This window comes from Phocoena sinus, chromosome 14, assembly GCF_008692025.1.
Source record: "Phocoena sinus isolate mPhoSin1 chromosome 14, mPhoSin1.pri, whole genome shotgun sequence".
Taxonomy (NCBI): domain Eukaryota; kingdom Metazoa; phylum Chordata; class Mammalia; order Artiodactyla; family Phocoenidae; genus Phocoena; species Phocoena sinus.
In genome coordinates, this window is record NC_045776.1 from 69,761,058 (window position 1) to 69,873,405 (window position 112,348).

Here is a 112,348-nt window from a genome sequence, read left to right on the forward strand (position 1 = left end):
ACTGGGTGTGGGGCAACACCCATGGGGACCTCCAGGGGCCTCCCAGACCCTCCAGTTGTGTGTCTTTCAAAATCACAAAGCTTAGGAATGAGTTGTGTGTATGTGCTCTTTTTGTTGGAATCTCAAAAGTCAAAAGGTATTTTTAACAGAGGTGGACACCGGAGAAATTCAGCGATGGCTGTGTAAGGCAGGTTTCCGGGCAGCCCAAGATGTGTGCAGCCTGGCAATCCGGTCCCTGGGAGACGGAGCTGGTGCCGGGATGATGTGGGTACGGGGGCGGGGTACAGACAGAGACCAAGAGAGAAACAGAGGGAGGAACAGAGAGATAGATACAGAGGGAAACAGAGACACAGAGAAGCAGAGAGGGAGAGAGACAATAAGAGACAGAAACACACAGAGAAAGGCAGAGAGAGAAACAGAAAGAGACAGAGATACAAAGAGAGAAAGAATCAGAAGGAGAGAGAGAGAGGACAGAAAGGAGAAAAGAGGACATTTGTTAATTTAAAGAGAAAAGAAAAGAGAGAGGCAAGAAAACGGAGAGAAAGAGCGGAGGCAGGGAGAACTTGAGGCGAGAAAGAGACAAAGATTAAAGGGAAAAAGGAAACAGATGAGAGAAAGGCTGAGGGGAGCAGAGAAAGGAGGTGGGAGGAAGTGGGAGGGGGCAGGAGGGATCTGATTAGCCAGTGAGGACCTTTCCCCATTTCTGTCTCCTGTATTTTTCCTCTGGCAGGTGGAGCGCCAAATTAGCAATAATCTCATGCCTGTGGAAGCCCTGAACCCCAGCCCAGTATCCAGGCTATGTTAGAGGTTTATGGATCTGATTCTGTCCTAGCTTTTTTCCCCACCAGTTTCTGCCCCAAAGTAGACACTTCTCCTAGGCACTCAATGCTTGTTCATAGGACACTACTTTGGAAAGACCCTGGGAGCTACCGACAGCCTGGAACCGGGCACATAATTTTCAAAATGCAAACATGGGGCCTCTTGTTCAAAAATTATCAAGACCTTGACAGCCGATCATTAAACCAAGCATGGGGCTCTTCCAAGGGCAGGGCACCTACTCCCCTCACTTAGATGCGAGTGAGTGGAAGAGCGAGGACCCCAGGGCCTCTGGGAATGGCAAGAGGCAATGGCTCTACCTTGGGTTTCTCTGTTAACTTCATTCATTCATTCATTCAACAGATATTTAAGACTGCTAGCCTGTAGCTACAGTCTTAAATATGACAAAACCCTCCATTTCTCAAGTACTTTTCTGTGCTAAGCATTTTATGTGTATTATCTCATTTCATTCTCATTAATAACTAGACAGCATGGCTGTTATTATCACCAGTCCCATTTTACAGATGAGGAAACTGAGGCCACTGGCTTAAGTCCCAGAGCCCTCATTCTTTACTCTCAGGCCTGTCTGTCTCTATTGCTCTTCTGAAAGGAACAGGAGACAGAAAGTGAGGCTCAGTAGAAAGGAGCATCTGCTTCATGATTTCTGGTGAGCAGGGAAATTAGAGGGATGAATATGGGAGTAGACTTTAAATAGGAGGAAGGCTCTTCCACATAAATGTAAGAGTTTTCACATACTGGGGTATGGGCAGAATTGGCAGGAAGCAACAAATCACGGCGCCAAAAGCACAGCCTGCCTGTGCCCTTGGGACACGGGAATGAGCAGAGTTCAGAAATTCAGCATCTGATGTGTAGTGAAAGCATCCGGTGCAAGGAATTACGGTTTTGTAAGTTTGGTTTGTTTCTCTGAAGTCGCTAACACACCGTGTCAGTTTGCCCTGCAGTGCGCACCACTTGATGGATGTGTCACGTCCTCCGGAACGGGGGTTCTTAGCCTGGGGGTGGGAGTGAGCTCTGATTCTCCTGCATCTGGGAATTTCTTTTTTTTTTTTTTTTTTTTTGCGGTACGTGGGCCTCTCACTGCTGCGGCCTCTCCCAATGCGGAGCACAGGCTCCGGACGCGCAGGGCTCAGCAGCCATGGCTCACGGGCCCAGCCACTCCGCGGCATGTGGGATCTTCCCGAACCGGGGCACGAACCCGTGTCCCCTGCAACGGCAGGCGGACTCTCAACCACTGCGCCACCAGGGAAGCCCTCTCCTGCATCTGGATGTAGCTTTCCTGGTGGGCGCTCTCCAGAAGCAGACCCTGAGTTAAGATGCCACTAAAAGTGGTTGTTTGGGAGGTGATACCAGGAAGCACCAAAGGACAGTGGGTAAGTAACCCTCAGAAGGGAAGGAAGACCATAAAAATGTCTTATTATTGTTATTGAGCACTGGGAACTCTGGGGACAGCATAGAACATACCTCACAGTTGTTCCTCCCAAGGGAAGTAAGAGCTGGGATAGTAATCCCTCAACTCCATCCCTCATTGGCTGAGAACTGCTCCCAGGTATATCCCTCTAGTGCGTCCAGATGCCCTGTAAGCCACGTAGAGTATTTAATTCTTACCTGTGGGTCTTGACGTTCGGTATACAAGTTATTACTAAATATAGAATTGTCGGTACACTACACAAATATTACAAATTTTCAGATGTAGATAGATGCTTTGTGAATATGACTGCAGGTGTGTGTTCGGGGGGAGAGGCACCTACACAAGACATATTTTCTCAATTACCCGACATACAAATAATAGTCCATTAGTAATACACCTCTTAGTTTCAAGGAACAGAAACCCAACTCAAATTGGCTTTACCCCAAAGAGAAGTTTTGGTTCATATGATTGCAAAGGCAAGAGGAAGTGGGTCTGACTTTCAGTCCAGTTGGATCCAAGAGCCTCAGCAACGTCACCAGGAATCTCTTTTTTTCCATTTCTGGGATTTGCTTTTCTTGGTCTTTTTTTCATTTACAGCCAGGCTTGTCCCATGTGACAGCAAGATGGCTGCCGGCAGGTCCTGTCATCCCTCCAGCAGCCTGGCAACTCCTACACAAAGAGTGAGCCTGTTTCCCATTGGCCCAGATTGGGTCACGTGACCATCTCTGAGCTAATTCTGGAATCTCTGATTGGCCAGACTGTGGTCACGTGCTAAGAATCAGGCGGTAGGGTGGCTCCACCCAAGCACGTGGACTGAGATCCCCTCTCTCTCGTGGTTCCCCAAAGTAAAATGGAGGAGCTATTACTAAAGGAAGGGAGCCCAGATTTCCATTACAACCAGCATGTGGCGTGCCCGCCACGAAAAAGGGACCTTCCTTTTGGAAAATGTTGGGATGTAGACCAAAATATACCAGGGTCTTCCTAAAGAGACATACGGTTGGTTGCCATGATTTGGGGATAAAAGCATGGTTCTTGCAACATAATTTGATGAAATCATTTTGATTATATAAACCGCTCAGAGAATCCTCCAGTAGAAAATAGTTGAAATTGAGGAAGGAGGGACTCTGGGGTGTGTGTGTGTGTGTGTGGCAGGGGTGGGAACTGAGGCAGAGTGGGTAAATATCCACGGTAGAGAAGAGGTCCAGGTAGAAGAGCCTCCCTGCAGGTGGGATCCCGCAGTACCGTGGGTTGGAGCCCGACTTATATAAGAAAAGCGGGATTCTGGAACTGCTGGCAAAGCCTTTCAGATAAATAAGCACAATGGTTCCCTACTGATTGTCCTTGGCATTCTTTTTAGCTTTTGAAACAACACATTCTGCTGCAGTAAACAACCTTGTACAAGCATCCTCTCCCCGGTGCCTTGTATTTCTGTGGGATAAGTGGAATAAATTATGATGCCGCACCCCATGGGCTATAACTCAGCTTTAAAAGAATAAGCTGGAGCTTTGTGCAATGACCTGGTGAGATGTCCGGGATAGATATGTCCCCTCTCTCTCTCTCAATAAAAAAAAAAGCAAGGTGCAGAATTTTTTCTTTTTTTGAGGAAAACTAAAAACTTTGTGTTTTTCTGAGCAAGGGGAACGTTGTGGAAGGACGCCCATCAAACAATGAATATTAGTATTTTAAGGACGTGGGACTAGAGGGCTTGAAAAGGTGATTAGCTTGCTTACTAGTCCAGTGGGCTATTTTTATACACGTATATATTTCACACGCAATCAAACAAAAATGTAAAGAGGAAGCCTGCCTTCTAAGAAGGTTGAAGATTGGCCTGCAGGTTGGGGCTTAGGGAAAATTGAAAAGGCATAATATTGCTTTTATAGAAGAGGGAGGTAGGGTTGGTAGATAAAATGCCCAGTTAAATTTGGATTTCACATAAAGGACAAATAAATTTTAGCATAAGTATATCCCAAACATTGCACTCTCCCACTGGCCCAGCTTGGGTCATGTGACCACCTCTGAACTAATCATGGAACCTCTGATTGGCCAGAGGGTAGTCAGGTGCCCATAAGGTCAGAATTTATACTACAGATTTACACATATTTTTCAAAATCTGATTTTCAAATTTAACTGGGTGTCCTATAGTTTTATTTTCTAAATTTGGCAACCCTGTGTGGAAAGAAGTAAGCTGTCTGGGTAGGGGGTGTGGGTGGTGAGCAGGGGGCCCCAGCTCTGTAAGTGGGAGAGCACTGAAGTTTGGAGAGGGAGAGAGATTACAACAGGAGCCCAGAAATGTGAGACTCTTGAGGACAGAACTGGGGAAAGAGAATTTTAAGGAAGTTTCCTTGGGTGATGTGCCTCTCACTCAGTTCCCTTGAGGGACCATCAGTAAAAATTCGATTCTTTTAAGTCTTCTGTGGACTTAGAGTGGTTGAGGCCTACACTGTGTGAGCCCCTGGTCCAAGGTGAGCCCATTTTTTAACCATAACACCTTCTGCCTGGATCTATTTCATGGGCAAGGAGGAAGTACCAACGATGTTCGTTTCTCTTTCTCTGTCAGGAGTCAAGGGCAGTCCACTCATCCTCCAAACTGAAAACTGTTGTATCAGAAACAGTCCATTTCATCAGATGACTTTGTCCAAAGGGAATAACCCTTGTGAGGCAGTGAAGTGTGGCTGAGGCTGCCATCTGGTGGTTGAAAGGGACTCAGACGCTGGCAACCTTGGCCATACTTTGCTTGGGCTTCCCTGTTATTCATTTCTTCACAAATATTTAAGAATGCCTATATGTGCCAGGCAACCATGTTGCAACAGTAGTATTAATAGCATTGTTTTAAAATGGGAATTTTTTAGTTGAGTGCAAATAAAAACTTCTACTGGAAATGTAAGGAAATAAAAAGTAGGTATTTAAAACTTGTAAGCCATAAAATTCATGTCGAAATTATTTTTTTCTATCCTACGTCATCTTTTAGGGTAGAGGGTTAGTAAATCTTGGACAGAGTTATAACATGGAGAGAGAAAGAGTGGGGAGCAGAGGGAGGGCGAGAAACTTGGAATGGGAGGTTGGTGGGGGCACAAGAGCTGAAAAGTTGATAGAACTTTCCAGAAAGTGGCATTCATACCTTATCTTTGCTTTCAGATTCCACTTTGGTGAAATATTTCCTCTGTTTATACTGTTGCAGAACATACAGAACCATCACCTGTATTTATGGAGCTGGTTTCATGCGTTATTATGCTTTACACTTGGGACAGGTAGGTTGATGTTGGTGCCATCAGCAGGCCAGGGTTTTCTATCCACTTAGTGTCCATTCTTAGTTGCTTGCTTTTGTCCTCACGCTGGACTCTTCCATTGCGAGATGAACACTCAAGTCCTGAAGTATCGTGACTGGGTTCAGAAAGGAGAAAAGGGGGCTGGTGCTGTAGCAGCTGTGTCTGGCCCCTTTAATCAGGAAAGCAAACACTTTTTTAGCGCAACCCTCACTCTCCACCAACACACACACACACACACACACACACACACAGCCAACTTCAGCTAATGCTTGTTGACCAGAATGGGTCAGAATATCAACGCTAACAGCAAGGGAGGCTGAGGAACTGTGTAACAGGATTGCCATAATTGAAACCAGCCATGACCCGTTGTTGGAAGATGGGTTCATGGCTGCTCTGAACAAAATTAGGGTTCCATTAGCAGAGAGAAGAGAAACAGATATTGGATATTGTCTGCCCCAGCATTCCATCACTTTTAGGACAGTTAGTAACAACTTTTCCTTCCTCTTTTGTGCAGCGATTTAGAAGCCCCATAGCGAGGAGCTTCGCAGTGACACAGAAAGGCGACTCCTCCCTATTGGAGTCCCTCACTCCAATACGCTGCTAATCGCTGATGGAGTCAAGTTTCAAACCCAGAGTTGCAGCTCCTCACTACTGCTGAACACAGCCAAACACCTCTCAGGACAAAACCCAGTGAGGCAGAGTCCCTGAGCTCAGGGCGTCCACAGGATCAGAGCCTGCTTGGGTTCTGGGTGCCCAGCACTGCTCAGGCTGGCTCAGGCATTCCTACCCAGGACATCGACCAGGAGCCAGACCTCCTGTGTCCCCTTCCCTCATGGATGAGCTACGTGGACTTGGGCAAGTGACTTAGCCTCTCTGAGCCTCAGACGCCACATCTGTAAGAGGAGAATGATAATAATTTTACTGACAGGAGTAAATGAGATATTAAAGGGCATCAAATAACTAGGAAATCTAAAACTATTCTAAAAGAGAAAGTGCTTTTAAAATGTAGAAAACAAAACAAAAAGAACTAGCAAGCAGCCAACGAACGCCAGCTGCTATTACCGATTGCTATGATTATTACTGTTATCCTGGCAGGGACCTCTTTGGTCACTGCTTTATTGTTCTCCCTCTCCTGGCCCAGGGCTGCCCATTCTGCCCGGTTTGTCTGAAGCACATTTACTAGTGCAGGTGGGTTCATGGTCTCAGGGGAAGCTCTGTCTCTCCACTATTGTTCTAAACTTGTAGGCAGCCAGGCCCGGGAAACAGAATCTTGGTTTCCGAAAGCATCCCGGGCACCCTCTGCCTTTCCGTCTTCTTTCTTCACCCTGTCTGTCCTTCCTCGGAATCTCCTCGGTTCCATACCCGATTTTGAGTGACAGGCCCATGGATGATTCAGCCCTACCCTGGTCCTGCTAGTGGCCCCGTCCCACTGGTGAAACTTCTCTCCAGGAAACCTATCAGAAGCCCCACCCCTTCATTTTATAACGGAGGATGATTGGATAGCTGCAGGGAAGGAGCACGCCCGACGTCCACCCAGGATGCTGCCCTACGTGCCTCCCCCCCCCTCCACCGCCCCGTTCTCCATTTACTGTGAGCTGTCCCTGAGGTGATAAGGCGAACTTGGAGCCCCCTTCCCCCATCCTTGAAAATTACCTAAATTTTGGATTGGATTCCCCACGTGGCCACCAGAGGGAGCATTAAACACAAAGTCCAGTCCTATCCCTCCCCTCCCTACCTACGTGTGGTCTGCCCCCTTCGGCTGCTCTGCCCCCTCCCACCATGCAACCCCCTCTCTCCACCCTCCAGCCACACTGGCTGTCCCTCAAAGGGGACAAGCTCCCACTGGCCTCCCTCTGCCCCGAAGCTTCCCCAAACATCCCCGTATGGCTTTACTCTCCTTTCCGTCCCAGCTTAAAATCACCTCCTTGACCGCCCACCCCTAACCACAGCCGCACCTGGCTTATGCCTGCACTGGTCATTCCTGGCTCGTATCCTTGCTTGTCGTCATCTATCAGGATTTTTCTCCTTTCTTCTGGGTACCACCTGGAGGATTGCTTTCTTTGTCAAATGGAGACAGGCCAGTGATGGCTAACTGTATGTGTCAATTTGACCGGGCTAAGGGATGACCAGATAGCTGGCCAGACATTATTTTCAGGTGTGTCTGTGAGGGTGTTTCCTCAAGAGATTAGCATTTGAATTGGGAAACTGAGTAAAGATCGTCACCCTCACCAAGGCAGATGGGCATCTTTCCAACCCACGGAGGGCCTGAAGAGAACAAAAGGCGGAGGATGGAGAATTTGCTGTCTGCTTGAGCTGCAGCTTCTCTGCTCTCCTGTCCTCGGACACTGATGCTCCTGGTATGTCCTGCGTGGTGGTATGTGATGATGGCAGTGGACATGTCTTGTTCCAAACATTCCCCAAATGCTCCTGGAACCATTCCGAGTCAGCAGTCCTGTCTTGGCATTCAAAGTCTCAGGAGGTGTCATCCCAGCCGAATCCCCAGAAAATGGAAACATTCCACTCTGTGCCAGCCTGGAGCGTTTGTAACAAAAACCCCATAGCTTTGACTCTTTTTCATTTCTTTTATTAGCATCAATATATACAAAGTGGAAAATGACTTCATTTCATTATTCTAGCTTAGAAAGTTTGTTTTCCGTTTAATTCTATTTGGGCATAAAATGGAAATGAAAACTTCCCAGGAGAAAGCCTACCTTTGGGGGTTCCGAAAAACTCAGTAAAACGTGACCTCAAATGACCCAGCGACCTCAAAAACATAGGAAAGTCATACCCTTTGGATTGACCAAAAGAAAGGTCACTTTTGCCCAAGGCTCACGCTCAGCCTGCATCTACCCACGTATTTGCCCAGTCCCGTCCGTCTGCTCATACAACCATTTGGATCGCGCAGCCACTTCGTTTCCTGCTGGGCTGCTTGGCAGTCTCCAAAGCTATCAGCCTGAGGTTCCGCAGGCTCTCCAAGGAGCTGGCTTCAAAAGGTCATTTTTAAAGCATGTCCGTGGAACTAAATAAGCATGGCCATCAAGGAGCAACCAGAATACTTAAGTTGGCTAAATAATTCTACCCTCTACCACCAAAAGAAGCAGAAAGATGAGTCCCAAGCTGAAGAGGGTTGAGTGTGTGCGTTTTTAAAGCACAGGGTGGTAGCTGGCAGATACAGCTTATACGAATTAGCATGTAATACGCACCATCACATGCATTCTTTGAAGCTCGAAATCTCTGTAAACGTATTTCCCCGATGTTTCACAAAGAGGAGCTTGTAGGAAGGTTCAGTCTGTTCTCAAGTTTAAGATTGTATCCTGTTCAAAAATATTTAATCCCAGCGGGTTTTAACATTGAGCTTATTAAAAACAGACATGACGTGAGCTGAAATGAGATGCCTGGTAACTTTTTGGCACGATTATTATGATTTGTTTTACCTTTACATATTACAAAGACACATTCAGGTATTTTAAAAAGAAAAATAGACACCAACCTGTCTTTTCAATCACACTGTACATTGTCAAGCTCGCATGATCCATCTTCTGACTAAAACAAACTTTTAAAACATGGTCACAAAAAAATTAAAAAAATAAAACATGGTCACAGGTGCTGTATGACTAGGACAGAACTAAGACATTGGAATCCTGGAAGAAAAAGAAAAATCAACACCTCTCTACCCCATCCAACAGCCAATAAGAACTCCTGGGCCATGGCCTGGCCAGTTTCAGGGAACAGGGTTAGAATAAAGATTTTATATTTTGTCAGTCTTTATGAAAGGCAAATACTTAGTGTCATGTAACCACAGTATGTCCTAAAATTAAATATCATTAATAGAGTCTTCATTCTGGATGACCCAGGGTTAGGGTTAGAATCAGCATCAAATAGATATAAAAGCAAAGATTTGATTCTGCCTTCCAAAAAAACGTTTGCATTATTTGCATTGCTGGTCTTTCTCCAGACGTGACATTGCTCACTAATGGTCTGGAACATTTCTCCTCTGGTTCTTTCATAAAATGGGGTGGGCTTTGGGCAGCTGGACAGCAGCCTTTTATGATCTCTTGCTGTGCATCGTGAATGCATGCTTGAAGGAGCAGATGAGCAGGACTCTTTTCTGGCAGAAGGAAAATATTTGGGCCTCAGACCCCCCCAGGACTGAGGTGCACGGCCCCGGCTGGGAGGAGGGTGTGTGTGTGTGTGTGTGTGTGTGTGTGTGTGTGTGTGTGTGTGCGCGTGCACGCACGCGCAAAGCCAACTGCCATATTCTGTTTCGGATGCTTCCTAAGCAAGCTACCAAAACATGGACTCCCAGCCATTCTCCCAAAGGCATGGCAGCCAGAAAGATCTTGTTTGAAAACCAGCTGATTTCAAACAATTCTAGAGAGCGTGGGAAGGCTCCAGAGTACCCCAAAAGCCACTGGGCCGGTGTGCCTCTCTGAGCCACTGGCGGACACTAGGGAGATGAATTAGCCTCACATGCACTTTTCCTTCCAAGCATCCTCACCCCTTGCCTTCTCTTTACACCTATATTTAGAAAAGAATCTTCCAGATAGTCACACACTCACCAGCCCTACTGGGTTGAAGTGAAAGGACTCTGATAAAATACCAGGATGCGGGATTAATGAGATGCTAAGAGTTCCTTTCTGGCCTAAAATTCCTCCTTCTCTCCTCACTGGAGTTCAAATCGTGTGATATGGATGCCGTCGTGGCTTTAAGCCCCCCGTTCCTGTTCCTCGGCACCTCTATGGTCAAGCATTCACGCCACCATCCAACATCCGGGCAGAGCTTCAGAGAATAGAAAAGTAGTTTCTTCTCATAGGACCCTCCCTCCCTCCAAAATACTTGATTGCAAGTGTATTCTGAAGGTACCACCTTTTAGAGTGACGGTGCACTTGAGTCTCCCCTATTTTGAGGGCTCTGGCAGTGCAGCACCCCGGGAGGGAAACAGAGCTCATCCCTGGACTTCTCCCCTGCCACCCAAAGCCTCTTAGCACTATGGGCGGTACTGCTCATGCCTGCAAAGACTACGGATCTATCATCACAGCTTGAGGGTGGCTTTGTTGAACAAGGTGATCGATTCTGGCCCTTGGAGCATAAATTACCTGCTCTTTCATCGTTGAAAGAGTATCATTTTATTCTCCCGATTCCCTTAGCCAGCTTTGCCCCTCATCCACTTCTTCACTGGAACTCTCAGATCTCTCATCTTCTCTGAAAACTTTCCTTTGTCATCTGTCACCTTTATAGAAAGAAAACATTTTCTTAGTTTGCCAGCATCCAGCGAGGCCAGGGCGGTGAAAGAGAATGTTTGTGTAACACCTTTGCTGCCTTCAGAGGGGCCGTGGGAGGGAGGGGACGGGGCAGGTTCTTTTAGAAGCTGGGGAAGTTGGAAGGGACAAAACAGACTGGTTTTGGAGTAGTGCTGTTTAAGTCTCCGTGCTAAATTTCAACCCAAGTTAATCCAACAAGAAATACCCTTTCCAACCTAATCTCGGGACTTAGATTTGTACGAAAAACACCATGGGCACGGATCCTGAAGATGCATGCAATTTGATGCAGCCGTAGCACGGCACTGCCGATAGGAGAAACAGCCTGTTGCTGGGTTATTTTTATCCTCTTCCCTCCTCTGCCGTGTTTGCTATTTTACGGGTCCTCCACCTGCCTTCAGGATTGAGGCTGTAGCACAAATTTGGCTGCAGCTGCGATACATCCAACCACACCGATTTCGATTTTAAATATAATAAATACAGTGAAGAAAACAGAAAGTCTTCAGTAAAGAGTCTAAAGAAAAGACAGCCGACACTCTGGGCTTTCCATCAAATGCCACATGGTCTCTGGATGAATTTCTCGAGGAGGCTGTAGTTGAGTTTGTATCTGTTAAGTTCCCTTCTTGCGTGGAGCTCTCTCTAGATGGAAACTTCATACTCTCTGGTTTCCTGTGAGAGAGAGAGAAGCACAGATATGTTGACCCCTTGTGTGGCAGAGTGACTCATGAATCGTTCTGGATCTTCACCCTTCTCTGTATCCAAGATATTGGACGTAGGACTTTGCAGTGCTCTTTACTCTAAACTTGACTTGCTTTTACCAGTGGGTTATGGGAAAGTGGGTCATAAGAGGGGCCTGAAAAGTGCCTGTGTGTTTCTGCTGCTGGCGTCCTGCCCTTCTGCCTTCACCACGAGTAGAGCATGCCTTGATGGCCTTTAGCACCGGCAAGAAGATGAGAGTCACGGACAGCAGAGCTGAGTCATCAGCCAACCACAGATATGTGAGTGAGCACTGCCAAACCAGGACTACCGCCCAGCTGAAACTAGCCGAGAACACTGTCCCGTGGACTGAGAGTAAATTAATGCTTGTTACTTTGAGCGACTGAGTTTTGGGATTGTTACTCAGCATTATCATAGTGCTAGGTGACTGATACATACACAAGTAAGTCTTAATAAGGTCTAGTTTCTAAAGTGCTATTTTTCATCAGCTTGACCTTCTCTGAGGATTCAGAAACAAGCTATACACAATGTAAAATAACATATGACCTTGTCTTACCAGTGCCATATCTAAAATGACCACTACACGTAGGCAGCAACCAGTTCAATTTCTCCAATACTCGTGGAGTGTGTGTAATATGCTCCAGGCCCCCAGGGCAGAGAAGTAGGGAGATATAAGAAGTCATAGGCTCGGCCCCTATGTCACTGTCACATGCTTTAATGGAGGTCTACAGTTCCCACTGGGTCAACACAGATAAGCAATTCTGTCTGTGCTTCATGGTAGATGCAAGTTTGGGGTGCAGGCTCCAAGGTGGTCCTCATGGTCCCCAACCTCCTGGTATTCACATTCCTTGTATGATCCCTTCCCCTTAACTGTATGCAGAACCTATGATTTGCTTCTAAGCAACAGAATACAGCAAAGGGGCTAGGATGTCACTTCCGTGTTTATATTTTGTAGGGTTGTGACCTCTCTCTCTCTCTCTCTCTCGCTGACTCTGAAAAAGCAAGCTGCCATGTTGTGAGTTGTTCTATGGAGAGGGACACATACAAAGGAACTGAGGTTGACAGCATGCAAGAAACTAAGCCCCTTAGTCCAACGACCTGCAAGAAACTGGATGCTGTCAACAGTCATGTGAGCTTGGAAGTGGATCCTTCCCCAGTCAAGCCACAGACGAGACTGCAGCCTTGACCGACACCTTGATTGTAGCCTGTGAGTCCTGGAGCAGAGGACCTACATAAGCCGTGCCTGGACTCCTGACCTACAGAATCTATGGGGTAATAAATGTGTGTCCTTTAGGCTCCTAAATTTGCAAAAATATTGTTACACATCAATTGGTAACAGGAGGTCAGAGGAAGCAGGAGTGCTGGAAGGTTAGCACGGACATGGAACAAGCTTATGCCCCCAATATTGGGAGATGATTGTACATCACCACACAGTGAATTTGAAGGCTGTGGTTTTGCAAACTCGTGACCAGCCTTCTTGTTCTTCACCTGTGCCTCTGGGCCTTTGCATGTGCTCTCCTGTCTTCCTGGCATCTTTTTCAGCCAACTTATATGACTCAGCTTTCTCAAAGATGAGATGAGATGGCCTTCTCCCATCCCATCATACACTCATAGCACCCTGTCCAATTTCTTTCATGGCCCTTCAAATTATGGTTGGCCCTTAAAAGTTATGGTTTGTTGCAATCAAGATACTCACTGGCATATTTGATTGTTTGAGGTTCAAGGAGAGGCAAGAGAGGCTGACAGAGTTTGCATCCTGGCTGCAGGTTGTGTGTTCTGGCTGTGTGCAATCTTGACCAAATCGTTTTTCCTCTCCCTGAGCCTCAGTGTCCTCATCAGCCAATCAGAAATAACTAGATGTCCTCATCAGCCAATCAGAAATAACTAGATGTCCTCATCAGCCAATCAGAAATAACTAGAGAATCCATCACAGAGAGTTACAAGGATGCAAGGGGATTATGCGTTTAAGGTGCCTGGCCCATAATATTACTATTACCATTACTACTACTACTACTACTACTACTACTACTACTGATATCTGTCTCCTTTGTGAGATTATAAGCTCATCGACGGAAGGACTGTGCCTATTTGGTTCAGCTGTGTCCCTAGTGCCAACACAAGGCTGCTGCTCAAATGTGTGGGGATGGTGCACACTGCCATTCAATAAGGAATGTAGTCTAATAAGATGTCGGGATGTAGTTTAATAAGATGTTGGGAATGCTGCCCACTGCCACCAGGCCACCGCTGGGCTCTGACCCATTTTAGCTGCCTCTCCATGGGTCTCTGGTGCAGCCCCTTCTTTCTGTGACCATTCTGCTAAGAACAAAGAGTTACAGGCTTGTCATCAATTCCTAGAATGAGCTGAGTTCTCCAGCAGTTACCTCAATAGGGGTCTTGGCGGGGATGAGACAGGACGACCCCTGGCATGGTGAGCAAAAGGAAATTAAACCTCCCGTTTTGATGTCGATGGATTCACAGCAAAGAGGGAGGCACCAGGGAGAGAAGAGAGACCCACTCACCCCTGTCTCATAAATGGGGTTGTCAAACTCGGTTTCCACGGTGATCTGGCTGTAGGGGTGGGAGTACATCAGGGGCAGGCGGAGGTTGGAGTAATAGCGGCATCTGGAGGAGAGACGGTGAAGGGAAGAGAAGTTACTTTTCCTGGACGAGGAGACACCTTACAGTCCCACAGGGGAATGGTGGGTGCCACTTCCTGAGCATGGGCACCTCCACGGATAACGAGGAGGATGTGTGGAGACGGCCTCTTGGAGGTGAGAACCCGAGTGGGGTAAAAGCTGAAATCATAATCGCTCTCAATTTCTAACCCAGTCAGTGATCCTTAAAACCCCGGACCTCCCCTTACTGGAGCTTAATGTGTTTTCTCCTGTAAGATGATACAAGTCCCTCTTTAATGCAAAGGGCAAGCGCAATAATAATGAGCATTTATTAAGCATATACTGTGTTGCCTCAGAGCAGCCTTCCCTGACCACCTATTCAGATCTGGTCTCTGTTCCCACACCCTGTCTCTCTCCTTTATTGTGTTTATTATAGTGTGTGATAATGTGTGTATTTCTCCTCTCCCCCTTCCAGACTGTGAGCTCCACAGGGACCATTTAGAGCAGGCAAATGCCTGCCTCAGGGCCTTTGCACGTGCTGCTTCTCTGCCTGGAATCCTCCTCTCCCAGCTATCTGCATAGTTTACTCATTGTTGCTTTCAAGCTCTTACTCTAAATGTGATTTCTCACTGGGGCCTCCTCTACCCCTCCCCCACTTAAAATGCAACCACTGCCTCACCCCAGCTCCCTTTTTCTCTCTTCTAAGTTGTCTTTTGCTCCCTGCATTTTTCACCTTCTAATGTACTACTTACTTTTATATTATACTTTACTTATTGTCTCTCTTCCCCCATTAGAACCTGTGCCCCACATGTCAACGATTTCTTTTTGTTTTGTTCACGACGATGGTCTTAGAGCCCAGAAAATGGCCTGGTACAGAGTCGGTGCTCAATAATTGTGAAACTGAACGAATTAGTGAATATGCTAGCCATAGATGAACATCTTCCTTCCTTGTCAAAGGCACGTTCTATGATCCCCGACACCTGGGACAATGACATTAGACTGTCAATACATACATGTTGAATAAGTGAGGGAATGGATGAGTAAATGAAGGAAAGAATGAGTCAGTGTGCCTGGCAATAGGAAATGTCTCTCTCTGTGGGGTCAGGAGAGTGTCTGTCTGATTTGTTGCTGCATGCTCTGCCCTCCTACCATGAAGGGTTGGCAGGCACACGATCTAAATATTTCTCAGAGTTGAACTGAATCACAACATCCCTTCAATCACACAAATGCCACTGTCCCCAAGAGTGGAGACCTTGAGGCTCAGGGTCCATGACGAGCCCAGCCCCTCAGCACGCTGGTCGCCGAGTGGGTGAGAGCCCCACTCCCACCCGAAGCCCCATACCTGGTGATGTAAATGTAGGCTCCTCCCAGCAGTAAGGAGATGAGGAGGGCCGGGATGAAGATAGCCAGTGCCACGTTTCCCCCTTCCAGAGACGTCTCGGCTGCCGCTTCTGCTACTAAACGCATAAGCCGGTGAAGGCCCCTGGCTCCCAGGGGAGTACCCGCCCTCCCAGCCCTGCACCCACTCCAAGACCTAATGTCACAGAGCCAGCCACTGGAGAACCATCTCCAGAAGGGAGAAGAGGCAGAGAGTAAAGGAAATGGTGCTGGTTCTTGGCAACAGAGCCCCAGACCTATTCTTGGATGGGGTGGTCATCAGTTGAAATCTGGTTAAAATCCAATTCCAGGGAAGACCTGGAAAAATCCCCAACGTGCTAACTGGAAAGGCAGATCTGCCTGACAGTCCATGGAGAAGACAGAGTTGTGTCTAGACGGGCAGGTCCCTCCCAGACCTGCTCAATCAGACCCTCCAGCAGAAGGCGCTGGGCAGCTGGGTCAGTGCTCGGTACCTGCACACCTCATGACACCCCAACTGCACACCCCACGACACCCTAACCATGAAGACAGTTTTCATCCTCAGAGGCCACGGCTGCACACTCTCAGGCAACCCTCTCGGCCTCACCTGGGGCCTCCCGCTACCTCCCAGTGGTTAGAGGAAATCACAAGAACTATGATGATTATTGTGGAGGTGGAGGCAGGGAAGGGGGCCTCCAGATGCCACATCCCTTCTGGACACACTCTGCCGTTCTCCACAGCCACGGCTAACAGAGCTCGGCGTTACGCAAATCTGCAATCCGTTACCCACCACTCCTTGGGTCTGAAAAATCAGTCTTAATACCCGTGATAAATGTGCGAGCCCAGAACATTACGATGGCATCACACCCGCTGAGCAACCCAGGCCTTTGAGGTGTTCTCATGGTCCATTGGCCGGTGCAAGACAGCGAAGGAAGGGCCTGCATAGAGCCTAACACCACAAATGCCCTTCTTCTTCTAGCGGAGTGATTGATACATGCTCCCCACAGCCTACACATGTATTTGAGCTCCGGCTCTGTCTGCTTGGATTAAAATGTCATCTGTTGCAGAAGAGAGCAACTAATGACATGTAATTTCCACTGCCCCAGATTCTGAGTGAACAATTTATTGTCAGAAAGATAAGTGGCTCCAAAAATAATTTAAAAAACTGTCCAATTGGTTAAAACTTTTTTTTAAACAAAATATGTTATTTTTTTCCTGACACGACAGCCCAGTGAGTGGTTTTGTACCAAACTGAACGAAGGTTATACAGAATGCAGAACATTCTACGTGTGGGATGCATTGAAAAGGGAAGATAAAACAAAATCCTGGATCACTTTTAGCATCTGTTCCACATTAATAAATCTCACTTGGTAATTTCTAACAAGAACAGAAAACAAGGGGGATCCAGGGACAGCTATTTTGGGGAAGAAAAAGATGGAGGGGAAAACAGACCACAGAGCATCCCCTGGAGAAGACCTTTCCCTCCCCAAACCAGGAGCTTGCTCAGCATGAAAAGTGAGGCATCTCTGGATTTAGCTCCCCCAAACAGCACCACATGGCCGAAAAGTTTTACAAGAGGGTATGTGTTTCTCAGGGACGTGAACTCCCAGATGTTTTTACCTCGTCATCATGAACAGAACGGGCGTCAAATCTCTTTTAGGTAATAGTTAGGACTATAAGTTGCAAATTCAATGATTTTTTTTTCTTTACAATGTCATTTGTTTTGAAATTATCCTCAGCAGTGTGAAGGCAGCATTTTTGCTTAATTTTCTGTTAAGCGCCTCGATAAGGATTTCCAAGGACCTTCCCTTGCTTTCTGCTATTAGCTTGGTTTATGGGATTTTTTTCTTCATGGGACTCACCTTCTAAAGCGTGTTCAAAGCTGTCTTGATTAACTGAAAGAGAAATTGGAGCATTGGTCAATGTCAAGTGAATTCACTCTGTTTGCATGAAGCACCCCCCCCCCCAAATTAGGTGCAAAAGTCCATTCCATGCTTTGCTGTAGTGCTGTGGTTTTGTTTATTTTTTTAAATCTTAGGCTACTGGAATTAGTGGAAATGCCTCATTCCCTTCCTAAGTTCCTAAGAGAAAATGAGACAGATATGAAAGGAAAAGGACAATAATTACTGAATACTCACCATATGTCAGATACTGGGCATCAAGAGCTTTATATATATTTGCTCACTTAACACTCACAACAATCTCATTAGGTAGATATTATTCTCATCCCCATTTAACAGATAAGCAAAGAGAGGTTCAGAGAAGTGAAGTGATTTCTCTGACACCACAGAGCTCCTAAGTGATGGAGGCAGGATTTAAACTTGCTTGGCTTTCTTGGGCCTTTGCTCTGAACTACATAGTCCTGGTCTCTTCAGTGTTTTTGTGTCAGACCAAGGCTGATGAATGGCGAGGGGCAAGACAAAATTCCAAATCCGAAATCCTGAGCCCAGCCAGAGGTGAAATTGTTTTCCTGCTTTGAAATATACATTTATGTGAACCTTTCTAATTTCACTTTTATTCCATATTGATTTGGAATATAGGATTTTTATTCCATATTTTCATTCCTTCATTGCCATAGACTGGAACTCTCTGGAGTTGCTTTATTCCCCTGGATTCCCTGTACAACTTCTCTGGAAGTTCAGGATGATGGGGGCTGGTGTCTTCACGCTTTGGCATCCAAGTCATCATGATAGCTGAGCACAAAAATATACCCACAGGGACGGGGTTCAGGGATGCAAAACCCCCAGAGTGAAGGGCTTCGATGGAAAGATTGCATGATAAGGTCGTGGGAGGAGCTGGCCCCCAAAGGCCCAGCAATAGCCATGTCCTACATAATACGGAGATTTCCTAGTAAGAGCTTTGGTCAAAGTGACTCTCTGACTTTCATCGTTATCATGTGATGATAACAAAACCAGCCGACAAAAAAGCTAACTAACTAACTAACTGACTGCAGACATCTCTGGAGCCAGGGCATTAGGAAAATGGAAAGATTAAGGCAAATGCTTCCTACCCGAGACATGAATGGGACCTTGATTGCGTGTCTGGGAGGGCATGAGCTTCCATGAAATCTTAGAAATGGAAGGAAATGTTGAACCTCTGAGTGTGATCAGTGGGCCCCGGGGGCACGTGCTAAGAGGCAGCTTCCTGGGCCCTTTCCTGGACCTGCCAGGGCAGCGTCCTTGGGAACCCAGGGCCCCTGAGTCCCAGGGGGTGGTCTCACACTGGTGCTCTGTCATTTCTCCAACTCCAGACCACAAACGATGGACCCCACATTTTTGGGGAAGAGGAAGTGATTTATTATTTCATTACAGAGTTGGCAGGGTGGGTCACAGGAGTGGAAGTGGAGAGGAAAGGGCAATGGTCTCCCAAGACAATGTCTTTCCTGCTAGACGGTCTCTCGTACCTGAGGGGCCAGGACTGCCTCACCCGGTGGGGTTTCAAAGGTAGGGAATTTATAATTAGCAGAAGTGGGTTCAAATCCTAGATTTGTCTTATACCAGTTGTGTGGTTTGGGGTAAGTCACTTAACCTCTGTGAGCTTCTCTGTCCACATTTGTGAAATGGGTATGAGGGCTCACCTATCTCAGAGTACGGTCATGAGGCTTCAATGGGGTGATGCAGGGAAAATCTTTTTTTATAGGTACAATTCACATAACATAAAATTAACCATTTTAATTCAGTGTCCAATTCAGGGGCATTCAGTACATTCACAGTGTTGTGCAAGCATCACCCCTATCAAGTTCTAGAACATTTTCATCATCTCAAAAGGAGATTCGGTATCAATTAAGCAGTTACTCTTCCGTCCCCACCAACCCCTGGGGATCTAATCTGAGTTCCATCTCTATGGATTTACCTATTCTGGACATTTCATTCGAATTGAATCATACAATACGTGACCTTTTGTGTCTGGCTTCTTTTCACTGAGCATAACCGTTTCAAGGTTCATCCATGTTATAGCATTCCTTTTTATGGCTGAACAATACTCCCTTATAGGAACATGCCACATTCTGCTTATCCATTCACCAGCTGATGGACATTTGGGTTGTTTCCATCTTTTGTGAATAATGCTGCTACGATCATTTGTACAAGTGTTGGTTTGAATACCTGTTTTCAATTACTTTGTGCCTATACCCAGGAGTAGAAATTCTGGCCGGGAAAGTATTTTTAAGCCTTAACGCTGAACTTCACGAACGATCATTTGGGGATCCGCTGAAGTTATGGGTTCCCAAGTAGAAATGTAAAACTGCATGTTTCGGTTCCCCCGGGGGAGAGAATTCAGAGCCTTCTGCCTCATTCTCAAAAGGGTACTAACACCATGAAATGTTAAATCCACTTGCCTAAAGCGTTGAACATACTTAGGATATGATTATGAATTTCACACCTCAAAGACACGGATAAATGGATCCAAATCTCACTAGGTGTGCCCTAACTTAATTTCAACGATGAGTGCTTTACTGATTCTAAAATACACTTCCCCCCGTTTTCACCATCTCTGAGATGGGGGGTGTCTTACAATCACTGGGGTATTACAATCGCTGCCACCAGGTGGCGCTCAAGATGCCTGTGCTTGTGCAATCATCAGCCCAGGACCATCAGTACCTGGAGGACAGGTGTGAGCATCTTGGGAGAACGCCCAGAGGCGACAGGGGAACACCCATCACCCTTGGGAACCAAGTGGTTGTGAGAAGGGGGTGCAGGAGGCGGGAAACGTTTCAGCCACGCTGTCCAAGCAGGAGTCAAAAGCAGGCTGCCTCTCCTTTATGATAAAAACCTAAGCTCTTTTAGTAAGTAAAAACTAAAATGCTAAGCAAGAAGAAGGCACCGTGTCATAGTTTAATTGGAAGCCATGTCCTTCCTCAGCAGTGCAGAAAATAACCGTGGTGTCTTAGATTTAGTGAAACACAGTAGCCTGGCTTTTTAGAGCAAGTTTAGAATCGCTGCAAGTCAGTCTTTACATCTCTGGGTCCCTCATTCCCCGGGACTCTGGGGGTGGGGAGGCGGTGGTTTCTTTACCTTTACAGACGGGCAGTGGCCCATTCCAGTGGGATGGCTGTCCCAGGATGCATCGAATGGTCACTTCCCCCATGAGCTCGAAGCCCTCATAGCACATGAAGGTGAGGGACTCTCCTGGCAGGTAGAGTCGTTTGTACAGGATTTGGTACCCATTTTCAGGTAACCCTGGGTTGTCACATGCCAGGGACTCCTCCGCTGAAATGCAAGCCAAAAGGAGCTCTGATGAGACGATGTAAATCTCTGGGGACTCCTACTCAGAGCCTGTGTGATCTGAGGCCAGTCTCTCCAGCATCATTTCTCTGCATCCCCACCTTGCACTGAACTGTTGCCCACTCCTCAAACTCCCCTTTCCCTCTCCCACCTCTGGGCATGGGTTACACATGGGCACAGCAGGATATACTGAGCTGTGGAATCTGGGTTAAAAATCTGGGCTCTGCTACTTACTAGCTGTGTGACCTCCAGCAAGGGCCACAACCTCTCTGAGCTTCAGTTTCCTCATCAGTAAAATGGCAATAATAGCAGTACCTATCTCACAGGGACTTGGAAGATTAACCAAGATAACGTGTGCAAATGCTTAGCACACCCTTGAAATATAAGTACTCAGTAAATAATAGACGGTGGTGTCGCTAAATTATGAAATATTCCTCCTGCTTCTCACCTTATACCTCACCTGCCCACACAGCTGGGATAAGTCTTGTTTTTCAATACTCAGTCCTCATAGCTCCTCCTTCAGGAAGACTTCCCTGGTGCCCCCTACCCCTAATTGAGTCACTAATCTCTCCGGCTCTTCCTCCACCACAGCATTGTATACACTGTACTGTATTTAATTATTTACTATCAGTCTCCCTCACTGGAGATGAGCCTGTTCAGGCATCTGGAAGCTCAGGGCCTGGTATACAGTAGGAACATCATAAATGACACCTGCTAGCTTAAGACTTATTGGAGAGTTGAACCTGACAGATTGACCCATTCCAGGGCCAGCGTGTGATCTAGTTCCTTTTCAGCACCTGGATGGACTGGAAAGCCAGCAAAAACTGCTGTGCACACAAGACTACACATCCTGAAACATTAAAAAGTCTTACTATTAAAAAATTTAAACTGGGTAAAATCTACATAATATAAAATTTACCATTTTAACCATTTTAAGTATACAGTTCAGTAGTGTCAAATACATTCCCATTGTTGTACAATCAACCTCCAGAACTCTTTATCTTCCCAAATGGAAACTCTGTCCCCATTAAACACTAACTTCCCATCTCCCCTCCCAACCAACCCTTGGCAACCACCATTCCACTTTCTGTCTCTATGACTTTGACTACTCTAGGGACCACATATAAGTGGAATCATCCAGTATTTGTCTTTTTGCGACTGGCTTATTACACTGAGCATAATATCCTCAAGGGTCATCCATGTTGTAGCTTGTGTTCTAATTTCCTTCCTTTTTAAGGCTGAATCATATTCCATTGTATGGCTGGACAAACATTTTGTTTATTCATCCATCCGTCAATGGACACTTGAATGGCTTCCCCTTTCGGCTATAGTGAATAAAGCTGCTATGAACATGGGTGTGCAAATACCTCTTTGAGACCCTGCCTTCAATTCTGTGGGTAGATACCCAGAAGTGGGATTTCTGGACCATACAGTAATCCTACATGTAACTTTCTGAGGAACCACCATCCCGTTTTCTACAGTGGCAGCACCATTTTACATTCCTACAAACAGAGAACAAGGGGTTTTCTATGCCAAATCCTAAAACATTTTGCTCCTTCTGGATCTTACTTTGCTGTACAAAGACCCAAGTCTTTACATATCACAGCTGTACCCGCCATACATGTTTCAGAGAAACAAGCTTCTGTCCACAGTTTCCAATAGTCACTTGATTAGTGAAACTCGGAAGAGATGACATGCTGCCTCTTTTACCTGAAGGATTCCTGTAATATCTGAGTGATTTTTACAATTTACTAGTGTAATCCCCCAGCTTGCCATCATCCTGACTCTGCAGGCCCTCGGTTTAGAACGTGGAGCAGGTGGGTCTTTTATTATTTCACACCTGGTGATTCCACTGCGCTTGGAGAAGAGGCAGGGTCTCCAGATTGGGCTATTAGGGCTTTGTCCATATGCTTCCTGCCTCCCTCTCAAATGGTTCCTCACTTTACATCGAACTAGTCACATTTTGCCAGATGGGTTACTCTGTTTCACCCCTTTGTGCTTTGCCTATGCTGTTCCCTCGTCTGACATGCCCTTCCCCTTCCTATCTAAAGGAGAGTGACATAAATACACTACCATGTGTAAAATAGCTAGCTAGTGGGAACCTGCTGTATAGCACAGGGAGCTCAGCTTGGTGCTCAGTGATAACCTAGAGGGGTGGGATGGGGAGGGGGGTGGGAGGGAGGTCCAAGCGGGAGGGGATATGCGTATACATGCAGCTGATTCGCTTCATTGTACAGCAGAAACTGGCACAACGTTATAAAGCAATTACACTCCAATAAAAAAAAAATAAAGGAGAGTGCAGCGGAAAAGCTAAGACAGCCCTTAATAATCTTCACCTGCTGGTATTAATGGCTCTTTGCAGCTCTTTGTAGCAGGACCTGTGACTCACTTCCAACCAATAAAGTATCAATATAGCAAAGGCAAAGGGCTGTCACTTCCATGAGGATGTTATATAAGACTGTAGTTCTGTCTTGCTAGCAGACTCTCCACTGTCTTTAGAGTAGGAGCTCCAAAGCTTGGAAGTGGATCCTTCCCCCGATTGAGCCTTCAGATGAGACTCCAGCCCCAGGTCTCTCTTATGAGAGATCCTGAACCAAAGGACCCAGTTAAGCTGTTCCCAGACTCCAGACCCATAGAAACTGTAAGATAATAAATATAGGTTGTTTAAAGCATCTTATTTTACAAGGCAGATCTCAAGAATTCCCCCAAGGAGCCAGATCTGTCCCCAGCAGCATGAATTCCCCTGTTCTTGGAACCCTGTTCTATAACCTTCACAGACCTCCAACACAGCTTCAGAATCTTTTATGGCACTGTTTGATCCTCACCTTGCCCACTCACTCCCAGGCTGGAAACTCATCTTACATTCATGCCAGGAATTCCAGTGCCTAGCACCTTGCCTGGATCACAGGAAGCATTCATTCTTTCATTGGGTCAATGAATGTTTATTGAACACCTATTATGTGCCAACACATAAGTAGCACTGAGGACACAGAGGTGAATAAAACAGATACAACCCCTCGCCCCATGGAAATTGTGGATGGCACATAGTATAACAGAAGTCCCAACTAGACCCTATTTCTCTGTGAATTTGACCTACATATGGGCTCTACTTAGCTTGTGCAAATCAGGGTATTTCATGTAATAATCTGAATTTCTGGCTTCTTTTGAAACATTGGAAGATAAGATAATACTGGGTTCACATAACTACCTGGCAATGATTGTGACCTGGAGCCCAAGCACTCAACTCACATGGCGTTGAGTAGAAGCTGTCCCCCTTAGATAAGAAATATGTTCGCCAGTTAGCCACAATCCTTACCACTCCCTATTGTACTACACATGGTACCCGCCTGACATTTAGGAAGGCATTTTAATGTATTACCTTTCCAAGGAACAAATGAATGAATGACTATGTTTTAGTGACAGTAATCACCACTAATGAGGAATTGGAGCTTTGATCTCTTTGAATGGGTGGGTCGATAGGGACCTGGCCTAGAAGGTTCCTAAGGTTCCTAGGGTTCCAACCTCTTGAGGTTGAAAGATTTTTTTCTTTGTAATTCAATAGCAGCCTTCATCAGGGGTGAAGAACTGTTTTCCTCCCATACCTGCAATCCAGGAAGCCAGCCTGTAGGAAGGGAATTGCTGGGTCGCTGGGCGGCTAGGGGTGCATCTTGCACGACAGTGCAGGTGCACCTTGGCAGGCGCTCGAGCTTTTATTCAGAAAACATTTAGCAAGTGTTTACTGCATGCCAGACAACGCACCCAGCAGTGGGGCCAGAAGGAGAATCAGACACCACTCCTGCCCTCCAGAGACTGTGGTCTCAGTGCTTTAAGCGGGCAAACAAATGTAAATGGACAATTAAACAAAAAGAGATGGCAGTTGCTGTCAGAGAGAGAAGCTCAAAAGAGTAAGGGGCATCTGGAGGAGACCCCCTAAGTCAGCGGGGGCAGGGCTGTTAGAGCAGCTGAGAGAGAGAGGCAGAGATATTGACTAGCATTCCCTTCAGTTCAGACTCCCAGAAATGAGGCACCAGGTGGTTCAGCCAATGCCTGACCAAAGCTAATCCCTCCACTAAACCAAGGTCATCTCTATGGTTGAAGTTCACCCACGGGCACTTGAGAACAGCCAATGTTACCATGTCTGGGCCCCCGGTCAAACCACAATGCCTCCCTTCAATCAATCACGGGAACCCTTAAAGACAGCATTGTATTATGCGTCCATGGAAGACACCTAGAAGGACTGGTAAGGTATCATTAACCTTGCGGAGTGTGCCTGGGGTATGAGCTGTAGGAAGGGAAAATTTTCCTTTTACATTTTATAGTCCTATATAGCATATTGATGTATCGTTTTAAAAACAGGTTGGGCACGCCTTACTTTTATAATATACACAGGCAATAACATCACGACCCAAACCCTGCACCCAAGTCCTAATGATTCCTCTGACAGTTTGCTCTTCAACCTGGTTGGGCTCTGTGGCGCTGGAGTTGGCTTTTACTCACTGCTGTATCTTCAGCAGTCTGGCACACAGTAGGTGCCCAATAAATGTTTCTTAAAAGACCTTACATCAATTCAACTGAAAGAAGATTACAGAATAGAAGTTCTTGGGCTCAAGTGCCTAATGGCCCGGGATTCAGATCCTAGTTATGCACCTGTGGGTAAGATATTTGTCCTCTGTGAGCCTCAACTTCCTCATCTGTGAAATGGGATAGCTCGTAGGGTTGCTATGATGATGAAGTGAGCTCATGCACGTGAGGGTGTGCAACATATAGTAGCACCCAGTAAACGCTGGTTATTTTTCTGGGTTTTACAATTTGGGTCATACTTTCAACCCAACTTTACTATTGTTTACTTAATCTTTTTTAAAATTTCTGTTAACTTATTTTTCCATTTAAACAGTGCTACATAATTTAGCCTCACCCCAAATAATAACATTCTTATAATCACAGGTTTCAAATGTCAGTTTTATTTTTAAAGATTTTCTTAACATTGAAAAGTTAATCTGGGCACTGTCTAAAGCCACATGGGTATCGCCAATGGAGTATATAATACTCCTTGGGAAATGCAGCCCCAAGCACTACACTTTACAGTTTATGAACTTCCAGAGTCTAGAATTCACTCTTTGGGTTTTAAAAAAAAAATTTCAGTCCAGCAGACATTTGCTCTGTCCCTATGTTCCAGGCTTGTGCTAGGAGCTGGTATAGAGTAGGGAACTAAAGAAGCATTTTCCGATTTTCCCAGGACTCAGTCTAGTGGGGGAGAGGAACAGTTATCAGGTAATTGCAACCCAGTGCTTGGTAGCAGCTGTGATGGGAGAAACACAGAGCAGAAACCTCACTGAGTCAGTCAGAGGTGGGAAGGTCAGGGAAGGTTTTCAGAGGAAACCTGGAAATCCAGTGCTCTACTGGGAGAGAGTGAAGACTCAGACCCCAGGTAAGTGCTGATCTGATTCCCTGGCTTTCCATCCTCCTGGGAGTCCAGCTTCCTAGTAAGTGATCCTTAAGAGAGGATAAATCCTTAAGACAAAAAAAAAAAAAAAAAGTGTATTACCTGCAGTGTAGCAGAGTGGCCAGCAGGTGGCAGTGGCAATGCAGAAGGATTTCCCTACAAACTTTCCCTGGAATTTTCTTTCATAAATGAACAGATTAATGAGTACAACAAATATTTCTTGAGCACCTTCTATGTGCCAGGCCCTGGACATACAGCAATGAGCAAGACAGACATGGCCCCTGCCTTCATGTAACTTAATGTTCATGTATTCCACAATATTTCCTGTACCAGACACTGTCCTGGCCCTGCGGAGATAGAAAGTGACACAGGACAAATTCTTAGATCTGGAGGTAAAGGAAGAGACTGACAGCAGGTCCAGGAAGATGAAGGGGAGGTGTCCTCAGCTGTTCTCACCTGGCTTCATAGTAGAATCACCCTAGGTTATTCAGTGAGCCGGCTCTGCCCCCTAAGGAATTTTAATCAGTCCCCCCAAATATTCTTATTAAAGCTCCCCAGGTGATTCTAAAGTCCAGCCAGCAAAGAAGACATACTGATTGCCAAGAGGCACATGAAAAGATGCTCCACGTCGCTAATTATTAGAGAAACGCAAATCAAAACTATAATGGGGTACCACCTCACAGCAGTCAGAATGGCCATCATCAAAAAGTCTACAAATGGGCTTCCCTGGTGGCACAGTGGTTGAGAGTCTACCTGCCAATGCAGGGGACACGGGTTCGTGCCCCAGTCCGGGAAGATCCCACATGCTGCGGAGCGGCTGGGCCCGTGAGCCATGGCCGCTGAGCCTGTGCGTCCAGAGCCTGTGCTCCGCAGCGGGGGAGGCCACGGCAGTGAGAGGCCCGAGTACCGCAAAAAATAATAATAATAAAAAAATAAGTCTACAAATAACAAATGCTGGAGAGAGTGTGGAGAAAAGGGAACCCTCCTACACTGTTGGTGGGAATGTAAATTAGTGCAGCCACTATGGAAAACAGTACGGAGGTTCCTTAAAAAACTAAGAATAGAGTTACCATATGATCCAGCAATCCCACTCCCTGAGCATACATTCACGGAGAAAATTCTAATTCAAAAAGATACATGCAGAACCATTTACAATAGCCAAGACATGGAAGCAACCTAAATGTCTATCAACAGATGAATGGATAAACATGTGGAATACATACACACACACACACACACACACACACACACACACACACACACACACACCATGGAATATTACTCAGCCATAAAAAAGAATGAGATAATGCTATTTGCAGCAACATGGATGGACCTAGAAATGACCATACAAAGTAAAGTCAGTCAGACAGAGAAAGAAAAATACCATATGATATCACTTATATGTGGAATCTAAAAAAATGGTACAAATGAACTGATTTACAAAACAGAAATAGACTCTTAAAGTCCAGCCAGAACTTTAGGGCTGAAGGGTTTAGGGCTCAGAACTGCAGCTCTGGTGCCTTGACATGGTTAAGAAATTAATAATTTAATCCACTGAGTTCCAAAATATTCAAATACCCATTCTGTACCAGATGATTTGCAAATATTATTTCTAATCCTCCCCTAAATCTTTAAAGATGGTAACAGTACCGACCAGAATAGCCAAAGTTTACTGAGAGCATCCTATGAGCCAGGCACTATTTGGAGTTTTTGTATCTATAAACTCAGTTAATTATTACAACAACCCCAAGGCGCAGACATTGTTATGACTCTCCCCATTTTATATCGGTGCAAATGAAGCACAGAACTGTTGGGTATCTCCCTGGGTAACCTGTCAAGCTAGTTAGTGGGAGAGATAGGATTCAAATCCAAGTGGTCCGAGTCCACTGTTAATCACCGCACCATACAGCCATTTTACAGATGATGAAACTGAGGCTCAGGGGAAGGTCTCTTGTGAAAGGTCCCACAAGAAGGAAGTGGCTGAATTATGATTTGAGTCTTTGCCTCCAAAGTCAATCCAATTCAATTTTGACCCAACCATCAGTAAGAGTCTGAAAAGAATTCCACATGGAATTCCACCTCTGGCAGAAACCAGCTGTCTTTGAAGGCATCTGTATTTATCTTCAGCTCCCAGAAGATGGCAGGAAAGTGATGAGGAAGTGACTTGAATTTGAAACTGGAGGCCGGGATCCACTGTGTTACCTTGCGTGAATCAATTCATGTCTCTGGACTTCACTTTTTCCTGCCTGCTACGTATACGGACTGGACCAAGACCCCACTCTTAAGCTGAGATGTGGCTGGTGGCTGGTCAATGACATTCCTACACCGAGGAGGTACCCACACTTTGAAATAAGATTGTTTTCTCAACTTAGATGCTGTTGACATTTTGGGCTGGGTAATTCTTTGTGGTGGGGCTGTCCTGTGCCCTGTAGGATGTTGGGCAGCATCCCTGGCCTCTGCCCACTAGATGCCAGTAGCACCCCTCTTCCCCTGTTGTGACAACCAAAGATGTCTCTAGAAATTGCTTTTGACAATTGTCCCCTGGGGAGCAGATTCACCCCTGGTTGAGAATCACGTGTCTGAGGTTTAAACAATTCGGACGGCAATCCGTGGGATTTCAACCTGTTCTCTCCCAGGAATTCAAGTGACTTGGACTGATGGTCTTATAGACATAATCACAAACCTACCCTCATTTTTATCTTCCTCCCATTTCCCCCCTCTCTTTAAGTATAGGAAAAAATGTACATTTTTAGAGCACATTTGTGCGAAACGCTCAAAATCAGGTTTCTTGGTTATTGCTATGAATCATTTGTAATATACTCTACAGTAGTGGAGCAGTGAAACTGAGTGGTAATTAGCAACCAATGTTAACTGAGCACTTATTATATACCAGACACACTGTTGTGAGCGTCTATATTGATGGTTGGCATGATCATTCTTTCCGATGAGGACACCGGCTTTGGCTTATTCAAAGTCACGCAGCTGGCAAGTGGCAGGGCTGAGATGCAAACCTGACCTGCTGGATTTGAAGTCCTGTGCACTTAACGGTTCTGCTATAATGAAGGGCCCTTCTCCCGCCCAAATTCCCTGGGCTATCGCGAATTGCTCTGAGCTATTGCTTCCTCAGAGACAGGAATTTTTAAATGAAGAAGGGTACCCAGCTAGAGCCTGGCATGCTGGCCGAGGTGAGGCCGCTGGGGATGACTCATCAATGGAAACTTTTACTGTGGCCATCGTCTGGCCATGTGGGGTCTATCCAGGTCAGGAAATCTCCACATCTCGTATCTGTAGTGTTCTGGGGGCAGGGCTGTGAAGGGCCAGGGCCTCCTGAGGAATCCGTACATGCCTCTCTGGAGAGCCACCCATAAAACCCTCGCTGTCTTTGACAGAGCCTCATTACTTTTCATGCTGTGGTTTATGCCTTCTGGATGGGACCCCCAGCAGCCATCTACCATGCCGCCACCAAAGAAGGGAAGCTGCAACAAAGCCACGAAACTCAATAAAGACTGAATTAGTACTGCTAACAAGGACGATGACAGTAATAGTAACAAATACTGTCATTTTTTGAGCCTGCTGGGCCCAAGGGATACAAGAACCAATTGGATACATTCCTAGCAAGCAAGGTATGTGTTTGAGTCTCTGAACATATAAACAGATCATTTCGATAAACTGCAGCAAGTGCTGTGTAGCTATAGGAGCCATGGGAGTGCAGATGAGAGAAACATGACCTAGCCTAGGCAGTCAGGGAGGCCCTTCTGGAGGAGGTGATACTGTGGATCCATTGTTATTTCTTTCATAGACTTGTTTCTCCTCCCCCATCTTCAATATACCCCATGATCCCTGTCAATGCAGACTGTGTCTGTTTACATATTGCTGCATTTTTGCCATATTTTCAGGACCTAACACCATTGTTCCCAAACTATACACCATGATGCCCCCGGGTGCCACCATGAACTCACAGGGGTGCTGTGAGATTTTTAAAAAATGTTGAGGAGACACAGTGACATCTTCCAGCCTCATGTGAACTCCTAGCTTGAGAAAGTTCAGTTTTAACATCAGATTGAGCTACATTCTTTTAATTTTTTGGCGCATATAGATTGTAGTTTATTTACTTTTTTTTACCATCTTTATTGGAGTATAACTGCTTCACAATGGAGCTGCATTCTTTTTGATGATGCCCCATCTTTGCAAAGCTAGGTTTTCTGTGGTTGCTGTGCTAAAAAGCAAGAACTGTGACAAAATCAGTGTGGAACAGGAGATGCAGGTGGCAGAGTCCAGTCTGATGCTAAGAGTTTGAGAAGTCTGGCAGAGCCCAGGAGGCACACACACTCCCGCAGAAGTAGTTGGATTATTACTGTAAATTGTAATTGTAAACAAGTGTTACTTAAGAACGAAATAAAAATTTTACAATCTTTTCTCTCAATTTATGTGCATTACTTTTTCAAGCAGCTCCTAAGTTGTCAGGATACAGCTGCTTATTAAGTGGTTTGGACCTAACTGCTTAATAAATAGAATTGTTAGGTATTCTGGCCTAGGAAATCTACAAAACAATCCTGACACTCCAAAGATACTGTGAGTTGAGAAAGTTTGGGAACCTCTGTCCTAGCATGCACCTGCAGATAAGAGGACTTGTTAAATGACCGAATTACATCCAACAAACCTGCGTGGTAGGAAGTAGTAATCCGTTTTCATAGATGGGGGCCCTAGGTCCAGAGAGGGCAAGCTACTGGTCCAAGGTCACACAGCAGAACTGGAGGTGGGTCTGACAGCAAATTTCAGACTCTTCCCTCTACCTATGCCTGACCTGTCTGTTCTTGAAGTGGCCTGGGGTAAACGGACCAGGAGTGCAAAGACATGGCTTTGAGTCCCAGCTGGACTGAACGATGGTGTTGGCAAGTGACTGTGAACAGAGGCTGCAGATGTCCAGAGCTTATACGATTTGCTTGTTGGTGGAAAGTCTTGGTCAACAGTAGAGCCCCAGAGCTTCACCCGGGAACCAGGGCTGCAGAGTACGAGGTAGGAAGAAGACACTTTGGGGGTTAGGCAGGCTTTAGCTGGAATCCTGGGTTTTTCCCTTCCCTGCTGTGTGACCTCAGGAAAGCTTCTAACCCTCTCTGGGCCTTCTCTGCCTGCTTTTAAGTGGAAACGCAAACCATTCATGCAGTTTTGTGAGGGTTAAACGTGTAAATGTTGGGGAAGGGCTGGGCACAGCCAAGGTGCTCATCAAATCAGTGCTGTTTCCTTGGTTCAGCAGAAGAAACATTTTAAAGCTGTTTTATTGGACTTCCCTGGTGGCACCGTGGTTAAGAATTTGCCTGCCAATGCAGGGGACACGGGTTCGAGCCCTGGTCCGGGAAGATCCCACATGCCGCGGAGCAACTAAGCCATGTGCCACAACTACTGAGCCTGCGCTCTAGAGCCCACTAGCCACAACTACTGAGACCGCGTGTCACAACTACTGAAGCCCACTTGGCTAGAGCCCGTGCTCCGCAACAAGAGAAGCCACTGCAATGAGAAGCCCACGCACCGCAACGAAGAGTAGCCCCTGCTCGCCACAACTAGAGAAAGCCCGCATGCAGCAACAAAGACCCAACGCAGCCAAAACTAAATAAATAAATAAATTAAAAATAAATAAATAAATAAAGCTGTTTTATGTCCAATAACCTTGTTAAAAATACTCTCAGGGGTTCCCTTCTGGTGCACTGGTTCAGCGTCTGCCTGCCGATGCAGGGCACACGGGTTCGTGCCCCGGTCCGGGAAGATCCCACATGCCGCGGAGCGGCTGGGCCCGTGAGCCATGGCCGCTGAGCCTGCGCGTCCGGAGCCTGTGCTCCGCAACAGGAGAGGCCACAACAGTGAGAGGCCCGTGTACCACAAAAAAAAACAAAAACAAACAAACAAACAAAAAATACTCTCGGAACCCAGATACAACCACCCCCTCAATCTGGGCACCTTGCTGCTAGAATCTGACTGTCCTCCTGCCTCGTGTGTCATCTCCCATCGGCCTCACCTGCCTGGATCAATGCTGGAACCCCATGCTGGGTTCTCCTGGCATGTGGGAGGAGGATGGCGTGTCTCCTGACACCCAGCTTGACTCATGAACTCATTAGCATGGGTGTCAGGGACACCTTCTCACCAGAGCTCTGCAGATCTTGGGGAAAGGCGGCGGCCCCGGAGGGACCGGGGCTGCTTCTTGGAAACCCAGCAGGTGCTGCAGCCCAGAGGGTCTTTGGAGGCTGTGCCTCATTAGTGAGGTGCCTTTTCTTTCTTTTAAAAAAATATTTCCACCTTTCAGTATTTTAAAGGGGAAATGGGAGTTGTATTTGCTTCCTGGGCCGCTGTAACAAAGTGCCACCACAAACAGGGGTCGCAGGACAACAGTCATTCCTTGTCTCATAGCTCTGGAGGCTAGAAGCCTGAATTCAAGGAGGCAGCAGGGCCCTGCTCCCTCTGAAACCTCCGGAAGGAGGAGGCTTCCCTGCCTCTCCCTAGCTTCTGGTGGTCTCTGGCAATTCTTGGCATCCTTGACTTGCAGGTACAACACTCCCGTCACTGCCTCTGTCATCACACGATGCTCTCCCTATGTCTGTGTCTCCATGTGAGTCCAAATTTCCCTCTTCTTGTAAGGACACCAGTCACTGGATTAACGCACACCGTAATCTGGTATGACCTCATCTTAACTTGATTATATCTGCAAAGACCCTATTTCCCCAAACCTCATGGTTACAGGCACTGGGGGTTAGGACTTCGACATTGTTTTTTGGGGGGACACAAGCCCCAAACAGGAACCAACCAGTCAGTGTCAGAATTTGGCCCAAAGGTCTGGGGACTGGGAAGGGATGTGGTGGTGGCTAAGGGGTTAGGACCATAGACTAAAATTCCACTGGGACAGCCCTGTGTGAGTTTGCACCCTGCCACCCATGGTGAAATGATGGTGGCGCCAGGCTGGTGGAAGGGATGCTGGCCTTGGAGATCAGAGCCCTAAATCTGAATCCTACCTCTGCCCACAAAGAAGTTTTGTGACCTAAGTCATACTTCCCTTTGAGAATCAATTTCTTTTACATACCCCCCTCCACACACGCATTTATATATGTGTGTGTGCACATATATACATTCACACAAAAATATATATATATATAATCTAGTTAGCAATGTATTTTACACATGATAACTACTGTTATCTGTATTTTCCTCTGAGCTTTAGTTTCCTTAATGTATACGTGCATGTGTATACACACATACTGTACACATATATACATATATGTTCACAAATACATATAACATGCTTAGCAAAATGTCTTACACAGTCGATAGATAACAACTATTTTTATTATCTGTAAAATGAGGGCAGCTGTGTTTTATCTCAAGGTTATCCTCAATTGCATTTTATCTCCCAGATTCCCTTCAGCTCTGAAGTTCTAGGACTCAGACTAAATTCTAGGACTAGGGCAGATGGGAACACAGGGTTGTGTGGTCCAAGATTCCCTGTTACTTGTGCAAACAGAATAATTAAGTCTCTCCTTTTCTGTGCAGAGCTTTTTTTTTTTTTTTTTTGCAGTACGCGGGCCTCTCACTGTTGTGGCCTCTCCCGTTTTGGAGCACAGGCTCCGGACGCGCAGGCTCAGCGGCCATGGCTCACGGGCCCAGCCGCTCCGCGGCATGTGGGATCCTCCCGGACCGGGGCACGAACCCATGTCCCCTGCATCGGCAGGCATACTCTCAACCACTGCGCCACCAGGGAAGCCCTGTGCAGAGCTTTTCATTGTGATGAATTCCCACTTGTCTATATTTGCTTTTGTTGCCTGTGCCTTTGGTGTCATATCCGTGAAATCATTGCCAAGACCAATGTCAGGGAGCTTTTCCCCTATGTTTTCTTCTAGAATTTTTACGTTTCAGGTCTTACATTTAAGTCTTTAACCATTTTGAGTTGATTTTTGTGTATGGTGTCAGATAAGGGTTCAATTTCAAAGAAAACACTCAGAAAAATCTTCAGTGTACTGAATGAGAGAACGTATTTGCAAACCATGTATCTGTTAAGGGGTTAATTTCCAAAATACGTCAGGAATTCCTACAACTCAATAGCCGACAAACAAATAACCCAATTAAAAAATGGGCAAAGGGGGCTTCCCTGGTGGCGCAGTGGTTGAGGGTCCGCCTGCCGATGCAGGGGACACGGGTTCGTGCCCCGGTCCGGGAAGATCCCACATGCCGCGGAGCGGCTGGGCCTGTGAGCCATGGCCGCTGAGCCTGCGCGTCCGGAGCCTGTGCTCCAAAACGGGAGAGGCCACAACAGTGAGAGTCCCGCGTACTGAAAAAAAAAAAAAAAAAAAAAAAGGCAAAGAACTTGAATAGACATTTCTCCAAAGAAGATATACAAATGGCCAACATGTACACGAAAGATGCTCAACGTCATGGTCATCAGGGAAATGCTAATCAAAACTACAATAAGATATCACCTCACACATGGTAGGATGGCTATTATCAAAGAAACAAAAGACAGCAAGAGTTAGTGAGGGCATGAAGAAGAGGGAACCCTTGGTGGGAATGCAAAATGGTGCAGCCGCTATGGAAAACAGTGTGAAGGTTCCTCAAACAATTAAAGATAGAACAAGCATTATGATCCAGCAATCCCTCTTCTGGGTATTTACCCAAAATAAGTGAAATCAGGATCTTAAAGAGATTTTAGCACCGCTGTGTTCATTGCAGCACTATTTCCACTAGCCAAGATGTGGAAACAAACATCACTGATGGACGAATGGATACAGTAAACGTGGTATATACATACAATGGAATATCATTCAGCTTTGAAAAAGAAGGAAATTCTGCCATATGTGACAACATGGATGGACCTTGAGGACATTATGCTGAGTGAAATAAGCCCATCACAAAAGGACAAATACTGTCTGGTTCTACTTATAGGATACATCTTAAATAGTCAAATTCAGGGACTTCCCTGGTGGTCCAGTGGGTAAGACGCCACACTCCCAATGCAGGGGCCTGGGTTCGATCCCTGGTCAGGGAACTAGATCCCACATGCATGACGCAACTAAGAGTCCACACGCCTCAACTAAGAATCCACATGCCGCAATTAAGAAGTCCGCAGGCCGCAACTAAGAGTCTGAATGCCACAACTAAGAGTTCGCGTGCCACAACTAAGAAGTCTGTATGCCGCAACTAAGAGCCCACATGAAACAACTAAGAGCCCGCATGCTGCAACGAAGATCGTGTGTGCCACAACTAAGACCCAGCGCAGCCTAAATAAATAAATGTTTTTTAAAAAATGGAAATTTATTTTTAAAAATAGTCAAATTCTTACCATATGATCCAGCAATGCCACTCCTGGGCATATATCTGGACAAAACTATAATCCAAAAAAGATATATACGCCCTTATGTTCATAGTAGCACTATTCACAACAACCAAGACATGGAAACAACCTAAACGTCCATCGACAGAAAAATGGATAAAGAAGATGTGGTACATATATACAATGGAATATTACTCAGCCATAAAACAGAATAAAATAATGCCATTTGGAGCAACGTAGATGCAACTAGAGATTATCATGCAAAGTGAAGTAAGTCAGAAAGAGACAGACAAATACCATATGATATCATGTATACGTGGAATCTAAAATATGGCACAAATGAACCTATCTGGGAAACAGAAACAGACTCATGGACATAGAGAACAGACTGGTGGTTGTCAAGGGGGTTGGGGGAGGGATGGGGTGGGAGGCTGGGGTCAGTAGATGTAGACTTTTATATATGGAGTGGATAAGCAGCAAGGTCCTACTGGATGGCACAGAGAACCATGTTCAATAGCCTATGAAAAACCATAACGGAAAAGAGTATAAAAAAAAAGACTGTATATATATGTATAAATGAATCACTTTGCTGTAGAGCAGTAATTAACTCAACATTGGAAATCAACTATGCTTCAATAAAAAAATCTTATAAAAAAAGGTCAAATTCATAGAACCAGAGAGTGAAATGGTGGCTGCCTGGGGCTGGAGGAAGGGGAAATGGGGAAATTGCTTATCAACAGGCATAAAGTTCCCATTATGCAAGGTAAGTAACTTCTAAAGATCTGCTGTACAACACCGTGCCTTTGAGTTAATGATATTCTATTATACACTTAAAGATTTGCTAAAAGGGTCCATTTCATGTTGTGTTCTTACCACACCTTCCCCCTTTTTGAGAAGAGAAAATGGGAACCCGGAAACATAAATCTTCCTCTAATAAAGGAATCAGATGTCAATTAAGGAGAATCTATGAAGTAGATGATGTGCACTTAAATTTTTCATTTATTTGGGTCTGTGTGATAAAGCCCTTTTGTGGGCTGAGAAGGCTGAATTCATGGACTACCACAGGGGACCCTGGCCTTGGCCGCCTCATGAATAGAAAGAGAGGAAGGTCTCCCCAGAGTTTGAATTTGACCATGCTCTGTTCTTCACCAGGAGCAACGAACATCTCTGTTATTAATTAATTATGTGAATGTGAATTAATGCATGTGACTGCTCAGAACGGTGCCTGGCATACAATAAGTGCTCAATAAGTACAGGCATACCTTGTTTTATTGCACGTTGCTTTACTGCGCTACACAATTACTGTGGGGTTTTTTTTTTTACAAATTGAAGGTTTGTGGTAACCCTGCACGGTCAGATGAGGGTTAGCGTTTTTTTTTTTTGCAATAAAGTCTTTTAAAATTAAGGTACATACTTTTTTTTTTTTAGACGTAATGCTATAGCACACTTAATAGATTACAGTGTAGGCTAAACGTAACTTTTATATACACTGGGAAACCCCAAATTTTGCTTTATTGCAATATTTTCTTTTATTGTGTTGGTCTGGAACTGAACCCACAGTATCTCTGAGGTCTGCCTGTATCTGTTTATCCAATGGAAAAGGACAAGGATTTTCTTGCTTTCCAATTGTCTTCCAAACAGTGGATGCTTTTGTCCATCTAAATGGCAGGGCTGCTTGTTTGTGGCCATGAAAAAACCCCACAAAGCCTGTTTTGATACTTGTGAGAAGTGACAAAACACAGCTACTTCAGGAGAGAGCCACGTCCTTAAGTTGCACTGTTCATCACATAAGATGTAGTTTACAATAAACATAAACATACAGTAAACATCTATTCTTTTGTTGTTGTTTAAAGTCTGATTCCCCAGCACTATCAAGACCTCAGTGCAGCTCTGGGAGCTGGGGCTGTCTGTGCCCTTAATGGATCTCTTCAAAACACACTCATAAAATAGCAGTGCAGCTGACACCTCTAAACCCCAGGTATTGTGTGAGGCAGTTCCTTCTGCAGAGCCTCAAGCTTTTCGTAAGCAATAGGTCCAATCCCTGTCAGCACACCAGAAACCTTGGGCAGCTTGAAACTCACGCTACACCTGAGACCAATTGCATCCGAATCTCCAGGGCGTTTTAAAACATCCTAGATGATTCCCACGTACCATCGAGGCTGAGACCCCGCCCCCACCCAAGATCCCTGCTCTCCACCTCCTCTGCCTGGTGAGAATATGCAGTTACTCTTCCTTTCTCAGAGTGACTTTGGAAGACTTTTTTTGAGTTTTTATGGTAGAGGACCCCCCAAAGTGTTTTTTTAACCAAACATTTGCTTTGATGGCCCCACAGAGGAGGTCAAAGAGAGTCTGAATCACTCTATTTACTGCCCTGCGGACAGCTCCATTTTAATCACTTAGAGTCACGCAGGCCTGGGTTTGCCTCTGGCCTCCTTCTTAACTAATTAGCTGCGTGACCTGGGGCAATGATTTCACCTCTTTGAACCTTAGTATCCTCTTCGGAAGATGGCGACAGTACTGCCATGCTCACGAAGCTACCCAAGGACGAAGAGAGGGAAATCTGGTAAAGGACTCAGCGCAGTACCTGATAAACTTACCGTAAGTGTTAGAGTAGCCACGCCCCCAATCCCTGGTAGCTACTGTTGGGGGACAGTGGTAATAAACGCTCCCAAAGTGGGTACCGCCTCCTAGCAGCCCAGCCCTCCACCGGGAATAAGAAGAAGCCAACCCCCAGATGCATCCCGGAGGCTCAAGCCAATAACGAGGACTCACAAACACAGTGGGGCAGGCGAGAGGTCCAGATGGGCGTGCCGGTTTCACGGCTGTAGCAGGTCAGGAGGGAGCTCCCTTCCAGCACGAAGCCCGTGTTGCAGGTGTACTGGATGGTGGTGCCCACCAGCAGCACGGGGTCCGAAATCAAGCGGGTCGAGTGGTCTACTTCCCCGGGATCGGTGCAGTACATAACTACACGAGATGAAACCAAACCAGGTGGGTGTTAGGGCCTGATGACCACTGGTTTGCTGAGAACTACAGAATGATCTAGAACATTTCCTCACTTAGTTCTTTCCCTGTTTGAAAGACACTGCATGTGGCTGGAGAACGGGCCAGGACAAAAGAGACTTGAATTTAATTTCACTTTAGGAATTTGCCCAAAGAAATGTTTGCATCAGGGCCCAAAGACCCCTATACAAGGCTGCACATCGCACATAATAACATTGTATTTGTAATGGTTAAAAAGCAATCCTTTAACAGAAGAGGAGTTAAATATGCGGCAACCATTCCATGAAATCCTGACCGACCACTAATGAGAACAAAGAGCTCTTTCTTACTGCTTTCTTTGTAGTCCTTAACTATAGGAAAACAAGCGTCCATTACATTCTTTCATTCGTTCACTCATTCATTTATTTGGTCTCACCGTGTCACTTGTGGGATCTTAGTTCCCCGACCAGGGATCGAATCCCGGGCCCAGGGCAGTGAAAGCGCGGAGTACTAACCACCGGACGGCCAGGGAAGTCCTAGGTGTCCATTACTTTTAAGTTAAAAAGTCAATATAGATAAAAGGAAAATAATAAACCAATTAAAAAGGAATGAAGTACGGAAAAGAGAGAAACTGGGTTTTAAATTGACAACTGTCATGTAAATTTTACACTGTGACTCATGCTACACTATTGTTAATATTTATGCAGAAAGGAAATATCTTAAGACTAAATAAAACCTATTTCTCATTGTGCTGCAAAAATAAAAATAAAAAGGAATGAAGTAGATCACATGTGTGATATGAAAAGATGCCTATTTCTGAGTTGAAGAAAAAAGCTGTTGCAAGGCAGTTTCTAGAAATTGATGCCTATTATGGTAAAGGATCTGCAGCTATTTCTATATGTGTAGCCATATATAGCTCAACGTACACAATACACACACACACATATTTACGTACGTGTGTAACAGACACATACAAACATGCAATTGGAATAAAACAGAATAAACTTTTGAGAGCAGATCATAAGGGATTTTCACTTTCTACCTCATTATTTTACTACCACTTGATTACCATATTTGTTACTGGCACAATTTTAAGATATAGTTATATATTTACATCTTTTAATGTCAAGAGTGGAGCTTAACCAATGAAAGGTGGCTATAACATTCAGGGACTTCTAGGCGGGACCCCATTGTTCTAGGAGGTTCTTCTGCTCTCATTTCACTAGAAGAGAAGCGCTTTGGTGGGTCTGTGTCTTGAACGCAGAGCGAGCGTGGCACCCAGCCTGGGAACATAAACACGCAGGCACACAACAGGCCCAATACACATTTATTTGCTCTACTTTGGGCCTTTTCTTGGCAAAAATTGAGGCATGGGAGGGGATCCCCCCATAGAGAGCTAGTTATGTCCCCTCCAAGCCTTTAAAAATGTTGAAAAAATAATAATGATGATGTAGATCGCATTGGTGGATTCGTGATGGATCTCTCCTAATTGCACATCTCACTGTCCATTTTTATTTTCTATCACAATCCACACACATACACACAACCCCACATTCTGTTGCAGAACAAATCGATGTGTTTGTGTAGCTGGTTTTATGGATCTTCAGCGAGTTCTTTCATGTTTCCCACCATTATATTTTCCTTGATGTCGGAATGTTTATGACAGGAATTGTATGTAGCCCCCCCACGCCCTCCTTCCCTCACAGCCTCTTTCTCTGCTGCACTTAATGTTTCTTCTTGGGCAATTGGTGATTTAAGTCATGCTCAACAGATCTACCAAAGTATCACCAAGGATCCAAGGATTCCCAGGAAGAAGGTTGCAGACTAGAGCTTTATGTAGGAGGTGGGAAGCAAATGGATGAGGGGAGAGGCCAAATTTAGCTCCCCCCACCCCGATACTAAGACATCAGGGTAGAAACCATTAGAGGCACTTCCGGTCGCTACCCCTCTTCAAGACGCTAAACTCAGCTATCACTAGACACACTTGGCCTGCACTCAGGCCAGCACTTAGGGGAGCAGGCAGAAGGAACCAGGAGACTGGGCTGGATGCTGTCTGGATAAAGTCAGCTACCTACCAGTGTCTACTTCAATGTAAATGCAAGAGAAAGACCACTGAAGGTTTAGAAACAAGGAGAAGTTTTCTTGTTTCTCTAGATATCTTCACTAAGGCATTGCCAGAAAATTCAAGCTACTTCTTTTAGAAAATTATCATTGATCAAACTATTTCTATTTTGGAAATGTTGAGAAAATAAAACGTGCCTTAAAAAAAAAAAGTTGGCTACCTACCATAGGGGTTTTGAACTGGGGCTCCTAGGGCCAACTTAGATTTGTTTTGCTTGGCTTCTGCAGGTATTTTAACGACTTGAATTTGAATGATGTTTTTACACAGGCTACATATATTCCTGCTGACCACAGTCCACACCATTCCCTAATGTCTCACACTCAGCCTGCTTTACTTATTTCCATTATCTGCCAGGCTTTTGAAACCACCTGAGTCTGAGATCCTTGCCCTTGGGCTACAAAATGACATTGGTGAACAGCACCGGTGTGTTGGTGGAGTAGAAGAGAGGCCAGATTCTACACTGAATAGCTCCCCTGCATCCAGGCAAAAAATACTCCATGGGAGGGATTTTCCATCCAATGACCTAGAGGAAAACAACAAGACTACTCTTACTTTTCTCACAAAATGGGGGATCGCTGCTCCAGCTGAGGTCCCACTGGCAGGTGAGGGTGTCGCTCCCCACGATGTCATAGCCGGGGTCACACTGGTAGGTGATTCTGGATCCCCTCACGAGCTCCGTATGAGAAGTGGTTTTCCAACCGTTCTGGATCTCGGGCAAATCTGAGCAGGAGTCGTTCCTTGACACCTCTTTAAAACAAAAACATCATCCTTAGATGGGGAGGTGGCCTTGTTGTTGGGGGTTCCTTTTATGAATGTCAGAGGAAAGAGAAAATAGAAGAAAAAGCCCCCAGAAGTAAGCAACACAACTTCTGAAATCCCTTAACCTGCAAGAACTCTTCCCTAGGGGGATTTTACAATGATTTCTTTTCATTTTGGATGTGGAACCTCCAGCCAAGTCATCAGAGGACTGCAGCCCCAGCTGATATCTTGACTATAACCTCATGACAGGCCCCAAATCAGGACCGCCCAGTATTAACTCCTGAATTCCTGACTCACAGAAACTGTGAGATAGTACACGTTTATTGCTAATTTTGTGGGACGTCACCTGTTATATAGCAATAGGTTGCTACTATACTCGGCCTTATCCTAAGAATGTCCATAAATCTATGGATTTGATAGATTAGGCATATACACTTTGTAATGCAGACTAAGATAAACACGTAACTATTAAGACAGAAATAATTATTGGCTGCGTTCTTCAAATCACATTGCCTACCATCAGTGAACATTAACCACACTCCGGAAAATCTACACACAGCTTATTGTCACAGAATCTTCCTCTGGAATAATTCTGTTTTCCTCCTGCAAACCTTTGTCACTAAGGTAGCAATCCAAAGCCCACTATTATCACTCTCGCTTCCAAGTGCCCACTGCGCAGAGTTTGAGAAGAAGGCTAATTATGCCATATAATTAATTTGCGGTTCTAATGTGCTTCTGGGGAAAGCAAAGCACCTCCATTGTCTGCAGGAAAGTCATTCTGAGAAACAAGAGATGGCTTTTCCAGGGATTTCATCATGATTTTATTTGGGGGAAGGAGATCTCCTGGGTGTCTGCAAGAAGAAGGGGAGCGGGAAATGGCTTCTAGAATTGCTTGGTGGGGGACAGGAGCCTCTATTTTTAGGCCTTTGAAAAATCAGCCAAGCCCTGGATTTGGGACACAGCTGCAAATGTTCAAACTCTGGATGAAAGAGGAGAAATGGGGGCAAATACTTGATATGTGGTCTGCCTTGTGCCAAATGCTTTGGGACTGAAAAAGGCTTGCTTGTCTGACTTTTCAAGATGAGCCGGCATGGCTATACATTTCCATGGGCCCTCCCATCTCCTCCGTAGCATTCATCACACTTGTCATTCTCAGCGGCTGCCACCGTGCAGCAGAGCCTTGATTCAAACCTTGGCCCCACTGTCTACTAAACTGGGTGGTTTTGGCTAAGTCACTTAACCTTCTGTTCTTCAGTTCCCAGACTCTACCCCCAGAGACCCTGATTCAGGAGTCTGCATGTTCACCAAACACCCTAGGCAGAGCTTCTGGAATTATCTGCTCCTATGAACCTTTGTTAACTTTGCTTAGAATGAGAAAACTGGCCCAGGAGTCAGAGAACTTCCCTTCTAATCTTCTTTCTTTATTTTAGAAGCTGTGTGACTCCAGTCATGTCAATAAACGTCTCTGAGCCTCACTGTCCTCAATCAGAGAATGGAGACAAGAATCATGACCCTGTCTATCCCTAGAGGCAAGATGAAAACTAATTAATGTGCAGGATATAAAAATAACACTAAGACAAGTTATATGGATTCATTGATTTGTTTGACTAAGATGTGAGTGCCTACTATGTGCCAGGCACGAGGAATATAGAGATCTGAAGTCATGGTTCCATGCTCACAGTAAAGATCAGCACCATGGTCCAACTTCTGGGCAAAAGAAACACCTAAATGTACTGAATACATACCACCACTTCCCAGTCTTATGCTCATGGCAGACATCACTAATCAACCATAGCAATCTCTTTCTTTGAATCAAGCTGAAACCTCCCAATCCTTCTCAACACAACATTCCAGGGAGCCACTGTCATTTGATTGGAGTTGACCTACAATGTGGAACTTTTTATTATCCTGGGATTAGAGGAACAAACATACAAGTGACCAATATCTCTTTGAAAAACACTGCTTACTTATCTCTGCTTTTTAATTCCCTTCCCTCCCATGCACTTGACCACAGACAACAGCAAAACATAAGAAGCAGTGAGAAGAATGGGTCTTTGCTTCTGTGTATGCAAAGGAGAATTATGGGAAGTCAGAACCATGTAAGCCCAGCGTTCCTATGGAAGGTTCTGACAGCAGCCAGAGCAGATAAGCCTCGGCCACTTTCCAGAGCTGGGGTCAGGCCTTGAGATCAGTGTAGGAGCTTTAGTATTCTCTAGATGAGGGGCTTCCCTGGTGGTGCAGTGGTTAAGAATCCACCTGCCAATGCAGGGGACACGGGTTTGAGCCCCGGTCCAGGAAGATCCCACGTGCCGCAAAGCAATTAAGCCTGTGTGCCATAGCTACTGAGCTCGCGCTCTAGAGCCCACAAGCCACAACTACTGAAGCCCGTGTGCCTAGAGCCCGTGCTCCAGCACAAGAGAAGCCACCACAGTGAGAAGCCCGCGCACTGCAACAAAGAGTAGCCCCCGCTTGCCGCAACTAGAGAAAGCCCGTACGCAGCAACGAAGACCCAACGCAGCCGAGAAAGAAAAAACAAATTCTCTAGATGACAACAGAAACCCCTAACCCTTCCATCTGATCCCTCTACTGGATGGGAGTTGCATCTGTGTCTTGTTAAATCTAGACCCAGGGTAGCAAATACCTCTCCCATGCCCATGCCAGACATCACTAATCAATCATGTCATTCTTTTCCACTGACTTCAGGCATGGCCTCCTCTGAAAACAACATGGTCTTCAACCCAGGTAGTCATGGGCAATTGATTGACATCAACGTTGACATACAAAGGCCCACTTTCCTTTTCTGTGAAATTAACCTGCGTTTCTTTAAGAGAAATAAGAAAAAAGTTGAGCTGTTCTCTCTTTTTGTGTTACCCATATTAGCCAGGCTGTGTACCCCTGGGAAGCACTCTCTGAAATCCTGTGCTCATCAGCATATGATCCTGATATTGTCTGTTAATGGGACTCTTCCATTTTCACTAACTGGCTCAAGGGCAGGGAGAGAATTCTATTCATTCCTGTATCCTGATGCCTAGGACAGGGCCTAGCATGAAAGTTTGTGAACCAAACTCTCTGGAAAATGGAGATAATGCGTTTGAAGATGAAATAAAATTATATATGTAAGAGTGCTTGCCAACTGCAAATTGTCACACGAATCTAAGTTTCAGCTTCAATTAACAAGAGCACTCCTCTTCAAAATATTGCCAAACTGAACAATGGCCAGGCTTTCTGGTCAACCTTGGGCAGCCTTGGATAGAGTCATATTTCTTCCATCAAGCTGGATGCAGTTTTGCAAGACTGACTCGGGCACCAGAGGAGACAAATGAGCAAAACTATGACCTCATCTTCCAGTAGGGAGGGAGGCGGGGAGGAAAGGTCTAAGGAGACAGACTGAAGCCAAGTCACCAGAAACTTTCCCTCCAAAGGCAGCTGACTCTGGAGGGCACGTCGCCTGGACAGCCTCTGCCCAGGGCATCACCCAGTAAAGAACGCATGGAAAGTGGCAGCAGTAACACCCTGAAAATACCCAGCATCGCCATCAAGGGTAAAAAGGCCCCTGAGTAACATAAAAAAAAAAGATCAATACTTGTGATTGCTTCTCTGAGAGGTACCTGCAGAGCAGAGCGGGGATGGGAAGTGTCCACCAGCCGGAAATGAAAAAAAAGCAAGGGACTTATTTTCATACGCATGAGGCTCCTTGAGACGGCCAATGGTCAGGGAACTAGCTTGTATTCTGGAGGCAGTAGGAGATACAAAGAGAACACTTTGTATTAGCTAGAGATGGGCAAATCTTCAAGCCAAGGGGAAGAACCAAAGACATGGAATCGTGCTCAAGCCAGAGGGACTTTGGTGGTGGCAGAGAGGCTTGGCAGGATCAGTCCTCCTTTTCCCGGTTCCATCTTGGAAATCAAGATGTCAACCTCTTCCCTGGGGGGTGCAAACAAGTCCCCTAACTGCTGGCTGAATCCTGCCCATTGAAATCCTCAGGAGGCAAGCACCCACCATCCTGGATGCCAAAAGAAGCTGGGTCTTCTTTACCTCTTTGCGTCTCCCGGGTTCTCTGCTATTGCCAAAAATATTGGGGGTAGAGAAACCCTAAGAGCTGGGAGCCAGGAAGCCTGGGTGTGAGCCTCAGGTCCGCCCCTGATGATCAAGTCCCTCATCCTTGGTGGTCCAGGGCTTCTTGTGCTGGGACGAGACAGGGCTGGACCAGACACTCTGTCAGTTCAAGTCCCTTCCAGGGCTGGGATCAGTGGGACTTCACAGTGTTCTGGTCCCGTGACTGCTGGCGAGGATAGCAGCTTGGACTAGGGTGATGGACGTGGATAGATGGCGAAGAGTACTTGGATCTGAGATATATTGTGGCAGTAGAGTTGAGAGGATGGACTGGATACAGGGGAAGCAGCCTGAGAAACCAGGAGAGTTGTGGTCCCGCCTCCTGGGCTGGGCAGACAGCAGGAGCAGTGAGAGGTGGTGAGGGCAGGGAGGCAAAGAGGTCGCTCTGTTCTGTCCGTGCTAAACCTGAGCTGCCAGTGAGACATGCAAGAGCGCAGTGAGCAGGGAGCTGGAGAGATCTGGAGTTCATGGGAAAGGTCAAGGCTGTAGGTACAAACTAGGGGTCAGTGGAATACAGATAAAAGCATGGGCCTGGATGACAGCACACAGATAGAAGGCAGGACAGGGTCCAGGATGGGACCCTCCAAGGTTTAGAGCTTGAGCAGAGGAGGGGGATGGAGCCAGGAATGAATAAGAGGGAGTTTCAGGGTGAGGAGTGAGGAGGGAAGGGTGTGGGTGGATGAAATAATTAAGAAGGGGGTACTGGATGCTCACGTGTGAACTTAGTTTGAACTTTATAGCAGGATTTTTTTTAAAGATGATGGGAAGAGAAAAGGTTTGGAAGACACACTGAGCAGCAAGAAAGAATATAAAGTACGGGAGAAGAGTATGGAGGTTCCTTAAAAAACTAAAAATAGAGCTATCATATGATCCAGTAATACCACTCCTGGGCATATATCTGGAGAAGACCATAATTCGAAAAGATACGTGCACCCCAACACCAACAGCAGCACTATTTACAATAGCCAAGATGTGGAAGCAACCTAAATGTCCATCAAGAGAGGAATGGATAGGGCTTCCCTGGTGGCGCAGTGGTTGAGAGTCCGCCTGCCGATGCAGGGGACACGGGTTCGTGCCCCAGTCCGGGAAGATCCCACGTGCCGCGGAGCAGCTGGGCCTGTGAGCCATGGCCGCTGGGCCTGTGCGTCTGGAGCCTGTGCCCCACAGGGGGAGAGGCCCCAACGGTGAGAGGCCCACGTACCGCAAAAAAAAAAAAGAGAGGAATGGATAAAGAAGATGTGGTACCTATATACAATGGAATATTACTCAGCCATAAAGAAGAATGAAATAACGCCATTTGCAGCAACATGGATGGACCGAGAGACTGTCACATGGAATGAAGTAAGTCAGACACAGAAAGACATATACCACATGATGTTGCTTATATGTGGAATCTAAAAAAAGGGCACAAATGAACTTATCTACAAAACAGAAATAGAGTTACAGACGTAGAAAACAAACTTATGGTTACCGGGGGGGAGTGGGGAAGGGATAAATTGGAGATTGGGATTGACGTATACACACTACTATATATAAAATTGATAACTAATAAGGACCTACTATATATCACAGGGAATTTTACTCAGTACTCTGTAATGGCCTATATGGGAAAGGAATCTAAAAAAGAGTGGATATATGTATATGTGTAACTAATTCACTTTGCTGTACACCTGAAACTAATATAACATTGTAAATCAACTATACTCCAATAAAAATTTAAAAAAAATAAAGTATGGGAGGTAGGAGAGAAAGGGCTGTCTTGGTTGGATGGGGCTGCAGGAGAAGAAGAGTCCTTAGGGGAGAGCCAAGCTTCAGTTCAGGCAAGATGGCATAGGTAATGCTTTGAGAAATTGCAAATGTGGAAGAGTGTGTTGATGACATAAAGTCACAGCTGACTGCAAATGAAAAATCACGAATCTTAAAGTTATGAGACGTTATCTACTAAGTCCTGATATCAACCCTGTGGAGGAGGTATCACTATTTCCATTTTACAGATGACAAAAAAGAGGCTCGGAGAGGTTAAGTGACTTGCCCAAGGTCACACAGTCATCAATGATAATCCTAAGATTTGAACCCTTGTCCTTCCGACTAGAGAGACCAACCTCTTAAAAAAAACGACGTATATTTACCGTGTCAATATATTAAAAAACTCATGTAGCACAACCCTCCCCAAAAGACATATCTAGAAGAAATTGTCTTAACTTGCACCTAAACCCAAGGAGAAAAAGTGACTGGCTAGAATACTTACCTATGTAGTTCATGATGAATCCCTGGCCCTTCCCAAAGATGAGCCCGGCAGGGTCTGAGTGGAACTGGATGGTTAGGTCCGGCGTGGACGAGTACAGCTTCTGGGGTCCGCTGTTTCCAAGGTACTGCCCCAAGATGTGGGGCATGACCTCATCACCGTCGTAGATGGTCAGGATGTCGCTGTTGCTTAGGTTCAGGCTTGGGGGGCAGAGAGAACAGGAGGGGTCTTGTGAAGCCAAGTTAACAGGCATTCAACAAGCCTTTGATTTCTTTTTTCAAGCAACACTCATTTCCTTGAGATATACTATGCGTCAGATCCCAAGCTAGGAACTGGGGGTGAGGAAGGCATTGACTGAACCTGTGAACAGGAGGTGCTGATCCTTCTAAAAGCATCGCACACAGATCTGCGGATGGATTGGGCCTTTGAAGACTCATTCATGAAACGACCTTCCCAGCATGGAGCTCACTGCAGAGTCAAGTGCTGCATTGTCTGTAGAATTGCCTTCAATACCCCTGTCATTAACAACTTTTTTTCCTGGGTGAAACTAAGTGCTGGGCATTGAGCCACCTGCTGGGGGTGTGACACGGGTCTCGCATTTTTCTGTGATGCAGAGCAAGCTGACTGCTTGCTAATGATAACTTGCATTCTTATACAAGGCGAAATGATCCTTCCACTTATCGTTGGCAAATTCCTCAAAATCAACCAGCTAAGCTATTATGTTTAGGGGACGGAACAGAGAATGGGATGGAGGCACTTATTCATGAAATATGCTCCAACCTGCCATCACTATTCATAGCATCACAGGATGACACATTTTTAAAGACCCAAACACAATAGAGTACCCTGACACTAAATATTTGGACAGCGATGGACAGTTAATAATCCAGAAAGCACTTCAGTACGGCAAAGAAACCTGTGCTATGTTAGGTGTGCTGGATAAAATTGATCTGTGATTGTAGGAACGCCAGACAGTTCAACTTCGGCTGCATCAATGACGGACAGATATTAACTTACGCCTCTTTCCTTCCTTTCTCCTTCTCCGCTTCTCTCTTTCTTCCCTTTTTCTCTTACGTCTTTCTCCTTTACTTGTATCCCCTCCCTAATATTTCCAAGCACCTATTATGTGCCAGGCACCGTGCTGTGCTCAGAGGACACGAGGAGTCACAGAGCAGAGGTCTGTTTAGACGAGAAAGCCAGGGATTGTGGTAGGAGTTACAGTCAAGGTAGGTACAGAGAAGTGTGTCTAACTCAGATGGGGGGCATCAGAGAGGCCTCCCTGGAGGAAGTGATCCTCAAGAAAGAGAAGGGGACCACTAGGCAGATAAACAGGAGGTGTGGGGGAGAGGGCAGTGCCTGAGGCAGAGGGAAGAAGGAAGAGGGGTCACAACTCCTGAAGGAACTTGCCTGGTGGTCAGTGTGCCCGGCTCTGGGTATAGACATGGAAGCAGGAGTCAGACCATGAAGGGTTTAGAGAGCCAAGTTTAGGTCACTTGGATGTCATCTTGCTGGGGATGGGAGACAGTAAAGGATCTTAAACAGGAGCATCCTGACTGAGCAGTTCGCTGCCAGAGGAGAGGCGTCCCCACCTCCCCACGCCCCTGCTTCATCCACTGCCCGAGGGCGGTGTTTGCTGCCCAGGAGCAGGGAGGAGATGTGGAAACCACCCATGTTGTTGGTGCTTCAAGTGGTAAGAACAAAGCAACAGAAACACAAGGCACACTGCTGAAGGTCTCTTTCCAGAGGGCAGGGGACATATTTTATCTACCATAATTCCTCATGTCAAGTTGTCCCAACAGGTGGCTTAGGGAGATTCTAACTGTCCCCATAACCTCCATCAGCTTCCCCGGCACCACCCCCAAACATCCTCTCCTAACAAAAGCCGTGCACTTGCTTTGCACACAGGGCTTCCAGACTAAGCTCCGAGACTCCACCTACTCCCCGCCAGTTTACAACCAGGCGACAGCCTCTAAACCCCTATTACATTGACATTCTGGAGTCGCCACCTTCTCTTGCACACAGTAGGTGCTCAATAAATGCTATGCTATGAAAGAGTCTGCTGGAGACGCTATTTGACAACAGAAATAGTAGGGCTGATGTCAGCTTTTGAACTATGGAAGAGCCTCTTACCTCTAGTACCATGAAAACACCAATAGCTCATGAAAGTGCTGGATTAGGCTAGTGTGAAACGTGGTAGATGGCAGACATTTTCCATAGGCCAACTTCATAGCCGATGTGCTGGTAACAGTGGGTTGCAGTGCACAACTTGGCTTTATTCTATCATTCATTTCAATGATCTCAATGCAGTAGAAACATCTTCGAGGGTGCAAACAGCTTTCATGTGAAAACCCTAGCACAACCCTCTGTTCTTCCTAAAACAGGAAGGAGCACACAGCCTTGGAAATCAGAAAGCTCTGGTGTCATTCTTGGTTCGACACTTTCATGGAGGGCATGTGTTTTCTCTGAAGTTCCTTGTCTGTGAATAGGGCTTAATATTTCCAGTCTATGTCATGGGCTTTCAGAGTGAGGTAAGGCAGGCAGAAGATCTGGGATCAGACTCTAGGTTCACTGGTAGCACCTGAACAAGTCTGGTCAAGTCATTTGAATGTTACGTCATGTTGTAATGTTACTATGTGCATCACCACCGCCATCACCACCGCCATCACCATCATTCTCTTTTTGGATTGCCATTTATACCAAATGACATCAGATGGCTTATGTCTGTGATTCTCAGCTAGAGGTGGTTTTGCCCCTTGGAGACAGTTGGCAATGTCTGGAGACATGGTTGTCCCAGTGGGGGCGGGGGAGGTATGCCACTGGTGAGTCCATGTCAGGGAGACTGTTAAACATCCTACAATGCACAAGATAGCCTTCTCCCAAATAAAGAATTTGGACCACAATTATCTGGTCCAAAATGTCAACAGTGCTAAGGCTGAGAAACCCTTATTTATGGGAATGCATTTTGTAAACTGTGTGCAACAAACTATTAGATGCAACTTCTCCTGTCATCCTGGAATTTCAAAGTCCCCTAAGCTAAGAATAAGCCAACAGGGACTAAGCATTCCTACTTTCTAAAGGGATAGACGTGGCCGTTGTTTAAGACTGGGTTCTCGGGACTTCCCTGGTGGCACAGTGGTTAAGAATCCACTTGCCAATGCAAGGGACACGGGTTTGAACCCTGGTCCGGGAAGATCCCACATGCCGCGGAGCAAGTAAGCCCGTGCGCCACAACTACTGAGCCTGCGCTCTAGAGCCCACGTGCCACAACTACTGAAGCCCGCGTGCCTAAAGCCCGTGCTCCACAACAAGAGAAGCCACTGCAATGAGAGGCCCGCGCACCGTAAGAAGAGTAGCCCCCGCTCGCCTCAACTAGAGAAAGCCCGTGCACAGGAACGAAGACCCAATGTAGCCAAAAATAAATAAATAAATTTATTAAAAAAAAAAAAAAAGGCTAGGTTCTCCAGAAGCTGAGCCTGAGCAAAGATGTGAGTGTCTCTTGGAGTCTGGCTTATCTGGGAGGCCACCCCAAGCAGCACTGGTGGGGAAGTGACACAGAAGGAAGGGAATGAGCCAGTGCATGGTGCATAGGTGGGCAAGTTCCACTGTGGGCAGTGGGCTCAGTCCTGCAGGAACTGTGAGAGATGGTGCAGAACATACCTTGGGGGAGAGGGAGCTGGGGTATTTATCTTCCAGCTCCCATCCCTCATTGGCCGAGGACTGCTACTAGGGGTACTAAATCTCCAGCACTTCTGACTTGCCCACGTGATACCAGAGAAAGCCTTCAGGTGAAGAGGGTTGCAGTAGGAAGCCATCATGAGTACACAGTGGCAAGGGCTACAGGGCTTGGCTCAGGCACCAATGGCATCTGCTACCACCATCTATGCAGCTCTTTCAGTCTGAGCCCTTCACCCACTTCTAGCTTAATGAAGGCAAGGAATTCACTGGGCGATCAAAGAGGCTTGCAGGAAAGGCTGCCTTAAGGGGCAGGTCACTGTGGGAGGGGAACCAAGCCCCTCATCTGGTGAAGAGGGCTTCGAAGAAAGTCTTGGTGGCTTGACAGTGACTGCATTTGATGTTCACCAAGAAAAGAGTAATGAGAAAAATTAGCCTGGAGCTGCCCGCCTACCTGGGGGCAGAGCAAAGGGAGAAAGGGGGGTGCTGGGAGTGAGCTACCCATCACTGATGAGAATGGGGATATTTCCTAGGTCTAGATGTGAACCCTAATGAAGGCAGCCACTGTGCATCTCCTTAAAAATGGTCCCACTCTGAAAGGGCGAGGGAATCCAGCAGAGGCGAAGGTCAAGTGCATCCAGGCTCTGCCCATATCAAGCATGCCCCATAAGAGAGAGGAAAAAAAAAATCAGCATTCTACATCTTCCATAATGTAACAGTGCAGTGACATTAGACTGTCCTGTGAGAAAGAAGCAGCGCACAAGGCCCTTTCTCATTGCAGAATTCCCAGCCCAAGAAGCCCTGCTGAGGGAGGGGCGAGCTTTTGAAAACGAATAATGTTTAGAGCTGTGTGATTATCAGACTGAACTACACTTCTTAGGACCAGAAGACCCATGAAAACAAAACTTTCAGCCTGAGAAGCAAAAAAAAAAAAAAAAAAAAAAAATGGAGAAGGTACGGGAAGGGCAGTGGGAGAAAGAATAAAGTTACTCTCTCCTGTATCCTTCTGGATCCATCTTTTTGAGAGGCTGGTTCCCATGATATATACAAATGCTGATACTTCATTTTCTGTTCCAATCCAAAGACGAGCCTGCGTTTTTGCTGGCCCATCCAGCTGTGTTTGATATACTGAGTACATCCAGGGTCCCTGCCGCTGGGCCATCCTCAGCAGCTGAGAGGAAAATGCAGAGACTTATTAAGGCAGAGAGACTGGCCAAAGGGCAGAGCAGGGTTTTCTGCCGAGGACGGAAGAGAGATGTCAGCCAGATACAATCTGAGGAGGCGCCAAGAAATCAGGGTGTCAGTTTTACTCCAGAACTAATGGGAAATGGAGTGGTTCCAGCAGGCAGGTGGGTTTGATCTGACTGGAATTGGGTGGAGCAGGTCCCCCACAGGGAGAATTCCACGGGAAGACAGCTCCCCAAGGCCAGCCCCTGCATGTGCCAGCCCCTCTTAACTGCCAGAGGGAAAAGCTTTCCTTGGGCACAGGGTCTTGAGCTCCTGCCAGAAGACCTCAGCCTCTGTGTCTCCTCCTACACCACGAGCCACCCCTTTTCCCTTGGTCTCTGCCATAGGCTTTTCTCCATCTTTCAGCTGGATTGTGGGGCAGGACCTCACGGCTTACTACCTCCATCCTTCCCTGGTCCCAGTCGCTCTCCCATCAGCACTCAGGGAAATCCTTCCGAAACACAAAGCTGGACCCTTCACTTGACAGTACAATAGATGAGCAAACATGGTCTATTCATACCATGGAGTCTTATTCAGCCACGAAAAGGAATGAAGTACTGACACACGCTACGACATGGATGAGCCTTACAAAAGAGACAGTTTAAAGAAGGCTACGTGTTGTGTGATTCCATTTATAAGAAATATCCAGAAAAGGTAAATCCACAGAAACACAAAGCAACTTGGTGATTGCCAAGGGCTAGGGAGACAGGCGAGGAGGATGGAGTGGGATTGCTTAATAGATATGGGTTTGTATACGATAAAACGGTTCACATCGTGTTATGTGAATTTCATCTCAATTTTAAAAAAAGCTGGGCTTCCCTGGTGGCGCAGTGGTTGAGAGTCTGCCTCCCGATGCAGGGGACACGGGTTCGTGCCCCGGTCCGGGAAGATCCCACACGCCGCGGAGTGGCTGGGCCCGTGAGCCATGGCCACTGAGCCTGCGCATCCGGAGCCTGTGCTCCGCAACGGGAGAGGCCGCGACAGTGAGAGGCCCGCGTACCGCAAAAAAAAAAAAAAAAAAAAAGCTACCTTACCTTAGGTAAAGTACAAGTTTCTGATCCCAGTGTCAAGGCTGTATCTATGTTTTCATCCCCTCCCCTCCTCACAGCCTTATCTCTCCAACCCAATATTCCAACCCAAATATTTTACCCTCCAGCCAGACTGAATTACTTGTCAATCTTGCCAAAAAATGTGGCCCTTGCCCATCTCTGGGGCTTTCGACATGCTGTTCCCTGGACCCTGTATCCTTCCTTAGCCTTCCCTCTCTAAACCTGGGTAACCCCTCCCATCTTTTACTCTCAGTCTTTCAAGATCCGCTCATGCGTAGAGCTCCCCCCTCCCCACTTGAGTCCGGACTGGGAGCCCCTCTGTGCTCACCCCTCATACAGAGCTCAGCACTCGTGCCCCAGTGGCCTGGCATGTCTGCGTGAGCCCAGAGCCTCCCTGAGGCTGGGGAGCACGTGTGCCTGCTTACAGCTGTGTCCCCAGCTCTTGGCACAGTACTGAGTGTGTGCTGGGTGAATAGGCAGAAGCCCAGAGCGGTTGTCCGGGTCTCAGCCTCAGCTCCCACACAAGGCGGACTGTGGCTCTGATCCTGTCTCTGCCTGGGACCCTGACCCCAAATGGATTCTTACCTGTACCAGCCTTAGGAGCGGGACTCCTCTGGCCCTGGCTGCTTTTAGGACTTGCTCCCAGAGGTTAATTTGAAAGCCCTAAGTGATGGGAGCTGCCCCCAATGATTTCTGCCCCACCTGCCTCCTGGACCTCTGTTGCCCACAGCCTCCATTCTTCTTAGATATGCAGGTCACCAGAATCAAGCCTGATACTACGATGCCCCTACATGCCTGATAAGCCACTTCAATGTCAACCCATGACCTTGACCAGCTGGGTTCTACTTTCCTCCCCTCCCCCACCTTGACCCTGCTCCAGGCACATCCCGAGACCTGTCCAGTGCCTGAGCAAGCATTTGTGGGCACGCCATCTACCGCTTCCACTTCTGAATTCCTCTTTCAACTCTGCCCTGTATCAGAGCTGTAAAAACACCGGTCCCATGGGTGTTTTGGGACAAAAGGTTTACCAAGACCTCATGTAGCTTTTGAACAACAACACTGCCTACTGAGTATTAAGCACTCAACAAAAACCCCACAAGCTAAGACTTACAACCATCCCCATGTTACAGATAAGGAAACGGAGGCTCAGCCAGGAGGAGCCACCTGTCCAAGGTCACGTAGGAATCAGATTCAGGACTCAAACCTAAGTCTGCCAAGCCAAAACCTGAGATAGGAACCACTATTTCATACGATGTCCCATGAAAGCCACATATACATGTGCCCAAAAAGTGTACCCAGACAAGGACCTACTTGTATAGCACAGGGAACTATACTCAGTATTTTGTAATAACCTAAAAGGGAAAAGAAAAAAAAAATACAACTGAATCAATCGCTGTTCACCTGAAATGAATACAACATTGTAAATCAACTATACTTCAATAAAAAAAAAAGTGTGCCCAGGTTCAGTCTTACCTCAGAAAATGCAAATTTAAAATTACAAATAAAGCCTGCAGGATGAGGAAGCCCTGTTTCACTGCCACCCTGTATCCTGACATGCCTTTTGTTCTCATAATGTCATACCTAAAGTTCATTTGAATAACGAAAATAAAAACAAAAATAAACAAATGGAACCTAATTAAACTTCAAAGCTTTTGCACAGCAAAGGAAACCATAAACAAGACGAAAAGACAAGCCTCAGAATGGGAGAAAGTATTTGCAAATGAAGCAACGGAAAAAGGATTAATCTCCAAAATATACAGGCAGCTCATGGAGCTCCATATCAAAACAACAAACAACCCAATTAAAAAATGGGTGGAAGATCTAAATAGACATTTCACCAAAGAAGACATACAGATGGCCAAGAGGCACATGAAAAGATGCTCAACATCACTAATTATTAGAGAAATGCAAATCAAAACTACAATGAGGTACCACCTCACACCAGTCAGAATGGCCATCATCAAAAAAATCTACAAACCATAAATGCTGGAGAGGGTGGGCAGAAAAGGGAACCCTCTTGCACTGTTGGTGGGAATGTAAATTGATACAGCCACTATGGAGAACAGTATGGAGGTTCCTTAAAAAACTAAAAATGGAACTACCATATCACCCAGTAATCCCACTTCTGGGCATATACCCTGAGAAAACCATAATTCAAAAGGACACATGTACCCCACTGTTCAGTGCAGCACTATTTACAATAGCCAGGACATGGAAACAACCTAAATGTCCACTGACAGATGAATGGATAAAGAAGATGTGGTACATATATACAGTGGAATATTACTCAGCCATAAAAAGGAATGAAACTGGGTCATCTGCAGAGATGTAGACGGACCTAGAGTCTGTCATACAGAGTGAAGTAAGCCAGAAAGAGAAAAACAAATACTGTATATTAACACATATATGTGGAATCTAAAAAAATGGTACAGGTGAACCTATTTGTAGGTCAGGAATAGAGACGTAGACACAGAGAAGGACATGTGGATACCCAGGGGAAGGGGAGGGTGGGACGAACTGGGAGATTCGGTTTGACATAAATACACTACCATGTGTAAAATAGATAGCTAGTGGGAACCTGCTGTATAGCACAGGGAGCTCAGTTCAGTGCTCTGTGATGACCTGGATGGGTGGGATGGGGGGTGGTGTGGGAGGGAGGTCCAAGAGGGAGGGGATATAGGTATTTTACATACATATATATATATATATATATATATATATATATGTATATAGCTGATTCGCTTCATTGTACAGCAGAAAATAACACAATATTGTAAGCAATTTTACTCCAATAAAATTTTTTTTTTGGTCTCCTAAACATTTTACATTTCTTGGTAACAATTTATTTCATTTTGTTGCCAATCACATAGGACACAGAATGTGATAAAATCAGCATTAAACTGGTTGCTTAGTCTGGGTGGCTTTATTTTAGTGGAATGAGATTTCTGTTATGGTTTTGGAAATATTTTAAAAGAGTCTGGGAAGGATGCTTAAGAAACTGGTATAGCGTTTGCCTTGAGAGAGGGGGCTGTTTGCTGGGGAAGGGTGGGAAACGACTTTCATAGTAGACCCTCTTGTACCTTTGGGTTTTGAATCATGTGAATGTTTTACCTTTTCAAAAGGGATAAAAACAGCCCGAGGGACCCTCATTATGGCTTTCACCAGGGTCTAGAGAGCCAAAGAGGTGAGGATGGAAGGCAAATTTGAATCTGACACACATCAGCAAGTGTATCTTCTCTTGGCCAGCAGAAGGCAGTGTGCGCCTAAGCAAGGCATATGCTGTCACTGCTCTGCAGGGCGCCCCTGCCTTCCCATCCTTACCCCAGCCAACCAGGACCCTGGAAGTGGGGAGAAGGTGGTAGGTGAGCTGCAGTTAATATTCCACAGAAGGTGTCGAAAGAAATGATGAGCACCTTGCTTTTCTTTATTCCCCTCCCAACAAACATCTGACCCTTGCTTAGAAATCTTGCCTTTCAAAGTCTTTCCTGAATAGTATTCATAAGACGACTGTAGGTAGACAAACAAATTTGGAAATGTCTAATGGTTATGCATTTATTTAATTGTGAATTAGAAAAATATATAAATATATGGTTTGCACATCCAACTTCTAATTTCACGGACATTATTTTGTTTAGAGGAAGCCAAGAGAAAAAGGCAAGCCAATTTAAAGGGGAAAATAAAAAGCAGCTGGTAGTAGAATTGGACTGTGGAAATGGCAAAAATTAGCCCACAGAATTCAGCTCAGTTTCTCAGCCTTCCAAGACTTCCATGAGCTCCACAGATGGGCCCCAACCCACCTCTGCTGTCTCAAACATCTCTGGATACCAGATCCTTTGTAGCCCCTAGACCTGCCTTAGCCAGGCTGGTCCCCTGTATCTGGAATGCCTCTCCTCTCCTCTCCTCTCTGCTTGACATCATTTTATAGGTCCTTCTGTGCTCCTTACACCCTCCTGTATTTAGGGCCATATAATAACTAGGCAAGGCTTTCATAAGGCTTCCTTGGTGCCAGGAGCTGCTCCCAGCACTTCAGATGACCATTTCACTTTATCCTTAGACAAACACTCTAAGGACTACTGTTCTCACCTGTTTCACAGATAAGCAAACTGAACTACCCAGAGGTAGAGAAACACACTGAAGCTCAAACAGCTGGTCATACAGGAGAACCAGAGTCTAAACCCATGTAGTTGGAAGGCAAGACCCCAGCACTGAACCACAGGACTCTACGTGCCCGTGTCAGCGCCCATGTCAGCGCCCATGTCAGCTCCCATGTCGGGCTGCAAGCTCCCTGCAGGCACATGCCCTGTATCCCTGGAGCCCAGCAGGGCTTGGCACAGGTGAAATAAATGTCATTTACACGGATGAATTATGGTGAATTTATCTGTTTTTTCCAGGTGAGCAAACTGAGGGATTCAATGACTTTCCCAAGAAAACACCATCTTGCAATCAAGGCAGGACCTCCACGGGACAGCAGAGATGGGTGATTAAATACACCAGATTTAAATAAGGGAAAGGAGAGAAGCAGAAGCCATAAATGCAGTTGTAAGTGCAACAAAACTTTTATAAAACACTTATATTTTTTCTGAAGGCCTTAGAGAAAGACCTGTTTAGAATTCCTTTGTATTCATTTTCTCATCACATCCCCTCAGCCACATGGTGAGGTGGTCCAAGAAAATGTACTAATCCCATTTCACAGATGAGTAAACTCATGCCAGGAAGGCCCAGGTCCCAAGGCCTCTGCGCCTGCACGAAGCCACACAGCTAGCACCAGGTGCTTCTCCGCACCGTGGAATTGCTGAGGGGCCCTTTGGCCCAGTGCTAATTTGGTTTCAATTTAATTTGATAAAATGGCAGGTGGGACAAGAAACCATGTCACCTCCAAGGAGCACAGAGAAAACCAATCTCTTTGGCTCCCCAAAAGGACCCATTAAAGCGTAAAAAATGAACAGTTTTCTCATTTCCTCTCTGTCCTTCCCTATGTCTTTTCCTTCCTTCCTCTCTTCTTTCCCCTCCAGATACTCCCCAAGCGCTTGTCTGCGTCGGGCTCAGACCCAGCCCTCGCCCAGTCCTGGCTGCACGTAAGAATCTCTGGGGAGATTTAAAAACTCTCAGTGATGTCCAGGCTGGACCCCAGGCCAACTGGACCCTCAGCATCTCTGGGGGTGGGTCCTGTGCATCAGTGTTGCTGAAATTCCTGAGGAGGTTGTGCCGGCTGCCACGACTGAAAGCCACCACCCTGGAAGCTTCAATGTGGATGAGACCCCACCTCCGTTCTGCCTTTCTTTCCCCCTTTTCCTCCACCTTTTCCCCCCTCCTCGACCAATGCCCCCAAAGAGAAAGAGAAGAAAGCGATCCCCTCACCAGATGTGTCTTTCCTCTGGGACCACCTCACGGGCTGAGCTGCCACATCCCTGGACTGAGCCATCTCAGAATGTGGTGGGCAAAACTTCAGCAAGGTCAACAAGGCATTTCCCACCCAGCACTGCAGACCAGGGGCAAACCCAACAACACTTTTCAGCTGCTTTGCTGTGAAAGCAGAAAGAAATCAGTCCTCAACCACCCTGGTGTTTTTGCTCCATCTTGAGAGGCAGTGCTAAGAGAATGGACTCTGGGTTCAAATCGTAAGTGTGCTGGTTTCTAGCTGGGCGACCTTGAAAAAGTGACTTAACCTCTCTGACCCTCAATGTCCTCACCTGTAAAATGGGGATAATATTTTTGAAAGCTGCAACTAACATAATTAGTGCCAGGAATTCAATTAACATAGCATTGTTTGTCTTTGAAAAAATATATTTCCAATGAACTATACAGCCTGCTCAGGGGAGAGAAGGTGTGGTATCAGGAGATCTCACTGAGAGCTCCTCCCCCACCCCCCCAGTGCCTCTCTGCTCTGTGACTATGAACAAGTCGCTTGCCCAGCCTGGGCCTCAGTTTCCCCAGATGAAAATCTCAGAATCCACGAGTTGTAAATATATATATATATATATATATATATATATATATATATATATATATAACCAATGGCTACAGTTTCCTTCTACTCAGAAGGTTGGACTCCCTACCCCCTCCTTCGATAGTAATTAAGGGATGGATCTGGGAATTCAAGGATTCAGACACAGGCTGGTGAAGCTTGGGTTTCTCAGACCCAAGGGTGGCCCTTCCCTGACTTTCATCTGTGGAGATGCCCACATCTCTCCCTCTTTTTGGATATGAGTTTCCCCAAATTTATAAAATTAGTGGGTGGGACCAGAGGCCTTCTTCATTTCAGGACCTCTAAGTCAGGGTGAAAGAGCTGAACTTGAGAGGGTATAATTAAAGCATAATTAAATTAGAGCTTAATTAAGGGTGGATTGGGATTTGTTATGTTTGTATGTGTGTGTGTGTGTGTTGTGTATGTGTGTGGTTTGTATGTGGTGTGTGTGGTTTGTATGTGCTATGTATGGTGTGTATGTGCATGGTGTGTGTGTGGTCTGTTCGCAGTGTGTGATATCTGTGTTGTGTGTGTTTGTGTGTGGTGTGTATGATGTAAGTGGTGTGTGTGTGGTATGTGTGATGTGTGTGGCGTGTGTGATGTGTATGGTGTGTGTGTGTGATATGTGAGTACACACACACACACACGTGTGCAGAGGGAGGTGGGCCCGGGACTCTGCATCACTGCAGGAAGCTGTTCCAAGCTGTCGCCAAGCAGGAGTGACAGCTGCTGGATATGCGTTTCCTGTCACTCCGAATCCCCATCATGACGCGTAGTCTTGAAGGCATCACCTCGTACAGCCTGGTGGGGCTCGTCTGAACTGCCAAAACTCTCCCTGTTCGACAGAGGGCAGTCTCAGGGAGTGGTAGGAACTGTCCTCCAGGAAAAAAACGAACCGTTTGGAACCTCGAGGGCTCACCTGAGCTCTCCCTGGAGGCACAAGATGGGCGTGCAGAGGAGCAGAGAATGGGCATGTGCTGGGGGAGGACCTGTCCTGGAGCTTGTGTTTCCAAGTTACCACTGACCACAACAATCCCTTGCAAATTGGGGAAGGGGAGCGTGTTCAATCAGGCAGGGTGCCTGAAGAGTGCCTTAGGATGAAGCCACTTCATCCCTCAGTGTCAAACCAAAACCCCATGGTCAGGGGCAACGTGTGTGTGTGTGTGTGTGTGTGTGTGTGTGTGTGTCTGTGTAGTTGTATAATGGAACTCAATTTGTTCACACGTCATGGAAGGAATTAATCACCCTCATCATCAGAGCTGCCAATTAAAGTACTGAGTGTGCGCACGGTATCAGGCCCTTGCCAAGAGTTTTACCTTCTCAAGAACTCTAAGAGGTGGGTACCACAGTATTATTCTCCTTTTAAAGATAGGAAACTGAAGCTCAGAGAAGTAAAGTGACTTATCCAAGGTCATACAGCCAATAAGTAGAAGAGTTAGGACCTGAACTCCAGACTTCCCACCACTGGCAAAAAAAAGCCTTTTCCTCTTCCTGAAAAAAACTCAGGATCTTTCCAGAGTGCCTCCTACAAGTAGGAAGCATCAGGTAGAGAAAGAAACATTTTCTGGGCTTTCTTTATGCCAGGCACCAAGCTCTGGGTAGAAATCTTGTCTCCTTCATTTCCTAGCTGTGGGATTGCAGGCAAGTTACTTCACTTCTCTGAGCCTTGGTTTCCTCATCAGTAAAATGGGGATAATGATGGCCATCTCCTAGGGTCAGTTGTGCACAGGAATGTCATTTGGAGCTTTGGACTAGGACCAGGAGACCCGAGTTCTAACCCTTATTCCTCTTTGGCTGAGGTAGCTTGAGTGTGAAAATGATTTCAAAGCTCTGCCCCTCTGTGTCCATACCCTTTGCAGGGAGGCTTCCAAGCATCTGCCACCAAGAGGTGGAGCCTGTTTCTCCTCCCCTTGAATCTGGTCTGGCCCTTGCGTTGTGACTCACCATAGGATACGGCAGATGATGCTGAGAAAATTCCTAGTCTAGGCTCACTCAAGAGGCCTTCAATGCTTCTGCTCATGGTTGTGGAACCCTGGCCAGTCGCCACAGGAAGGAGCCCGAGCTAACTGTTGGAGAGTGAGAGACACGTGGAGCAGAGGTGAGCCATCCCAGGCTAGGGCTGCTTAGACTGTCTGACAGCCAGTAAGAAACATGTAAGAAAGGCCAGCCACGATTCACGGAGCCACCTACCTAACCCGCAGCTGCCCAAAGACACAGGAGTGAGCCACCTCAGACCAGAATAACCACCTTGCTGATCTGTAGACTCATGAGAAATAATACAACTGAGCTTGGGGTAGTTTGTTACACGGCCACAGCTGACTGATAGAATGGTCTTGGGACAGTCTTTTCCCATCTCTGGGTCACAGTTTCCTCATCTGCAACAGGATGGAATTTGGGCTCTATGAACTGTGCCGTTCCTTCTCAGATTCCCTAGAATGGCTCTCAGATTCCCTAGAATGTTTGGCTCTGGGGAAATCCCTTCTCCCTCCACTAATAGATTGGAAAGCTTTCATTTCTATTGTGGCCATTTCTCCCATGTTTTCTGTTGGTGTCTGGATATCTGTGCTGCTGGGGGGCTGCCCTCAAGTCTTGACTCTCCCTTCTTGTCTGGCTCTTGAGCTGAGTTCTTTCCACCCAAAGCAGCTATATCTCTGTTTGATGGACGGAAGTGCCTCCGGACAGGCACTTAATTTTTAGGGCTTGGAATTAACTTAGCACAGAATAGGCTGGCAGCAGCTGAAGAGAAAGAAATATTCCACAGCTATCAATCATATGGTTACTGGGGTTTGTCATTAGGTTCTTTTATTTCCTGGTTGGAGGACTGTGCTGGGGCCCATAAACAGGGAGATATTTGGGGCTGTGCCCCACAGTGGAGCTAAGAAAGGCAAGCTGGAGCTTGGCTGAAATTTTGTTCTTCCAGAAACATATGTAGGTGTCCAGGAAATGGGAGAAGGGCACCTCTCTGAGCCTCAATTTCTTTTTCTGTAAGATGGGGAAAGGGATTTCTCCCTTGTGGAGCACCTCATTACCATTTATTGGCTGGTTTTAACACCGGCTTTGGCCTCAGAGACCTGTGTTCAAATCCTGACTTGGCCTCTTTTAGCTGTGTGACCTTGAGCAAGTGACTTCACCTCTCTGAGCCTCAGTTTTCCCATCTGTAAAATGGGGGTAATCATAATGTTATCACATAGGTTTCTTGATGAAGAGTTAAATGACTTTACATGGGGAAAGCACTTAGTGACTGGCAAACAGTAAGCGCTCAATGAATTTAGACAATGATTTTGATGCTGATGATAACTGCCGTTATCATTCATGTAATAATTCCTGCCAAATGTTTAACCAAAAATCTGGCATATAGTAAGGATGGTTATTTGCCTATTTTATGCCAGAAACCTTACTAAGAACTTTACATATTGTTTAATTAACATACACACTCACCATCTCTCTCTCTCTTTCATTCAACAAATATTTATTAAGCACTTACTGTATGCCAGGCCCTGGGGATAAAGTGAACAAAACATCCCATTGTGAGGCAGGGATCACCACCTTCAGTCATCTGCCTGAGGCCGCAGAGCCAGTAAGAAGTACAGGCAGGCTTTAAAGGCAATTCTTTTTTTGACTCTAGAACCTTCGTGTCTCCTCTGGCATGTGGCATCTTCAAGGCTGGCCCCTGGGCTCGGCTCTTGTGGCCACACTCAGGCTATCTTTCAGGTTCTAACTCTGACTTGCTGTGCGATGCTGGGCAAGTTACCTCCCCTCTCTGGGCACCTCCCAGCTCTTCCATTCTAGAATGTCTTCTCCAACCATTCCTTAGTTCTTTTATTCTCCTTTCTATGTTTTACACTTTGAGAGAGCAAAAGCAAGAGAGAAGAGAGATTTAAGAAATGCTTAAGGATGTAAAAGATTCATGCTCGGTTGCATTTTAGGGTAAGCAGCAGACCCCTGATGGAGCTGGGAGGTACGTGATGGGTTAGGGACTAGGCATTTGGGGTGGGAAGAAGGTTTAGCCTGGGGGCTCCTGACTCACCTTATGCACCCACCCCTTCTTATCTGTAATACTGACAATACAAGGCAGAGGGTTCTAATTAATTCTGCAATTCAGGGCATCCACTGGGTGCTTATTGGTCACTATAACACTGCTTGGGTCCTTTGCTCACAAGGGCCCCTCGGGGAATGCCATTCCCCCATTACAGTTTGACCAACTGACACTCTTCAGAATCCTGCTTGGATGTCACCCTCTCTGTGACATTTCCACAATGCGCAGAGATAAATCCAGTGCCCCATACTGCCCGCCCCCCTGACCCCACTCCTCCAGCCACAGCACTTTGCCTGTATCTTGTTCATGGCCCTACTTCCCTTCCTGACCTTTGAGTTGCTGGAGGCCTGGGAGCCTTCCTGCTTCATCACTGAGACATATAGCTGGTGCCCCCAAAGGCTGTTCAAGTCAATGAAAGTAGACGCTACAGTGTGTGCACAAACCCTGGCTCTGTCCTTCATTAGCTGTGTGACCTGAGGAAGCCGATTCACCTTTCTGTGCTGTCATTTCCAAAACCATAAAGCGGTGATGATAACAGCTGTCTCATGAGGATTCCTGGCAATTGCAGTCTTCATTTACGAAGTGCCAACTAGGTGCCAGACCCCACGTGATGTGCTTTGCATACATTATCTCTAAATTTGGGTAATTACCCCTCTGTAATTATCTCTACTCACATTAGCGCTAATTTATGTAATTATTATCTCTGTGTAATAATGTTCACGTTCATTGTTGCTCATGGTATAAACGATGCAGCTCAGGGCCTGGAACACAGTAGGTCTTTCATAAATGATGGCTAATTAGAACCGTTATCCTAACACCCACAGCACCACAGACCTGCCCAGTGGATGAGGGGGAGAAAAGTCCCCTCTCACCTGGTACGTTCGGCTGACATCCTCATGACTCAGCAAACATTCCAGCACCTACTATGGGCCACCTACCCAGCTCGGTCAGCAGTGCAAACTCCTTCCCCTTCGCCGATGTGATAAATAACAACTGCAAACACTTAGGCCACGTGAGGGGCCCCGAGGATGGAATTATTTTTACTATCAAACCCAAATCGGTTTACTAAAACTGTCAGCGGAAACCGAGCAAGATAAATTAAACCCAGCAGCTCCTGGGCCTCGTGCATTCTTCGCTGGTGAGACGCTATTTTCACTCCCTCAGTGGGAGGAAGGGGGTGCCGGGTCCAGATGCCGCTCTGCCAAGCGTGAGCCAGGATTTGCCGGGGAGCCTCGGACTGGGACCCAAGCGTTCAGCTCCCTTCTGCAAAGGCTTAACCCTGCGAGCTCCTAAACCCCTTCCCCTGCTGCCGAGTTTGGGCAAGTCCAGACTTCCTCATGTGGCTTTCAAGGCCCTGCCTGATCCTACTGCTTCCTTGTTGATGCCACGCCTCCTATATCTCTGAGCTCCAGACACACAGGGCTTCCTCTAGCTCCTCTCATGAGCTGGTGAAGAACACAGACCCTGGAGACAGGGCAAGCAGAGCTGGAATCCCAGCCGTGTGATCATAGTCACTGTTCTACCCTATAAGCGTCAGTTTACTCCTCTGTAAGATGGAGAAAATACGAGGACCCACTGCATGTGCTTGCTGTGAAGGCGCCTGGGATGTATTAAACGCTCAGCATATATTCCATATTACAGACAAGTAACGAGAGAGTCACGCTTTCCTGCTTCTGGACCTTAGCACATGCTGTTCCTTTTGGCTGGAACACTGTTCCCTCCATCTTTGCTCGTCTTCTATCTGTCCTTTGGTCTCAGTTCAGCATAGATCAGGGTTTTTCTGCTTTAGCACTATTGACATTTGGGGTCCGCTAATTCTTCGGTGGGGGCAGCCCTGTGCATTGCAGGATGTTTAGTAGCATTCCTGGACTCTCCCCACTAGATGCCAGTAGCATCTCCCCCCTCCCAACACATACCAATTATGACAACCAGAAACGCCTCCAGACATTGCTAAGCGTCCCGGGGCAGGGGGTGGTGCAAAATCATCCCTGGTTGAGAACCGCCCACTTAGAAAAGCTGCTTTCTCAGGAAAGCTTTTTCTCCAGGTCCTGCTAATTTATTTATTTGGCTGCATTGGGTCTTCGTTGCTACTTGCCGGCTTGTGGGGGCTCCTCTTCGTTGCGGTGCGCAGGCTTCTCATTGCAGTGGCTTCTCTTGTCACAGAGCACGGGCTCTGGGTGCGCGGGCTTCAGTAGTTGTGGCTCACGGGCTCTAGAGCGCAGGCTCAGTAATTGTGGCACATGGGCTTAGTTGCTCCGCGGCATGTGGGATCTTCCCGGCCCAGGGCTCGAACCTGTGTCCCCTGCATTGGCAGGCGGATTCTTAACCACTGCGCCACCAGGGAAGCCCCCTGCTAATTTAGATAAGGGTGTTGAGAGACATCTCAGAGGAGGCAATATGGGAGCAGAGACCTGCAGGAAGCTAGGGAGTGAGCTATATGGATATTCAGGGCAGAGCATTCCAGGGCGGGGTGGGGGTGGGGTGGTAGGAGACAGCCAGTGCAAAGGCCCTGAGGGATGTTTACAGAACAGCAAGGAGGCCAGTGCGCCCAAAAGGAGAGACCAAGGAGGAGAGTGGAAAAAAGTGAAGCAGGAGCCGTAACCAGGGTCAGATCACATAGGGCTTTTGTAAGAACTTCAGCTTTTACTCTGAATAGAATGAGGAGCTATTGCAGGGTTTGAGGCAGAGCATGATGTGATCACCCAGGGAGGGTGCTGGGTTAAAAACAGCCCCCAATGGGACAAAAGCAGGAGCAGGGAGACAACTGAGGACGAGACAGCGGGGGCTTAGACCACAGTGATGGTGGCAGTGGGGGTGTCAGAGATGCTTCAACTCCAGGCAGATTTAAGTCTTGAGTAGAATCAACGGGATGTACTGAGGCCCTGGGTACAGGTGTAGGAGAAAGGGAAGAATCCTGTTCACAGGGAGTGTGCTGGAGCCGGTGGCTCCTACTGGGCCATATGGGCTGACTGTTAAATGTCCAGGCATTTGGTGACCCTGTTGGCTTTGTGTTGGTTGCTTAATATTGGCCACAGTGGGAGTATTTACACCATGGAAATTGGCAAATGTTGCAAATCAGGAAGTTGCTCCCTACCCCACTTGTCAAGAAAAGCCGTTGTGGAATGCTGACCAGTGTCCTCCTGCTCTAGAATAACTCCGCATCTTTTGGGTCTGAGCAGCAGGCAGGATGGGTGACTCCTTTCTGAGATGGGAAGATGAGGCGAAATAGGTTTGGAGAAAGAGAATCAAGGGTTTAAGTTTGGGGACACGTCGTTGGAGATGCCTCTTAGACATCCAAGTAAGAGGTAAGAAGGCAGGTGGAAATAAATTGAATATAATAGTTGCATCTTTCTTCTAGGAGAACTTTGAGGAGTAAATTAATTAACATTTGGAAAGAACCTTACAAACAGTGAGTGCTCAATGACGAAAATGGCTTTATCACCTCCATGAGAAAGGATCTAGACTTGTGGTCCCTCAAGTCTGAATCTGACCGCAGATACTTTTTGGAGGGGAGGGGGCATTATTTTAACAAATTGAATTTATGTTAGAGAAACGCAAATCAAAACTACAATGAGGGACTTCCCTGATGATGCAGTGGTTAACAATCTGCCTTCCAATACAGGGGACATGGGTTCAAGCCCTGGTTGGGGAAGATCCCACATGTCGTGGAGCAACTAAGCCTGTGCGCCACAACTACTGAGCCTGCGCTCTAGAGCCCATGAGCACAGCTACGGAGCCCACGTGCCATGACTACTGAAGCCCGCGCACCTAGAGCCCGTGCTCCACAGCAAGAGAAGCCACCACAACAAGAAGCCTGCGCGCAGCAACAGAGTAGCCCCCGCTCACCGCAACTAGAGAAAGCCCTCGCGCAGCAACAAAGACCCAATGCAGCCAAAAAAGAAACTAAAAAAAAACTACAATGAGTTACCACCTCACACCGGTCAGAATGGCCATCATTAAAAAATCTACAAATAACAAACGCTGGAGAGGATGTGGAGAAAAGGGAACCCTCCTACACTATTGGTGGGAGTGTAAATTGGTGCAGCCACTATGGAGAACAGTATGGAGGTTCCTCAAAAAAACTAAAAATAGAGTTGCCATATGATCCAGCAATCCTACTCCTGGGCATATATCCAGACAAAACTCTAATTCGAAAAGATATGTGCACCCCTATGTTCATAGCCACACTATTCATAATAGCCAAGACATGGAAGCAACCTAAATATCTATCAACAGATGAATGGATAAAGAAGATGTGGTGTACATGTACACACACACACACAGTGTATACTACTCAGCCATAAAAAAGAATGAAATAATGCCATTTGCAGCAACATGGATGGACCTAGAGATTTTCATACTGAGTGAAGTAAGTCAGAAAGAGAAAGACAAATACCATATATCACTTATATGTGGAATCTAAAATATGACACAAATGAACTTATCTATGAAACAAAACCAGACTCATAGACATAGAGAACAGACTTGTGGTTGCCAAGGGCAGGGGGGATAGAAGAAGGGAAGGATTGAGAGTTTGGGATTAACAGATGCAAACTATTATATAGAGAGAATGGATAAACAACAAGGTCCTACTGTATAGCACAGGAAACTATATTCAATATCCTGTGATAAACCATAACGGAAAAGAATATGGAAAAGAATGTATATATGGTGGCATATACATATATACATATATGTAACATATATATGTGCATACATACATACACGTACATACACATACATGTATGTGTATATACATATACATGTATATATATATGTATACATAACAGAATCACTTTGCTGTATGCCAGAAACTAACACAACATTGTAAGTCAACTATACTTTAATAAAATAAACTTTTTAAAAATTTGAATTTAAATGATGTTAGGTGGCGATGTAGTTCCCACTTCACCACAGTTCCCCGAGCTCTACATTATCTCGCACAGCCCCAATTCCCATTTTATGATACTTGCCTGACCTTGCAGGAGTCAGCGTTTGCATCCTCTCTGTTCAAGGCAACCCGTCCCTTTGCAGAGAAGGAGTGTGAAGCCCAGAGAGCCTGGGTGACAGGTCCAGGGCTGCAGGGATCACTGTCAGGGCACAGAGGAGGGAACCCAGGGGTCCTCCCTCCTAGCCAACACTCACATCTAGAGTTGCCAAGATGATCAGAAGAAAGTGCCGCCTGCAAGCGTTCCTTTTCTGACGCTAATGCTGGTGGTGGCCTGGCTTTGGGGAAGTATTTCTGCTTAAATGCTCCAGTTTCCTGGATGGGCTGCTGCATCGTGTGCTTTGTAGTGGAAATAAAACCCCATCCCATGTTGAGATGAAGGTTAATTGAATATTTGATGCCTGGAGGGGATGAAAGCAGGATTCCCATTTTCCTGTTTCCTCTTTCAGGCCTCTGACACCAAGGGGAGACGTGGGTCAGTCTTGGTGAAGCAAAACCACCCGTAAGGGATGCATGCTGTGAGGAGAGGATGCTGAGCTGGGCAGAAGGGAGGGGACCACAGACCATGTCTTGGGGCATGGAGCTGGAGGACCTACAGCAGAAGCCAGGATATCAGGAGTTGATTTCCTCTTCTCCTGGCTGAAGACTGAGGTGGTTTGCCCAGCAACTTCTGGTGGCGGGGTGCTCATCAACTGGGACCATAAATTTATATTTGTCATGAGGGCAGTGGGGAGCCATGGAAGGCTTCCTGGAGGAAGGAGCTTTAGAATGGGGTTTCCTACCACCAGAAAACTACTAGAGCTCATCAATGAATTCAGTAAAGTTGCAGGATATGAAATTAGTATGCAGAAATCTGTTGCATTTCTAGACACTAACAACAGAATATCAGGAAGAGAAATTAAAGAAACAATCCCATTTACCATTGCATCAAAAAGAATAAAATACCTAGAAATCAACCTACCTAATGAGGCAAAATATCTGTAGTCGGAAAACTATAAGCCATTGATGAAAGAAATTGAAGATGACACAAACAGATGGAAAGATATACTGTGTTCTTGGATTGGAAGAATCAATATTGTTAAAATGACTATACTACCCAAGGCAATTACATATTCAATACAATCCCTATCAAATTACCAATGGCATTTTTCACAGAACTGAACAAAAAATTCTTAAATTTGTGTGGAAACACAAAAGACTCTGAAGAGCCAAAACAATCTTAAGAAAGAAAAATGGAGCTAGAGGGATCACAATTCCTGACTTCAGACTATACTACAAAGCTACAGTAATCAAAACAGTAGGGTACTGGCACAAAATCTTGCAAATAATTTCCCTCTCGCCAGGCTCCTCTGCAAAGCCAAGCAGCACCCAAGTCATGCTTCCCACACAAGTGGGTTTCTACTTCAGGCTTGAGGGGAGAGCTGACCCCTAGGCTGCATCCAGAGAGGCTCTTCCAAACTTGGCATCCCCTCGCTGTCCCAGCCACGTCTCTGGATCTGCTGGACAGCCCTTTCTTCTGCTTTTCTAGCCACCACTGTGTGTCTCTGTCCCCTTCTCCTGATTCCTGGGGAGTTAGGGAAAGTTCTGGATGGAGCATCTAATAGGTACCCCCACTGAATATTGGAAACAGCCACACAACCAGGTAAGTCCATTCATGACAGCATTTCTTCATTCAGCAATCATTTTCTGAGCATCTACTATGTGTCAGGCTCTGTGTTAGACCCTGAAACAGAGATAAATCAGACCAGGTCCTGACTGCAAGGACCTTCTGGTCTAGTTGAGAGAGATAGATAGGAAAATCAACCACTGTGGCACAGAGTGTACATGTTATATTTCCCTCCTCCTCCTGACCATACTAGCCATTCGGTCCTCTGAAAATGCTGTGCCTGCTCTTGTCACAGGGCCTCTGCATACTCTGTTCCTTCTTGGATGAATTCACTCCAATTCATCCTTTAGTTCTGAGCTTTGTCAGATCCTCAGGGAAGGCTTTTCTGACCTTCCTCTTTATATCAAATCCCCGTTATAGAATCTCATGGCATCAGGCACCTTTCCTTACAGTGCTTAACAAAGCTACATCGCTGCAATTCCTCACTTAGTGCCTGTTTCCTTAGACAACTGACTTTCCTGAGGATAGGAACTCCTTCTGGGTGTGTATGATGTTGGCACTTCCTCACCATAGGGACCCCAGTTCTTTGCACAGTCCCTGACACGCAGTAGATGCTTAATTAATATTGGTTGAAATAATAAAGCAGGAGCAATTTCTTCCCCAACTGGCTGGCCTGGGGGGTCCACCCATCATAAACACTCACAATTGGATATCTAAGAAGATCCGTTTCTCCTCTCCTACGTGGATCTTCCAGACACAATCTTCACCTTCCACGTAGGGCTCTGGCCAGTTTGGGGACAGCACCACCCCGGCCACGGCAGAGAGCTCCCCACCACACATGGCTGTAAAGACACAGACACACACATACACATTACTCATAAGGAAGCAGATATGGTGTAACAGTTAAGAGTGTGGTCTATGAAGTCAGACAGTCCATACACGTGTGCGGAACAATTAAATTAGGACTGGCCACCTGCCTCCTTTAGCTGAAATTTGGCGCCTGGCCCTTTAAATTTCACTCTGTGTTTACTACTTTGGAAAATTCTCAGTGTGGCAGAGGCCAAAGCACCAATAAATTCCACTCTGTTAAACCAGCACATTTAATACAGGGATCAATCCCTCACCACGGCAAGGACATTGTACTGTGGGTTCTGCATCCATGGATTCAACCGACAGGGGATCATAAATATTTGAAAAAAAATTCCAGAAAGTTTCAAAAAGCAAAACTTGAATTTGCCACTCACCGGCAACTATTCACATAGCGTTAACATTGCATTTAGGACATTCCCATAGCATTTACATTGTATTTACAACTATTTACACAGCATTAGGAATTATAAGTAATCTAGAGATGATTTAAAGTATATGAGAGGATGTGCCCTTTTATATAACGGGCTTGAACATCCACGGATTTTGGTATTGCGGGCGTGGGGGGGTGTGCCTCGGAACCCGTGCCCTGTGGATACTGAAGGATGACTGTAGTTCTTTCAGGACGAACGACAGAGTTCAAAGTTTCAAGTGCATCCTTAATAGCCCTCCCCTTGAGTAGGGTGAATAGTGACTAGAGATGGTACATTCTAGTCAGATGGACCTGGCTTCGAGTCTTGCCTCTGCCACCAAAGGCTCTGTGACAAGGCATGTAATAAGTTCCTGGAGCCTCAGATGCCTCCCTCTGTAGAGCAGGGAGAAACACCAGTGCTGACTTCACTGGGTTATTCTGAGGCTTAAGTGAGCTCATGGATGTCAAACACAGCACAACGCCTGGCACAAGGTAAGCGTTCAGTAATTCTTAACGTTACTGTGGAACGCCCTGGCTCTGAACTGGAAGCGGAGATGTGGCCGCACCTGGCACCTGGCCCTTTAAATTTCACTCTGTGTTTACTGCTTTGGAAAATTCTCAGTGTGGCAGAGGCCAAAGCACCAATAAATTCCACTCTGTTAAACCAGCACATTTAATACAGGGATCAATCCCTCACCACGGCAAGGCTGTGATTTCACGCCAACCACCATCCAGGTGGCGGCTGCCGGGAGCCGGGGCTCTGTTCATTACTCCACATTCCCCACATGGGTCCAGGCTCGGGGTGGCTCAGTGGCCTTGAACATGGAGAAATAGGAGAGGGCAGGGCACTGGGAGTCCCCGTAGATGAGGATTCCACACAGCTGACATTGTCCAAAGGGGCTCAGGGCACAGGTCTCTGAGAACAGAGACTTGAGTTCCATTCCCACCTCTGCCTGTTACCCTCAGTGTGTTCTGAAGCATGTCACGTCACAGCTTGTTTCCTCATCTGTACACGGGATCAATAATAATATGCACCTCACAGGGTTGTAGTGAGGATTAAATCAGATAAGGCACAGAGTGCCTGCACAAAAACACAGTTTTTGGCACTCCTATTAACAACTGTTATCATTATCATTAATTAGACTCAGGGCTGCCATGTGCTGTTAGGCGGGCTGTGCACTGCACATGTCTGCATAGCACAGGTAGGAGCTGAAACCCATGCAGCGATCTTCTCACCAAGCTGTGCATGATGGGGTCTTGTGCCTGGAGGAAGAGGCAACTTTTCAATTTTACCCATTTTGTGATTTTTCTCAAGGACCAGCAGCAAACCTGACCCAAAGAGGGGTGAGCTCCAGAAAGGATTCTACTCCTAAAATCGGTATATAAGCTGGGCCTTTCATCTGAAGGGGTGGAGGGCTCTGGGGTGCCCTGGGAGGAGGGCTGTGACCCACTCACCTCTGCACAGGGGCTCCGTGTCGTTCCAGTATGGGTCCCGCACGTTGATACACTCAATGATGGCCGGGCCCTGCTCCAGGGAGTGGCCGGGGTCGCAGGTAAACTCCACTATGGTCCCGATGTTATAGGTCGGGTCAGATGTGGTGAAGTTCCCATTCTGAATGTAGGGCTCATAGCAGTGGCCTTTCTCAAAGGCTGGGGCCAGGACACAAAAGAGGGCAGCCGCTCAAATGAGTCAGGGGTGGCTCACAGGGCTGTGTCTCAGAAGCAGGGGCCCCTCCTGCTGTTCAGGGAAGCCCCAAGGCAAACGGGTACCAGACCCCACATTCCAGTTCCCACTGACCTGCTGAGGGCCCTTAGGCCATTCACTTGGCTTCTCGGGCCTCATTATTTTCATATCTAAAATGGGAACAAGAACCTCTGCTCTCCCAACCCTGCAGAGGCGGCCTTTGGAAGTCCAAGAGTCACTCTAGCTACGGCTTCTCCCCAATCCTTTGCAGGTCAGATTTCTACCTCCCATGACCCGGCCCCGCCATGCTTCCCCTGCTCCCACGCTGCCACCCTAGGAGACAGGGCAGCCTCCGGGACCCTCACCCTCGAACCGGATGTTGAAGGCTGAGGCTACCCGCCCCTGGTCAGACGTGAATTCGATGCAGATGGTGTGGCCATCACTCAGCAGGCCCTCAAAGGGGACATTCTCGGTTTGGAGGGAGTCGTAGAGAAGAGTGGACTTGTTGGTCAGCCCACTGTAGACCATCATCCTGGCAGTGGGGAAGGAGACAAGAGCCAATACGAGGTCTTCTCGGGCCTCTGATGCACAGCAGTGGGAGGTGTGTGCTGTGACCACCCACTCCGCGGCCTCAATCCCAGACTCACATCCCGATTTCACCCCATACTCGCCCGCACACTCTGCTCCATCTATTCGAATTTGTCTCCCTTTCTGCACAATGCTTGTCCCAGACTCGTGGATAGATTCTGAGCTCTTAAGGAAAGTGCTGGGTGTGATGTAATGACCAGATGAATTAATAGATACTGATTATTATTACTAATTGAGAAGCTGGGATGATTGGGCTAATATCATTCCTGAAACACTGATATATATATATAATCAGACAGAGTTCCGACTTTAACTTCTGAGCTGAGTGACTTTGGACAAAAACACTGCAGCCCACTGAGCCTCTGTTTCATCTGTAAAATGGGTACAAGCACACCTACACCAGAGTGTGGGGATTAGAGACCATGGATATAAAGTGCGCAGGACAGAGTCGGTATGCAAGTCAAATGACCAAGCATTGGACCCCTACTACACTCTGTCACTGAGTTTTATCTCCTAAGACCACCGTGCCTGCAGTCAGGAGTCCCAATTTTTAGTCCCCAGTTCCCTACCCACTGAGCTTACAGAAGTCTCAACACATCTTGTGCCTCAGTATCCACAACCATGAAAAGAGGGATCACAATGTCTTTCCTACCTATCTTACAGGGGGACTGTGAGAATACAACAGGATAAAGTGTCCTGAAAAATGAAAGGCATCAGATAAAATGCTGGTATTCATTTTTACTGTTATTAAAACCCTTTGGGGACTTCCTTGGTGGCACAGTGGCTAAGAATCCGCCTGCCAATGCAAATGACACGGGTTCGAGCCCTGGTCCGGGAAGATCCCACATGCCGCAGAGCAACTAAGCCCATGTGCCCCAACTACTGAGCCTGCGCTCTAGAGCCCGCGAGCCACAACTACTGAGCCCACGTGCCACAACTACTGAAGCTCGTGTGCCTAGCGCCCGTGCTCCACAACAAGAGAAGCCACCACAATGAGAAGCCTGTGCACCGCAAGGAAGAGTAGAGAAAGCCCGAGCTCACTGCAACTGGAGAAAGCCCGCATGCAGCAATGAAGACCCAACACAGCCCACAATAAATAAATAAATAAATTTATTAAAAAAGAAAAATACAACCTTTGGCACTTGGCTCTTTGCTAGCCTTGGTATTTTTTAAAAAGTTACGCAAAAATGTGGAAGAAACCAGTACACAAATTGGATCACTTATTTTTCTGGACTCATAAACAGGCATTTTTAATCCTTTGAGGGTTTTTTGTTTTTTTTTTTTACTGTGACCCATAAAAAGGGTTTATCACATGAATTTCTAATGTCACCAAAATGCATAAATGTTAGAGTCACAGTCTGTTCATTGTGCCATGTGTCCACTGTGGCTGGGATGAGGAGGGGCCTGAGGTAGAGGCCCAGGGCCATTCCGAGAGTGAGGAGAGGCCGCTTCACAATCTTCTGATCCCTGTTGATTTTGTTGTATCTTGGGGGCCATGCCCCAGGACTCCTCTTTCAGAGAACCAGTGCCTTTTGCTCTAGAGCAGACTCTCAGGATCTCAAAATCTCTAGTCAATTAATCTTCGCAAAATAGCAATTTTCTACTTATGTTCTCTAGAATGTCTAAAATAGGAATAAAAATCTATACATAGTCTATGGTCAAATGGGTTTGGGAAATGCCAGGTTAAATAAAAATTCAACATTTTTTCCCTTGCAGGACTTGTCAGTGCCTTTGCCAGCTAATGTGCATTAGCACCTTCCAAGACAGAGACTGTGTATATATTGTCTCCCAAACATGTTTGACCAGAGAACCCACCTTCTGTGCTGCATACTATGGGACTGGAGTTTAGAAAGACTTCATTTTGGGGGTAAGCCATCTTTAAAATCTTTCTTCATTTCTCTCCTCTACTCAAAATCCTTCCATGGCTATTTATAGCTTATAGAAGCAGCCCGGTACCCAAAGCCCTTCAGAAGATGATCCCCATTTACCTCTACATCTTTGCCCACCCCCCACTCCTATTCTCTCTGCTTGGGCTACTCTACCCACTCACTGTATTTTGGGTTCCCTGATCGAATCTCTTTCCAAGGTTTAGATCAGGTCCCATTTCTTCTTTTTTTTAATTAATTAATTAAGGGTCTTCATTGCTGCTTGCAGGCTTTCTCTAGTTGCGGTGAGCAGGGGCTACTCTTCGTTGTGGTGCGCGGGCTTCTCATTGCAGTGGCTTCTCTTGTTGCGGAGCACAGGCTCTAGGTGTGTGGGCGTCAGTAGTTGTGGCTCGTGGGTCCTAGAGCGCAGGCTCAGTAGTTGTGGCGCATGTGCTTAGTTGCTCCTCAAGGCTCTTACCATTTCTCTGCACTTGTGTTCCTTGTCCTGCAGGCTTTCTCTGGAGCGCCCCAGCTACTGGCACAGGTGACAGGCCAGTGTGTCAGGGAATTAACAAACTCTGAGAGCAGCCATCATCCAATTGATGGGAGATGAGGGACAATGATCTCTGCTCTCTCGCTGCTAGGAATGGGGAAGTTAGTGTGTGTGTCTACACTGGCTCCCAGAGTTCCCAGGTGGAAGAGAATTTCTTTTTTTTATAAATTTATTTATTTTTGGCTGTGTTGGGTCTTCATTGCTGCATGGGCTTTCTCTAGTTGTGATGAGCGGGGCCTACTCTTTGTTGTGGTGAGTGGGCTTCTCATTATGGTGGCTTCTCTTGTTGCAGAGCACAGTCTCTAGGTGTGCGGGCTTCAGTAGTTGCAGCGCGTGGGCTCAGCAGTTGTGGCTCGCGGGCTCTAGAGCGCAGGCTCAGCAGTTGGGGTGCACGTGCTTAGTTGCTCTGCGGCATGTGGGATATTCCCGGACCAGGGCTTGACCCCATGTCCCCTGCACTGGCAGGTGGATTCTTAGCCACTGTGCCACCAGGGAAGCCCCACACCTTGTACTTTAAAGCAGTGATTTATTGATATGGAGTTGTTCAGGATAAAGCTGGATGACTTGGAAGGAAGTAGACTCCAGAGTTGGGTAACTTATTCAGTTTTCTGGTATTTTCTCTCAGAATCCTTTCCTAGAGGTTAATGGTCTAGATTTGAAGCTTCAAAGAAGCCAGGACACTATATAATTCTAAGATCAACATCGGACAATTCCAGAATTCTAAGGTGCTGACACTCTGTCAGTGCCCTACCCACATCCGCATAGCACTCTTTGCTTACCCATTTTCGGCTGGCTTCCAGAGTCTCTGAGAATCAGCCAGCTCCAAGGGTGGCAGGCAGTGTTGGGGAGTCAGTGTGTCCAGGAGCACGCCTCCTCCAACATGGATGGTGGGGGTGGATAAATACCCAGCTCCCTCACCCTCCGATAGGAACGCTCTGAGCCCTGCTCAACGCAGCTTCCTGGAGGCCCGCAGTAGATAGAGACCCAGTTGTCTCTGCAGTCATCTGCCTACTAATACATACTGTATCTACTCCCTTTCCTTCTCTGCTCATTTTCCTGGTGCTAAGATCAGCTCCCAAACAAACCACTTTCTCTCACATCTTTGTCACTCTGTCTGTTTCCAAGGAAACTCAACCTAAGATAGCAAGTCTAAGCAGCTAAGACCCTAATTTTCTACAACATTCCAGAATATTCTAGAATAAGTTCTCAGAGTTTTCAGATTCTGGATTCTGTGCATATAACTTAGCATCTACAGACATACTCTTGCTTAGATGTTGTCTTGTATCTTCTCTAGTTCCTTCTTGTACATAAGTCTGGTTTTTCCATCTCAACTGCCAGGAACCAATGTTTCCTACTTCTCTCCTGTTCTCCATGGAGGCTAATACATGATTGGGCACAGAGCTGATGCTCAGTAAACACTCCCTCCTTGTTCAACTGCAAAAAGGCATGAGGCAGGTCGAGGTCAGGGAACTGGATTCCCTTCTTGTCTCTCCCCCTACCCTGTTGTGTGACTAGGGTAAGTCCCTTCCCCTCTGTATGTCCTAGTTTCCTTATGTGTAAAAGGAAGAGATCGAAGATGATAGTCTCTAATAACCTTGCCACCCTCCCCAGCTCTTCCTTTCTTGACGTCCATGAGGCAGCATTTTAGTCCTTTCAAGACTCCAAATCCCAAGCCGCGTTCTAACACTCTGGGAAGGAACGAGGCTGGCTGGGGGCCCTCAGAGTGTTACCTGTCCTTCTCATGCAGTGACAGCTTTTCAAAGTGCAGGTGCAGCTTCTGGCCCTCTGGAGCTTCAATTGTCCACACACAGAACTGGCTCCCATTGGTATTTCCAGAGTGACTTGGGGACAGGACGCGGCCGATGGTGGCGTTGTGCACCGCCCCTCCACAAGGGGCTGGGGTCGGAGAGTAGGGGTGGGTGGGCAGTGAGAGGATTGCAGAGAGAGACAGAGAGAGAGAGGAAGTGAGGGTTTCATCCTTCCCCACTCCCCACCCCTTCATGGGAGGAAATAGGCTGGGGAAGAGAGAAACCATGGGAAAAGTCCCATCCTCCTGAGACAGGTTCATCCTGTTAGACAGGAGGTCTAATTCCATGATTAGAACCATTGCCATGTGCGTTCCATGGTGGGGAATGAATGGCTGTGATTTAAGGATTCTTCCATGTGCTGGCTGTGCCCTGATTCCTAATTACAAAATGGTAATTAAGAAGGACATAAATAGGCAGTTCTCAAAAGAAGAAATATACTTTTATTACTTAGTAAGCACTAAAAAAATACAGCCTCACTGGTAATAAAGGAAATGCAAATCTAAACTGTATTCTATCTTTATCCACCTAATTGGTCGAGATAAAAAGCAGCAATGAACTGGAAAGCTATCTCCAGTGATGGGAAATGGTCACTCTCATTCAGGAGTGGTTAGAATGCAAGCTGCTGTGGCCTTTCAGGAGGGCAATCTGATGAAAACGCTGGAAAATATGTTCAAACACTTTGACCTAGTAATTAAGGTTCTGGGAATTTACCTTAAGAAAAGATTTAGAGAGTTTCACAAAAATATATGAATGAGGAAGTTCACTGCCAGATTGCCTCTAAGAGCAAAAAACAGAAGGAACATGAATGTCCGTGTACAGATGCTTGGTGAAATAAATGCGTGTCATTCATATAGTTTTGAAGAACCATGTTCTCAAAGAACTTGAGAATATAGAACAATATTCACTATATTTTAAGTGGGAAAAAAGAAGCTAGAAAATGGTCCGCTATATCTATTTCAATGAGCTATATGCAAGGATCAACAGAGACCAGGAATGTAAAAGTGATTTGCTACAGTCTTCAACACTTTCTTGGAATTTTTTTTTTTTTACCAGAGCCATGTATTACTTTTATCATAAAATTTTAATAAATATTAAAAAGTGATTTGTGAACTAGAAAGAGTTATACAAATGTGGGGAGGTAGACTTATTTTTAGGAGATATTTGGTTTTCATTAAATGTTTGCTGAATGACTGCATGACTAATAAGGACGTGCACTGATGAGAAAGGCAGATAGCTCCCTTCTCTGCTCTGGACTCTGCTGTGATCTACAGCAAAGACACTACCAAGAAGTCTTGTACAGTAGTTCTTTCAGGACCACGGACAGAGCACTGGAACGCAGGCTCTTCAGCTACCTCTCCTGAATCCCCATCCAAAAGTGAAGGTTCAAATCTGGCCAGCGCCACTTATCTGCTGTGGATCTAGGACGAGCCACTGAAGATCTCTGAACCTCTAGGTCACTGTAAAATGTTAATACTAATTCCACCCTCTTTATGGGACTGTGGTGGTTAAGTCAGTGCAACACTGCATGTAGAGTGCTTGGCGCTGTCCCTGGCACAGAGTAGGTGCTCAAAATGTAGCCAGCATTACTGCCCCATAGTTCAGGAGCTGAGGAGATGGACACTGTCCCTGGTGGGGGGCGTCGGCCATCTGTCCTCCCCGAGCTGCCACTCATTTGCGGCCTCTCTGCTCCCACTCCTTGCCTTATTAAGCCAACTGATGACTGGTTTCAATTTGCCAGCCGCGGCTCCCCATCCGTCTTTCTTAGCACAAATTGAGGCTTAATTCCTCTCTGATTTCATACATAGATAAAAATTAACGTGAGGGAGGCATGGAGACCAACTGCCCTATGGTTTGAATTTCTTTTCTTTGTTAAAAAAAAAAAAAGAAAAATTCTGAAGGGCCTTGGGGGAACGATACTGCAACAATTAAATCTGAGAATTTATCATCAGCTCTCATTTGCATTTTGAATTCTACTGACTATATGAATGCCTGGAGGGCAGGAGTGATGTTTTCTTATCCCCAGTATTCTCCTTGTACATGACTCATGGCCTGGCACAGAGAAGGTAGGTGCTCAGTTAATGTGGGCAGCCTACACTTTCCTGGCCACGGTCAGGACTCTTGAGAATCAATAGAGATTTGCTCTCTTGATAACTGAGGACGGTCAGGGTTATGGCCACTGGGGCAGACAGAGTGTGGCACAGAGTGCTTCTCAATCTATAATGTGCACATGAACCACAAAAGGAGCACTTTAAATGTAGATTTTGATTCACTTGGTTTTGTATGGGGCTTCGAATTGTGTATTTCTAATAAACTCACTGGTCTGCAGATTGCACTTTGAACAGTGAAGGTGTAAGGAAAAGAGCTCAGGAGAGAAGGGTTCTGGACTCAGTTCAATTTCTATCTGGTGACTTTGAGGGAGAAACTTCACCTCCATGAGCCTCAGTTTCCTCATCTGTAAAATGGGGATATTGTTCCCACCATGTAGGATTGCTGTGAGGATTTATCAGAGCCCTGGCATATGGACTGGGCTCAAAATATGGCAGCTGTCATATCCAAGGCACAATCAACAAACAAAAATTACACAAATTAGACTTTGTCAAAATTAAGGACACTATCAAGAAGTGAAAGACAACCCACAGAGTGGGAGAAAATATTTTCAGATCATATATCTGGTAAGGGTCTAGTATCCAGAATATATAAAGAACTCCTACAACTCAAGAAAAAGACAAACCACCAAATTTTAAAAATGGGCAAAGGACTTGGATAGACATTTCTCCTAGAAGATACACAAATGGCCAACAAGCATATGAAAAGATACTAATGTCATTAGCCATTAGGAAAATGCAAATCAAAATCACAGTAAGATACCTTCACACCCATATTATTATACGGCTATAATAATAAAAAGAAGACATCGAAAATAAGTGCTGGCGAGGATGTGGAGAAACTGGTACTTTCATACATGGCTGGTGGAAAAGTAAAACCGTGCAGCCGTTGTGGAAAACAGTTTGATGGTTCCTTCAAAAGTTAAACGTGGTATTAGCATATAACTCAGCAATTCCACTTTGGGGTACATACCCCAGAGAAATGAAAACATAAAAACCTGCATACAGACATTTACAGCAGCATTATTCCTAATACCCCCAAAGTGGAAGCAATTCAAATGTCCACCAACGAATGAACAGATGAAATGTGGCCTATCCACATCATGGAATATTATTCAGTCATCAAAAGGAATGAAATTCTGACAGACGTTACAACATGGATGAACCCTGAAAACACTATGCTAAGTGAAAGAAGCCGGATACAAAAGGTTACATATTGTACGATCCCATGTATTGAAATGTCCAGAATAGGCAAATCTATAGAGACAGAAAGCATACTGGTGGTTGCCAGGGGCTGGGGACAGGGACAAATGGGGAGTGACTGCTACTGGGTCCAGGGTGTCCTTCTGGGGGTGATAAAGGTAGTGGTGATGGTTGCACAAGATTGCGAATGGACTAAGTGTCACTAATGGTCAATTTTATCATATAACAAAACTTTAAATGGCAGCAGCCATCTGTATTTGGAGGAATCTCTTCCCTAAGGTCAATGTTAATACCCTGGGGGCTGGTCTCTCCCCTCTTAAGTGGACCATCCGTGTTTGGTCTGGCTGAGGCTGGCATGTACCTGAGCAGATGGGTTCCTGGCTGCTCCAGTGGGGCTTGGAGGCATTGATGCACGTCAGCGTCTTGGCACCCTGGAGCTCGTAACCCAGGTGGCAGTGGAAGTGGGCCACCCCACCTGAGTGCAGGTCCATCACCATGACATCCCCGTAGTCAGGCCGGCGGGGAAAATTGCAGCTCAGCATGAAGGCTGGGAAGAAATGCAGGGGCAGACAGTCATCTCTCAGAGGGGGAGACAAAGAACATGACCCACATCCTGGGAGTCAATTTTTGCTGAGGAGAAAAGACGAGGCCCCTGAGGCCCCTGGAGTGCTGGAGGAGGGTATTTTCGTGACTCGACTTGATCACGTGGTGCTGAGACTGCCAGATGAGCGCTCTTTTCTAGGCTCAAAGCTCCCCACCCTGCCTAAGCAGAGACAGCAGGTTTGGGGCGACAAATGTGTTCCCATCTCTCCCTGGAGACAGAACGGCCTTCTCCTTGAGGTAGGTTAGTCTCACCTGCACGAACAGCTCAGGTGTCTGATAAAAATGCAGGCTCTTGGACCAGAGTTAGAATAACCAGTTCTTCAGGAAATGCCCAAGATATGAAAGCTTGGAAACAACTGTCCTGGGAGGTAAGGGCTTGGGCTCTGAGGGCGATGGATGTGAGTTTACATTCTCTTACTCCATCACTCAGAAACCGTGTGACCTTGAGAAACTGACACACTGCCCTGAACTTCACTCTCCTCTCTGTGATCGTCCCTGTTTCACAGGTGGCGGTAAGGATTACATGTGAAATGCCAAAGAGGAGCCTCCTTAGCCCAATATCTGGTGCACAGAGCTCACTGGATGGGGTGGTAGAAGGGTGTACGTGACCACGTTGAGCTCCTGGAGTTTCATTTTCATAAGAGGGTGCTGAATCTGTCCTAGCTCCACCACTAGACTATGGTCTGACCTCTCCTGCAGCCTAGGATATCTGCATTCCCACTTCCCATGAGGAGGCCTAAATTCAAGCTCATGGCTCAATGAGCTATTTTTTTCCATTTTTTAATTAACAAAGACAACAGACGGTAGTCTGCATATTGAGAAGGTGTGAGGAAACGGACACTCCTGTATACAGTCACCCATCTGTTTCAGAAACATCCAAGGGGAAATTTTTAAATGAATTGTTTTTCCAGACATTTAGTCAATGTGACGTAAATGTGGATGGCTTTCGACCTCCCAAGGTGTGGCTAAGGGCAGCCCCTTCCCCATCTTATACTTGGCAAGTATCCAGGGGGAGCTCTTGGTAAGGGAAGTAACCGGAGATCTTGGGAAACGCCCAGGAGGTGGGGAAAATGGGATGACATTGAAATGAGAGAGAGAAGGAAGAGAGAATGGGGGTGGGAATGAAGAGAGGGAGGGGAGGAAAGAAAGATATGAAGGAAGCAAGAAAAGAGGGAGGAGAAGAGAGGAGAAAGGTGAACAGAAAACAAAAGAGAGGAGACTAGAAACAGACAAAAAAGGAAAGAAAGAAACAGTGGAGAAGAAGAAAAAAGAGACAAGGACTCCAGTAGCAAAGGCTGTTTCCCAGAAACCCACGGACTCTCATGGGATTTGTGTGTCAGACTCAGGAGACATGAACTTGAACGGGAAAAGGGGGCTTGCTCGTCCTTCATTAACCTTTCACTTAACAATGGTTCAATCACAAATGTAGGCAACAATCTGTAACATAGTCACAGAACATGTGACTTTGTCACCAAGAGAAATCATAGATATTTTCATATCAAAATGAGTATCTTGACATATTTCTTATGCTCCTTTGAAATTACAGTAATTATCAGAGCCACTGAGAAATATTATTTAATGTGTTAATAAAGAAGCACATAGATTATGATATCATAGATGAAAACAATATTTTGACAACTGCTATTAAATACGAATGGCTTCCTTTTGAATATATATATATATATTTTATGCTCTTAAAAACACAAATCTAAGAAGCGGTTCACAGTGTTACCAAACTGCCAGAGGGGGTCCCTGGCACAAGAAGGGTGAGAATCCTTGGCTCCAGAGAGAAAGGGAGACAAAAGCTACATCTCAACAGCCTCAGCCTGATCTTACCCTGGTAGTGCAGCTGGAAGGTCCCCAGGCCATCGTCCTGGAAGGTCCGGAAGTAGACGGAGATGGTGTTGGTGGGGCTTCGGATCACCTGCCCCTCTACCAGGAGGGTGTGGTTGGCCAGAATGGTCAGGGAAGGGCCATCCACCCCACGGATGGAAAGCAGCTCCCCCTCGGACAGGTTCACACTCTTCACCTGGAGACAGGTAGGGGTAGACAGAATCTGAGTCATGTTTGGGACAGGGCATCTGTTAGCCCCCTTATCTGAGTCCCATGAAAGGGGCTTCTGGATGCTGGCAGCCGAGACAGAGTCTTCTGGAGCTGGCAGGTGGGGGCAGGGGTTTGATCAGCTTGTGCCTGAGATCCCATCTCCAGGGAGACAGAAGGCATTTCACCAGAAGGTAAGCTCCAGGGAGGCAGGAAACTTTCCGTGCTGCTCAGGGTCCCCAGGGCCTAAAATCGTGCCTGGCACATAGTATGTGCTCAATAATCTTTATGGACTGACTGAATACATTCTTGCCCTTCTGCATAAACTGGTGAGGGCGTGGGGGGGGGCTCATCTCTAGGGCTTTCTCAGGCCCACTTTCTTATCCTCCTCAATGGTGGCTTCAATGGCAGAGGCTCCTCAAAGCTCCATGTACTTGGTTTGCCTAGTCCACTTTCCAGGCTTGGGAGAGAAAGAAGGGAGATACTTTACTCGCAGACAAGAATGCTGAACAAATGGAGCGGGGGTGGGGTGGGGATCTTAGTCAGTCCCCAGTTCCCAATATGAATATTTCTGCTTCTCTTAGTGGGGCCTGGGACCCCAGACCCTTGCCTCTTGTGTAAGCAAGGCAGGCATTACTGACAAGTCTTTCCTCTTTCAGGCCATACACCTTACTCTCTTTCCTCTTTGATGAATGCCTACTCATTCGTCAAAGCCCCACTAAAATTACCCTTCTCCGTGAAACCTTCCCTAACTGCCGAGGAGCTTGCCTGTCTCTCCACTGTGATTCTACAACATCCACTATGAACATCTACTACAAACCACTGGGAGAAGCATCCCAATGTCTTCCACGTGTGTCTATCTCAATCACAAAACAGCAGACTCAGACATCACCCTGTCCCCCACTGCTGTGACTGGTACAGAGTAGGTGCTAATGAAGGAATTCTACAGTGCCTGATAAAAAGCTCCGTACAGTATTAGACAGAGTGGGTTTGTTCAAGTGGAGGAAAGTGCTCATGAAGTGCCAGAATCAGCTGGACTGCAACTTTTCTCCAGGTTAAGTCCATGAACGTTTACGAAGTACCTACCACGTGCCACGTGCTGTGCTAAGCTCTGGACACAAGTTCTGCAGAGAGGCTTACCTTTCATCCTCCCTACACAATCAGAAAACCTTCTTAAAGTAAAGTTCTGCTTATGTCATACAACTGACTCTGCTTGAAATCTTCTGGTGGCTTTCTGGCTTCACTTCCACCCTTTCTTCTGTGGGACAGTGAACTGGACAGTTCACCACTTCCTGGCATGTCACCTTACTTCATACCAAAAAGTGCTTCTAAAGATGGGGAGGTCGGTTGGGGATGGCCTGGAACTAGGGTAGGGATAATTGGTAACATGCATTGAGTGCCCGCTGTCTCTCTCTCTTAGGCTCTGGATGAATGCCCTCTGTGCACTGTCATATTTATTCCTCCCTGAAACTCTGTAAAGCAGCAACATTTTCATCTGTTTTACTGATGGGGAAACTGAGGCTCAGAGAGCTGGAGTCCCTTACCCAAAGTCATATAGCATTAACTGGTAGAGCCGCGACTTAAAACCCAGATGTTTGAGCACTATGCTACCCTGCTTTTCCATTCTTAGTTTGCAGCCAAAAGTTTATGACTCAAATGAGCCACATGGGGCTTCCATGACTATGTGTGTGTTTGATAAGCAGGATATCAGAGGACTTTCCTTCTGGGTGTAATGATTCACAACTTATCAACACATCCCCTTCCCTCCATGTGTGCCAAGCTATTTCAGCTGTGCCCTGAGTTAGGAACTCCTATTCATCCACCAAAGCCCAGCTTAAATTGCCCCATTAGGGCAAAGCCAGAACCAAACTGGTTAGGATGATAAAAACAAGCCTGACTCAGACAATCCTTCAGAGACTTCCTGCTGGAAGAGGCAGCCACTGCAGGGCACCTTTCTGGGGTTACCTGGAGCTCCACCCCATAGCCAGTGTAGACTGTCACGTTGTACGTGCACTCCAGGAAGTTGTTGAGGGGCAGCGGTGGGTAATCACTGGAATCGATGTACCCTTCAGGATCGGAGAAACTCACACTGCAGAGAGCTGGAGGAAAGCACTGTCATTAGGACACGGAGAACAGCTGAGATGTCATCTCTCAGATGGGCTGCGGGCTGGAACAGGGCCTCTGGGGACACCTGTGTTCTCCTGTCCCCACTCCTCCCACTGCTGTTCATTCTCCTTCGGCTCCAGAATCAACATGATAATCAAATAGCAGCATCTGACACAGAATGATAACTTACTACAGGCTGCCAGGCACCTCATCGGTCTACAGGGGTAGACCTGTAGAATTAAGGTAGACCTTAATTCTCATCTCAGCGATTACGTAAAGCAAAGCTCAGAGGGGGTGCGCATCTGGGCCAAGCTCACACAGCAAGCAGGAGTCAAACCTAGAGCTCATACTCTTTCCTGAGCGGCCACATTGCATTTGTCCAAAATCAGTGTATGATTGACAGCTGATGTCTCTCCTCTGTGTTTGAAGATGGAAAAAAAGGTAGAAGAAAGACTGGAACATAGACGTGCATTTTATCAAGTTCAAGTAACGGTAAAAGCAAAAGCACCTTGAAAGGCCAGGGCCTTCTAGGCAGACAAAAAGATTCTGTTCCAAGATGAAAGGCTTTGAATCCCGCTGTTTAGCTGTGTGGCATTGGGCAGGGTACTCGACGTCTTACGGTCTCAAGGATCTCATCTCTAAAACAGGGATATTAATTCTGGGCCACAGGGTCAAGCTCATAGCTAGGGCTCCATAGATGGTAACCAATGGTGGGACGTGGACCTCCCCGGCCCCCCTCTCCCATGCCCTGCACACGGCAGGTGCCTCATCGCAGTTCTGGGAGGGCTGGACGGGTTGGGGGCTGCACACCTGGGGCCTGCTCGGTGGTGATGACCGTGGTGGTAATGATGGTGGACGTCGTGGTCTCCTGGCTTTCCTCCGAGGCCGACCCGGTCAGCTCGTTCTCACATTTGTCCATCAGGGTCATGGGGCTGGCATCCCCTGGGGGAGCCTCGTGGGCCTCCTCAGGCACGGCGGGCACCCCGGGGTCGGGGCTCTGGGGGAGCGTGTGGGCCACCAGCGGCTGCGAGGTGAAGGGGGCGATCTGTAGGGGCGCGGGCGTCGTGGGGACTGCACCTTCCTTCTGCTCCAGCCAGAGGGGCTCCTCCGATGACAGCGACAGTGGGTGGGTCTCCTCCCCTGCGGAGGCCACGGGGTCCTGGTCCCCAGGTGGGCGGAGCTTCTCCGTGGCAGAGGAGAGGAGGACCAGGTCGGAGGATGCTGGCTGGGACGCCGCCCTCTGCACAGCTGCTGCGGTGGTGGCCTTCGGCCTCAGCTGCCTCCTGGTCAAGTTCACCTGCTTGAGCGAAGGCGGCTTCTTCGTCGGGGGGAAGGCATGCCCGGTGCCGGGTTCCTCCGGAAGCGGAAGCAGCATGGACGCGGCCGCGGAGTCTTGAGGTGCGGAGGGGACCATCCCTTCCAACTCTGGCTTGTGAAGCTCGTCCCCTGACTGCGCTGGATTCAGAGGGGCCGTGGTCACTCTCTCTTTGGGGGTCTCGTGGCTCAGACTGCTGCTCCCCAGGGCTTCCAAGGGCAGAAAGTAAGTATCTGAAGGGCCAGCATCTCCCTCCAGTGGCGCATCTTGGAAAGAGAATGGACACCAGTTAGCTCGGGGCCAGGGGCTTTAGGTCCTCAACTGGCAGACTCTGAGGGTGGCCCCCCTGAGGTGGTACCCAAGTCTTGCTAGGATGCTGGTACAGCCCAATCAACCAATGTGGGGCCGCCTCCTTTCATTCCTTCCTTCTTCCCTTCCTTTCTTACTTCCTTTTCCCAACCAGGGAGACTGGGGTTGATCATGGCCAGCCTGAGCTAACCATTAGAGGTACAGAAACCAAGGGCACAGGAATTTCACAGTCCAGTTAAATATGCCCTGGGAGGGGGAATAAGAAAGTAGAAATAATCATATTTGATGTGATAAACGCTTAGAAGGAGAAAAGCTTTATGTGCTAAGAGGACAGGCCCCTAACCCAGTCTGTGGGGCAGGACCACCATCCATGTACAGCTGGGCAGATTGCTCACTGCACAAGGCTATCCCACTAAGAGGATGAGTGGGGCTGTAACCAACCCACAGTCTCTTCTCTAAGCTGTGTGCCCTGACTCAGGGCTATATTATCCTGGGATTGGAGGAGTTTGATTTTTTTTTTGTTTTAACTAAATAATGTACAAGTGACCTTGTGGGAAACTCACAAAGATTTAAGGATCCAGAATCGTGAGGCAGGTTTAGAACAGAGGGGTGTGGGAAGACCCGAGGCCTGGCTGAGGTGAGCGCAAAAGAGGAATGAAAGAGAACAGGGGACAGAGGTGGAGGGTGATTAAAGAGAGGGCTGGTGAGGTAGGGAGGTGGGGGCCAGTCTCTGGTGGGCCTTGTATGTCCTGCTGACTCCTTGTGATTTATTTTTGTCTTGAAAGGAAAACCACCTAATAATTTTAAATAAGGGCTGGCCCAGGCTACTGTTTAGCAGAATCATGCCTGAAAACAGCTGCATCTACTTATTTGAGACCCAGTTCTGCCAACTGCAAGCTGGCAAATGGCTCTACCTCTCTGAGCCTCAGTTTCCTCAGCTGTAAAATGGGGCTATTGTCCCCTATTTCATAGGGTTTTCATCGTTCAAGAGGTTGATTATGGAAAGCATACGTACGTGTATGCACATGTGGGTCCCTCACCCACAGAGTGCCCGGTATGTATCCGCTGCTGTATCCAGTCATTGTTTTTTATACTCTTGTCATTGTAATCGTGCCCTCAGCAGGGGGCTGAATGTTACCGATGATGATCTTGAGATAGAGAGGAATTATGTCCTGGGGACAAAGGACTGATAGCTGTCCTTGTCAATTTTCCGCTCAGCCACAGTCTCAGGTCCCTTCAGCAGTGTCATTTAAATTTATTTCCATAGCCGTTGGAAAGGCTCTTTTACTTTCACGGAGTCAGCACCTGCTTGACTGGCATCAAGTCAAGCAGTGTGCAACTGGCATCAACAAATATTCCTGTTGTGTAACACTGATCACCAAGCCCGTGTACCTTCCAGGACGACGATGGCCCTGGGGCCAGATCCAACCTGAGGACAGATCCAGGTCATTCAGGTGCCAGGCAGGTTTCCTGGTCCAGGGTGGGAAGCGCTGAGGCTTTGGGGTTAGACCTGGGTTCAAATCCTGCCTTTGACAGTTACTAGCTGCGTGAACCTGGGCAAGTCCATTAAGCCTCTTTTGTGTAGTAGAGACACTCCATCTACCTCATAGGATCAGCTGAGTTGTGGCCCTGCTTGAAAGCTGTGACTTTTATGCTCACGGTCACTTTTATCAAATGACTGGTACTGACCATCTTTGTAGACTGTCAAGTGAGAAGGTGATAAGACAAGAACAATCGAGGATGAGGGTTCAGGACACCTGGCTCCCAAGACCCAGCTGTGGTTTGATGCACAGAGCTTGGATGCAACCAGGGGTTGGGGGACCCAGATAGTGGTCCTGTCTTGGCCACTGCTCCCCATCATTACTGGGTGGGTTTCCTCTTCTGTGTGTCAAATGGGCAGCCAGACTAGATAAAATCTAAGGGTCCTTCCAGCTCTGACTGTTGATTTTTGAAACAATCAGGTAATTGGCAATTATTCTTAGAGCTTGTTGGTAATCTTGCTAAAAAGGGCCAAGCGACAACCTCAGTCCTGACACTAGCGTGTGAGTTTTGTTGGGTCCTGTGGCTACATTAGTTTCAGCCAGTCTTTTCACAAAAATGCCCCCTTGATCACAAGGGGCTGGAGGAGAGAGAGGAAGTGGAAGAGGGAGTGAGAGATAGAAATACTTGGAATACAAGTTGTGTCAAAGGTGATACAAGATTACAAATGACATAAAGCACATCAACGTGCCTTGGCTATAGTAAGAGTGATATTTATAACATTTCATTTCTGATGACTTTATCGAGTGCTGAATATGTGCAAAGGCATGTGCTACACGCTTTGTATTCATTACCTCACCTAAATCTTTCTCACCCTTACTAATTAGAAATCATTATTCCTATTTTACGGATGAGCAAATGGAGGCTTTAGGATATTAAATAACTTTCCAAGGTCATACAACAAAGCTGGGTTTCAAACCTTGGTTTTCCTGATGGCAAAGACCACGCTGCTAGACTTCAAGAAATACGGAGTTGTATCACTTGCAGCCTCTCCTCAGCTTGAACTGGCCTCTCCCCACAAAACCCCTCTCTCTTAAACCCCTGGTCTGTTTGTGTTTCTGCTGGGTGGGCTACAGCGTCTTTCCACCCCCCAGATGGCACCCCGCAACGCCAACATGTTCCTGGTTAAAATACGAATTTTAACCAGACCGGATGGGTCTGGTCTCCTCTGTCAGACCCATCACATCTGGATCTCCTCAGAGCCCACCGAGATCCAGCACAGCCAAGAAAGGAAAGGAAAGGAAAAAGAAAAAGGAAATACAAGAAAGAGGACCCTGCAGAAGGAAATACAAGAAAGAGGACCCTGTAGTCAACTTCCTCCCCACCCCCAATCACTGCTCCACCTCCGGGGTCCCCAGGGAAAAACTGGTGCCAAGCTCAGCAGCTAGAAAGCATTTTAGGAAGCGGATCCACTGGACTGCGTCAGCCCTTTCTCACTGAACACCTGACTCCCAAGAAGGGTCGCAACATGCACCATTCATCTCCCTGCCCCCGATGCCTCTTCTTACTCTTCAGAGCTCACACACGCTGGGGTCTTGCTGGCTGGCTCCAAACTGAAGGCCATGTTCAAGACAGATGAGTGTATTCTGTGATCTGCAAGGCGTGCAGCCCGTGAGACCCGGCCTTTGCTCTCAGCTGGGACGCTGGCCAAATGAGTGCCATGTGAAACCACATCCCAGTGGGAATTAGCCAGAATTGGATTCCATGGCCTCAGAGGTCCAGAGACTTCACTTGCTCAAATAGGCCAGCTTTTCCTGGGGCCCCAGTGACCACCTGGTTAAATTAACTCCTCCTTCCCATAGCACTTAACTTTTTCAATCATCGTGGTCACGTCTGGCTGGTTCTCCCTTTATCGTGCGTGTTCAGTGCCCCACTGGAATGCTGTCAATCAACTGATGAGTGAAAGCACTGGGTGCTGACTCTCTTGGCTGGTTGACCCTCAGCATGAGAGAGTCAACACTCTAGGACATGGTCCCTGCATTCAAGAAGTTAGGAAGGCATAACAACAAGGTCCTACTGTATAACACAGTGAACTATATTCAACATCCTGTGACAAACCGTAATGGAAAAGAATATGAAAAAGAATATATAGGGCTTCCCTGGTGGCGCAGTGGTTGAGAGTCCGCCTGCCGATGCAGGGGACACAGGTTCGTGCCCCGGTCCGGGAAGATCCCACACGCCGCAGAACAGCTAGGCCCGTGAGCCATACCCGCTGAGCCTGCACGTCCGGAGCCTGTGCTCCGCCATGGGAGAGGCCACAACAGTGAGAGGCCCACGTACCGCAAAAAAAAAAAAAAGAACATATATAACTGAATCGCTTTGCTGTACAGCAGAAATTAACATGACATTGTAAATCAACTATACTTCGATTAAAAAAACAATGAAGTTAGGAAGGCAGACGCACAGCGATAACCCAATACGGGTACCAAACTGAAGAGACAGAGCTTTAATTACATCCTTATGCTGCTTTTCTCTCTCAGGACAGAATGGAGCAACGCTGAAGGCAACTGAGCATTTGTTCTGCTACCCAAGTTGTGGGGGAAACACATCTCCCTCTGTCTTTTCTCTGACGTTGATGGGGAGATGGGAGGTTAGACTGGGAAGCATCCCACTGAAGTCGAAAAAGCAACGTTCTGAGGCTCTGAAGCTGAAGATCTGTATCTTAAATGCCTGCAGAATGGCCAGGAACAGCCTGGATTCTAAGCAATAGCACATCACACAGGCACGAAGGGACAGAAGGAGAAGTGGAGCAAACAGAAGCCGGATGATGCTTCTGCTATAATGTTCTGCGAAAACAGCAAGACGTAACATTCTATGGCGTGGATGCAAACGACTAGACACAACCAACTCAAACAACTCGCAATCAGAGTCATTTTTTGACTTGGAGGAAAGGGCCCCAAGTGTGATCCTGGTTGCCTCTGGGTGGTGGGCCTTTCAGTGGTGTGTTTTCTTCCTTCTACTTTTTGACATTTTCTAAAATGTGCATAAGGAGTATTCAAAACTTTCTTAAGTGAAAAAAATTTGATGAAAAGAGCAGGGTTTAAATGCTGCCTTGTGATGGAGAGGAGGAGGGAAAGGAGACAAGCATTTGTAATCACAGAATCGCTTCATTCACTAGTCATTGAACCCACCCTTTGGGATGCAGTCTCCCGGTGGGGATGACGATAACTCTTCTCTCACTGGACTCGTGAATCAGTAGTCAAAGTGGCTACTTTTAGGAAGCAGGAATGGCAGGTGGTCCAATGGATGTCTTTTTGATAAATGGCAGTACAAAGACGTTAGTCACTGTTCTCATCAGCGATATGCATATCTAATTCAGTGGTGCTTTCTTGTACCTTCACCTTCCACAGTAAGGACTTGCTCAGCCCACGCTGGTGGGTTTGCTTGGCTCCCACAGGGACAAAACCGAAAACAAAATGTCACCTCTTATAGATGGAAAGTGTCCCAGAGTTCCTGGTTACAAAGTGCCCAGAGGAAGGACCTGAGGTCCAGAGAGGGAAAATGGGCTGCCCAGGGTCACACAGCATGTTAGCAGCCATAACGACACAAGGCTATTTGAGGCTTGAAAAACCACATCAAAGCACATCAGACAAAACCAGAAACAAAGAATGTCAGTTCATTCCGTGCCCTCTACATCTCGGCTGGATAATTCTTTGCTGTGGGGCAAGGGGCTGTCCTGTGCATTGCAGGATGTTGGGTAGCATCCCTGGTCTCCACTCGCTAGAGGCCAGTAGCAACCTCCCCCTACCCCCTGTGTGACAATCAGAAATGACTCCAGATGTTGCCAAATGTCCCTTGGGCGGGGGCGGGGGGCAACAGAAGACCCTCTAATCGATGACCATTGGTACCGCCCCCAGAACTGAATAGACTTTCCCTCCCATTCCTGGGGTTTATCTGCTTTGGTTTGCTTAAATCGTTGAATTTTAGGGCGGAGAAGGTCTTAGGCTAATCCCCATTTTGCAGATAAGGACACTGACATAAGTGAGGGCTGTATTTCTTTCTCCCACTCACATTTGACCATTCATTCATTCAGCGAGCACCTACCATGTGCCAGACACAGGCAGCAGGTGCGGGCATCCAGAGGTCCACCCTGGACGGCAAACAGTCAGAGCTGATGAATACGACCCATTCCCTTCAGCCAGACCCAGCTCACTCAGCCCTGCGGGAACAAGGACCCTCTGGACTTTGAGAAGACTTTCTGGGACAGAAAGGGCAGAGATGGGGGTGGGCTTCGGGTGCCGTGGGGTTTCATCTAGTGCCTCAGTCAGAGCCCTCTACCTGTGCCCGGGCTAACAATACTGACATTCAGATGGCGACTGACACTCTGCCAAGTGCATTCCCAGCTGTGATCTCATTCCAACCTCCACACAATTCTGTGAACTTGGCATTTTGTTTTTCCGATTTTATAGATGAAAATAAAAATCAAGCCTCAGAAAGAGGAAGTGACCTGTCCAAGATCATAGAGCAAATTGGGGTAGGATTAGACACGTTCTGACCTTGTTTCCTGTGTCCTTTCCTCTTTTCCACATAAAATAGTTTATTTGAAAAATGCAAGAATACCTGAAAGGTGTAAACTCAGAAGTATCCGCCCTGTACCACCCTGACCCATCCACCAGTCCTGAAGGGAACCCCTGTTAATAGGATCTTGTTTAATCTCCAAATAAAATGTACTGATATAAAAATAATAAAGCATTTTCACCTTAAAAGGTGTGACAGCACACAGGCGTGTGGGGTTGAAGTCAGAACTGCTTGGGTTCCAGACTCAGCCTGCTGCTAACTACCCACAAGGCCCTGGACAGTCCCTTCCCTTCTCTGGGCCTCCCTGTTCTCATCTGTAAGGTGGGATCACACCGGCCTTAGAGTAGGCTTGTCAGAGAGTAAGGTGAGACCATGAGTGTACAGCACGGCTCACAGAGCAGCTGTCAGCCCTCATAAAGCACTGTCGTCACTGTCAATCTAAACATTCACAGAGTCATGACATCGCATATATTGCTCTGGCACTTACTAAGAAGTGCGTTTTGAAATATTCCAGCCATTCACAAGGAGTTGAAGAGTAAGGCAACAGTACCCACGTGTGTACACCTTCAGTGTAAGAAACAGCGGGCAAACCAGTACAGGCAACCTCTGCTTGTTCCTCCCTACCACCCTCTCCTTCTTCTTCTCCACCTCCTGGGAGTAACTCCCGCCCTGAACTTGGCCTTGAGCATTCTCATTTATTATGTGCATTATGTATATTTTACTATTATTAGTTATTGTGTGCATTTGTTTATTATGTGTCAGTATCTCTGAATATATTGTGCAGCCTGTTTTAAAACTTTATATATGAATCCTCCTGCAACCTGCTCCTTCCTTTCCTTTCCTTTCGTTCAACGTTTTGTGAGATTCATCCACGTTGGTAAGTGTAGTTCTGATCCATTCATTTTCACTGCTGTATAGTATTCCATTACACTAGTGCCCCACCACCATTTTTTCTCTTAAAATCCATCATGGCTATGTTTTTGTCAGCACGTATGTGGCCACTTCATGCTTTTTTAATGGCTACATTAAAATATAAACATATACATTATTGAATCAGGCTCTTAATCGATTCATATTCAGGTTGTTATTCTCCACCCTGTCTTCTCAAATAACACTGCAATAAAGACATACCTTTCGTGAACATGTCCAGGTAATTCTTCAGGAACACGTGCCAGAAGTTGTATTGCTCAGCCAAAAGATTTACATATTTAACATTTTGACTGATGCTGAAAAAACACCTTCCAGAATAACCTAAACTTGTTTATTTACCCTGACACCTACTCTACACAAGAGTGTTGCTGCCCTCCAGCTCTGTCTATGCTTAACTTCCGGTGACTGTTAACTTGACCATCTAAGTTGGAATCTGGGGCAGTTGGATCCAGGCATAGTGGGTTTCTAGAATGCACCCCCCCGCCCCAGGTGATTCCGAGGTGCTCTCTCGCTTTCTCTAGTTATTGCTGCAGGTGTGCCCATGGTTGGTCGACCTTTCGCCTGCCTCACCACACTTTTACTCCAGAGCACCCAGGAAGCCCACCCCACCGTAGCCAGACTTCGTGTCCCAGATCAGGCCAGGGATTTGTGGCACATGAGGGCTAGCAAGAGAGTGTGGATGCAGTGGCTTGGTAGCAAAAGAAGTTCCATCTAAACAGCTGTAGATTTCTAGGTAGATGGGCTGCTTGGTCAGGTCCCCAGACAGAAGGACAGTTATGGTCATGACACCCAGTGGGATGGTACAAAGTGTTCACAGTACCAAGTATTATTTCTATTAGCAAAAATCTGGAAACAATTTACCTGCCCATCTATAGGGGGCTAGTTAAATGACTGTAGAAACACAAGATGGAATACACGCAGGGCTCAAACGGATGAGATGAAGTCCCTGGTGAATTACATGTTGAGTAACCTGGCGAGAATGTTCAGAATTACATCTCTCCTTTGACTCAAGTCCACTTTGGGAATTTATCCTGCAGGGAGATGTCTGCCCACGTGCAAAATGACATACATAGGAGGTTATGTTTGCAGCGCTCTCCGCAAACGACCTGGACACAAACGAAGTATCCGTCAATAAGGTTAAATCAATTACAGAACATCCAGACAGAAGGCTGCGCAGCTGCACGAAAAGGACGGCGAAGCTATCTGTGGACCAAAGAGGAGAGACGGCCATGGTTTGTGTTAGGTTAAAACGCAAAGTGCAGAACAGTACACAGAATTTGTTGCTTTTTGTGTAGAAATGGGGAAAGAAAATAAAGCTAGATATGTTGGCATTTGCTTGTATGTGCATAAAGAAACTCTGAAAGGAGACACAAGAAACTAATCATGATGGTCATAGGGGAGGTGGGACACTGGAAATAGGATGGCGAGTAACGGTGGGAAGGAGAATTTTCACTACATACCTTTACATCGATACATATGTATCTATGTGTATGTATATGTATATATACATATATAGCTGTGTGTGTATCAATAAAATATTACCTATTCAACAAATATGTAACTAATTTAAAAATAACATAAAGAACAGCAGAGCTATGTGCCAACACAATTCAGTGTGAGGTGAAAAACATCAAGGTAGAGTAGTGGGTATAACAGCTCTCATGGGAGTGAAAGGACTACATTTGAGCAAAGTAATGGGAATTGCCTTAGCAGAGCAGGACTGAGGCTTGCAGTGGGAGAGGGAACCACTTTTTACTGTGCGTCATTTTTTAATAATTTCATTGATTTGCCATGTGTGTGCTATTTTTATAGCAATACTAATTAGTAATAGTACTTAACTCCCTGAGGTTTGCCACCCGTTTCAGAGGAGGGCAGAGAACAAACCCTAACCCTTCTCAGGGTTTCAGACGGCTCTCACATTTCCACAGGGGGTGGGGAAAATGTGCATCACTCCAGCAGGGAGTGGTCCACTTCTCCATCTCTCCCTCACTTCTCCTGAGAGAGGAGGGATCATCTGTTTGGAGGTGTTAGGGAGGGAGGTACTTGGGATATCTGATATCCATGGCATCCCGTTTCCAGGGCAACAGCACTGGACCAAAAAGCCAGCAGTGGGGCTCCCCCTCTGTCCCCCCTCTTTTCCAGACTTCTCTCCTTGGGCCTGGGTACGCTGAATCAAAGTCACTTGGGGAGGACAGAGTGTAGGTGTCCATCTATGGTCTACAGCCCAGCTTCCTCAGTAATCAAGCTGGTCCTATCTGGCTCCCTGGGTCTGTTCTTCCCACTTGGTTAAAATCAGCGAAGAGGACCACTGAGGGGAGTGACGACCATCCCCACCCTCTGCGCTGACTAATTAGAGCCCAGAGACTCGGGAGAGACTTCGCATAGGCCTCACTGACTTGCTTATTAATAACATTTAGGTTAAACACAAGTCACCTGAACTTCACCTAGTACTTCACGCTCTTCAAGGAAGTCTTGACTTTGCAGTTATATCAAGGGACCCATGGTGGTCCTCTACTTTGGGCAAGACAGATGGGAATCCTCATACACAGGTAGACTGTCAGCCACTGCAGATTTCCCACCACACCTCAAAAATCGATCCCCAATCAAGATTTGTACCAGATGAGTCCTTGGAAATGATCAAATCATCTGGAGTGGATGGGTAGTACTTCTAAGATGTAAATCAGGTCATAGGATCTCTTTGGTTAGAACCCATCAGTGGCTGCCCATAACACTGGGAATAAGATCAAAACTCCTTTCAGTGGGCTTCAAAGCCTTTTGGGCCTAGCCTTGGACCACCACCCCCTCACCCCCCCCCCCCGGCCAATATCATCTCTTACCGTGCTTCCCCTCAAACTACAGTACGACCCCATGCACTTTTTTTCTCCTTAAAACTTCCAAATTAATTCTGTACCTCAGGGCCTTTGCACATGCTGTTCCCTCAGTCTGGCACTCTCTTTGATATCTTTGCTTGGCTGGCTTCCTCTGGTCATCCAGGTCTCAGCTCTCCTTCTCCAAAATCCCCTTTTTCACTTTCTGCATCATTCCTTTCAGAGTGCTTCTCACAACCTTGAATTGGTCTTGGTGACTTGTTCTCATGTTCACTGTCTCCCACAAGACGGTCCACACTCATGCAATGTCACCTCTCATGAATACGTGTGTCCCAAGTGTAGAATAACTGTGACATTCAGAAGCTGTCTGGGAACCACAAGACCCCCCTACACTGTTGTCCTCTGTGTTGGGTTTGGTATTCCCTGTATTTTCTTGAAAAGCTAAGTTAATGCAGTGCTGAGTGCACAGTAAAAGTATATAAACTTTATTAATTTTACTCACTATTATATCCCCTACCAACTACCATAGTGTCTTCTATGGAGAAGAAATCGTAAAAAAGTTTATTGAATTCATCAAGGAAGGAAGGCGGTAGAGAGGGAAGAGTGAGGAGAATGGGGAAGGATGGGGAGAAAAAAGGGAAGCTGGGATAGGCAACGCATCTTTGGATTTCTTGCAAGGCTCTGCACATGCTAGACGTCCAATGAATGTAGTGGGTGAAGAAGAGAAAGGGTGCTTTGGAACACTTAGCAAGAGCTTAGGAGATAATGAAGTTCCCTTCAAATCCAGAAATTCTAGAATTCTGAATGTGGCCGTGCCTGGGTGGTGGGTAGCAGGGTGCAGACATTACTAACGAAGGCCAAGTGCCCTGGCCTCATTGGGGTGAAAGCTACTCTGGTCCAGTTCTCAGCCTCTCATAGGTCTATTGTTCTAACTTCCTTCCTTTTCTTAATCTCTTATTTATTCCCTCTCTGATCTTTATTATTTCCTTCCTTCTGCTGGCTTTAGGTTTTGTTTGTTCTTCCTTTTCCAGTTCTTTTAGGTGGTGGGTTAGATTGTTTCATTTGAGATTTTTCTTGTTTTTTGAGGTAGGCCTGTATCACTATGAACTTCCCTCTAATAACTGCTTTTACCACATCCTATAGATTTTGTATGGTTGTGTTTTCATTGTCTCAAGGCATTTTTAAATTTCCCTTTTGATTTCCTTGTTAACCCGTTGGTTTTTTAGTAATTTCCTTCCTTTTCAACCAATTTTCTCTTCAGGACTGAAATGGACAGATTTCTATCCCATGTCCTCCCTCCACCTGGAGATGAGTTAACTGACAGGGGAATGAGTTCCAGGAAAAAGGGAGGAGGCTAGGATCATTGACTGACCATCCGTGATTCAACACCTCCATCATAGGGGCACAGGAAAGGCCCAGGACCCCCAGCAGAGGAGAGGAAGGAAAATCCCTCAATATGGGATAGGCATAACCCAGATCATCTAGCCATCCTCTCCACCAGGCTCAGGCATTCATCACTCTGAAAAAAAATCATCTAAGGAGATTATTTCCAGGAGTATTGAGTAGTCGCAGACAGAGCATGGGAAACGTCCAGGGCAGGCACCAGGGTTCCATTCCACACAGTCCAGTGGGGAGTCAGATGAGCTCGGCTTTTCATTTTTACAAGGCACCAGAGAACCTGAGGGCCGCCATGAAAGATGCAAAGAGAGCATGTTGTACCTTAAAAAGATATTTTTAGCTATCCTATTATTCCCACAACATGGTTATGAAAACCCTGCTTCTCTTCCGGACTTTGCTTCATAATTTCAGCCCGTTCTACCCACAGCAGCCAGAGGGATCTTTCTAAACCACCCCCTTCTAGTGGCCGGTAGTCTCTCCTGGATTTTCTGTCCTTCCCTTAACGCCTAACACTATCAAAAAGATACTCCTGCATTTTCTCAACTTATCTCCTACCAAAAAGATAAGCCACAACGTAAGTACTTGTCTGGCATCTTTCCCGTTCTTCCGTACTAGAAGTAGGTTTCCCCGAGGACAGCAACCACGCCTGCCCTATTCGTCACTGTCACCCTAGAACTTATTCCATGACCGTGAGCCTGACACACAGGAGGCCCCTCACCAATAGCTATTTAATGAATCATGGTTATGCCGGCAGCACTGTGGAGAACAAGACCGGGGGTCTTAGATCAAGGCCACCTCTTTAAGTGAGGGATTACAGACCAGCAGGCAGCTAACACTGCTGGCTACCATAAAGGGAAATCCTTAGTCAACAAAGATGCTTTGGTCTAAGGTTTCGAGGCTAGAGAGCTGTTCTCGATGAACATACATACCTACTCGTCCTAATTACAGAAGATAATATCACGGTACAGAGAGCAGGAAGGCGGCCCATTCCCATCAATCACACAGTTGGCTTTAGCAGTGGGAGGGCAAATAGAAACCCACCTCGTGAATTTGTCTGTCTCTTCATTTCCCTGGCACAGCCCAATATGCCATAATCATACAGATGGAGGGGAGATTTTGGTGTGATGTACGTATCACCCCAAAGAGCACACCAACTGCACCTGTGAACAGACACTCTGAACCCACCCCCCAGCCTGCAACAGAAGCCCAGGGACACCCTGACCCCCCTGAGTCTGCAGCAGAAGCCCAGGGACACCCCAACCCCCCTGAGTCTAGAGCAGAAGCCCAGGGGGCTGCAGGGGACTTGGAGCAGGTGTTAGAAGGACAAGTTTGTACAGGCAAGGAAAGACTCTTTCAGTGTTTCGGCTGCAAGAGTAATTATCTGATAATTGTCCTCTGTGAGCTGGCTTCTCCCCCACAAATGGGCCTCCTTTGTAATTCATGTTGGGTTCAGAAAGCGTTGAACGTTCTTTTATGTCCAGTTGCGTCTCATCAGAGCGAAGGCTGGGCGGTGCATCCATCTTCCCCGTGAAAGAGCTCAGATAGCTGTTGGCACAGGGGTGCAATCCTGCCTTTGTCTTTAACAATCTGATTAACTGTGGCTGACATCAGTGCCAACTGATTAGCATTTAAACGCTCTTCTCCCTTCCCACCTCCATCCTCCTCCCTCCAACCCCAACTCTATTCACATCTCATGGTGCTGCCATGCGATTTCTTACCAGTACCGAGGGGGAGAGGAACACACTGTGATTTATTTGTGTACATGAAATCCAGTGAGTCATTGAGAGAGGGCTGAGAGACAGACACACAAGACAGCTCCGAGAGGAAACTCATAGTGGGAAATCTGTCTAGATTCAATTACCTATATGCTCGCACAGGCAAATATAATACTTGGGAATGAATCCAGATGGTCCGTGAGTGAGTTTAAAAGACATCATGAGTAAGCTCACAATTTCCCTTCACCTGTGTGCTCAGATCTGCAGACAAGAATAAAGAATAGATTGGCGGGACTTCCCTGGTGGCGCAGTGGTTAAGAATCTGCCTGCCAATGCAGAGGACACGGGTTCGAGCCCTGGTCCAGGAAGATCCCACATGCCACAGAGCAAACTAAGCCTGTGCGCCACAACTGCTGAGCCTGTGCTCTAGAGCCCGCGAGCCACAACTGCTGAGCCCACGTGCCACAACTACTGAAGTCCGGGCGACTAGAGCCCACGCTCCACAACGAGAGAAGCAATAAGAAGGCGGCGCACCGCAACGAAGAGCAGCTCCTGCTAGCCGCAACTAGAGAAAGCCCGTGTGCAACAGCGAAGACCCAAAAATGAATAAATAAATAAATAAACAAATTTATTTTAAAAAAAAAAAAGAATAGATTGGCATCCTGGGATGCTTCTAAGACATGCTTAGAGTGGAGAGGATCCAGGGAATCAGGAGACCCGGGTTCAGGCATTGGTTGTACCACTACTTTGCTATCTACCTTAGGCAAATTCCATCTCTCAAAGCCTCAGTTTCTTGCTCTGTGAAGTTAAGACAGTCATCTTTGCCTGGTCAACCTTAAGGAAACAAAATCGGGGCGATGTGGAGGTGCAGTAATGTATAGGATTGAGTTTCATAACTGTGAGGCTTAATTTGTTTCATTAAAGAGCTGAGGGCAGGGCTCTCTTCAGACAGAATATGGACAGCAGTGGCTTTACTTGTTGGGGACAAACAAAACATTTTCATGACTTTACCTGAGGCATTAAAATGCTTTCCCCCCCCTTTTCCTGAAACATAGCTATTGTTATCTTCATTTTAATGATGAGGAAACATGGGTAAGTGGCAAACAGCTAGGATTTAAACTAGGGCTGTCTGGCCCTCAAACCCATACCTATATTTGTTCTGTGTCTCTCCTCCAGCCGACCCCTGACCCTGGCCTGGCTGCTTTCCAGAGAAAATGTCAAGGGCTACCCACTACCAACAAATTAGCATAGGATCTACTCCAGCTAAGAGGTCCCCAGAGATGGAGGAGGATGCTGACTGTGCCCCATGAATAGCAGAACACTGGTTGCTCTTCCTAAGGCCTAGACTACAGAGAAAAGTGGGAGAATGGCTTCTACAAAGGCAGAACCTAAAGAGGCAGGGAAGATGCCCCAGCATTCCCATTTCACAGGTGGGCAAACTGAGGCCTGTGTTGCAAAGGAAAAAGCTCTGGATTAGGAAGGTCAGGGTGCCTTGTTAACTCACCCTATGGCCTTCGGTAAACCTACTCTCATCTCTGGGCCTCAATTTTATCCTCTGTTTAATGGAATCATTTCTTCAAATAAAACCTTAAGAGGAATGACAATGTATAACTGTGCAGTAAAGGATTAACTCAGCCAGTCTAGGTTGTCCATACTCTGCACATTCCAAAGAAAGGTTTGGCCCTTGCCCCTGGTTCCTGGGACGTAACCTTTAAGCCCTTGGAATATCCTGCCTGATAAGAGCATGTTTGTTTAGCTGGGGGCGCTGGGCCTCACCATGTACTCTATGCTACCAATGTGATTTACGGTGGGGGCCTTGGGGCTGGATACTAAGATCAGCCGCAAGGATGGTCAGTCACACCTAAGTGATCAACCCCCAATAAAATGCCTGGCTACCAAGGCTCAGGTGAACTTTGGTGGCTGATAATACTCTGGGTGTTGCACAACTGTGTCTCTGGAAGTAAGCACTGTGTGCATGGCTCCACTGGGAGAGGACATCTGGGAGCTTGTGCCTGGGCTCTCTTGATCTCCACCCTCTGCGCCTTTTTCCTTTGCTGATTTTAGTCCTTATCCTTTTACTGTAATTAACCAGAACTCTGGATATGATGGCTTTTCTGAGTTCCATGAGTCCTTCTAGCAAATTATTGAACCCGAGGGTTGTCTTGGGGATGACTGAACCCCCGTAATCAGCCAGAAAAGGGACCTCCTGGATTGAATCAGGAGTCGGGGTGGCAGTCTGAGAGCTGCCCCCTAAACTTTTTCCTTATCCCTTTGGTGATTATGGTGAGGAGATGACACAAGCTAAAGGTGGTAAGTGCCTAGTAGTACATGCCAGGTCCTTTACATCCATGCTGTTACCTGGATCATTTCACCTACTCTTCTCAACACCCTTGGGACGTAGGTAATATTATTACTGAAACCTAGCAGGACCCTGTGGGGCTCCTGGGCATGGAAGCTTTTCTGTGTCCCCTGTTTCTTGTTTGTAGGAAATGGGCTTCAGCCTCCATGACCTTCCCTGAGTTCCAAAGGGCAGGTTCAAACAGTTGCTAATCAGGGAAGGGAGGGGATACGGAGACAAGGGAAGAGCAGTCAAGAAACAATGGTGCAGCCTTGGGGCAGGTCCTGGTTCCACCTCAAGGGATACACAGAACAATATCTTTGAGTTCTTCTGCAGAAATAAAACCTCCAACAAATGGAGGATGTTAACTACTTGATGAAGCATTCTTCATTCCAGAAGTGCATCAGGAGACCCCCTGAGGCCAGATTAAAGGAATACAGGCCCTGCACACACCCTGATCCTTATCAGCAACTCACCCTTGAACGATTGATATAAAACTCCACCAAATTCCCCTGGGTTGGGACACACAGTTTTGAGGGCAGGAGCCTGCTGTGTCCCCCTTTGCCTGGCAAAGCAACAAAGCTATTCTTTACTATTTCACCCAAAACTTTGTCTCCAAGATTCAATTTGGCACCAGTGCATAGAGGCCAAGTTTCTGCATCGTTACCCACCCACCCTCCTTTTACAGATGAGAAAACTGAGACTCAAAGGGGTTTGGTTTACTTGCTGAAAGCAACACAACTAGTAGCTGGTGGGGTTGAGATTTGAACATACTTTGTAAAGCACTTGGAAGGATGGTCTCTCATATCCCTTCCAGATCTGATGTCTTAGAGATAGGTGATTTTAAGGGACAATTTATCTTTTGGGGCCATGGTTGAGAATTCTGTGGCTTGGAGGAAGAAATAGTTTCTACTTATCCCCCGCTTCTCCCCTGCTCTCTTTCAGGTGGCTTTGTCCATGCCAGGTCCACACCTGCTACCTTCCAGGTCAATTTCAACAGGGACTTGGGCTGGGAATAGGAGAAGCCATTCCATTCTATTCTATCCTATCCTATCCTACCCATCCTATATCATTCCATCCCCTCCCATCTTACCCATCCCATCCCTCTCATCCTATCCCATTCCATCTCATCTCATCTCACCCATCCTATCCTACGCCACTCCAACTCAGTCCATCCCATGCCATCCCAACGCATCATCAGGTACTGAGCGCACACTGTGTGTTGGGGGGATACAGGGATGCACAACACATCACCTCTACCCTCAGCCTCACACAGGTCAAGGTTCTCTCCAGGCAGATGAGCTCAGTGCGTCCTGGGGAGTGGGTTGGCACCATCCAATGCCAAGCTCTAGGCTCCTCCATTCTCTAACTCCTGAGCCTTGATGTCTGCCTCTTGGAGTCCAGCCAGCCTCTGCCCAGAGCCTAATGAGCTCTTGCAGCCAACAAGAACAATGCCTCGGGTGTGCATGGGCCTGAGGCCGAGGCAGTGCACAGAGCCTCCCTTCACTCCCAGGCCCACCCGCTGGGCAGGTGGTGGGCTCAGGGCTTGGGGGAAGCGCCAGAGTGGGTGGATTTGATGGTCCTCAGAGTGGCCACTGTCAGCCCCCGGGCCTGGCGGAGACTGCACAGAGAGCCTCAGTGCCCTGGCGCCCACCTGGCCCCCTTCACAGGCCCTGTGCCTGCACACACTGGCGCCGGGCCATCTCCCTGGGGTGGCGGGGGGGAAGATGTCTTTTATTCACTCAGCAGCCAACTCTGCCAAGGTTGGCTCAGCACATGTGGGGCTTGTGACACAGGGAAAGAGAGATGGATGCAGAGAGATGAAGGAGGAAAGATGCCAGTCTCTCCTCTTCATGAACAATAACCTCAGCTCCATTCACAGTAGCACTCCTAATTTTTACCTAGTGACAGTAATGGCCGCCACTTTTGGAACCTTATGATGTGCTGTGTTTCGTATGCGCTGTATCATTTAGTCCCTAGAACTACTCTGCAATAAGGGGGCTGTTAGTCTCCCCATCTTGCTGAGGAAAACTGAGGTTCAGAGAGGGAAATTCACTCACCCAAGAACACGCTGGGAGAGGGTGGTAGAGCAGGGATTCAAAACCAGGACTGTGTGACCTATGAGCCCCTTAACTTCTAGCTCTCTTCCATTTCAGGTCCTGTTTAAAGCATTCTAGGTACATTATCTTATTTAATTTTCACAGTAGCAATTTGTTCATTCATCCATACCCTCATACAGTCATTCAACAAACTCCCCAAGAACCCACTGGGTGCCAGGCACTGTGCTCAGAGATGTGGAAGGAGGTATACAACATGTTGGAAGCAGTCTCTCTTCTCAGAGTGGGTGGAAATGAAAGGGAGGAGAGCTAACTCCAGAGCCCCTGCTTTTCCTTTCAAGGCACCCACGTCTGTCTGAGGCTATGGGATCAGGAGCAAAGGGTGACCTGAGGTTTGTCCCTGACCTCTGCCTGGACAGTCTGAATCTCCCACTTGGCATAAGATACCCGGATGGAGACTCACCAAGTGATAAGAGAACTGGGTGAGAGCTCGAGTCTCTTGTGCCCAACACTCAGAGTGAGGATGGTCATGCAGACCATATTTTGAGCCTCTTGGTCCCAAACCTATTTTTTCATCCTTTTCATAAACTTTACTTGAAGTGTAACCTATGCATAGAAAGGTCTACTCAATGAACTTTCTCAAGCTGGACACAGCTGCACAGCTAGCAACCAGATCAGGGAGCAAAACACTGCCAGTACATATGGTATCTTCTGGTTACACCCCCCCTCAAGGTAAGCCCAATTTTGCCTTCTATTGTGGAAGATGAGTTTTGCCTGTTTACGAAGTCATTGGGTAATTATGCAACATGTTCTCTTTTGTGACCAACTTCTTCCACTCCTTATGTTTATCCACGTCGTTGCTTGTAGTGGTAGTTCATTCCTTTTTCATTGCTGCATACTATTCCATTTGCGACTATACCATACATTATCCATGCTACTGCCGTTGGACATTTGAGTTGCTTCCAGACCTTGGCTATTACGAGCAGTACAACCATGAACATTGTATTACATGTTTTTTTGGGTGCACATGTATACCCATTACTGCTGGGTATATTCCCAGCGGAATGCTAGTTGCACAGTATGGCATGTTCATCTTTAGTAGATACTGCCAGAGATTTAGTCCAAGTCTTTCAACTCTGATGAAAAAATTATTCAGCTGCTTTCCTGTGACGCTGTAACTAGTAGACCAACAGAAACCTAATGTTGTTTATAGAAATACTACTAATAATGACTATTTTTATTGCTGTTCTGTTGTTCCTATCCTTCCATGACTTGGGAACAAAAGCACACGCTAAGCACCAAATGAATGGTTTGGATAAAAACCTGACCCAATAGCATATCCAGAGAGGCCAACCGGACATTACTGCAATATCAATTTCCATTTTCCAAGGGTTGGCTGGCCACGCTTCCTCCTCATTTTGGTGGTCTGGGTCATTAGTGGACATTTCATTATACCCTTGAATGGGGATTGCTTCTTGCAGCTCCCTCTTTAAATAAGCATAAAATGAATCCAGGGGGCTGGGGCTCGCCTGTAACGAGGTTTCAGGACAGCTGCCCACGTAGAGGGGCAGCAAGGCAGGGGGCAGGGGTCCAGGCAAGCGTCCGGGAGACACCAGGGAGGGCCTCTCCATGAGAGCCAGCCTTAGGCAATCAGGCTTTACAAAGCTGGAGGCAATGCACCCCCTAGGTACCAACTCGACCTCTTCTTGAATGAAGAAAAGATGGGTACAAAGATGAAACTGGGCAATTTGCAATGGTCTGAATTTAAATCTCCAAGAGGTCTTAATCCACATCTTCCCTCTTCAGGGTACCGGAGACATCCACAGTTTCTATTCGGCACACTTGCCTCTTACTTTTTTTGCCACCTTGTCTTTGCTGGTGTCGTTCTTCCACCAGGAATTCTTAACTCCCTGACACGGAGAAGCTCACACACACATCACAACCATCAGCACCGACATGTGTTTCCAAAATCTCTGCCACATCTGCGATTACAACTTAAGCCTCTTGCTTTTGCTACTACTGTGTTGTTTTCTTATAGAGGCACTTTCTCCTTGGAGAAAGTGAGGCCGGGGAGGAAAAGTGACTTATCCAGTGTTACCCAGGAAGTAATGAAGATGACAACAGTGACAATAATAACAACATCTCATTAATAATAACTGAACCTTTACTATGTACCAAGAACTGGGCTCAACACGCCACCACGCATTATCTTATTTAATCCTTCTGTGTCAGGTCCTGTGTTTTGTCCATTTTATAGACAAGGAAACCGAGGTTCAGAAAAATGAAATTATTATCCTAAAGCTTCTGAACACAGGCTTAGCACTGTCCAACTCTAGGGCAAGTATCTTTAAGGACGTCCTGTGTTCTTGGCTCTCTGACACCTTCCCAGGGCTGTCCTTCCCCCCCTTGGAAGGCCTCTCCCCCCTCTCTTTCTTTGTGTACTAGGCTTGTAACACAGGACTGACAACTCACTGGCCACCACTGGAACGACACTGGTGGGTGAAATAATACAATACTGATCTTCCCATGGTAGACTCTATTCCTTGAAGCCGAGTGGAAGGGAGATTAATGCAGGACCCTGGCGGAGAGCAAACAGCATCTGTAAGGCAGCTTCTGTGACAAGCAGGACAGCATGCTTTATTAGCCTCATGATAAGACAATGTTTTACCATAATTTTTGATCAGAGACTGGGTGACGTTAGTATCAAAATAGGTTTGGGAGGCGGTCACGCTGTATAAGTAGCAAATGAAAAATGTAGTCAGTGGCAGGGGCTGGCAGGTTGGAGACGGAGGTTAAACTCTTGTCTTCCAAAGGGACACAGAAAACACAATGAATACTTACATCTCCAAACTAGGAGGCTGGGGTTCCAATGCTGACTTTGGGACAGTGTCGGCCACACCTCCCCACATTTTTATGCCTTCATTAAAGTTCTCGATCCTCTGCCAGCCAGCCCCGGGCATTGCCTCCTCTGAGACCAGTGTTTCTCCAAAGATCACCTGCACCAGAATCTCCTGGGCTGATTTTTTAAAATGCAGATTCCTGGGTTCATCTCAGACCCAGTAAATTAGAATTTGTGGGGGGGGTGGGACCAAAAGGAGTCTCTGCACTTTTACCAAGTCCCCAGATGAGCCACATGCTTATTGCTGTTCAAGAATCATTGCCTTTGGACATATATTCAATGGAATATTACTCAGCCATAAAAAATGATAATGCCATTTGCAGCAACATGGATGGACCTAGAGATTTTCATACTGAGTGAAGTAAATCAGACAGAGAAGGACAAATACCATATGATATCGCTTGTATGTGGAATCTAAAAAAATGGTACAAATGAATTTATTTACAAAACAGAAATAGAGTTACAGATGTAGAAAACGAACTTATGGTTACCGCGGATAAGGTAGGGGGAGGGATAAATTGGGAGATTGCGATTGACAACATACACACTACTATATATAAAATAGATAACTAATAAGGACCTACAGTGTAGCACAGGGAACTCTACTCAATACTCTGTAATGGCCTATATGAGGAAAGAATCTAAAAAAGAGTGGATATATGTATATGTATGACCGATTCACTTTGCTGTACAGCAGAAACTAACACAATGTCGTTAATCAACTATAGTCCAATTAAAAAAAAAAAAGGATCATTGCCTTTGGGAATTCTGGGCATGGAGAAACTTACATCCCATAATATCCCCACAACCATGTCATCACACCAGTAAAACTGCATTTAACTGTGTTACAGTTAATCAGGTAACTTTTTATAGCCCTTTATCACGTACACTGCAAATTCACATCCATTGTCCTCTTTGGCCCTAGAACAATCTTGCGCAAAGAAATTGTCCTTCCCATTTTACAGAGGAGGAAACTGAGGCTCAGATGTGTAAAGGGCTGTGCCAAAGGCCTTACTACCAGTACGCAAAGCAGCCAGCGTTGATTCCCTCACTTTCCTTCCAACACACCATGCTCTCTGGGATTTGCCCTAGGCTGGTGGTTCTCAGCTGGGGGTGATTATGCCCCCGAGGGGACAGTTAGTAACGTCTGGAGACATTTTTGATTGTTACAACTGGGGTGGGGAGAGTCACTGGCATCTAGTGAGTAAGGGCCCGGATGCTGCTCAGCATCCTGCAGTGCACAGGACAGCCCCACCTCCAAGAAACATCCAGCCTAAACGTCAGTAATGCCGACGTGGAGAACCTGGACCTACGTCCCCTACTTTGTCCCACCCAGATGTGAAGTTCACTGAGATGCTTCTGGAGAGTTTTGGCTCTGGATCCCTCTAGTTGCTGCAGGGAACATGGACTGTAATGAAGAAGAAGGAAATTCTGGGAGACCAGGTTAGGCAGCTTATTTAATCGTTGCATGACCTTGGTCGCGTTACCCGCCCCCTCCCCGCTGAGCCTCAGTTTCCACTTAGGTAGGACAGGTGTAGAGTGATCAGGCTAGATGAGACCCTTCCTATCACTTTAAACGTGTCCTGTGATCTAATTATGCCTAATTTTCTGTTAATGCTGGGTGACCTCTTTTGGAAGGCGAGACAAGATCTGAGTCTGGCTTTATGAAAGGCAAAACTGTTGTGCATTTTGGCCAATCCCTCTTCCCACCTCATCAGCCAGATTTGCTCCACATTAAAAAGGAACTCCCAAGGCAGAGAATGTTTTGGAAGGAAATTGGATTGGAATTTAATTGATGGCCCAGGCGATATGCCACAGCCATTAAATTACCCTGAAAAGCCAGCCCATTGTTCTATACAGAAGCAACATGGCTTTGTTTGGATAATGCCATGGGTGTGAATTCAGATTCTTCCCCCCTGGACCCACTGTGTGTAAAAGCCTCTCTCTGATGCCAGTAGGCCAGATGCAAGCCAGCGGCCCTGATGGTCTTCACTCACGTCCTGGCTGGAAGGGTCTTGAATTCAGCAGAGCCTCCAAATCTAATTCCTGCCCCTTCCGTTCTCCAGGCACCTTCCCTGCAGTCCTGGTGATCCTCTTTGATCTGACCACACCTTCCCCTCCCTGAAACCCCCCTCCATGGATCTCTGGCATCTATGTCAGCCATCCCCAAATTCTGGCGGCTACAGAGAGGTGTGCCACAAAAGTATGTTCGGAGATGCTTCTCCTCCTCTTGGACAATGCCCACTTTCCTGGTAAAGGCTCTAGCAAATCCTGCGGCAAACAGAAAATGTGTCCAGCTTGATTTAAATCACGTTTCCCAAACCATCTGCATATGAATCCCCCTCCCACTCTTGCCTTTATCCACATCTCACTATTTATGTCTCGTAAAATAGGCTTCCACAGAATTCCAGGCTGGGAAACAGTAATCTATAGAGAAGTACAAAAGGCTTTTCCTGGAAAGGCTCTTGGCTACCTGGCCAGCCTCATGTCCTATCCTCCAAGCACTCACCCTACAGCCATTTCCAACTCCTTGATATTTCCCCAAACCCATGTTTTGGAAGGGCAGGCAGTAAAATACAGTGTTTACAACTAAGCCTGGAGTCAATGAATCACTGAGTCGTATTTTTGACATTTCCTAGCAGTGTGAGCTGAGAGTTAACCTCCGCGACCTCAGTCTCTTTACCTATGAAATGGGTATAAGAGCACCACCTCACAGGGTAGTTGTGAGAGTTAAATGAGCAGATTATGTAAAAAGCTTAGAAAATAGTAGACCCTCAATAAGTGTTAGCTCTTGATTTCATTACAGACGGTCCTCAACTTACAATGGTTCGACTTAAGATTTCTGTACTTTACGATGGTGTAAAAGCGATACATATTCAGTAGGAACTATACTTTGAATGTGGATCTTTTCCCAGGCTAGCAACACGCGGTCCAATCCTCTCTCATGATGCTGGGCAGCGGCATCAAGCCACAGCTCCCAGTCAGCCACACGATCACAAGGATAAACAACCAATACACTTAGTACCCATACAGCCATCTCGTTTTCACTTTCAGTAGAGTATTCAATAACTTACGTGAAATATTCAACAATTATAAAATAGGCTTTGTGTTAGTTGATTTTGCCCAACTCTAGGCAAATGTAAGTGTTCTGAGCACATTTAAGGTAGGCTAAACTATGATGTTTGGTAGGCTGGGGTATTAAATGCATTTAAACTTAAGATATTGTCAACCTACAATGGGTATATTGGGATATGACCCCAACCTAAGTCGAGAAAGATCTGTATATTGTTATAACTTCTTACACATTATCCCCTCTGTTGGAAATACCTTCCCACTTCTTGGCCATCTGGTAAACCTCTACTCCATCTTAAATGTCTTGGCTCTGATGTCATCTCTCTGTAGAGCCCTCTTTACATTTGTTTGGAAGACACAGGTGCTCCTTGCCCTGTTCTCCTGCATCAGCTGGCCTGCCTGTTTGCCTTCCTTCCTTCCTTTATTCATTTAATTTAACTGAGTCCCTGCTCTGTGCCCGCCATTCTCCGCACTGGGGACACAGTGGAAACAGAGCTGATTTGGTCTCTGACCTCCTGGAGCTGAAAGTCTAGAAGGAAAGACAGATGTGAAACAAAGAATGACACAGAAAATTAACTGCCACCAGGATGAGAGCTATGGGAACACTTAACAGGGCTCTGGTTTCTATTCCTGCTCTTAGAATGCTGCATTTTAATGATTTGTTTTCAGGCACATCTCCCCCACCAGACAGGGAGCTACTTCAGGGAGCCTGACTGAAAGCCTGGAACCTAGAAGATGTACCTGAAATGTTTACTGAATAGGGGGAGGGCCTGGGAGCAGCCGAGGTTGGGAATGACCCTCATCCCTCTGTCCCCTTTGACCAAACATACCCGCCAGCTACTGGGACATCTACCACTTAGAATATCATAAACCCAATTCCTTAAGGAGGAGAAGAAAGAATGACCTGGTTTATTCTATTTGAAGAACACAGAGTTCCCAGAGCCCTGGGTGCCTCTCAGAGCTCCATTTTTATTTCTAAAAGAAAAATAATAAACCAGGTTAGTGCTAAAGGAGATGAATAGGAACAGAAACAGGCTAACCTGCAGTCTGCCACTCTCCGAGGTGCTATCCTTGTCAGTTCCAGGGAGAGGGAGAGAGAAAAGACACAATTCTTCAAATAGCTCTTCTCTTTTTTTGGGGAATATGTAATCGTCTCAGTTAAAACACAGACCAGAATACTTAATGGCACGGAAATTGATTTCGATGCTATTTAAATAATTTCCCACTAGAGAAAACAGGTATTACTTGGCCTAATTTGGTGGAAGCATTCATTTCCTTCCCAGCTCAGAACTTGCACGCACGAGGCTCTGCTCGCACAAAGCAGATGTGAATCTGTGTCCGGCTCAGAGGACTTTTCCAGGGGACTGGGAGGGTAAGGAGCCTAAGGCTCAGGTCAACCAGAGACGCGCACACGATGCAAATTTAAGGAAACTTGCCCCAACTACA

The 112,348-nt window shown here is 46.6% G+C and overlaps 1 protein-coding gene across 1 annotated transcript; it reads right to left on the minus strand.

Moving 5' to 3' along the window:
* Positions 1 to 11,366: 11,366 nt before the first annotated feature.
* Positions 11,367 to 89,058, minus strand: SEZ6L (seizure related 6 homolog like). The gene is made up of 17 exons (XM_032654066.1): positions 89,001 to 89,058; positions 86,795 to 87,565; positions 85,844 to 85,977; positions 83,675 to 83,867; positions 81,597 to 81,782; positions 77,850 to 78,015; positions 73,479 to 73,645; positions 72,885 to 73,079; positions 70,854 to 70,992; positions 47,651 to 47,847; positions 41,083 to 41,277; positions 38,202 to 38,393; positions 20,470 to 20,664; positions 17,320 to 17,352; positions 15,444 to 15,558; positions 14,006 to 14,108; positions 11,367 to 11,438 (listed from the first exon to the last, which is right to left on the minus strand). Exons 1-17 carry the CDS (start codon positions 89,056 to 89,058, stop codon positions 11,409 to 11,411), a joined length of 3,069 nt encoding a protein of 1,022 aa, XP_032509957.1. The 3' UTR covers positions 11,367 to 11,408.
* Between the last annotated feature and the right edge of the window lie 23,290 nt (positions 89,059 to 112,348).

Coding starts and splice junctions, on each gene's coding strand:
- SEZ6L (XM_032654066.1), bottom strand. CDS start 89,058: ATGACCTGGATCTGTCCTCAGGTTGGATCTGGCCCCAGGGCCATCGTC. Junction 83,868..85,843: donor GCTATGGGGTGGAGCTCCAG/GTAACCCCAGAA, acceptor ACCTGTCTCCAG/GTGAAGAGTGTGAACCTGTC. Junction 15,559..17,319: donor CTTTGAACACGCTTTAGAAG/GTGAGTCCCATG, acceptor TTATGCGTTTAG/TAGCAGAAGCGGCAGCCGAG.